The 118,319-nt window shown below is 37.7% G+C and overlaps 10 protein-coding genes across 17 annotated transcripts; 8 read left to right on the top strand and 2 right to left on the bottom strand.

Annotated features, from left to right (window-relative positions):
- Positions 1-20,980: 20,980 nt before the first annotated feature.
- Positions 20,981-33,378, top strand: ube2d4 (ubiquitin conjugating enzyme E2 D4). Its single transcript, XM_079468407.1, has 7 exons — positions 20,981-21,264; positions 26,690-26,753; positions 27,069-27,100; positions 28,700-28,777; positions 28,879-28,984; positions 30,132-30,225; positions 30,386-33,378. The coding sequence occupies exons 1-7, from the start codon at positions 21,241-21,243 to the stop codon at positions 30,429-30,431; spliced, it is 444 nt and encodes a 147-aa protein (XP_079324533.1). The 5' UTR covers positions 20,981-21,240; the 3' UTR covers positions 30,432-33,378.
- Positions 33,379-36,979: 3,601 nt separating this feature from the next.
- dbnlb (drebrin-like b) lies at positions 36,980-55,751 on the top strand. 4 transcript variants are annotated; one of them, XM_079468403.1, is made up of 16 exons: positions 36,980-37,173; positions 40,240-40,295; positions 41,092-41,204; positions 42,046-42,120; positions 42,724-42,870; positions 45,381-45,458; positions 45,568-45,719; positions 46,658-46,712; positions 47,369-47,440; positions 48,931-49,045; positions 49,957-50,049; positions 50,696-50,779; positions 52,235-52,312; positions 52,791-52,891; positions 53,222-53,288; positions 54,496-55,751. In XM_079468403.1, exons 1-16 carry the CDS (start codon positions 37,091-37,093, stop codon positions 54,630-54,632), a joined length of 1,506 nt encoding a protein of 501 aa, XP_079324529.1. In that variant the 5' UTR covers positions 36,980-37,090; the 3' UTR covers positions 54,633-55,751. The 4 variants fall into 4 exon arrangements, with proteins under 4 accessions (XP_079324529.1, XP_079324531.1, XP_079324530.1 ...); XM_079468405.1 differs by lacking the exon at positions 49,957-50,049 and having other exon boundaries at positions 36,991-37,173; XM_079468404.1 differs by lacking the exon at positions 47,369-47,440 and having other exon boundaries at positions 37,002-37,173.
- Positions 55,752-63,549: 7,798 nt separating this feature from the next.
- On the top strand, positions 63,550-76,443 carry arid5a (AT-rich interactive domain 5A). 3 transcript variants are annotated; one of them, XM_079468401.1, is made up of 7 exons: positions 63,550-63,607; positions 65,898-65,986; positions 70,808-70,973; positions 71,204-71,256; positions 73,397-73,494; positions 73,884-74,037; positions 74,668-76,443. In XM_079468401.1, the coding sequence occupies exons 1-7, from the start codon at positions 63,604-63,606 to the stop codon at positions 75,898-75,900; spliced, it is 1,797 nt and encodes a 598-aa protein (XP_079324527.1). In that variant the 5' UTR covers positions 63,550-63,603; the 3' UTR covers positions 75,901-76,443. The 3 variants fall into 3 exon arrangements, with proteins under 3 accessions (XP_079324527.1, XP_079324526.1, XP_079324528.1); XM_079468400.1 differs by lacking the exon at positions 63,550-63,607 and adding an exon at positions 64,013-64,155; XM_079468402.1 differs by lacking the exon at positions 63,550-63,607 and adding an exon at positions 64,563-64,914.
- A 314-nt stretch (positions 76,444-76,757) lies between these two features.
- cox5bb (cytochrome c oxidase subunit 5Bb) lies at positions 76,758-78,852 on the bottom strand (the record flags this gene model as incomplete). Its single annotated transcript, XM_079467113.1, has 4 exons — positions 76,758-76,992; positions 77,490-77,585; positions 77,669-77,739; positions 78,831-78,852. 4 exons carry the CDS (start codon positions 78,850-78,852, stop codon positions 76,885-76,887), a joined length of 297 nt encoding a protein of 98 aa, XP_079323239.1. The 3' UTR covers positions 76,758-76,884.
- A 1,159-nt stretch (positions 78,853-80,011) lies between these two features.
- Positions 80,012-82,490, top strand: gins4 (GINS complex subunit 4 (Sld5 homolog)). Its single transcript, XM_079468529.1, has 7 exons — positions 80,012-80,411; positions 80,630-80,716; positions 80,798-80,911; positions 81,043-81,140; positions 81,268-81,356; positions 81,585-81,675; positions 81,776-82,490. The coding sequence occupies exons 1-7, from the start codon at positions 80,313-80,315 to the stop codon at positions 81,870-81,872; spliced, it is 675 nt and encodes a 224-aa protein (XP_079324655.1). The 5' UTR covers positions 80,012-80,312; the 3' UTR covers positions 81,873-82,490.
- Positions 82,491-85,117: 2,627 nt separating this feature from the next.
- On the top strand, positions 85,118-86,860 carry ppp1r3c2b (protein phosphatase 1 regulatory subunit 3C2, duplicate b). Its single transcript, XM_079467014.1, has 3 exons — positions 85,118-85,287; positions 85,433-85,507; positions 85,615-86,860. Exons 2-3 carry the CDS (start codon positions 85,494-85,496, stop codon positions 86,354-86,356), a joined length of 756 nt encoding a protein of 251 aa, XP_079323140.1. The 5' UTR covers positions 85,118-85,287; positions 85,433-85,493; the 3' UTR covers positions 86,357-86,860.
- Positions 86,861-87,179: 319 nt separating this feature from the next.
- On the bottom strand, positions 87,180-97,209 carry phyhip (phytanoyl-CoA 2-hydroxylase interacting protein). The gene is made up of 5 exons (XM_079466817.1): positions 97,091-97,209; positions 94,065-94,241; positions 91,299-91,473; positions 90,056-90,173; positions 87,180-88,240 (listed from the first exon to the last, which is right to left on the bottom strand). The coding sequence occupies exons 2-5, from the start codon at positions 94,236-94,238 to the stop codon at positions 87,706-87,708; spliced, it is 1,002 nt and encodes a 333-aa protein (XP_079322943.1). The 5' UTR covers positions 94,239-94,241; positions 97,091-97,209; the 3' UTR covers positions 87,180-87,705.
- A 2,606-nt stretch (positions 97,210-99,815) lies between these two features.
- Positions 99,816-103,782, top strand: polr3d (polymerase (RNA) III (DNA directed) polypeptide D). 2 transcript variants are annotated; one of them, XM_079468550.1, is made up of 9 exons: positions 99,816-100,215; positions 100,677-100,843; positions 100,943-100,986; positions 101,098-101,252; positions 101,373-101,494; positions 101,631-101,790; positions 101,930-102,180; positions 102,266-102,418; positions 102,908-103,782. In XM_079468550.1, the coding sequence occupies exons 2-9, from the start codon at positions 100,682-100,684 to the stop codon at positions 103,022-103,024; spliced, it is 1,164 nt and encodes a 387-aa protein (XP_079324676.1). In that variant the 5' UTR covers positions 99,816-100,215; positions 100,677-100,681; the 3' UTR covers positions 103,025-103,782. The 2 variants fall into 2 exon arrangements, with proteins under 2 accessions (XP_079324676.1, XP_079324677.1); XM_079468551.1 differs by having other exon boundaries at positions 100,053-100,170; positions 102,908-103,309.
- A 655-nt stretch (positions 103,783-104,437) lies between these two features.
- LOC306900889 (gamma-glutamyl hydrolase) lies at positions 104,438-109,466 on the top strand. Its single transcript, XM_079468237.1, has 9 exons — positions 104,438-104,650; positions 104,724-104,838; positions 104,945-104,995; positions 105,573-105,657; positions 105,855-105,993; positions 107,029-107,135; positions 107,224-107,317; positions 107,395-107,532; positions 107,621-109,466. The coding sequence occupies exons 1-9, from the start codon at positions 104,548-104,550 to the stop codon at positions 107,737-107,739; spliced, it is 951 nt and encodes a 316-aa protein (XP_079324363.1). The 5' UTR covers positions 104,438-104,547; the 3' UTR covers positions 107,740-109,466.
- Positions 109,467-109,563: 97 nt separating this feature from the next.
- rnf122 (ring finger protein 122) lies at positions 109,564-118,081 on the top strand. 2 transcript variants are annotated; one of them, XM_079468350.1, is made up of 6 exons: positions 109,564-109,900; positions 113,346-113,502; positions 114,993-115,038; positions 115,599-115,640; positions 115,990-116,069; positions 116,452-118,081. In XM_079468350.1, the coding sequence occupies exons 1-6, from the start codon at positions 109,876-109,878 to the stop codon at positions 116,564-116,566; spliced, it is 465 nt and encodes a 154-aa protein (XP_079324476.1). In that variant the 5' UTR covers positions 109,564-109,875; the 3' UTR covers positions 116,567-118,081. The 2 variants fall into 2 exon arrangements, with proteins under 2 accessions (XP_079324476.1, XP_079324475.1); XM_079468349.1 differs by having other exon boundaries at positions 115,987-116,069.
- Positions 118,082-118,319: the final 238 nt, after the last annotated feature.

The raw sequence follows: 118,319 nt of genomic DNA, 5'->3' as shown, positions 1-118,319 counted from the left end.
ATGACAGAGGTTTCATTTCTATCCCTTTAATTGAAGTTTCATAATTGGACATTTGTTTTCATAATACTGTGCTGTGTACAACATTTTTGGGCTGGATTAATATGTTAATATAATAATAACTGATCAATGATAGTATAATAATTGTCTAAACAGATGACTGGGTTACTTTATACAAATACATCAAATTTTCAATGAAATGGACGTGCATAGAGAAATACATCTCATTTAATTTTAAGGCTTATCCTTATATTTGGATGGGAAGGTCAAATATTTGTTATGGCAAAAATGGACCTGTAGGGTTCCTGTAGCTCACTTGGAGGAGCACTGCACTATAATACAAAGGTTGTGTGTTTGAACACACATACTGAAAAAATATATTTATACACTAAATGCACTGTAAGTCGCTTTGAATAAAAGACAAATTTTCATAAAAGAAATCAGTATTTCTAAGAGATCCACCTGCCTATATTTGTTTTAGCAGGAAAATTGTAGTATCGTGATAATATAGCAGTGGGTGGTTTGTTGAACCCCACCTTTCTAATTTGTCAGTTACAAAATGTAATTCACACCCATGTCTACCACTCCTACCTTACCTGAACTTACGCACACACACACACACACACACACACATCACCCTCATGTTGGCTAACTGACCGATGCTACTGCGATAGACAAGCATGCTCGGCCTGTTCATCTGCATTCTTGCACACAGATTTTCACGGCTGCACAAAGAGTATCTGAATCTCATGCTGGGTTTGGCTGACATATTGTCAGAGAGCAGATTATCAAATGTCAGATTTGCCATTATTTGTCTCAGTTTAATTAAGTATCATAGTGTCGAGTTTCCTTGTTTCCTTGGGCAAATTCTTCACACAGCTCATCTCTAGTGTCACAATAACCTGTCGCGCAACATTTTAAAAAGGCTAAGACTGTGGATCCGTCCCAAAAAGTGGCTTGAACGTATTTCATGGAGAAAAAAATATTCAACCGATTGAATCGGTTCCTTAAATCTGACACTCCAACCCGAATGACCCAAGTTTATGAGACTCTAAACAGTATCATTGAAAATTTTATTTTTCCGGCAAGGATTCAATCGTGCACTCATATGTACTGCTATTTGTCACGTGTCTTACTCACTACGCCACAGAAGCTAAATTGCTTTATTGAGAAGAACACACTCACATTTGTCCATGGATAGACGCCCAAAATACACAGATCTGAAAAGCCCCTTAGTGATTCGTATAAGGCATGGGAATAAAACATCCGGGGCTTTAATGACATTTTTTGGGGCTTCATCCCCCTTAGCCCACCCCTAGTGCCGCCCCTGGCCTGACATAGAAACGGCCTCAGCCAATGGTGTAAGATGGGATTTTGGTAGGATGTCATTCCATCAGGTGGTTGTGCAAATATTAATAACAAAAAAACTTCCGAAAACAACCTTCAATAAAATATTTCAGTAAGCTCTCCATTGGTTATCTTTGGGGTTTAAGCAATATATCATACAACACAACTGTCATTCTTTGAAACTCAAGTACCTGCCAATGAAAACAAGCTCTTTTTTCACTGGATTCTTTCTTTATCTCACTTTTTGTCTCTCTCTCACTCTCTGCTCTAGTGCAGCTGTGTTAAACAAACAGCCCGGTGCAGCTGGACCCCTGAACATGGCAAACCAGGAATTTTAATCCCCTGTTTTTCTGTTCTTTGGCACCAGTCAGATTTATGTGCTCATAAAAGCAGAAGAAAATCACCCACTCCGTCCACAGTGAAGCAGAGGCGATGGAGAGGGGCCGGTAGAGGAATTGACCCCTTGCAACAATTTGTAGCTTTTGGGATGGAGAAAAAAAAACAGGTTGCAATGTCACAGCATTCAAGCAGGAACACATAAAGTGTGATGGGTCATTTGACAAGTTGCTTTACCCAAACATGTAAATTGTGTAAATATTAATACAGTAATGTGACTTTTGCACAGTACTATGTGTAAAAAATAACTAACAGTGAATAGCTGATACCACATTTACTATCTATTACATACAAATGCAGGAATTGTGGGAGGGGCTGTAACACTCCTGTATTTCCATCAAACTTTATTTTATACAAAACGTATACAAATATACAATATATAAATATGTCATTATCTTAATAATACATTATTATTATATCAGTAATAAATATATTTTACTGTTATATATATATATATAAACACACAGTTAGGCTATATATATATCTAATTTAGTACAATTATAATAGACACAAAGTACAATTAATCATATTTTCCATTTTTATTGTAGATATTATTTATAGAAACAGCATCCCTTTCCCTATATAGCTTTATTTTTTAGTTCTGAACTATTCTATTAATCTGTAATGAACAAACATTGATGACATCATCCTTTTATAAATCAAATGCTTCATTGATAAGTAAAAGTCTATCATTAGTCACTTTATCTCAAGTTCTGTTACGTAAGTTCATGTGATTTTGAATTGTAAAAACGTCAACAATGTTTTTGTCTATCCCCATATGCAAGGTATAATCACACACGTTCCAGTGTTTTTATTTTCATTCGCAATTTACTAACACAAGTTTATAGAATGACTCATGTAATGGTCATCCAGTCAGATGAAGTATGATGATAAATACAGCGGTCAGTGACTTAATGAAGTGATAATTGAATGTAAGGTGAGCCAGATACACGTGCAAACAGACACGTTCTTTGTTTGTGTCTTATGAAATATACATCACTGTCAGCAACAAGTCACACCAATACTTGGATGACAGCCTGATCTTTTTTTCAGTCCTGGTGTGAAAACAAACTCTGCAGCACACCAAACCACTTCCAGCTGTCTTCAAACTCACACAAACACGCACACCATTAGCATCAGATGCCAGCGGAGCAAGATTAGACGAGAAGTTAAGAGCGACTCAAAACTATAGTGGCTCTTGTTGTGTGCCAAAGCTACCAGATGAAGCCACACAGGGCAGGTGTTGCAATGATGGTTGGATAAACCAGTATCTGTTACAGGAAGCTCCCAGTTTGCATCCGGACATCAACCGCCCCCCTCGCCCGCAAAAAGATAAATGAGGTTTTGAGAATGTCCAGATTGAAATGAGCAGAGAGTGAGAAGCTGCTCAGCGATCTCACTCCCGAGGGATCATGGGATTCAGGAGGAGTACACTCTGAACGAGCCGGGATTGCTGATAGCGCTCTGCACATGCTGTGGTTCATATACACTAAATCAGGGGTCTCCAACCTTTTTGTAAGCGAGGGCTACCATAAAATATAGAGGGCTACTTGTTGATAACATACTTTCAAACTTTAAACATGTGATGCCTTATTTTTACGCTCACAGAATCAAATTCAGTTTTCTTATATTAAGAATATATTAAAGCTTATAACACTTGCTTATAAGGACTTTCATGACGATGTAGCACTTGGCTGATCGGTATAGTCACAGATTTATTATTGGTGAGCCCTGTGTTTAGGGGGCACCTTACAGAGTTCATGCGGGCTACCAGGTGCCCACGGGCACCACGTTGGAGACCACTGCACTAAATGTATTGCGCAGATTTGGTCACAGCACAAACGTGTGATTTTTTTCAAAAAGCCAACAATACACCAACTAGGATAAGATGTAAAAGCAATACAATAAGACGAAAGTAGGTTGCACACTGTAGGGTTTTTCCGTGTCACCTTTTGAGGTCAGGGAGTGAGGTTTACTAAAGCTGGCCTCCATTACATTTTTCAGAGAGTAGGATTTATTGCGAAGGCATTTAATAAACAGTCGAACATTAACCTTAAAGAATGTTGGCAACCAAACCACGGCTGTACCCATTGACATTCTTCAAAATATCTTCTTTTGTGTTGTGCAGAAGAAAGTAAGTCATACAGGTTTGACAAGAGGGTGAGTAAATGATGCCAGAAGTTTTATTTGGGAACTTTCTCTTTAAGATTAAAGGGGTCCTATTTTGTCTATTTGTCTTAACTTTGTTTATGATGTGCTAAACACTGGTTGTTCATGTTTAAATTTTCCAATCAAAATGTATATACAGTATTAAATATTTCCCCTGTGTTTTACACCATCCTCTCGATTCTCAGAAAACAGGTTGTTGAGTTACTACTTCTATGAAGTCCCTCCTTCTGAAACGCTCTGATTGGTCAAGCTCAGCCAGTCTTTTCTGATTTGTCTCCTTTTTATAGTGTGTGCAGAAATTTCCTTCCCATTATCCTACCCGTGTTCCAGGGGGCAGGGCCCATGTACATTTTGGGATTCATGATTTCCCAGGAGAAATGTTTGTAGTCCCAACAAGCTTTTCATAGTAGTATTTAAAAAAGTGATTTCTGTTAAAGAAATGATCTTCCTTTTCTGTAAACTTGGAGCGTTGCGACTTGGCGGATGTTGTTTATTCTCAAACAGCTAAACTTCTCACTTATTACATTTAAAGAAGATAAATTCCATCACATGTCCCCTTTAAATGGAGGTCAAATATACATGTACACTTTTGCCAATGTCTCCTGCCTTCTGATATCCGACAAACATTTCTTATCTTCATCTAAGTCTTTTAAGACCAAACCAAGTGATTGGAGCCGCCCATGTTAATTCGAATAATGAGAACTCAAAGTCTCCTGAGCTATGAAAGAGCAACCACTGAGCAATAACAGCTCTTTTAGTAACACACAGTCTTTGACTATTGTCAGAACTGGTGCAAAAGGTCCCAGCAGTCTCCAGTTCACAACAATCACACTAGAAAAGTTTTCTCTTGTCAATCCGTGGCAACGTGCTGGAGCTGTTCCGTCTATTTATTCAATTATTTATTCTCATTGAGTGAACATTTTGTCATGAAAAAGTCATTCTGCAGTGTGTTTTCACTCTGTGTGTGCTTTCAGCTAAAACGATGAACACACTTGAAGCAATACATTTCAACATTGACAACATTCATGGCAAAGATAACAAATGATGATCTGGTCTGTTCATGACTATGATGGAAGACACTTTGGAAGGTGAATAAACTACATTGCAGAGGTTTCCTTACACATGGGATTGTTTAATGTTTAAAGGGATAGTTCATCCAAAACAAATGTATTTACTCACACCCATCATATATTTAATTCATGAATAAATTACTTTGTTTCCGATGAACAAAGAAAGTAATTAAGAAAAATATTTGTCATTTTCAGTTCCAGGGCATCATTGACTACCATAGTGGGAGGAATTAAATGGTATAGTCCAAGGTGCCCGAGAAGTCTTTGTTTTCCAAATTCTTCAAAATAGTCCAAATAGTTCAAAATTATGTGTTCAACAGAACAAAAATATATGTTTTTCTTTTCCTCCAATGCTGGTGGATGATGTCCCAGAACTGAAAATTGCTAACATTCTTCCAAATATCTTTCTCTGTGTTCATTGGAACAAAGACATTTATACAGGTTTGAAACATCCTGAGGGTGAGATTCTTCATTTTTGATGAGCTATCCCTTCACGGCAGGAGAGAAGAATCCTGCCGCTTATGTGCGTTTTGTTTGTGTTGCACATTTGCTCAAAGTTTCTTAACCACTTGCTTTGAACCTTTTCTCCTTATAAATATGATCTATGTCAGGGGTCCCCAAACTACGGCCCGCGGGCGGAATGTGGCCCACCCAAAGATTTGGACCGGCCCTCTGAACAATGCCTTATAGTATGTTCACACCAAAGGCGAATGAAGTGTCAAGCGCGAGTGATTTACATGTTAAGTCAATGCAAAGATGCGATGACCTACTTTGCGGCGTCAATCGCGCGAAATAAGTTGAAAAATCTGAACTTTGGCGAAAATTCGCGCCACGTTAACCAATCAGGAGCTTGCTCTAGTAGGGCTGTGAGTAGAAGCCCCTCCCATGACGCAAATTTGCGTCTCTAATTAAGCTATTTTACGTGCGAACCAGCAGAACATTTCAAAGAGACGACAAAATGGCCAAGCGGTTGGGAAAGAGAAAGGTTAATTAATATGCATAAGTAAATGTTTATAACAATGCTCTTTAAATAGGCTATATCTATTGAAAAGTAACCATTTGTCTGTACGGTGCATAACAAAATAAACTGTTCTACCATAAGGAGGCATAATAAATACATTTCAAATCATAATTAAATCTCCACAATAATTCAAGTAGTACCTCCGGCCCGTGTAATTTTCTGTTACAAAACGACCCGGCCCCCCATTAAAGACAGGGAGAATTATGTGGCCCTTGCAAAAAAAAGTTTGGGGACCCCTGATCTATGAGCTGTAACGTCTTGGTTAAATGAGAAATAAAATGTTGTACTGACAGAGTACTGTAAAGTATTTTCTATGTATGTGCAAACTGTTACGAGCTCTCCAGCCACGGCCCCCTCATCAGCGCCTTCCCCCAGTTTCACCCGTTCCCTTTCAACAGCCTTTTAAACTCATGGACGACACTCCCCATAATCCTTTGCACTTGTTCACACCATCATTACACCCGCACCTGATCTTCATTCCCTGGACACTATATAACCCTCTGTTTAGTTGTAGTCTTTGTCAGTTGTACTATGTGTGATACTCGTACATTGTTTACTTCAGCTCATTGTGTGTGGCATTGTCAATCTGTCAGTGTGTTACACAAACGTTTCTGTATCGCGCCTGATGGAGCATGGCTCTGATAAGAGTATGATCATCATTTCCAGTGTATGTACTTTGGTGTCAAATGCATATAATGTAAATATGAAATTAATTCTGTCATGGCTCAATATCCAAACTAGGACACGATACAAAATGTTTCTAGTAATACGCCTGTTAAATTAAAAGTACGGTAGGATGTCATATTATCATTCAGCTCGTATTGTATTGTGTAATATTAAACAAAGTGATGTATTTCCAACGAAAGTTGGTGATATTAGACCGCTGGCTATTTGTGGGTGTTGCAACAAAAAGTTGTTTTAATGTATTAATTATATTTATAATGAAATGTAATGTCTCATGAATAATTGTAACTGTAGTTAATACATTTTAACCTTTGTCAATTTATTTTCACGCTTTGCATTTTTAATTTGGTTATAATTTTTTGCAACAACATTTAACACATTATGAACAATTATAATGCATCCTATCCTTTAATAAGCCTTTATACGGCTTTAAGTAAAGCCTTATCTACATTTCTTTGCAACCAACAAAATTGTGCAAAAATAATTATATTGTAGTTCAAGCTCTTAAAAGCATAAACACATTTGTAATGTTACAACCTATGCTCTGGAGTTAACTTCTGGTCTGTGTTTGGTTATAATAAAACAATTCATTATAAATTTAATTTATTTTAACATTTATTCATATAAATATTTGACTGTATATGAATTTTATTAAATTAAAACTACTCAACAGTTATGGATTCTTTGCATGGCTCTCCTGGAAGTTAAAGGGATAGTTCACCAAAAAATCTAAAATCTGTCATCATAAGTAGTTTCCTTACTATTGCAGTAAATGCGGGATGAGAACTGTTTAGCAACTGACGTTCTTTCAAAACGCTGGGAAATTTACGTAGCATATAAAGGTGTAGAAAGTAGGTAGGTAACGCTGGTATGGTGGAGTCTGATATGAAATGGCTAGCAAACTTCCATGTTTCTGTATTACATTTCTTTCAGCTAATTGCACGTTTCATTTGCTTTTTTCTTTCGTCAGGGTTTTAAAATAAATCTGTGCTTTGTACAATCAACCGCACAAGAATTTTTTTTTTTAAATAGAGTACAGATAACGGTAAACACTGCTGTATTCTGTCTTTCTGCCACTCAGTGGGTGTGCCTTTCGTTTGCGGTGACATCATGTGCATACCCTCTATTGTTTTGGGAACACTCATATGCATGCCTACAGACTGAACATGTAATATGAATGGACATGATGTCAGCATTTTGCGTTCCACGGTTTAGAGTCGTTTTACAAAACGTGCACTTTGAGATGTGTTTTTTTAAGTTTGCGTTTCAGTCAGCAAAAACGCAGTTGCTGTGTAAATGAACAGCCAAACTGTTTTTAGTTGAAAACGTTGTCGTATAAACGGTGTACAAACTGTGTACAAAAACGGTGCTGTTGCCGTATAAATTGTATAAACGGACCCTTATTTTCAGTGTTTCAATGTAACCACGGCACAATTTGTCACATTTGTGAATAAGACAAAAACCTTGATGTATATAAAAGAGACTATTGGTATTATAAACTAGTATTTTCAATTTCATATGCACCACTAGTGGTGAAGGTTGATAGAAGATATAGTGAGCGGTCGAGATTTGTTTTATTTATCCGTACTGTATCTACTCACCCTGTTTCTGGGTGGGAAAGTTGATATCTGTCCCTGTGTACTATAATAGAGATATCCGACAACCAATACAAAGTCAGGATAGACTGCAGCCAGTCAGGAAGTTTATGGTGAATTGGTGAGTTGTGCCATTGTGTCAGAAAAGACCCTCTTTTTGTGCGCTTCCAAAACCCCTCTTAAGGGACCCGAATCTGATAATCAATGAAAGAGAAAGAGAAAAGACTAAAGACAAGGGTGAGAGAAAATGAATACATTTAATGTGTTTTTTTTTCCATTGGGGGTTGGACAGGCCTCTTTATCATGACTTGCATCCCACCTCTCACCTCACTTATTGAGCACTTTAGAGAAACTCTGTGACCTTTGGCCTTCAGGACAATAGGGACCGGGATGTTTCCCAGTGTGCGCAAACCTGGCCAACAACAGGAACATGAGGGTGCTCATGGGAAAGCAACTGTTTACCGTGGAACAGGATGCGAGGAGACCTCTAGGACACACACTTACACACATACACATCTAATAATCGCATTCAAATATCAATATACAGTCGCTAGTAAAACATCAGCCAATTGAATGTAACAGAACATAGTGCCAAATATAAAAAGTATCCCATCATTTCACCCTTATGCCATCCCAGCTGTGTATGACTTTCTTTTCTTTAACTGAACACAAACAGTTTGATAATGAAATGCCTTCATGTTATTTTGTTGTTTACTACATTTTAGGCTCAAGGTTAAAAACACATCCATCCATCATTAAAGTGATCCAAATGATTCCAATTGGTTAAAGGCACAATATGTCAAATTTTCACTTGAAAAATATCTAGGGCTGTCAAATGATTAATCGAGATTGATCGCAAACAGAATTAAAGTTTGTGTTTACATAGGCTAATATATGCATATTCATTTTGTATTTATAAACACATACATGTATACATATTTAGAAAATATATACATGTATTTATTTATATTTACCAGTAATTTAAATTCTATACAAACGCATACACATTCATGCATATATTTAAGAAAAATATAAACATTTATAAACATACTCTATAAATGATTGGTAAATACATGTAAATATTTTCTAAAATTGTATACATGTATGTAAATATAAAATGAATATGCACAGAACACAGATATATACAGTATATTATGTAAACACAATGTTAAATGTTTGATGTGGCCAGCACGGAACTATAGTTTTGATTTGTGCTTTATTTAGTTACATGAATATTTTAAATGACCTTTGCATTTCTAGAGTTTTCATTTTATGTTAATTTTAGTTCATACAAATGTAGTTGCTATAAAGATTGATTTATTTGTATTTGATTTTATTTACGCTTTTGTTCATTATTATAATTCTAGCACTTTAAACTTATTTCAGTTTATTTTTGAGGCAAGATTTACATTTTTCAAATATTGTTTAGATCAATATTGTATTTAATTTCAATGAATAGAAACGTTTTCAAAGTTTAAATTTTATTAAACTAAAACAACCTTGGTCCAGCAATGTTTCAAACAATCGCAACATGTCCTACTCGTTTCCACTTTCACTGCAGTAAAAAACCATGACAAAACTAGTAAGTGTAATAAAAAAAGGCCAAGAGCCAAATTCTTATTCTTATTTATGAATCATAACTTTTGTAATGAGATTATCAATCAAATATTGTGACCATTGTTGCCACTTAATTTGCTCTATATGTTTTTATGTTATGCGTCAAATATGGCGGCATGCTGATAACTTGAATTCTCATCGGTTGTCATGTGTCTAGTTACTAGTTACTTAGAGCGGCTGATAAGGGGGGATTTGTGATATTCGCATATACATTACACATGTTAAGAATTACTTGGTTATTTAAATACAAAATATCCAACATTTTATATCTAGAATACTGTGCAACAAGTGTAAGGAAAATAAACGGGGTATTTTAGATTATGTGTTGGAATTAGACTATACAGTATGTTCTCTTGTCTTATAATTCAGCTGCTTTTAGTCCTTTTCTGATTTGATTGATTTGTTGAGCAAAATCTCTCTCGCTTTCTCTCTCCATCTCTCTCTTTGGTGGACTATATCTAATAAAGCACAAAAAGTCTCTCTCTCCATCCATTCTGGATTTCAAGGGCACAGTCAAAAGGGTAGTCATGTCTTTTATCCACACATAAAGCTTGTTTTTGTACAGAGCCTCTCTTCCTTCTGATGAAAGGAACAGTGCAGAAGCCTTTCAGAATACAGAGTACCACATAAATGCTGCCTTTGACTAAAGTACAGTTTCAGGACACATACACACTCTCCTTTAGAGCATGAGACCAGTCAGAGTTCATTACATTGGACAGACATTTCATTTCAATAAACCTGATATTCATAATCTGTGTGTCTTGCTCAAATAACGACACGTTGTGGGCTGTGAACATTAAATCACACGTTTTACTGTAAAAACGTAAAATACAATGACAATTAATTTGATGACGTTTCCTGCCTCATCTTGTGTGTTTGTGCGTTGTCCATTGGCCAGAGTTGTGTGTAAAGGAGGATATCCCTCTTTTGTTTCTTAAGGAAGCTTGTCCACTGTAATAGCTCTCTGGATGACCTGTCACTCAAACGACTGAGGGGCAGAAATGCCAACCAGATTGAGAATGGTTTCATTTGAATAACCCTCTCACATGTTTAATAGTCAGATTGCTTTGCATGAGGCAGTTATTATATTTTTCCTGTAAAGATAAAGACTTTTTTAATGTTTTAATGAAGATTACTGTTAATTTATTTTTGAACAAACTATTGGTAGTAAATTACATCAATTTAAATCTACAGTAAGTAATACTGCTAGTAATACTGTAATTTCAACATCATTTATTATTAAAGTATAAGTTGTGCAAGGGACAATGTACAAACAGCTCGTTGTTATCTCAAGATTATCACACGGCTCGTTGGAATGCTTGATTCTGATTGGCCAGTCGTGACATTTGCAGGTTCGTTATTCCCAGATAACAACCTCTGAAAACTAATAACACACTGTAACCCAGCAAATATAAAACTTGTTTTACTGTTTTTTTGGTACAATTGAATATAAATATGTCTTTTAAAAAGATAATGAAAACGACATTTCATGCAGTGTCTTATGTTGCCGTGTTTGAAAGTAAAAAGTCTGCCAAGTTGTAAGTCCGAAGGTAAATGAATAAACAAAGTTATTGGCTTGTAAAAAAGGGAGTCGACTCCCGTCTTATTTAAACAACCAAAAGAAGAACTTCCGAGGAAACAATGGACATTACAATTCATTTTTCAAACGACACCAAAGTTGTATGACCCCAGGCTTTTAATGTGCGCGTCATTTCACAGAAGATTGCTTCAATAATCTCGGCGTTCACTGCAGGACTATGCTTGAAAGAGGAGGAAATACCTTATATAAATACTTTATTTGGACCTGTAATGGATGTTTCTTCGTCAGACTCGACCTCAAACTGCTATCTATACACTGTATATAATATCCAACCACCTGTAAACCGTAATCCAGTAATGATGATAGGCGTTCCATTTGCGACACATGCTGAACATGTTTGATCAATCACAGCAAACTGCCGTAATGATAATAGGCGTTCCGTTCCACATGACACTAGGCTCACGGATAGGAGGGGATTAGACGGATGAATCGCGGAACGAATAATTTGAGAGTCAGTCAAGAAGTATGGTGAGGATAACTGCCTATTTTTACGACATAATAGTGTTTTTACTCCTTGTATGTACATAAACTTGTTGTTGGACACTCCATTAACCAAAGTAGGACCTTAAAAATCCAATGTTATGTACTCTTTAATAACATATATGACATTATATTTACAAATGATAAAACCAAATTGCCTCAACCTTCTCCTGAGTTCTCTCCAGAGGCCGAGTCAGCTGCAGCCTCTGCAGTGCTGGCCAAACTGACATTAATGCTATCAAAGTGATGATTAGAAAAAACAAACTTACTGAACGAAAACTGTAGAGCTCTGCCCAAACCACAACAGAAAATGTAATATATTTAATGATTGTAATGGAAATTGTATTAGTTTTAATTAAAACAATAAGGCTGTCTATTGGTATGTGATGGATTCTATTGGTTGGGATGTTAAAATCATCTTTTATTTTAAAAGTATTGCAATATATAGCAATTATGTATCGTATCAAAATGTATTTAATATTTCTATTGTAACGTATCTATCGTGATATGCATCGTATCAAAAGGCCCTTGCCAAGACGGCCCTAATAACTTCAGAGGTGTATAAAGAGCTTACATAATGAAGCGTTATATTTTTATTACCTAAGAATGATGTAATAAACATGACATTTCACTTTGGATACTGTGGTTAGTTATGGTATAATTGTAAGTAGTGGAGGAGATACAGTTAGGTAGTTCTTTGACCGGGACAGCCAATAAAGCTTTCTATTGGCCACCAGTGTCACCAAGGAAAAAGACCCACAAAATTCTCAAGGAGAACTTATTTTCAAGTACAAGAGGAGCCACAGTGGTGATTTCATGGAGAATGAAGGTGTATGGGAGACTTGTTTGAACAAATTCTCAAATAATCTAATAAACATCTTTTTTGGAAAACAAACACACACCCTTCCTAATTCTCTCTGCTGTAAAATATTAATTTACCATCTTTTGTACTCTTACCACACATCATTACAGATTTTGGGGAAAGCCGTAATGAAGTTCAAGTGTTGCATTTCCTGATTCATGTGTTTATACCTGCACACACTGTGAGTCACACCGTTCATGTGTCATTAAGTGCACAAAGTGAACAAATTAATGAGCGATAATGTGTGTAAGAAAAGTTTCAGACTGCTATTATCATCTCTTCTTGATGATGTCAATGATTATGTAACGCCTTACAAGACAATAGAGCTCTGTAAAAGCCGGTGAGGTGTTAAAAGTTTTCCCTATAGCACTGTTTAGCCCCATACTAAACTTGTAAAAAAAATTGATAAATGTACACGAAAACTCATTTATTTTGTAGCGTGTAGAGACGTCAAAACTCAGGCCTTGTCCACACTAATGTTATCGTTTAAAGATGCATATTTTTCTCTCCATTGTGGCCTCAGTACACACGTCAACAAAAATGAAGCTTTTGAAAGCACTTTCCAAAGTGAATTTAAAGGTCAAGTGTGCCTTCAGATGTGTATAAAGAACTTATGCAATAAAGCGTTATGTTTTTATTACCTTAGAATGAGCTATTTCTATCTACCACGGTCCCCTTGAATTTAATTTACCATGTTTTATCAGCCATCGCAGTGTTTCAAAAGGGTGAGGTGGAGTGAGCAGTTGGTTGCAATTGGCAACCTTGCCGCTATATATATCTGACTGGACCTTTAACCTTCTTGTTGTGTGAACTGTCAAAAGGGAGACTTTTTCATAATGTGTTTTACGTGCGTTTATGTTACCTTTACTCGTGTGCGGATGAATGTACATGTCTTCAGACATTGCAGTGTGGATTTCTGAAAATAAATCCTCCAAAAAATTACACACAGCACCTTTAACAGAGAGCGATGAGGGTTATTGACAGCCAATCGGCAATGACAACACATCCTTTATTAAACACATAGAAACAGCTTTGCTTTACACCCAATCACATGTACGTCGGAAACTATGATGCGGAATCGAGCAGTACACAATTATTACGTCCCTAAGTCATTTATTAAACACAGGGGACAAATTCTTGGCGAAGCTTCTCCACCATAGTGCTGGCATTTATGAAAGAGCAGTCATCTATGTCGGCTTCATATAAATCACGTAACTTGTGTTAATTGTGGAAAATGGAGGAAATGAAGAGTTATTAAGTGGCGACCCCCCCCATCGCTAATTCAGCTCCCTCTGTAAGCCATGAATCACTTAGGACAATTAAGTGCTGGGGAGAATTGCTTCTGCTGGTTGTTAAAGCTAAACAATGTGGTTTAACTGAGCAGGTTGCCCCGGGCTGAACACGTTTAATTGGATTGACTCATCTGCATGCTGCGAACTGACTTTTACTGAAGCACATGGGAGTACTGGACTACATTTCCCAGCATGCATTTGGCCTCAAACGTTGGATCAAAATCAGTGGGTTTGTGTAGCAGTTATTTCATCCACCGATAGGTTGACATTGACACTTGCTCATATAGAACAAAGTAAAAGCTATTTTGACTTCTCGTAAGGATTACATCTCTGAAATCAGACAGCTTTGACGTTTGCTACCCCACAATACATCCATTTACACAGCAAAATGTTTTGTTTTCCAAATATTTAAAAATACCAAGGTACACATCAGGGTCTTTAGGATAAAATGATGTACCCAAACAACATCATATTACACCTTTAGAGGTTCAAAAAGAACCCTTAAGGGTCCCATAATCTATTCATAAGATTATAGCCCATCACAGCCACAAAAATGATGAAAATAAGTGTGTAGTGAGGTAGGCGAGACGAGAGCCGGGATTTGAGCCCTGAAGTTTCAATAAAAGGAAGGAAGGAGGCCGGAACCGGCGAACGTTAAAAGACTTTTAATAAAATAAACAAACAAAGTCAAATGCCGGCAGCTCCCGTACGGTAGACTGCCAGCCATACAACCATGGTAAAATACAACATAAAGTCCAGGCCTGGTCCTCTCTCACTGATGGTCTGGTCCCTCTTCCTCTTATGCTCCCGATCTCCTCTGTGATACGAGACCTCGAATCCCGGCTCTCGTCCCGCCTTCCTCACTACAAAGTGTTTATTCTTAAATATGATAGATGCATGATAGATTTCCAGAAACAAGTTCTCAAATGTTTTTTATAATATACCAAAATTAATGATTTTATTGACACTGTGAGATTAGCCAACAGTCAATCTAATAAATCAAAATGTGTACAGACACGATCACTAAAAGCAAAACTTTTTTAGGGAACGAGAACGATTAGAAAATAGGAATCATAAGTCTGGTAAAGTCTATGAGATGTCCACACTAATACAGTCAAACAAACCTGTGTGTCCACCCGTAGCCATGTACACTCGTGAACGACATCAATACCGTTTAGATGGGACAAAGGTCTAGACATACGCAAGCTCCAAAACACAATTCAATCACAGATAAAGGATGTAGGTTGCACAAGCATGACTGCGGTTCACAGAATGCCTCCTCTTCATGAACCCGGCTGCAGACAGTCTGACATTGTGCCGTGGGTTGCTGAGCACGCCATAAACATGAGAATCGCTCTCGCTCTTATGAGGTCATAATCAAATCAGTCTCATTGATAAGTGCTGTGGACAAAACTCTTAGTGTGGATGCAGAACAAAGAAGCTGTGGCTGCTCTTTTCTGCTGCCATGACAATAGGCCCAATTTAATCAAACCGCTATTAGAATGAATGCGCAACATGCCAAACAAAATATGATTTTCCCACAGTTTTTCTTGCTTAACCTAATCAGATTTAATGCGGAGGGCTTTAACGGAGTGGTCAAAGAGTGGACTGGAAAGATTGCAGAAAGGCACACATTTAAATGGAGAAATATACACAAGGGACAATTGTCACCACAAACTGCATCATTCAGGCTCAATTTAAGAATATTGCGAACATGTGTGCTCTGTTTAAAGTAATGTGAAAATTAAAAGCAATTTTCCATTTACAATTATACTTTTCTTGCTATACGAGACGGTGTTCATTTTTCACATTGCGAGTTTTATTGCAACATACGGTATTACAATCTCACGGGAATGCGAAATTATTTTACGAGGTGTCTAATTCATATGAATGCATACGTTATTTCTATGTTTTGCTACAGTTTTGTAAGGTTTAGGGCTTCTAATACTCCTACATTTTTGTACTTTATATCATAAGAATTCATACGAATTAGCCACCTCGTAAAGTTACAAATTCCCACGAGTGTAGGTGGGTTTTGTCACAGTATTATGTTACATTTAATAGGACACAATAGAAAGCGTTGAAATTTGTTGAAGCATTCATTTCAATTGCTGTCATCACATATAGTAAAAATCAACGAGTTTTACAAAAATGCCACAGTAATGCGCAACCTCTAGCTGTAAAAAAAACCCACTGACTATACTAACTTTACTCGTGAGAATGTGTTGTTTTGTGTATTAATGAAACATTTAATTCATTTAAAAAATGTATACTTTAAAAGGTAACACTGCAAAAAAGAAATTCTGTTATATTTTTTACAGATTTTCAATGTATAATGTAAAATAAAAATGTTTTGCTGTTTTACCGTAAAAAATACCGTAAACTTACAGGAAAAGACTGCAAAACTACAAGAAACAAGGGGGAACGTGTATGTTAACAGGGAAAAAATATGTATTTTACAGTTTATTTCTGGTGGTCTAGTTTTTTTATTGTTTGTTTTAGTTAATGGTTTGGGTCTATGCAACAGCACATAACTTTTGATATTGACATGCATAACTATGGTTGCAGATGGACAGTCAACTTGCTCTTGTTCATTGACTGACTTTCTGGTTGCAATATTCCATCAAAGCCTGCGTGATCTTCCTTCTGAAGCCAAGAAAAAAGACACATTTGATGCTGTACTTTATGACATTTTCTTACAAACCGCTCCGAAATACTTGATTCTGACTGACTAGACATTCCAAGGTCAGTCATTCCCCAAACCAATAACAAAGGGTCATCTGGGTTCCTTGAGTCATCTAGAGCAATGCCGTTCACTACCACCCCCAAATTTGATATAAACATGCATCGTACATGAGATTATATTTACAAATGATTCATTCAATCTGTGTGTTCATCTCGTGAACTTTGTGTCTTCCGCATTCATTCATTACATATGAGCTATATTTCAATATTTCATGTTTAATAACTTACTCATGCGGTAAGTAGCAGTGTGATAAGCAGAAAAATGTACAGCCAGTCTCACTACAGATGGTGTACATCTATACAATGAACGTGTTATTCATCTGTACATGAAAACACACAAATACAAGAAGTTTAAGGTCTCTGTATGTCTTTTAAGGGGCTTTCTCGTTCAAATACAGCCACTGGGCCAAGATCACCCACCGGCCTTTCTGCTCACATTACAGTGCCACTTTCAATTGTGTTTAGTGTGAGAGAGGTCAGGCCTCTCCTATAACACACACACACATACTCATACAGCACCCCAGGACCTGGGGGCATCCATCATTACTAGGGTGGTGAAAGTAGACACTCTAAAATACTGCAACGTGTTTGGTCTACGGAAACCTAACACTGAGAGAGAGACTCTCTAATTTTATGAGCATTCACACACATCTACTGCCTATGGCCCATGCCTGAAGTGTTGTTGAAATCTGCCATAAGCAACATTTCCCTCTTCGACACAAGCCTGGCAGGTTCTTTAGCCTCTTTATCTGTTTTGATTACATAATGGCTGTCTTATCAACACTCTACTATTTGGCAGCCGCGTTCGCCCAAAGCAAAACAGAGGACATGGTTTTAACGGGATATGCTATTGTTCTTGATGAAGTTAAGAGTCTAAAGTTCACGTTTGTTCCCAAAAATCTAAATCACCATTCTCACCATGTCTATACAGCAGTATGTATCAAAAGCACGACATACAAAATAAATATCAGTATTTACAATTTGCCATTTACGCAATGCGACACATAAGTAACACACATATCAGAATGTATTAGTACACGCACAATATCTGCAACAGTACGAACACACGATACACAAAATGCAATATCCATATGTCTCACCATGAATCTATGACGTATTATTTTAATTGAATCGAGATACAATGGATCATTTCCATTACAAATGCTATATTAGCAGCATAATTCTATTTTAGTTTAGTATTTTATCAATACCTGAAGCAACAAAAATCTGAATTCTTGAGCTACAAATTAGATTCTTAGTGCCATGTAAATATTAATTTCGAAGTTGATTTGTTATTTAAAATTCATTTTTCTACATAAACAACCTGAAAAGAGCTCAAACTGCCTATTGGCAGTATTTTTGGACACAACTGACCGCATATACTGTGTATAAATATTACACCATAAACTTTGTTATCTTGGCAAGGTTTGAAACATGGTTGAGATCTCCTTTGAAACTTTCTGGGTTTGTAATCTCATGAGACTAATTATAATCAGGAGACTTAAATGGCTCTCCGTTGAATCTCATTGCTGTCCGCAGCTGTGACTTAAAAGTGATGTCATTTGTGATTGGTCTTTCCTGTAGAGCGATTGATCACTATTGATCCTTCATGGGGACTCCCGGAAAAAGTCTAGCTCCTGATCTGGCGCCCCGTCGCCCCGGCCCGGCCCATCCCGACTCTCCTCGGCCACACCGCATCAGACTCGTCCAGGACAGTGGGCTTATTCAAAGAGCAGGGATGAGCCCTGACAATGGCATATTATCAGCAAGAATCTCTAGGTCTGCAAAAGGAAAATACTCCGTCTCAGTGTCACATCGAAGAGAGGATCCCTTAACCTGACACTGAGGCGAGCCATTTAAGAGCACTGAATAGTGGCATCTATTCATGCAGGCCTGTGAAGAGAATGGCCACTCTTCTGTCCTCGCCTTGTTTAAAACACAGAGAGAGAAACTCATGAGGGTCGGAGAGACAAGGCAGCGCAGAAACTCGAGCAGCCAGCTGACTCGCACATGAATAGAGGCAGCACAATGATAAAGTAATCACCCTCACAATCCTCCGGTTTATCTGCGAGCTGCTCCGCTAGGCTAAACAGATAATGAAATGAAGCATCTCTAGATTCACTAACTAATGGAAGACGGCCTATTATTTGCGCCGGGCGAGAGATGACACACACACACACACATCTGTGTGCTGTTTATCAGCGGTACTAGATCTGAAAAGGCCCATTCAGATATGTGCGCATATCATTCGCAAATGTATGAATCAAATCGCATTGTCTGTGGAATCCTATGAACGCTATAGTTGATGCTTATGGACATTTTTATTGACTCGAGCCTGTCAAGCCTACAAGTAAAAGCCTTAATAAATGGACGTCTAACATTAAATAAGAGCCAAGAATTTCTAACACAATTAGCTCATTTAATAACAATTTAATTCATAGATGTTGTTAAGATGAGACACCCAAAAGGCAATATTTCATGCTGTGCTAAATTGTAAGTAATTGCCGTTTATATTTTATTTATCAGTTTTTTTGCAGTTGCGTTATCAAATGAATCGATCATGAATTGAAAAGGAAACATAAAAGATCATTGTTTCGACTAACAGACATTTTAATCCACCAGTTAAAAAGTGTTTCAGTTCAAATCTGCCTTCATTGTAGTTAGGCACTTTGCTGGATGTATGAAGGGGTTTACTGCATTCTCAAGCTATAACACAAATGTCATATGGGTATATCAAATTGGAACTTTAGCTTGGAAAATTTCACTAAAAATATCTTTTCTTTAAAGTAAATACGATTTTAAAAAGGAACGACAAACCCCTTCCTGACAAAAAACAAATAGATGTCACAATAAATTCAACGTTAAACTAATACATAAATATTGATAATACATAATTAAATGTGTACATTCCCTTGGAAGTGTCTTTATAGTTAAATTATTCCATAGTAATATCATAGTTATTTTGGTGTAGGCCTACCGCATTTGGCTAAGAAGCTCCCCGCAGTCTGGTAAATAGTAAAACAGCGCCATCTTGTGGACAGAGGACACCATTATGTTGAATAAACCTAAAAAGTGTCGAAATTTCATATTGCTACTAAGTTCTCAAATTAGAGTTATAAATACTGCAAATTGCCTTTTATTACCTTTCAATTCAATTCAATTCAATTGTATTTCTGTAGCATTGTTCCAAAGTAGCTTTACAGGGAGGGGAAAATAAGAAAAACGCAAACAAATGTAAATGTAATGTAAGTTAAAACACACTACATGGTGTTTTTATAACAAGTTAAATGATTCTAGTCAATAATATCTAATAAATGCATTCTCCCGGTGGCTTATTTAGCGTATTTTGTGAATGCTTGGCTGAAAATGTAGGTAGGAGCTAAAACCTTTAAGGCTTTATAAGTGATTAAAAGAACTTTAAAGTCAATACGATACTTAATGGGTAGCCAGTGAAGGGTTGATAACATTCGGGTTATGTGATGGTATTTTCTGGACCTGGTTAGAACTCTCATTCTGAACTAACTGTAGTTTGTTTATTGATGATGCAGCACAAACACTAAGTAGTGCATTACAGTAGTCAAGTCTTGAGGTCATAAATGCATGAATAAGCTTCTCCGCGACGGCAACACATAGAATATTTCCTAATTTGTCAACATTGCTTAAGTGGAAAAAATGCTGTTTTTGTGACATTTGGGTGATTTCAAAATGACAGGTTGCTGTCTAATATAGCATAACGCCTAGATCTTTTACTGTATTTGTTGATGTAACAGTATAGATATATATCCTTCAACTTAAATATTCGGTTTACGTGGTTTCATTAGAATTTAAAAGAAGGAAATGACAAGTCATCTTGTATATTTGTGCACATCTCCGATGCGCTCTGCCAATTTGGATAGCTGGGAGGAATCATCTGGTCTTAATGAGGTTTATAACCACGTTCACGTAAGGTTTCCTTTTGCAGCTGTTATTATTTTTAACACAGTTCGAGTCGTCTCGTAAATGTGTCGCAAAGTTATTCTGAATCACAACTTTCTCAGAGCAAAACATGCCGTGACGCCAGCAGGACTACACTTCCCGAAATCCCTCGCGCGGTCTTCACGACGTTGCCACAGATCGCTACAGTTCTCGCGATATGACTCTATTGATGTCTCGCACAGCACTAGAAGGTGTCAGCGAGGTTAGAGCGGATACCGTTTGTTCAAATCGGCGACCGCCTTTTAATCGGCCGCGTGGATGCACAAATCCAGGCTTTTGTATTTGTGGATTTTCCAAACGGCACGTGTGACAACCGGGACGGTCTCATCCGAAGTGTTCAGGCCCGCAGTATCTGAACCGGATCAAACGGTGCGCGTGTGAATCGAGCAAATGGCGTTGAAACGAATCCAAAAGGTGAGTTTGTGTTTCCCAGTGTCATTGTGCTCGGTGTCGTCTTTTCCAAACGAACGCAGTCGCACCTTTTTGGCCGTATCCCCATCTGCTCAGACAAAGACGAATGGTGGGTGCATGCACTCGACAAGCGCGCGTTCTCTATCGGACCATTAACGTCACATTATATGTCCGATGCGTGTTTTTAGCAACACCCGCCGTTACTTCACGTTACGTAAGGCTGATCGCGTTGCTTTGCGCAATCTGCGTATGAAACATGTTGTTATGCGATGTCGAGAAATATACATCTGCATGCACATATACAGACGAACGGGGGGGGAGGGGGGTCGTGACCTGGGGTGTGTAAACGAGCCGGGTTATTAAACGGTGTTATAGCCTATGTTTTAGTTGTCGAGTATGAACGTGAATGAGAGAATCGCCTCCGATGCGCATGCGTGATGGACGACAACCGCTTCAAGTTGCCAAACGCTGAACCCCAATGTCAATGTGTCCATATATGGCTCTGCAAATAGGGCACTGGGACAGCGGTGGGTATTTTTAACAGATCCCGCATAACGGGACACTTTAAACGCATTGAAAGCGATTATTGCTGGTGATTTCTGTCTACCTGTCCCTGTGTTTATATGAAAGGAATAAGGAACTCGACCACTTTCGTTTGGATCTATTTATAAACTAGTTAGCTTCAAAACATTGACTAGCATTGAGACCGTTAGCTTTTAAAGTCACCATAGAATCCAAATGAACAATTCTTATTGTTTAAAGTAATATTGCAGTGTTTATTATGACCTGTGTTGGTTGTTTTTTAATCCGCTTGGCCTTAAAATCGTTTATCACATTTGGAAACTTTACCCCTTCTGTACATGACGCATGTTTTGGCTTGAGGGTGGGGCTATATTGACTGGCCAATGGCCGGGCTTCCAACTTCCACCAGTCCAGATGCTGTTGTAGATATCCGTAAGAAAGCACCTTCACAACTTCTGTTTAATGTCAACTTAAAATGGCTTTATTCAGATTCTTAGTAAGGGCACAATGTCTACGGTTTGTGCATTGATGCCGACTTAAATAGATGAAATAAATGATTGTAACGCGTTGTATGTTGGTGTCGTACAGTCGTCTCCAGTTGGTGCAAAACGCTGCAGACCGACTTTTAACACGTAGACGTGAGCAAATTACCTAATAAATCATTGTGATTATGATGATTAGTTATGATTTAGGGCTATTTTTTATTCGTCTTTGAAATAACCGTATTGTTCCGAATATGCTGTTTTTCTTGGAAATTAGGGGTGTAACGATACTTCGTATTACGATATTTCGCGATGCAAAAATGTTACGATTCGCACCATAGAGAGATGGGAAAATTTTACGTTATGATGTTTAATTCTATTCGTTGACATTTACATTTAGTCATTTAGCAGACGCTTTTATCCAAAGCGACTTACAAAGAGTTCGGGAAGCAATAAGCGATATGTCATAAAACCGCAATAGTACATTAGGTGCTAATACAAAGTTACTAGTTTCAACAAAAGCTAGACCACTAACTGTTGAGAGAAGAGGGTTAGTGTACTTTTTTTTTCATTGATTCTTTTCTTTCAAGTATTCACAGAAGATGTGTGTTTTAAGTCGTTTTTTGAAGGTCGTTGAACGGTCAAGATGCTTTACGTGTGCTTATCTCACATATGCAGTAGAGAGAGAAGTCTCTGGGAGAAGGGCAAGCACAAGAAACAATCTGTGTCTCCACGTGGTTTACAAAGCGTCATATTTTCCTACACAATCGCACAAGACACAGCAAACTTAAAGCGTGGCTGCTGGCGATTCACCCCGAAACTCATTACCAAGGCAGCACAAACGTTTTTATATGCCGATGTAAATGTATCCGCTAATGTGAGCTGCTGCATAACATGATATTCAACATAAAGTAAGCTAAAAGAATCCAGCGCTGTTCCAATTAGAGAAGTGATGAAGTGAGTCGTACTGTACATTAAAAGATTGAATTACATACTAAAAAGCAAGTATGTGATTTGCATGATTGAAGAAATGTAATTTCGTTACCGTCTCAAGCTAAGACATTAGCCAATGGTGTTTGAGTGTGAGCTCTGTCAGAGTGTTTCATTGGTTGAATGCACTGAATAAATACGCCCTTCGCTGAACGAATATTGAACGAGTCAATTGAGTTAAAATGCAACTGAATGAACTGGTACAATGTCGTTCATGGTCTAATATTCTCTGTGTTGCAACAATGCATATGCTGAGTTACTAAAATTTTCTGAAAAATAAAGGCAAAATTTAATTTCTCAGGTAAAGTTAGTTAGCAAAACGGTTGTATCTTTGTATGGAACATTTAATAACGGGAATTCAATTAGTTAATCCAGATAGATTTTAGTATGTAATGTAGATTTCGTCAACTAAGACTAGACTGGTCGCAAACTAAGATAAATGGGGATGACTAAAACTAAATTCTAATTTCAGTTAAGTTTTAAAATGTAAAAATTCTTAATTAAATTGTACGTGCAACAAAAAACGTTACAAAAATTAAAAAAAAATGTGATTTGAATTTCAGTTTCATTTTTTCATTTTGTCAAAATATGGTGATGTGTATTGTATCGTGAACCCAGCATTGATATATGAACCGAATCGTGAGCGGAGTGTTTCGTTACACCCCTATTGGAAATACATCTGAAAAATTGGGGTCATCATTTTTAAGGTGTAGTCTTTTACGTGTCAATAATACAACTACCAAATACTTGTAAATTGATCAGGGGTGAATTGAAGCCACCATTAAAATGCCATCAGTAATAGAAAAGCTTTAAGTCTGTTTTTTTTCGCAGAGTAAAGTTTATGCCCTATTTAACAAAACAACACCGATGTTACTCAGCAGCTTTAGTTTGATTAAAAACAAAGATTATTTAGGTTATTGCTATTGCTGCTTCCTAGTTTCACTTTAGAAAATAGCAAGTAGAGAATACTGAGGAAAAATATGATCACACATTGTATATTAATACAACATTGCCAAGATTTCACGAACAGCCTGTGTGCAGTTTACTCTGTGCCCACTTTTTATAGTGTCGTATTTAACCCCCTTTTGTCTTCTGAACTGGGTTAAAGGAATCGTTCACCTTAGAATTAAAATGTTATGCTCATTTACTCACTCTCATGTCATCCTAGACGTTCATGTCTTTATTTCTTCTGTAGAAACTAATCCAAGGTTAAGGAAAAATGTCTTCCCCCATATATCCCACCTTAAAGCATCCGCACACTCGGACTCCCAACCACTGCAGTCACTTGCACATAGCCTGGTTTTGTATTGAAATTATTCGTAATTGCAATGGTAGTGTTTATAATGCCGTTTAAGATCATTCGGGACTTTACCTAGGATTGTCGGAAGGGGAGAAATCGGCCCAATTATATTTTGGTGTGACCCCAGCATAAATGATAGATTCAAGTTCTAGAAACACGCCTTAGAGATTTTGGTCCGTATGACATCATAGAATCATACAGTTGGTACATTTGGCTGCACGTTCATGATGCAAATCTCATTTAGATTAAGTTGTTCTGACTCCAATGTTCACCGTATTCATAGTAAGTCAACTTTCTTCCCAACACTGATGCTCGGTGGCCAGTGAGTGTGAAATACTGTACATATATAAAGAGTAAATAGTAATAGCTCTCATAGAAAGTGTTAGACACTAGAACTAAACACATTTTTACATTTGTTAAATAAACAGAAAACTAATCAATTGACATGCACAGATAGGCTTAGACTCAAGGGAATAAACCGAAACATCAGGGTCACTAATTGTGTGTTATTATTGAAAGTGCATTTGGTGAACAGCTGACTGGTCTGCATCTATCTTTAGAGAGCCTTTTCAGGCACTGTGAGTCAGACAGCAATTTCTAGCAATGCACAGAAGCCCCCGAGAGGTAAATTATAGAGCTAACATGGCCATGGGAATGAGAGGGGAGATTTCAAGGTATAGGATTCACGACTTGCAAACATCCGCCCGATTTCAACACCCACCCACAATAATAATGGCAGAAAACCATCTGTAAACTATCATAACCATTTTTTTGAGTAAATGAAGAATAGCAGACGGGTCATTGTGGGTGCTTAGTCAGCTCTCTGTAAAGTAGATTAAAGGTTAATACATGGAATAAAGCCATAGAATAACATAAGTTTTTAGAAATGTTTATATTTTATAGTGTGATCATTATTAGACTACAACAGCGATTATGAATATATTATGATATATATTCTGGCATATGTGTTCATGCAATATCAATCGAGTAGGAGTGTGAAAGTGCTCTTATATCAGCATGGCCGGGATTAGGCAAGAGTCACAAGGCCCCACTGCGTCTTTTTAATGTAAACATGCGTTTGTTTACTGCACACGGCAGTAAAGTAACTTGTACTGTACAAGTTTACATAGCAATTTCTTTTATCTAAATCCTGCGCTGTCATTTGTAAACCGCGAGCACTGTAAGTACATTGCAAAGAGACACTGACAACAGTTTCACTTTCATACATTTGTGTAATGCCCATTATCTAGTGTTTAGCCGCCGCCTAGTGGCCATTTTCCAGTGTTGAAGTATGCACACTGCGCAGTGTTGATTTAGATCTCAGTCAACATGCAGCATCAGTTTCCATTCAGCACACAAACACTCTTTGCCTTTGAGAAAGATATGCCTTTAGGTTTATTTACTATTTGTAAGCATTTTTATTATTTGTTAACTTAATATTGACATCACATGTACACTAGGGGTGGAACGGTTCGCAAAATCCACGGTTCCATTTGTATTACGGTTCTGTGGTCACGGTTTTCAGTTTGATTCGGTATACAAAGTTTGTTTTTTCGACACTCCAGAAATACCATACATCAGCACAAAATATATTTCTTATAATCCACCATTTAAAAAAGTAAGTTATTCTTAAAATCATGTCACGTAATCAAAAAACTGAAATAATGCGGCAGCTTGGTTTTAGGCATAGACACAATTAGACGAATACACTTATTTGTCGAATTAGAGGAATAGGCTTTATTGTTCTCACAGATACTGCCTTTATCTGTGGTTGTTTAAATGCTGCGGATAGTAGAGGTTACTCTTTCCTACCCCACAGATCTGAACGTTAAACTGGAAGCAACACTTTTCGTTCCTTTTGACATTTCATTCTCATCGTGGCAGACGTAATACATTAAGTTTAAAGTCCCTGGAAGTTGTGATCGTTTTTACTTGCGTCTTCTGACACATTTCCGATTGAAGAGGATTTTTAAAGTAGCTGCCAGGGCTTTGCATTTTTCACTGCGGATTGATTGGATATTGCCAAGTTAGATAATGTTACCAGCAACGTAAAGTAAAAAGCAAGCAGATACGTTTAGCAAAGAAATAAAGATATGCATGACTTCACGAATATGTTTTATGGTCTTTTTCTCAGGAACTAACAGACCTACAGAGAGATCCGCCAGCTCAGTGTTCAGCAGGACCAGTCGGAGAAGACTGTAAGTACAGTAATGGAAAGAACGGATTACATTTTGTTTACAAATGTTTTTTTTGCTTGAATTTGTCAGATCTTATATCAGATAGTGTTTACTACCGAGAGATTTACTCTATAAGCACAATACAGCTCATGTTGTCCAAACTCGTATGACTTTTTTCTTTGGAACATATTTAGAAAGAATTGAATGTCTAATCCTGATATTGAAATCGTTTTGCAGTAAAATCACAGAAGCCAAATTGGATGTTTGCATAGTATTTACAAATTTTCGAGAAATATTTATTGGTTTCGTATAAAATCAAACATGTTTTTTTTTTAGTGTTTCACTGGCAGGCAACGATAATGGGGCCGGTAAGTAGCTGAATTCTCTCTGTTTTCTTCTTTCAAAATTAAAATCTTTCAAATATTTGTTTTTTATTGAAAAGACATGTATTTTCTTATCAATCCACATGTGAACAATCTCTGTTCTGATCGGCTAACCTTTGCATAGTAATAGTTTTCTTGTCTGTTATACAGACGTGCTCAGATTTACAGCTCATTGAAACAATGCTTCATTCCTCCTGAAGAGTGATGAAATGAAAAGCTATTGTATACTTGCATGTGGTTTGATAGAAATAAGCAAAGAAGCTGTGGAAAGAAATGAAATGTTGTCTATTCTACAAAAATATTCTAAAATGGCCCGGACACATTTGTTGGTACCCCTTAGAAAAGATAATACATCATTGGATTGTAGTGATGCTTCAATCTAATAGGTTCTTTAATTTGTATCACACATGTATCTGATCTTGTCATCAGTCATTCAGCCTATTAAAACAGAGAAGAGTAGTCACTGTGCTGTTTGGTATCATTGTGGGTCCCACACTGAACATGGACCAGAGAAATCAAAGGCTAGAGTTAACAAGACATTATAGGAAAGACAAGCATGGTAAAGGTAAAGGCTACAAGACCATCTCCAAGGAGCTGAAGGTTGTTTTGCCTTTTTGAGCAAAAGTGGGCTCCATGGAAGACCCAGGACTCCACTTTTGAAAGAAAAAGATAAAAAAGCCAGAATGGAATTAGCTAAAATTCATATTGACAAGCCTTCTGGGAGAATGTCCTTTGGACAGATGAGTCAAAACTGGAGCTTTTTGGCAAGTCACATCAGCGCTACTGTATATTCACAGACGAAAAAATCAAGTCAACACCATACCAAGTGAAACATGGAGGAGGCTCAGTTATGTTTTGGGCTGCATCCGGCACAGGGTCCCTTGAATCTGTGCAGGACACAATGAAATCTCAAGACTATCAAGGCATTCTGGAGCGAAACGTACTGCCCAGTGTCAGAAAGCTATGTCTCAGTCATGGGTCCTCCGACAGGATAATGACCCAGAACACACAGCTAAAATCACCCAAGAATGGATAAGAACAAAACATTGGACTATTCTGAAGTGGCCTTCTATGAGTCCTGATCTGAATCCTATCGAACATCTATGGAAAGAGCAGAAACTTGCAGTCTGCAGAAGGCACCCATCACACCTGAGACAGCTGGAGAAGTTTGTTCAGGAAGACTGGGCCAAACTTCCTGTTAACACGTGAAGAGTTCTCATTGAGAGCTACAGAAAACCTTTGCTTGCTGTGATTGCCTTTAAAGGTTGTGCAACAAAATATAGGTTAGGGGTCCCATCATTTTTGTCCATGACATTTTCAGTTGTTTTATTATTTACAATATTGTGTTGAATATAAAATCAAAAGTAAAGTCTGGTTTCTATCAAATATGGATTAAACAATGGTGGATGCCAATTACTTTTTATCAGCTTCCAGTTATTTCAGAGAAAATTGTGCATTCTTCCTTTTTTGTGGAGGGGTACCAACAAATTTGAGCACGTCTGTATTTTAGCCGTTTATTTCAACTTATTGTGAATGTTCTATTGCAATTCCTTAAAATACTGAAACAAAATGCTTGTCTTTAAGAATGACAGTCCGTATCAAGGAGGTGTTTTCTTTCTGACAATTCATTTCCCGACAGACTACCCCTTTAAACCACCAAAGGTTAGTTGCTTGTGACATTTAGGTTTGTTGTAAACCCCACACATCAAGTGTAAATGGTGTGTAAATTGCCATAGTTAACGGTATTCTGTGTTGGTCCTCAGGTCGCATTCACAACGAAAATCTACCACCCCAATATTAACAGTAATGGTAGTATTTGCCTGGACATCCTACGATCTCAGTGGTCACCCGCACTTACTGTATCCAAAGGTAAGTAACAGTTGACTGCACGAAAAAGCAGTTTAGTGTAAAAAATAACTGGGAGAGATAAGTGAAAATAGTAGATGTTTAGTTGGTTCGGCCTCTCGGTGTAGGACCTGGATAACCACTGGACCTGATTCACAAAAAGACTAAAATAGTAAAGTAAAAAGTAAAATACATTTTCATTGGTATTCATATTTTACATTTTGTGCATTCATATCTGATGTTGGGTTTTACATCGTTAAACCCAATGCAAATTCAACACTTTCAATTAAAAAAGATGATTTAAGATATTGATCATTCAACAATTCATCAATTGTAAATCATACAATGCTGATTTACAGTAATGTATAAAGACTGTGGCCATGCAAAAACAGCGGTTTATTTTGTGGACCAAAAAATATCAGTGTGACCTTAATTTGTAATTGTTTTATCTTGCTCTAGTAGGGCCGTGAGCGGCAGAAGCCCCTCCCATGATGCGAATTCACGTCTGTAATGTAGTGAATTTCACACGTGAATGATGCGAGTAAACTTAATGTTCAAGCGTCCAACTACACACGAATAGCGCGATTTACCACGTTTGGTTTGAACACTCTATAAGAGTCACAGGCACAAATTCTAATTGTACGAAAAATGTAGGAATAAGACCAGTTAGTCATCTCATAACATAATCTCATAATGTTACCTTTGACTCTGAACTTCATTATTCCCAATTATTACAAAACAGTGAAACATACCGATACATTCGTCATTAGACTCATGTATATTAAGTTCTATTTTCTGGAAAGTAAGGATATTTTTACTAGGTAATATTCCACGATTGTAATACTCTTATGCAACGTGAGTTTTTGTTGGAAACGCTTTGCTGTCTGTACTGTAAATCCTTTGGCATTTATGACTACTAACAGAGCTGATCCCAGTGTGGGCGATTACTCTTTGTTCTAAACAATGACCCAGTTTGCATCGCTCTACGGGAAGCTGTTTGTGTTACGACAGACAAGCAGAGAGTACGGAAAGCTTTACGACAAAAAACTATAATATCATGAAGGGATGCACAATACCTGGAAATCATTTGGTTCAACAACTGTTAAAAAAAAACGATTATAAGCATGTTTTGATTTTCTGATTTTAATCCGTTCTCATTGCTTTTTAATAGTCCTATTGTCCATCTGCTCCCTGTTATGTGATCCAAACCCAGATGACCCCCTCGTACCTGAGATCGCACATACATATAAAGCAGACAGAGAAAAGTAAGTGACTCTTCTCTTCATACAGTACACGCTGCTTTTGTCACAAATTACGTCATACACAACGTTGTGAATCCATCCATTTAAGTGCACGTTATAAATCCTGTCTTAAAAAAATTAAGTATGACCTCACGAGGGCATGTGTCCTTTCTTTCATACTCAGGTACAACAGACTAGCAAGAGAATGGACGCAAAAGTACGCCATGTGAGAGTGCCTGTGACTAAAACACTAAAGAAGCAAAAGGACAAAGAAATGTGTTTTTACTTTTAACAAGAGGAGTAAAAAGAAGTTAATGTTGACGGGTGGGGAAAACAAAACAACAAACCCTTGGAAGGGAGGCAGGAGGAGGCGAGGAGTCACGGGCCGTTCTCCCAGACCCGCCGTCAGAAAGGCTTAGCCTGGAATATTCCAGGGAAATTGTAAAACCGGACAAACCTCGGGGTACCACAACCCAGGAAGTTAGACTTGTACTACTATTAGTTTTATTCTAATTGTTATCGTGATATTGTTTTATTGTTATTGTGTGTTAATGTTGCCATTCTTTCTCACCTCCGTTTGTCAGTGTGCCGTTATCTATGTCATGTTTTGCTGCGTAAGGAAATGTCAGGGTGAAGTTGGAATACTGGTGACACAGGCTCGGTCATCTCATTGGAGTCTATGGGAACCACTGTCATGTGTGCACTAAAACTGACAATTTTTCTTATTTGACAATAGACGTGGTTCAACATATTCTCAGTTTGAGAAGGAATGTAAAAATAGTTTTCAGGAGGGGAAAAACGATTATGGAAATCGGACCTTGCTTGAGAGCCTGTCAGCCAACTTCATGTCATGTCCTTGTTATTTTATAAAACACTATGAATGTGAAGCTAAAGGAATTTTTTTACAAACTACAGCTGTAAAAAAGGGACAAAATCAACATTTTTAATTGAAGGTTTGTTTACACCGTTTGTGTTGTTTATTTGGTTAGGATCTCCTTTACGCATTTGTGCTTTTAAAAGTGATAGTTCACCCAAATGTAAAAATTCTGTCATCATTTGCTCGCCCTCTTGTCTTTTTTAAACCTTGGTGATTTTCTTTCGCAGAACACTAAAGAAGATATTTAGAAGAATGTTGTTAGCTGGACCCCATTCACTTTGGTTTTGTGACCATGCAATAGAAGTGAATGGGGGCCAGCGCTGTTCGGTTACCAACTTTCTTAAAAATATCGTCCTTTGTGTTCTGCGGAAGAAAGAACGTCATACAGGTTTGAAATGACAAGACTGTGAGTAAATAACCACAGAATTGTCATGTTTGGCTGAAGTATCCCTTTAAGATTGGAATTCACCTCAGCCGCATGTGCATGATATGGCATATGTGTACGTGTTTTTGATAAGTATTGTTAATTGCTTTAGATACCATGGCGTATTTTTATACGTGTCTTAAAAAATCAACCAACTTGCTTGCGAAAAAATAAAAATAGGGGAGCAAAAATGCTGAGCAGTGTGTAAGAAAAGGCGCCGCCACTTCTGCCAAATGTGATAATGCCCCCTTTAGCGTATGAATGCAATATTTTTCACCTACTTAGCGTTTCTTCTACAGATCTTTCTGCAAGAGTGTAATTCTTAATGTTTAGACACTCTTGTTACTGTAGATACTAATATAACTAACCTTTTGATTGACTAGATGGTGCGTTTGATGTGTGACCACCGGCACAGGTGCTGGACTACAGTACTTGTATTGTAAATGTATTCTTTATTTTTGCTCTCAACTCACAACTCTTGGTTGCCTATATTAAAGTGGACGATCAAGATGTTTACTCGTTGCAGGGAGACACCTGAACTGTTGGTTAGCTCCCGGTTGTCCGTGTGAACATCTCACCTTCACTAGGTGCTGCCCTTTAGAAGCCCAGGCCTCCATTTCACTGAAGACCCCTGAAAAGGGCTAAATATTGTCAGGATTACTTTCAGCGGCATATTTGTGTACTCTCACTGCTGCAAAAGATGTTTGTGTCACATTTTATTTCGAATGCGTCTTTGAAGTGATAGTTCATCATTTACTCAACCTCATGTTGCTCCCAACAATGGAAGTGAGAAGCTGTCAATCTCCAAATAAAGCCGCGTTCACACTTGACTTTTTTTTCCATTGACTTCCATTCATGCGACCGACCGGAAACGCAAGCCCTTCCAACGGTATTTCGCTGCCTAGCAAAGTTTAAGTTTGCTGAACTCTGGCCTGCGAATTCGCATCACGTGTGATACCAATAATCAAAACGTCACAGCAAGACCTCACGGTAAAGAAATGTAAAAAATGGAAGAATCACGCCCGGCCATTTTCGTACCACCGAACGATCTTCGCATGCTCAAAGTTAAGTCTGACCGCGGCTTAAATCGATGAAAGCATCATAGCGCGTGCATTGGGGGTATATTAGTTTCGAGAAACTGACTGAACTTCGCTTAACATCGCGTTTGACTACCATTAAATGTCGAAAGCGTAAACAATTCTCCTTCTGTTCGACATAAAACTTACATGAGATGGAGTAAATGACAACATTTTTGGGGGTGAACTGTTGCTTTAAGGGTTTATTTGACACTACAAATGAAAATGATTCTTTTTTTAATCTGAATGTCTACCTTGACTCAAAGGCTGAAGTTATCCTATCTGCTATTTTTTCATTGCTAAATGCGGCTCGCTGGTATTGGAAGGTTTTAATTTATTTATTTATTTTATTATTTATTTGTCGTCGGCTTCAGTGCAGTCTGGATATACACGTTTCTTCTCCCGAACGGTTCATCTGAGCAATGTGACGTGAGATTGCGCTTGGGCAGTATATAGCACGCTTTGCACTCTACAGGCTACAACCTTTCAGCAGCTTTTTGCAAGATATCAGGGATATTTTTCGATTCACCTCCCCGATACCTTCAATAAAACCTTAGCCTTAACATGCACTGTATAAGCAGCATCTGTACTGTACCTTTTGGATTTGGGTTTTAACACTTGGATCGGTACTGTTTCTCTTTGTGTAACGCATACACAGAGCCATAATTATTTCTTGCTAACCGTCTGTGCTAGAAAGCACCTGTCATCTAACCTACTCTCCCTTCATGGAAACAAGACTCGGTACAGCTGAGACTAACCTCCAAGGTGTCAACTTTAGTGAATAAAGCTCCTTTTGTTTTATACGCTCTCTTGTGTTTATTGTGCAAACAGAAGCAGTGGTTTCTGAAGCTATACTTTATGTACACTATATTCTGTAGGCAGTAAATTTAACTGTGATACTTCATATCATTGACTGTTGATATGTGTTATACTTAATATTAATGACAATATTGGTATATTATAATGCATATTTGTATTTTATATATAATAATTAAAATTGCGTCTGTTAATCTCTAAAAACATTTCTAAATATTACATATTGTGTAAAGAAAATGAAGTCAGTTGTTAATCCTGTTAAGAGTTTGGGCTTTGTAACATTTTCTTTTGTCACTTGAAAAAGCCCTCTTTCGCCCAACAATATTTGTTTAGAAATGCATCCCAATTTTTGGTCATTCACCATTATAATAGGCCTAGTGATTCTCTTTACAGCAATAATGTAATATGCTGTTGCGGAATTTGTTTAGTTGTCAAAATATTATGTTACAGTACAGTTATTGAAATGGTGAAGAAATTCTAACCTGTGACTCGCGTAAAAGAACTACAAATTTGTTTTGATCTCATAATATCCTGAAGAACATCTTGGGTATAGTCATCACTCATTCTAAAGTAGTATCATTTTCGGCATGTCTGCAGTTTTGTCTCATATTTATTGAAAACAAAGGAGTCATGGGGAAAAATTATGCAATTCATTATGTCATACTAAATCAATAACACTTTGTTAAGTGATGACTATAGATATCTCTTCTATTTGTATATTTTATTTAGAGATTTACTTAACTTTTGCTATTTCACACCATAGGACAGTTTAGTAAAAATGCTAAAGACATTAATGTGCATACATGTGTGTATTTGTTCCTCACCACGGAACAACGCCATGTAGCGGACAAACACTTTGGACCGTCAAACGTTGTTTTACCAAAAAACAATTTTTACTGCATATTTGTCAACCACACATATATACATGCAAATAATTTGAACACGTGCTACTTTCTGTTAATTCCTCGTGTCTGTATACAATCATTGATATAGCCTAACCAGGACCATAGCCAGCCGTTTGGAAGGTGTGGTTATTTTTCTCACAAAGTGGACCCTTTTTTTCGTTTCTTTATTATTTAATAATGAGGTTCTAATACTTGTATGCTCTAACTCCACTGTATATGTGAATTATTGACACCCCACCACGGACCTCCCTTTTCAGACCCTGGCCAGGGCCATGAAAGGCCCAACCTTAGCTAATACTTGAGTCATGAGCTGATATACCTGAATATACTGAATGTCCAGGTTATTCCGTTAATCTTCGCTGATGGGACGGGTATATTCCAAGATGAAAATGGCAGAATGCATCGGGCTGAAATTGTGAAAAAGTGATCTGGGAGCACATGGATTGGCCACTACGGAGTCCAGACCTTAACCTCATTGAGAATCTTTGGGATGTGCTGGAGAAGACACAAGATAAAAATTAATATAATTATTTCAAATGCACTATGTGGTTATCTTTATCTTACATGGACCTGTTGATGTAGATTTTTTTATTTTGAGCCAAATCTCAAAATGGTGTTTGTGTCTCAAAATTGTTCAAATGTTAAACTCTTTTGGAACCACTAGAAAAGTGTTACGTTATGTTGTCCTTTGGTGTGACACCCCATAATATATTTTTTTCTAATTTATTAAAAACTATATGTTGAATAGCTGAGACAAAAGGAATTTCATGCTGTGTGAGACACAATAACAGTTTCAGTGACACGTTGATTGACTGAATGAGTGACATAGACAATGTTGCTAGATTCTACATCTTAGATTTTAATGTATTATCTATGAATTTATTCATTTATATAAATTTTTTTTACTTTTTGAATTTTTTAAAGTTAAAATTAATGCAATAACTAATGTACCATTTCTGTCGATCCCAATCTCTTACTCAAATGAATCATGGCTTTAGTTTCAGCGACAACGACATAAATAAATGCCCCAAACTTAACTTCCTGAAGACCCCGTAAAGAATCTATAACTTTTGAGTAGTTGTATTTAATTTAATACAATTAATTTACAATCATTTTAATATAAATATAAAATAAATTGTTATATTCGGAAGTTAACTTCGGGCCAAGCGCATGTTTCTGATGAAACCGTCTTAGGTGATTTATTTTCATTGACCTTTAGTGTTGTAGTCAAGACCAAGACAACACCAAAACCAAAGGGTGTCGAGTAGAAAGATAGCTGTGTTTTGCCCATAAATGCACAAAAGTTCAGATTTGTTTGGGAATAGCCAAAATAAAAACAAACTTGTTTTGTAATTGTGTCTAAAATCTAAGTCTCTTGTTGATACTTCTCCCAAAAACTTTTGAGTCCAAATCTGAATGCTTGTAACCAGAAAGATGTTGCCCTCCATTGACTACCATAGTAGGAAAACATACAATGGTAGTCAAAAGTGGCCCAAAACTGTTTGCAGTCCTACATTCTTCAAAATATCTTCTTTTGTGTTCAAACAAAAATGATAAAGTAATTTTTCCTACTATGGGAGTCGGTGGGGGGCAAAATCTTTCTCATTATCAACGTTCTTCCAAATGTCTTTCTTTGACATGGCAAAAATTAAGAAATAAAATCTCTTAATAAAATATACAAATATAAGAGAGATCTATAGTCGTCGCTTAACTCTTATTTTAACAAAGTGTTATTTATTTAGTATGAAATTATGAATTCCATGACTCGTTTGTTTTCAATAAATATGAGACTAAAACTCGAAGGTGAGTAATGACAGAATTTTCATTTCTATCACTTTAAGTCCTGGTTTATTGAACGATTGTATAAAATCAACATCACGTTTTCAGATCACGTCAGATGTTGTAATATACAGTACTGTATATAAACAATATCTCATAAAAGTTCATTTTTTGCAATCACATCTTAGATATTGTGGGCCTTTGTATTCATTTTGTAGAGATTCGTAACACACTTTTCTTTGGACAATCCTATCTTCATCTCTTACAATGGTAACGAAAGCCAGACGATTTACATCCAATCACATTAATGATGTTAACACATAAATCAGAGAATCCACCAATGTAGTGTAATTCCAACAGTTGTGGTCTTGACTAGTCTTGAAATAAAATCCCAAGACCACTAAGTCTGAGACCAAGACCACCGAAGTCCGGTCTCGAGTACGTGTGTGTTTTACTATAAAAAAACATGATTACTTAAGTAAGAGCGTGGTTCCATAAGTGTAAAAAAAGTGTAAATAATTTCGTTACTCAAAAACTGTGTATTATATTGTTACTTTAAACAAGTAAGCTTTTGCGTTGCGTTATTGCGTGCGCAGTTCCGTGTATGTCCAGCAGATGCCGCTTCTTCTCGCCTGTACGAATTCTACAATGCATGAATATTAAACGCGTTCAGCTGACGTTGCTTGGTAACCCCCCGTAGCGTCCGCTCGTGCAACCAATCAAACACAAATTAATATTCAAAAACCAAGCACTATTCGCCAACCGACATCCACCCTCGTACAGACGTCAGTCTTTGAGCCAATCAGACGGGTGCGTTGCGCCAACCTCAATTTTGCGTAATTAATATTCATGAGACGAACCTTGCCCATAGTAGGTTTGGACAAGGGCGCTACGTGATCTGACGTTGCGCGCTTCCTGTCTGCGTTTAGCCCAGAGATCCCCATCTACCCCCGGAGTCGTCTGCAGCGTCTGTGCCCGGAGCAGGACGGTTAAAACGCACCGATTTCAAATCATGGCTGTGAACCTGAGCAAAAACGGCCCGACCCTCACCGCGGCCTATAACAAGGTGGTAGATGAGAAATCAGAGACTAACTGGTGAGTTAATGGTTGCGTCTTTATTACGCACACTGACATCTTCACGTTTAGCATGTTAGCTGCTGCCTGCGCTTCTTAAACGCCCCGATCACCTGCGAAAAGTAAAGATCCGATGGTCACATCACGTGCGGTTATTCTCTAAACATGTTACAGTCGTCTGCTACAACATGTACAAAAATACTATTTCCTCCTCAGGTCAGATATCAAATAAGACACCATATCCGTAATGCACGTGCAGTTTTGCATTGCATCCTTTTGAGATCAGACGTGTGAGATCACTTGATCTGCTCGGAAGCATCTGAACTTTCGAGAAGTTTCTCTGCTGCCCTGTTATTTTCCAATAGTCCTTGCCCATATATGGCCAAAACACTTCCTGCCCCCTGTCTGTGAGTTTCTGTGATTTTAAGCATTTATTTTCATTATCAAGTTGTTTTACGATAATCGAATAGTTTGTGAACACAAGTATAGTGTTGCCAACTGGGAGGACACTGGAAGCCACTTCCTGTGAGCCATTTCCTGGGGCTGACACAAGAGGAAGGCCTTTATTATTATTTTATATTATAGGAAACAATATGAATATTTGACTGGTGAGCAAAGTTCTACGGCCTTGTGCTCGATGTGTAGGGAGTTTCGTTTTCAACTCTTGAGGGAGAGAATGAGATGAGTTTAGTAGGAGTGATTATAATTGACCTACATGAATTAATTACATTCAGGATTCTTTTCACCGTTCAAATGAAATGGCATAAATACAGATATAGGGCTTTTATAAAGTGGGCAGAAATAGCATGCGTTGTGCAGTCTGGTTTGATTTCTTTGTGTTACACTATATAGAATGGGTGTAATGATACACTCGGCACATTGTTTGTTACAATACAAGATATCAGGGATTTTAATACGATAGGATCGCAACAATGTTAAGAAAATGTTTAAAAACTAGGCCTGTGGAATTAAGGGTAACCAGTTTTCAATTATGGCTTCCAACAATTATGAAAACCAAAGCGTTAAAGTAAAACAATTACCGTGCCGCAAGGATCGGGGAAAATAATCATGATTCAAAATTTCTGACATGATCTAGAAGCTCTCATTCCAAAACATCCAGAACACTTTTTGTTGTACAAACAATTTGTTATAGACTTGATAACGTTGAAGGTTTCCTGAAACGTCTGTATGGAAATGTATACAATTAAATGGACCTGTCATTGAAACATTTAACGAAATTGTAACTTGGGGCCGTTTACACGAGACCGTTTTCAAATGAAAGCGCAAAAAATTTATGCGATTTTGCTGTCCGTTAACGTGGAAACGCCATTTTAGGGGACTGATAACGCAAACGTTTGAAAACGGGTTTCAAAGTGCAAGTTTTTAAAAACCAAGGGGTTCTTATTTCTGTGTAAACCCCGAAGTACACAAGAATGAGAAAACGATATTGTGCCGATGCGTATTAGGTGTGGTATGCGCGTGTACACCAAAACACAACGAAGAAGAAGAAACAAATACAACAATGGCGGATGCTCCTACCCGCGAGTATAAACTGAGCTTTACTAGCTGCTACTAGACTAGTCTGTTCATAATGGGCTACCCTTGCTTTGTGAGTTTGTGAGGGCATCTTTCAGGCCTCGTATTTGCATACATGAAAGGCAGACGGGTATCCCAGGGTTGAAAATACTCAGGCGAAGAAGTCAACAATTTTCATTTGTCAACAGAAAGTACGTTTCAAGGATAACTCAACATAACATTGCTAATAAAGAACCAGCTCTATTGTAACAACTGCAGTTTTCATTTCCCTGATAAACCACAGCATTTGACAAAATGCCCTGTCATAGACCTTACTAGAAATGTAATATAGCTGCAGTTCTTATTCCTCATTTCTACACTTCCTGTTTCTAAAGCTGAAAGAGTGAGTGTAACAAAGAGGAAGTTTCTTTGAGTAAACCACAGCAGAATTCACAGTCCGTAATGAACACAACATTACGTCCAGTGGCCTGTATGACTTTTCGAAGCAAGGTGAACAAACAGTTTTGAGTTGACAAAACCAGACGAACCCAACCTGGTTTAGATCAGGTTCAGCTGTTGCACAACGCTTGGAATGAACGTTCTCTGTCAACTCCGGTTTGATCCAGAGTTTGTGAGGCGCGTGCACCTGAAAGCGTGTCACGTGCGACAAACAGCCAATCACACAAAACACGGAAAGCGTCATCAGTTTGACTATATAGGTTGACAAAAAGATCAAAAGATAATATGTCTGCTTCATTACTTTAAAGTGCTTTATATATTAAAGTTTGTTTTTATACTATTATAGTTATATTAATTTAAATGCTATGTTAAATATGAATTGTCAACTCGTATGATCATTTTATGAATGTGTTTTAAATTATAATAAATGTACAATACAAATAAACGCTTTGCAGCTAAATATTTTCTTATCACTTATCACAGCGAAAGATACGAGGGGAGTGGCTTCACTGCGTCATATATACGTCATTTTACTCCGAGCTAATTGGTCCAGTTTAGGTTTGCGATCTCCAACCCTAGAATAAATCCTGCTCAAAACTAATCCACCTTCTTGAGCCCGAAAACTCGGATTATGTTCAAACTAAACGCAAACCTACCGGAGTAAAAACCGAAACCGGCTTGTGTACAGGCCACAGGACATATTTCAGCCCAAAATAACAACCTGTTTATGCACCAATAAGATTTATTTCTACAGAAATATTTCCATCCTCGCACAACTCTCATATAACCCATGTACGTACATAAATATTATCGTCGTGAAAACATTTTAGGCTAATTTTAATTTCATTACAGTCATTTACAATGCAAGAACTGTCATAACGTCACAAATAAATATCACAGTCTAAAAGAAATTGCAAAGTGCATTTTATCTTATCTTGTTTTAATCCGTTTCTTAAGAATATTGCCATCAACTGTTTTTTGTTGGCATCTGCCATGACTTTAACTATATTACGGTAATTCATCATAAAATCATTTTCATTGTCACGAAAAAGAAAATGGTGAAATGAAACATTTGATTGGTTGCCTGTTTATATATTTACTTTTTATTTCCAGGGTTCTCTTCACATATGAGGGCAACACCAATGACATCCGACTGGCAGAAAAAGGAGGTTAGGCTTCTTCTGACACTGATCGTATAGACACACACACAAATGGTATTTTTTATATATGTGGAATGTTAAACCTGCCTGTTATCCACATGCTGGTTCTGCTGTGTGGTGCAAGGGCTGGCAACTTTAATCCACCAATCTGCCAGCTGTATATCCTTGTGTGCCCTTGGGCGCACTTTCTCTCCAGGTTTTTTTGTGCCAGCTGGTACACGCACACGCATGTATTTTTTATTACTTTCATTATTCCCTTAGATTTCTGCATTTTTTTCTATTTCTGTGCTAATCATTTTTTTTAAGGATAACCGTATGTACCACAACTTACGCCTGTTATGTTAAGTTTATAACAAGCTTCTAGACATAACAAGGATGCCAAAAATACCAATGTGGTTAATGCAAACAGTGTCAGTCTACGTCCATCTGTAGCTGGCAGCTGTGGTTTTGCAGGGTGACACTTTATTTGAATAATTTAAATGAGAAATCTTTTGAACCGAGTAGATACTATCAAGGACCGAGCCAGATTTATCTAAAGATTTGTTCAAACTTCCGACATTTGAGATGGAAATTCAGCCAAGAACACAAAGCCCATGAATAAGGCCTGATGACGGAACGCATAAACCTATAACCATCAGCGTGACTGTTGACCGTTTACGTTTGCCAGTTACAGAACTTGTTCGGTTTTTGATTATTGTAGATCATCCAAATACTTATGAGCATCATGTTTGATAGAACTTGATTTGGCTTCGCTCGTAATGTTGGTGTGTGATCGTATCGTGTGTTTATATTTTATTATTTTCAGATGGTGGTCTGGAGGAGATGGTCGAGGAGCTGAACAGCGGGAAGGTCATGTACGGTTTCTGTCGCGTTAAAGACCCCAATTCCGGTCTTCCCAAATACGTCCTCATCAACTGGGTAAGTCCAAAGATCCACAAATCTAAAGGGAAGACGAATACAACATCACTTCACCCAATTACAGTAGTTGTTCACCCAAATATAAAAATACAATCCCTTTTTCAGCTTAACGCCAACTAATAGTTTTATATTAAATGCTGTCATGGTATCTGGACTTATACCACTGGGCTGAATGCTTCGATATGATTGGTTGACAAACGCTCTACGGGTATGCGTTAACTTTCAGTAAATGCACAACTGTAAAGGTGTTCCAGGTCTGCTGACCGCATTACAGTTCCATATCACTTCGCCAAGTTTTAACACAACGGTTTTATATAGTGTAGACTACAGGACATCACAGCGCACAGCGTTCGCTGTAACGGACGCTTGAAATGAGATGCGCAAGAAAGTAGTCCTACCATCAAGAGCATTTTAAAGGCGATAACATGACAAACGTTGAAATTAAACGTTTGAATAACATCCTGTGGTGTGGTAGCCGTAGTATAAGCGGAATAATGGACTCCGGTCCGTTCATAACAAATTCATGCTTAAGAATACATTTATGATGAAATGATTTTTAATAAAGGGTGTTAAGCTAATATTTTCAAGCATTTTGTTTTGGAGACACTTGTCATTTGACATTATAATTATATCTTGATAATACACTTGTTATACTATTATAGTTACTATTATATTATAGATGCATGTTTACAATCCTTTAAAAAAATATTTAGGCCTACACAAACAAGGCACACACAAATGTATACTGTACCAGAAATACACTGTTTTGATAAAGCGTCTTTCAAATGCATAAATGTTTCATTTGGTTTGTTAATATTACATTTTGTCACTGTGTTTTCAGACCGGGGAGGGTGTTAAAGATGCCAGAAAAGGACAGTGTGCAAACCATGTGAGCACCATGGCAAACTTTCTTAAGGTGACTGGCTTTTTTTTCTTATTTCAGTGTGTTTTTGTGTACAGAAATATCGTTGTGTTTGTTTGTTTTTTGTGATTAAGCGAACATTACGTAAACTTCCAGTATGACTGACATGGCAGCTATCTTTCTCTCAATACAGGATGTGACATCACGAATTTGGCAATATCAAGACTGTTGATCTTGTTTTTAGTGTAGTTGTATAGTGCGTGACTTCATTAGACCACAATCGACATATTTCTGTTCATTTTCCTTACCTAAGTGTCCGAAAAATAGAATTCGTAGATTAAGAAATGACTGTTTTTCTCTGCCGTATATTTGAGCCACTTGCTTAGATCAGATATTTGATTGTAAACAGAAGAACTCTTTATTTTGTAGTCTAGCTACACAAGCTGTATCGTTTAACTGCGCTGCTACGTTGTTTATGCTGTGTATGTTTGATTAAAGCATGGTCGCTAATAAATAAACAGACAGAAATACCGCATGTCTGCGTGGGCATGTTTAGTTTGAAAAGCGTGTCAGTCTTGATGCTCTGACGTTTAAAATGAATGTAGAAAACACGTCTGTGTATGATATTAGATTCAATGTGCCGTGGTGTATCTGCAGGGAGCTCACGTGACGATAAACGCACGTGCGGAGGAAGACGTGGAGCCCGATGCTATCATTCAGAAAGTGGGGAAAGCCTCAGGAGCCAACTACAGCTTTCACAAAGAGACTAATCGCTTCAGAGACACGGGACCCCAGGGGCCTGTGGTCAGTGACACACACACACAACCATCCTTCTCTACACTTTAAAAACATCACAATCTGTCTCATTGTCTAGTTAAAGAACAACACATTTCGTGTAACTTTAAACTCAACCTTGTGTCGCACACAATGGATTCCAAAATGAGATTTTCCAAAATCATGTTTTTTTAATCATGTTATCATGTTTTTATTGTGTTAGTGAGATTATGGCTTACACCAACTGCAGTTTGATTGATATAAATTGGAATACACAATAAAAAAACATGATATTTGATATGAATGTTTAAAAATGTCTCATTTTGGAACCGAACTCTTTATATTATATACCATAACATTTACATACAAGTAGCAAAAACACCCGTATAAGAGAAAAGGTGAAGCGTTTTCAAGTTTTGTTCAAAAAGGATTTTCTGTAACTTTATATGTGGAGTTCAAAAGTGTAAGAAGTACTGTAGTCCTCGAAGCCTTGTACCATTACGTATGCAATTCAGATATACACTATTATTAGTGGGTTTTGCTAAAGAAAGACTTTTTCCATTGCGTCTGGTGTGCAATGGTGTGCAATGACTTTAAGAAGCGATCGGGTGGGGGGTGTTCGATAGGGGGCCAAATTCATGCTTAAGAATACATCACAATGGGGTGTAAGTTTAACCCCCGGGGTGAAAGAGCCACCCAAAATTCCCCAGGAAACCTGCCCATATAAGGCGTAAAACTGTCCCGTGTTGAATATCTTCGCACTGTAACCACTCATTTTACTCAACCAATCAGTGTCACATGATCGCCATGAAGCTATTAAGCCACGCCCAAAGCAACGATTTACAGCAACCTAGCAAACTATCCCATAGACTCCCATTATAAAAAGTCCATGTGGATATCTTTGCAACAAAGTGTCGTAGAGACAAGGGGGTTGGCTCGTTTTATTCAGGCAACCAATCAGTATCCCAGGAACTTCATTAGGTCACGTAGCCACGCCCATACCAACCAAACCGGTTAGGATAGCAACAATTTGGCAATACCTATATCTCTGCATCGGAACATCGTAGAGACATGAGGGGTGGTTCGTTTCACTCATAGGTTAGAGCAGCGGTTCCCAAACTTTTTTTCCTGCGCACCCCCTTCTATGTCCCAACAGGGTTGGCGCACCCCCAATCCCCACTTAAAAAAAAAACGCAACAAAGATTTGTTTTATCGCCATATAAAGACTCATGTTTAATCATGCGCAAAAAAACAAAACACGCATGACAATAACATCAACAAAATTTCAATATAATACAACAAAGCTACGCACAAGCTTCCACTTTTAAGAGGACGAGTGACAGACACAGGCTCAGTAACAGAAAGCACGGTTATTTTCAGCCGCGTAAAAGAAACATTGCAGCAATAGGCCAGGCCTATTAAATGACCGTGGAGCTAGCATCATCATCATCATAACACAACTGTTATGGAAATTAGAATGACGGTACCTTGAATTACATTGCAATGAAGTTACAAACGATCCACAACATTAAAGAGAATAGGCTCCGAAATAGATAAAATAGGCCTAGGCTAAATAAAAACGAGGATCAATCTGAAACTTTTCAAGTGCGACAATAAGAGCAGTGTAGAAACGTAGAAGAAGACAGCTGCTGTCTTCTTCTACGTTTCTATCAAAAACTAATAAATTATAGTTTTTTATTTAAAATAAAAGCGATTACAAAGGAAATGTTTACTGTTCATGTTTTTTTATTGTATGGAAAAATCCCACTTAAAAAAACAGATCGCCATTACATTTTTCCTCTCGCGCACCCCCTGGTGGCAGCTCGCGTACCCCTGGGGGTGCGCGCACCACACTTTGGGAATCCCTGGGTTAGAGTATTATCAATTGCAGATGCCACGCCCATAGCAACCAAACAGGTTAGCCTAGCAACTATATAGCAATACCTATATCTCAGCATAAGAACATCGTAGAGAAATGGGGGTTGGTTAGATTCATTTGTGGCTTAATGTGTTATCACCCTAGAGCCCAGTTCCACGGCTTGCCACAAAGATCACTAACATTTTCTTCAGAAAAATCTAGTTTAATGTTGTTGTCTAAGCAACAGAATGTGTCTCACAGGTCGGCAAATGGGACAATGGTGCCAGGGTCAGTGCCAGACCGCGGTATGTTTATACAGTGCTGTGTCAGGAATTTCACAGCGAATTAGACATCATGCTCCGAATGTGGAACATGTTGGAATTATACCTCTGCCTCACTCCCAAAAGATCCACAAACCTCAAAAGTTGAATCAGCACATTTATGCTATTTTGATGCTTATGTCCCAATTTTTCACCCTCATACCATCCCAGATTAAAATGACTTCTTTTCTTCAGTTGAACACAGTGAATAATAAGAAATCTTTTTAAATTAATATGTTGTTAATTTACTATTTCATTTTTTTTACCAAAAGGAACACAGAAATGCCAAATAAGACTAAATGTTCCTGTCCTATATCTATACTGGTCACGTTTTACTACTCACGGTTCTTTTTCCCATGCAGGGATCAGTGTACCAGAAAACTAATGCCATGTCGGAAATAAAAAAAACCAACAAAGACAATTTCTGGGCCCAAACGGAGGTAATATGCATGAGCATTTTTTGGACAAATTCACATTTGCTTGTCTCGAATGCGATCTTTAGTTTTTTTTCCATCCCTGGTTGGCTTAATGCTTTTGTCTCTTCTTCAGAAAGATGAGGAGAAACGTCTTCAGGAGGAGAAGAAGAAGGCAGAGCAGGAGAGACAGAGGATGGATAAAGAAAGAAAGGACAGAGAGATGAAGGAGGCAGAGTTACGGGACAGGAAAGCTAAAGAGAGAGCGTCACAGATAGACCAACAGAGGTCAGTAACTTTACTGTCTGCTTCTTTGTTGATAACCATTTATTGGCAGGTTCCAAAATAAACAGTATTTCCATACCGGCCAATTGTGGAGATATTGAAGCTATTCTTTGTATGTCATAATAGAAGCTTTGCACAACCTTATCAAATCTTAAGATTGTTAAACATTTCACATGGTCTTTAATTGGGTGTGTACATCTTTCAACCTTAATCTCGCCGGTGAGCAAAAACCATAATGTTACGCCCTGGTAGCTATATTGAATTAGTCCGCCACCTCTTACAAAACTAAAATATTTGATTATTCTGGAAAAAATAATGCAGTATATTAAATTATCACTGTGCTTCTTAAACCTAGTATGTCCAAATTTACTGTATTTCAGGAAATGGAAAAAAGCTGGACTTTTTCAATGATCGCATACTGTGTTGTCAATGTTGACAAGCACCTTATATTGATCTGATATTTGCAAAACCCAGTGAAAAACATAAAGGGCGATAAAATTACGAATTATTGCAAGAAATAATACAAATCACGAAATATGGAGATACGAGGTTTTAGGACCGCAGCCAAATACATTTCCAAATATTGAAACCAAGTACTAGAGGTCATTCTTTATGTATTGTTCAATGTATTGTAATGGATTAACAATGTATTGTTTATATTTTCAAATATAATAAATGATCTAATATATTGACAGTTAATATCTAAGAAAATATTAAGTTTCGTAAGGGTTTGCTGATCGTAAAATGTGTACTTGGGAACTTACAGTACAGTACTACGTATGTCAGATTCGAAGTTGTTCGATCTTGCATATTTGTGTTGAATCTTGCAATTCATCAACAAGGGTCAGACTATTGTTCTTACTCTTCTTAACATATCGAAGTTACCTTTTTGTCTATTTACTCATATTTGGCAATCGATAATCGTCTGATTTGTATTGCAGGGAGAACCAACAGCAGCAAGAGGTGGACACTCAATCCCATGAGAAACAGCAGTGGGTAAGCAGCGCTCTCGCTCGCTCTTTCTCTCTCTCTCTCTCTCTCTCTCTCAGACACACACACACACACACTTGTGTGGTTTCTTAACTCTGGACATGTTCTGACACAGTTCCTCTGAAGACATCGCCATATGTTTGCAGCTCTCATGCAAGCACAAAAACAGGACTGTGTTTGTTTTACCCTAATGTTGAACCACTTCTTATTTATAACATTAAGGCCCGGTTTCACAGACATGTTTTACCAACATGCATCCAAGGCCTTAACTAGTGATTGGTTCAACACTAGTACATCAGGTCATGTTGGGTTTCTTTTTCCTAGCACAGTCATTTTGTCTCTAGCTTTGCATTTGAAGATCAGTTTAACACTTCTCCCTCCATATTAAACCATATTTCCAAAATACACCCTTGACGGCTCAACCGAGCAGCTGCGACAGAAATGATAGATGTTGTTCAGAATCTGTGGTTTTGTATGTAGGCCATATGCACAGGGGACACTGACACGCATGTGAAGTTTGTCCTAGATGACTCTTGTTTTCTGTGGCCGTGCACAAAAATGCTCAGCTTCTGAGTATTTCATACACTTTTGAGCACCAGTCTGATCACTGTGTTTTGAGACTCAGGACGCATGTATGAGATGAAATGTGTTGATGTCATCAGGAGGAGCAGGAGAGGGAGGTGACCGCACAGCAGAAACCCTTTAAACGCGGAGAATCTGTGGAAAAAGCTAACGTGAGTGAGAGAAGGTCGAAAATTCTCCTCTGGACTCAGGACAGCAAAACAACTGATGCTGATTTTCTTCCACTGTTTTTGTCTGCCTTTTATTACACTATACTGCTTGTTTTATTCCAGACAAGTGCTTCAGTCGAGCCTCTGCTCTGTTTCTCTGTGATCTCATCGCAGTTTATAAAACAAATACTTGTAGTGCTGAATGATGATTGGTTGCAGCATCCATGGGGGCCAGTTACTGACCTGCTATTAATGACGCATCATCTAGTGGATTTAATGGAATAACATAATAATCTAATGAATATTTGTTTTTTTTAAGATGCAATCTGTCACCTTTTTGTTTATAATGAACAAAAATTCGTTCTAGATTAAAACTGTAACTCTGGGTTCACACCAAATGCGAATTAAGAGTTTTGCGCGAGTGAATTACATTCAAAGTCAATGCAAACACGTGTATAGATGCGAATGCACGTCAATCTCGTCTTTCTAGGTTGAAAATATTTGCCAGATCGTGTCACTCGCTAAAAAAATAATGAAGTCTTTATGAGTAACAAAGAGCGTCGAACGCAATTGTTCACGCTTGGTGTGATGTTCACATAACCTGCAGTTTTATATTTTAAACAGAGATGGCGATAGAGAGTCAGAGTTACGCATTGCATCTTCAATTAATTTTCGTTGTTGTTTTTTGTTCTTTATTTAAAATAATTCATATTTCTATTAGGTTTAATAATCACTGAGCTGGTAATGAAAGGCACGTACCTTCTGGAGTTGGCTACTTTTAACTATGAGTCAGTACACCAGTATTTGAGCATACAATATCCTCATAAAACAACTGCAATAAAGGGATAGTTGACCAAAAAAGGAAATTCCTTTCATGAATTACTTAACCACAAGGTGTTTCAAACCTGTATAAAATGTCTGTGTTCTGTTAAACACAAAGAAAGATTATTAGAAAAATGTTAGCGACTGAGATTTCTGGGGCCTTTCTACCAATGTAGAAAAAAATCATATGTTAGTCAATGGTGCCCCAGAAATCTCAGTTGCAAACATTCATCCAAATATCTTTGTGTTCAACCAAACAGAGAATGTATACAGGTTTGGAACAACTTGAGGGTATGTCATTCATGACAGAATTTTCATTTTTGGGTGAACTATCCCTTTAAGAGCCCTGTCGCCTTCTAGTGTATTTGTTTCTGTCAGTAACAGCCTTAAAAGCGTGCAAACTTCAAACATCCAACAGAAATGTTACATAATCTAGGCACCTTAAAGATATTGCTTCATATTTATGCAACATTTTGCAAAGCACTAATCCAGATCTGGTAGTATTAGATGAACATGATTTAATTCTCTCTCTCTCTCTCGCTCTCTGTTTTTAATGTCAGCACTCTCTCTGGATCTCTGGATCTTGTTGCTATCTTCTGACAAACTCGATGTATTATCAGTCGATAACTAAGCATTATCAGTCGAGTAACATTTGTGTGTATTTGTAACAGGCAGCGGCATCTCTCATCTCCCAGCGCTCCGCTAATCCCAGAGAAATGTTCAAACAGAGAGAGATGGGTATCAAACCGACTAACACAGACACTTCTCCATCCAGTCCAAAACCAGGTACATGTTTTCTGTATGCAAACACACTTTTGTGATAAAATCTCTTCAGGTGTGTAGTCCTTCAGGAGCACGAATGGTTACTGCTGCTCTGGAGGGTCAAACAGAAAGTAACTATAAAGGATTACAGTTATACAGTGGTGGCCAACAGTGATGCCGTAGGGGGATATTTGCACAGAATTTGCTTGTATTGGCCCTACACGTTCGGTTAGGCCATCAAAATATGAGAAGGTGTCGTACGAAATGAACCTTTTTGATTAAACGGTTAATCGCATCCAGAATAAAAGTTTGTGTTTGCATAAAATATGTATGGGTACTGTGCATATTTTATACATGTAAATATTTCCTGAACACATACATGTATATGCTTATATATAAATAAAAAATCTATAATTTAATTTCTCATTCTCTTAAATATATACAGTATAAATCACTTTTGGCCATTACTATATGTGCTGATTCATATATACTACATTTGACTTTATAGCTTTCCTGTAGTTCAACTGAAAGCTCGCTGGTTTTCTGTCCTGATAAGATCTCTACACACACAGTTTACACCGTATGAAGGCTTTTATTTAAATGCGGGTGTATTTGAATGCTTTATATAGCTTCACCTTTTTTCCACGTGGGAGTTTGTCCAAGTGGGGTCACTCATAATGTAAAGAAGGCACTTTGTATACTTTAAAATGTGTTCAAACTTTCAGAGGTATCTTTCCGTGCATGCGGCATTACTTTTCAATGTTGACTCTGCTGTGGTATTTTTCATTCTTTTCCGCGTGCGTCTGTCTGAAACGTGACCGTCATTTAAACGCCTGCGGTTCTTCTGTCTAATACAATGTTCGTGGTCTCTTCTTCTGCGTCAGCCACCTGTCAGCTCGACTTCTCTTTGTCGTTTTCTGTTCTCTGTATCTCAGGGCGGTTGAACAGCCCTTTTCTGTCCAAGCAGTCATGTGATCCAGAGCCATTGCGTTCTCCTGTGCCTGACGCCTTGCCCTTACGAGCCAGAGGTACACACCCTCACCTTATCGTCTCTTCCTTATCTCACTTTCAGAACGTGTCTCCATACTTCATTTTTTGCCCTTCCTCTCTTTGTGTGGCGTTTTGTCTGTTCAGACTAACAACTAACCAAGTCACTCACGCATTCTTTGTGCTTGCTCTAAGATTTAGTTTATCCTTCACCTTAAAATAGAAGTGTGAGACATTGATATTCTGAATTCCCGGGTTACTGTGTGTGTGTTTGTTTGCATTGTGTACAAACTAGGGCTGGGCAGTGTGAAAGCATACACCGTGAGCTGGTTTAGATACCAAAGTGTTACCCTTTGTGCACAACCAGGTGTTAATAGCCTGGGAAAAACCATTTCAAGTTTTCGTTTAGTCAGCATTTCTAGATGTATTGTGGCTATTTCAGACTAGTGTCTGTTGAATTTCAACTATATTCAGGAGTGACAAAGTCATCCAACAGCAACGTGGAAGGCCAACAGCATGACCAGACAACATTTTTCATACCCTGATATAAGATTCTGGTGGTCATACTGCTGACCCCTAGCTTGAACCCTTGTGGTGCAGTGGGTCAAATCTAGCTGACCCAGTGTGTGCTTGTTACGATGCATGTGGGTGTTCTGTGTATCCATGCATGTGTGTGTTTTTGAGTAGAACCCAGTTTTGAGGAACCGCCCAGATCTCGGTATGTGGAACCAAAACCAGAACCTGAACCTGAGCCAGAGCCAGAATACGAAGGTGGGATTCATGAAAACAAACATTTTCATCTTTCCTCTCATTTTGGTGGACCTATTGCTTTATATCTTCGAAAATTGACATTGATGTTCTGGATTCCTGGGTTGCTGTGTGCTTTTGTGTGTGTGTGTTTGCATTGTGCACTTGTTCAAGTCACAGATTTGCACAAAATGGGGCTGGGCAGTGTGAAAGGATACACCGTGAGCTAGTTTAGATACCAAAATAAACTGCAGTAAAGTCAGCGTTAAAAAAAACTTGTATAATGTGTGATTTCGTTTTGACACGTCACAACAAGCTGCATGCAACATTACGACTTGCCACCACAACATTAACTTTAAAGGGGTCATATTGGATGGCTAAAACGAACATTATTGTGTGTATTTTGTGTAATACAGTGTGATTACACAGTTTACGGTTAAAAAACACATTCGTTTTGACACACTGTGCATTTAGGTTGTTCCTGTGCCCCGCCTTTCTGAAACATCTTTATTTTTAGCAACGCTCATCGTTGTGAAAAGCGCTGTGTGCTCTGATTGGCCAGCTACCAAGTGGGTTGTGATTGACTGAATACATCAACCATGCGGCGGAAATGTAACATCGCTTACCATATTCGGAACATCAACCTTCAAAGCATATTGACAGCTGATAATGTCACCGGTAGCGTATGAGTTGAAGCCCATAAATGATCCAGAAAATGCTTTTGACCAGGCGGATTACTCAAGTTTGCCAGCAGAGCTTAACAGATTTTTAATTACAAATTTATGAGGTTTAACAATTAGCTTACTATGGCTAACTTCGATAGCAGCCTTTGACGCTGTGTCTCGACACAACGCGACAAAGTCAATGAAATACGCAAACTGAGGTAGAAATGTGGGGCCGTGTTTAAACAAGGCGTTTTAGGCAGGTTTGGAGGAGCCTCTGCTTTTAAATAAAACATCTTTAGTTTTAGCAATTTTACGCGTCTAATATATGCACGAACAACTTGTAACACAACAAAGATACCGGAAAACACGAAATCGCGTCATATGACCCCTTTAATAGATTTGCAATCACAGGTGTGCATGTCATCTGTAATAGCTTTGAACGAGACTCGGACATGTCAGATTTATAATCATTGCTTATCATTAATATGTATGTATAGCCTCGGAAAAAATTAAGAGACCATTTCAAGTTTTCGTTTAGTCAGCATTTCTAGATGTATTGTGGCTATTTCAGTCTAGTGTCTGTTGAACCTCATTTCAACCTCAGGATTGACATAAAGTCATCCAACAGCATGACCAGAGAACATTTTTCATACCCTTATTTAAGATTCTGGTGGTCATACCGCTGACCCCTAGCTTGAACCCTTGACTCCACCCCTCTGTGGTGCAGTGGGTCAAATCTAGCTGACCCAGTGTGTGCTTGTTACGATGCATGTGGGTGTTCTGTGTATCCATGCATGTGTGTGTTTTTGAGTAGAACCCAGTTTTGAGGAACCGCCCAGATCTCGGTATGTGGAACCAGAGCCTGAACCCGAACCTGAGCCGGAATACGATGGTGGGATTTATTTTCAGTTTTCCTCCCATTTTGGTGGCTGCATTCCTTTATATTGTCAAGAATGTGGATGGCTTATAATTCATCCCAAAATCAAAAGAATCTTTAAAAGAAAGTATATTTTGTCAAATACTGTTTTATGGTTTAAGGCAATAAAACACCCAGTATATGTTGTACTGGTTTTAATTTATGCTTTAATGACGTTTTAACTGGATTACAGTCACTGGGATGTATTGAGTCTTAGCCGAGCCCAGATGCTTAATTTTCGTAAAATTTTTTTACAACATTAAATAAATTAAAGATTTACAAATTATACAAAATATGTTTTCTTTTGGGTTTGTGTTTTTATTCATCTGATTCATTACTCATCCTCAACCCCACGGATTGAGTTTGGTTATGTGACAGCACCACTGTCTGGGCATATTGTGTTATAACAAAAGACAAAGTTAATGACTCTCTCTCATTGTTTTTGATGTTTCAGATGTTCAAGTAGCCAGTGATCATTATGAAACGCACATAGTGTCTCAGCCGCCGTATGAGGCAACAGTGGAACCAGACAACATCTATGAGGAGCCTGCACTGGTACATCACACAGAACCAGAACCCCACAGTTCTTACTGACCTTACAATAGTTGTTTTTCTTAGACCACCAATTCACGGTATTTAACGCATTTCTGGATGAAACCGATTAGTAGAAAAATAATATACCGTGGCACTTGATTTAATCTGTTGACATTTAAATACACTGCAGATATTAGGCTGTGATATTACTGCTTTATATTACTTTCCCCACCCACACAGCCTTGATAAAATCAGCTGGAAAGTAATTTCATGGTTCAGATTACATTTTGAAGAAAATATTATGAAAACAAATGTATGTCTAAATGATTTGGGTTCATGATCTCTTAACAGGTGGAAGAACCGAATCAGGCTGGTGACCGTGGTGTTTGTGCCAGGGCTTTGTATGACTACCAGGCTGGTGAGTGTTGCTGAGGGTGAATGTGAGTTTGCTGTGCAGATTCAGGAACTGTTTTGAAATATGCATGTATACTTAAACAGTATATTCTGAACCCGCTGACATGCCTATTTTACCCACAGTTCCCCATTCTCCAAACTCGTATTATTACACTGCAGTTTTGTCAATGCTGCACAATTAATAAAATAATTAACAATGCTGCACACATAAATAAACGTTATTTGGCCCAAACTTAACAAAGAACCAATAACTGTGGAGTAGTTTTAATTGCTTTTAATAAAATAAATACCAAATACAATGTGTATATAAATTACTATTCATTTAAATTAATAGTATTAAAGTACTACTGGGAATCTCTCTCTCTCGATCTCTCGATCTATCATCTCTCTCTCTATCGATCTATCATCTCTCTCTCTCTCTCTCTCTCTCTCGATCTATCATCTCTCTCTTTCTCTCTTATCGATCTATCATCTCTCTCTTTCTCTCTCTCTCTCGCTCTCTCTCTCTCTATCATCTCTCTATCGATCTATCATCTCTCTCTCTCTCTCTCTCTCTCTCTCTCGATCTATCATCTCTCTCTTTCTCTCTTATCGATCTATCATCTCTCTCTTTCTCTCTCTTTCTCTCTCTCTCTCTCTCTCTCTCTCTCTCTCTCTCTATCATCTCTCTATCGATCTCTCTCTCTCTCTCTCTCTCTCGATCATCTCTCTCGATCTATCATCTCTCTCTTTCTCTCTTATCGATCTATCATCTCTCTCTTTCTCTCTCTCTCTCTCTCTCTCTCTCTATCATCTCTCTATCTCTCTATCATCTCTCTCTATCATCCATCTCTCTATCGATCTATCATCTCTCTATCTATCATCTCTCTCTCTCTCTCTCTCTCTCTCTCTCTCTCTCTCTCTCTCTCTCTCTCTCTCTCTCTCTCTCTCTCTCTCTCTCTCTCTCTCTCTCTTTTACTCTCTTATCGATCTATCATCTCTCTCTTTCTCTCTTATCGATCTATCATCTCTCTCTATCATCTCTCTCTATCATCTCTCTCTCTCTATCGATCTATCATCTCTCTCTCTCTATCGATCTATCATCTCTCTATCTATCATCTCTATCTATCTCTCTCTCTCTCATTTACATCATTATGTACGCAACAATGTACAATGTGTGTTTAAAACCTTTAAAGCGATTGTGATTGGTCATTTGTGTTTGATCTCCTCAGCTGATGACACAGAAATCTCATTTGACCCTGATAATATCATTACCAGCATTGAGATGATCGATGACGGCTGGTGGCGAGGATACGGTCCGGACGGTCATTTTGGGATGTTTCCGGCCAATTACGTTGAAATGATCTAACACATCTCAACCTATCCCGCACCCTCCGTCAGAGTCGGCCTGCATAGATTATGCCTGCGCAGATTCAACAGATCTCGGGTGCTTTGAGCAAAATGGGATCCGTATATTTTATTGAAAAGACCAAAATTAAAATCATGGACCAAAAGAGTGGTAATTGTGTGGTCAGGGGGTATTTAAACTCTTGAAAATGATATTCTATATACTGTATTGGTAGTTTTTCGTTTGTTCGTTTTTTCTTTTCAAGCTGTCCACTAATTTCACAAACAAAATACTGATGCTGGCAGACGCCCTCAACAGAGACCACCCAATAGTTGCAGGAAACCTTGTAATATGAACTGTATGAAAGTCATGCTAGTGAACTTGTTCCTGTCACAACCTTTGTGCTGTTTTTTTTTAAACTGTTCAGACATTAAGATTTCAACATAATAAGTGAAACATTTAGCTGTTTTAGAGATGTTCAGCGCAGCTAAGTTTGTACGTAATGGTCCTGTTTTGCCTTGATTTTTGCCTTTTTTTTTCTCTCCACAAGACTGGGTTGGACCGCCTTGATTTAGTTTTGTTCACAGATGTCTAGGTACAGTGTTTGCTGAGAAATAGACGTGACAAGTTGATGTGCTGTTTCCTTTTAGTCAGCTTTGGTTTTGATAGTATAATCACCACAGCTGTTATCTTCAGTGCTTAAGAATCAACGTGGATTGAACATTTTTTTAAGACTTGTATACCACAGCTTTCCTGTCTACTCAGAAATGTGGAGAATATTAATACTGTGATATTTAGGTTTCAGGGATCCTTCATTCTGTCATCGTACTGCCTTGGGGTCTCATGTTGGGTCCGTGTGACGCATGTATGCCGAGTGAATGCGCCTCGAATCAGTTGTTCTATCGCCCCTTTTCATTGTTATTAATCACGTACTTGCGTATACTGTCAGTGAGGAGGTAGAGTATTTTTGAGGAGATGTTCAAGGTTTATTTTAATAAAGACCTATATCAAAAGATCATAAAGTCGTTTGACAGTATGGTTTTAGACACGTTGTTTGAGGTCATTGTGAATATCTAACAAGTTTGAACAATGTTGTAACTTCCATTAAAAGAATAAATTAAAGAGTTTTAAAATGGAACGAAAACCGCTTCCTTTTGTTTGTCCATCGGCTGTAAAGGGTACAAGCGCTAGTCACAAACTACAAAGTTTGCAGTTATTATTTTTGCTCGCATTGCATCTCCTCAATTGCAGTAAGACGCCTATCATGCACTTCCTATTTTCTTGAAATTCTTTTTTAAATGAAACGTATGTCTTTAAAGTGTTTAGCAGTTTGACAATACAAAAGTTAACCATGGTTTAACTTTAGTGACTAGTGTTTTGAAGGAAAACAAGTAGAGAAATTGGCAGCGTTCTCACTATAATAACCATAATGTCAATTTACTTTTAATATATTCAAAACAAGAGGCCTTTCAGTGCCCCAGATACAGATCACGCTATAAAATGTCCACTTATATTACAGTTATTTGTACCTCTTCACAATAAGGTTGTGTTTTTTACATTAATAAATATATTTACTACATAAAATACAATATAGCTTTTCGCCATTTATTAGTTCTTGTTAATGTTATGTTTATGGTACATAGGGTGTCATTAACAAATACAGCTTTTGAATGTATTTCTGAAACGAACATAAAGTAAGATTACTAAATGCAGAAGAAGTATTGTTACCCGTTAGTTCATGCTAGCAAATGCAATAATTGTGAACGGGATACACTCCCCAAAAATTAAAATTCTGTCATGAATTACTGCCCATGATTCATATTTGAAGAAATGTGAGTGACTGAGATTTAAGGGATATCATCGACAACCATACTGTAGAAGTGTTTTCTTTCCTTAATCCTCAAAGAAATATTATTTTGTGTTCAACAGAACCAAAACAAATGTTGCAATATTGTTTTCTACTGTGGTAGTCAATGATGTCCCAGAAATCTCAGTTGCTAACAATCTTCCAAATATCTTTCTCTGCGAACGCATTACAGGTTTGAGGATGAGTAAATGCTGACAAACATAAAAAACGTTAGTGAAGTATGCTTTTAACAAATACAACCCTGTAAGTTTCTTTCTGGCGGGCATCTAACATTCACTTTCACTCTTCCTGACCATAGATTATGAAGGTCATTTTCTCTCAATGTTCCTCTTTCAATGTTCAACAAGTTGCTTATGTGTGGTTAGAAACCGCTTGAAATAGAGGTTTGTCACGTGCACATTTTGAAGAAAAGTTCTCTTGAACGCACACATTTTTGAAATCATAATAAAACAGGCAATGTGTTTGTCTGCACTGTTATGTGATGCTGAACGTGACACCTATTTATTCAGTGTAAGTAGCTGTGCCATTGGGCAAGCAAGTCTTATCATGCCATTTTCCTTGTCATTCATGTCAAATTCGATCATTTTGTAACCTGCATGTGTCACACACACCCAGTTTCCTGGAATAAGAGAAATCAACATGACGGTTTGGGGATTTTTCTTCCTTTGCTTGATCACCCCCAGTTTCAATTTCAGAAGAAAACAGAAAAAATCGACTGTGCTTTTCCCCCGTTCAGAGATGACAATCTTGTTTTTTAACTGAATTTCTAACTGATGTTCTCAAACCTCCAGATAACGCTTCATTGCCTCAAATCCCATATGTTCCATCCAAATGTTATTTCAAAACTGCTATTAATAGATGCTGGGGTGACTGTGGGCCAATGGCATGACTGCATTCGAGCACAATATTAACTTTATTGTGAAATGGGAAGTAAGAAATGTCTTGATGGAAAATATCAGCTCACTTCTGCAAAAAAAGAAGCCAAGCCTAATAAATGTCTGCTACATTTCTGACTGCGCAAAGTATTTTTTTTATAAGGGAAGGGAAATGAATTGTTAACATACATCATAAAACATTTAATATAAAAAACAAAACAGGGGGGAAATTATACGGTAGAATAAACTGTATTATTGCAAGTTTTTCTCTATGCAATGTACACCAGTATTGTCAGAAACTTAAATTTAAAAAAAAAAAAAAAAAACTTAAATTTTACATTTTGTAAAATAAATGCGATTAATATAGCGTACCATTGGAAATATGTTCAGTTAAATTCTGTCAAAGGTTAAATTTATTGATTGATTTGTTGATTTATATTTGTTTTGTGAGAATAGCTGTGTGACACCAAATGTTTATTTTCTAAATAAAAATGTGGTGTGTGTGTGTCCCGTGAGACTTTGCTATAGCATATATGTTCTTTGAACCGAATGTAAACTCCTCTTTGCAGAAATCGAACCACACCTAGCGTGTTATTCATTTAACTCCTAACACAGGGGTTATGTTCTTACAATATTGAATCATACTTAGCCTAGTTCAGTCATATCTGTACCATAGCCTAATATCTTCTAAAGATGAATTCAGTCAGGCGTTGCATAAAGGGGTTGTTCACCCCAAAATGAGAATTCTGTCATCATTTTCTCACCCTTTATGACTTTGTTTTTTTCGCAGGACACAAACGAAGAAATTTTGAAGAATGTTGGTAACAGAAAACCGTTGGTCCCCATTGACTTACAATGGTTTTGTTCACAAAATAGAAGTGACAGGGGATCAAAGTTTTTTTGTTTACAGACTGTGATTTGCAGAAGTCATACAGGTTTAAAATGAAAGTATGAGTAAATAATCCATATAATGCTTGTTTGTATGATTGTAAAGGATAACAATGCAGATGAATACTATTTATTTATAATAATAATACAATTATTATTGAAGAACATATAGGGCTCATGCTGTTTCTATACTCATGGTAAAGCTGGTTTGATGTTTCAAGTGCTTTATTTGATTTTATAAAACAATTATTGATGCCGGACAAAAAATGCATATTGTGTACAAGTATGTGTGATCTTTCCCTGATGTAGTTTGTATTGTATATGCTTTAAAATATCACATCAACTACAACTGTGGCCAAATCTGCACCACCGTTCCCAAGAGAATGAGTCAAATCATACCCGATGGGCTTCAGACCAACACGACAAACCTTTCGCACTTCATGTTAACTGTTTTCGGTTAGATTGGTCCAGTAGGCCCTCAACATCTCTGCTGTATCGTCTTTCACTATTTATCTCTGTCATGAGTAAGGTCTATAAATCTCTGATCTTCCACTCTTCTCTAAAGCTCTGACTTCAGGTTTACTCCAGGTGACTCATTCGACTTTGACGCTTCCTCACATCTGCCCACTCGACAGTTAAACAGGTTTAGATTCTAGTCACCAATATAACGCTCAACACACTTTAATATTACAGCCTGGCCAGTGTGCGACATTGAAGCTTGAGCTAAAACACCATACAGGAAGCACAGCAATGCGACGTTTGTCCCGAGAAGTGTGTGGAGCGCAAGGGCCGTAATGTGCTGGTATCATGTGATAGTCTGAAGGCTTGTTTATTTTTGTAGAGCTAGTATTAAAATTACTAGAACACTGTGTTCTGAGATGATGCTATGAGGTTGCAAGGGAATTCTGGGTGGTTGCTAGGGCCCCTCCTTTTTATTCAAATCATGACACATTTTTCCATATAATCATGTGATTTTAGAAAAGTATAATAGCACACCTGTTCTTTACAAGCATTCATTTCTGTACTGTGCAGGATGACGTACTGTAAGTTTAATGTTAAGGGTTACAGTTCAAATCTACAGTATAAGTGTCAGCAACAGTAATACTGAGCTATCCTGAACAAATACAAACTTTTTTATCGTGTTAATGAATACCATATACACTTCATATATTACACAGCAAACACTTCAGAAGATGTGCATGACATGCTCGCATACAAAACAAACACTGGCTGTTATGAAATTCTTTTTGTGTGACATGAATGTGGCGAATGCTCTTTCTGATAATTAATTTTCTCCAACAATTGGCTAAAAATGTGTGAAACTTTGTAATTTTGTACTGTTTAGCAACACTTACTTTTATTATTCTGCCTAGATTAATTGCTTTATTGTTTTCCTCACTATTGTAAATTGCTTTGCATTACAGCAACATGCCTAGATGTAAGTTTAGTTTGATTTGAAAAAACAGATATCTTCTTTTTGCAAATGTTCCACAAATCATGTATTTTATTGTGTTATCGTGTTTTTATTGTGTTGTTGTGTTTTTATTGTGTTGTCATGTTTTTATTGTATTATCTATTGTGTTATCCTGTTTTTATTGTGTTATCCTGTTTTTTATTGTGTTATCGTGTTTTTTATTGTGATACCGTGTTTTTATTGTGTTGTTGTGTTTTTATTGTGTTATCCTGTTTTTATTGTGTTGTCGTATTTTTACTGTGTTGTCGTGTTTTTATTGTGTTATCTATTGTGTTATCGTGTTTTTTATTGTCTTATCGTGTTTTTATTGTGTTATCTATTGTGTTATCGTGTTTTTTATGGTGTGTTATCGTGCTTTTATTGTGTTATCATGGTTTTATTGTGTTATCGTGGTTTTTATTGTTTTATCGTGTTTTTTATGGTGTGTTATCTTGTTTTTATTGTGTTAGTTAGCTGTATTTTTGAGTTGTTATGACTTAATCAAAGAAATTATCATGAGTGATAATAATTGGAATGCACAATTAAAAACTCGATTTTAGAACATTTGCATAAACTAAGATTTAATGTTGTTAAACTCTTCATCCATGGTTTTACATTTTTTTTTTAAAACGTATTTGAAGTCAAGTCCGTCTGATACCCAACAGTAACTATGGTGACCTTCTGACGAGTTGTGAAACTGTGGTGTGATCTCACATTGAGTAAAACGTGAACCTTGCAAACTGAATATGAGACGTCATAAATTCCCTAATTTCCATTTCTGATATCAACACGGGCAATTTCATACCACTGCTAAAAATAATTTGACTTTAAGATCGGAGACGCGCACGGCTGAGACGTTCATACTCTCGCTCCCAACAGCGCGCAGGACGGATGTTTTGTCTAATATTTCACCTGAGAAACTCCCTCCGAGCGATTGGCTCTGGGCTGAACACTGTTATTGTGACATTTAAAGGTTAAATATGATTAAATGTCAGGGACTATCCGGGCAGGTGAAAGGCACAGAGAGGCCCCATCCATAGACGCGACATCCGAAACTTCAACAGAAAGACTTCAAACTGCTCTAATCATCAACCTTAGAATATCACAACAGTGCATAACATCTAACAGCTTCAAAACAAAGACGCATGTTGTTGTTTCAGCTCTCAAATCATGATGGGACTTTCCAGTGTTCTTTTTTATAACTCATATTTAATATGACAAACGCACAGCTCATTTTTGAGAAATCAAAGTGTGAATTGATGGAGTTTTTATTTTAACCTTCCAGTGCTGTTCATCACAACTGCACTCATTTTCTGTTAGTGGACAAATTTGGGCACTTTGTGATTACATTCATATTTTACATGAATATCTTGGATTTAATATAAAAATGTTCGAGATATGAATTTTGACCGTATTAACTCCATTCATTTGAAAGTAAAAAATTTTAATGCTTTTGCATTTTTCTTAAAACATAGTGGAAACCCTCAAACTTCCCCTCACTTTTGTTTTTTAGTGACCTGATGGAAACAAAATAGCATGTACATGTAATTTCAATGGCTGCACTGGTTGCATAGGCCGACACTCTAAACTTAAGTGGTAACAAACTTAAAATCTTATGGTGTAGAATTTTAAAACCAATTGAGGTTGTTAAAACAGTGCAAAGATGCCAAAATATGCTTAGAAACTAATTTTAATCAAATTTACAAAAGATTGATGGTCTCTGCTATAGTAAACGTCTCTGCCATTGTTATGCAACAGAATGGATTGAAATCTTCACTGTCACAGAGGTAGCAGCAATGCTTTGTCTGGAAGCATCGACAAATCTTGCAGTGGGACTTTTATCTCACATTGAAGTGTGTGTGCGTGCGTTCGTTGCACAGTTCTTTGTTTGTGTATGTGTGAATGTCAGTTTTTGTTTCAGATCATTCAGAAAAATGTCTCTGTTATATGTTTATTAAATTGTATGTTTGTGTGTGAGTGCCGGCCACACTGAGGATGTTCTATAGGCTCACTCCTTTATATATGTGAATGAATGGTCTGCATTATGTTGGATTTGTTGTGTTCAATGAATAAAAATAGCTGTGAAATTTAGTCATTTCCTATTTCCTATAAGGCTAGAAAGATGAATGACCTCTCAATCTCATGCTTGTGTGTTAAACAGAAATTCTCTCCACTTTCAAATAAGACTTTTTTTGCATGATACATGTACGCAAAAATAACCTAAAAAGGACATCACGTAGTCTTATTAAAGTGATAGTTCACAATCTGTCACGATTTTGTCTTTTCAAACCTGTATGACTTTCTTCTGCAGAACACAAAAAAAAAATTTGAAATAATGCTGCCAACCAAACCCCCATTTGACTTCCATTGTATCAATCACGGAGACATTTCTCAAAATATCTTATTTTTTGTTACACATTAAAAAGAGTCCAATGCAGGTTCTGAACGACAGGAGAGTAAATCAATCATGACAGAATTTTTTTTTTTGGATGAGCTTTCCCCTTTTTCAGTAGCATCATCAATGTCAGAAGTTCAATTTCCAGTGAAAATACACATATGCATTACTCGTAACATGTAAATCACGTTGAATACCGGCATCTGCCATACAATTGAATGTATAACTTGGTTTTACCTTATCAGTTTAATATCACATAAATTTGAGTTAAAAACATGATGTTGATGTTAAAAGTAATCCTATTTTACGTTTTATGCTGTGTTGTTGTAATGGTAATGTGCGTCTTATATCCCCTTTATAGTTTCTGAGGTTTTGCTTGGCACAATTCTCTGCCCTGATTATCATTTTCATAATAAACACAAAGTGGAAAATCTGAGCACAACACTTTCACCATGAGCTCTGCCTCTACACCAGGGTAAACCCCTTTTGTGCATTTCCAGTATAGGCTATGAGTCTGATGACAAATACTTTTCGTAATTTTAATTCAGTAAGATATTGCACGTACAGGAACTGACTATCAAAATCTAAAATGTCTTTTTTCAGTACGGTGACAAATATTTAATTTTAGGCTAAAAATTATAAGGTCTAGCTGACCATTTTGCCCACATTGAGTTATTCACATATTCTTGTTCTGAGGCAACTTACTTACATAGTGTAATGTCTTTTCTTTAACGTTGTGTACATTTTTAAACGAACAAACTACCCAAAGTCAAATGGAATGCAAACCTATGAAGCTTGATATCTCTGATATGTTGAATGTTTGAAAATATATGTGGGGGAATATAACTCTACGAATGTAGGCTATATTTCTTTAATCATAAAGCCAAAACGTTACACGATATACATGTTTGAAATGAATGGCTTGCGCCAAATAATAAAGTAAAAGCTGCCAATAAGAACTCCTTTGAGCATTTCGTTTACATTTAGCAGACGCTTTTATCCAAAGCGACTTACAGAGAGTTCAGGGAGAAATAAGCGATACGTCATATACAGGAGAAATGATATTACTAATTCAAAGTAACTAGTTTCAACACAAGCCAGACCACTACCTGTTGAGAGAAAGAGAGTGTTTTTTATTTTTTTTTATTTGTCAAGTATTCCGACAAAAGTGATAAATCGATGGGTCTATCCATTTTTGCAAATTAGGCTGCACTTTAAAGAGGCTAAAGCATGTCACAGTTTAGATTTATTTGATGTTATTCTAAAATGTTGACACATTTAATTGAAATTAGCCTACCATAACTTTTAAAAACTTTTAAGACAGCATGTTTATAAACAAAGAAAAGCTCACTAACTCGCAAACGATTCATGCAAAACTCAAAGTCCCAAAAGGTTCCTCCTGTAACAGAATGAGGAAGTCATGAAGAAAAGCGCGTGCTGAGGGGTGAGCTGTCAATCAAACGCGATTTAGCTGTCACACGCGCAGGACTCTGCCGGTGAAGCGTCTTTCCAAAATGGGTGAGTGTCTTTTCCAGCAATTCTATGACAATTTATGACGACTAACAATCTCTGATTGATAACTATTTAATATATACGGTTAGACGGTGTAATTTATATGGTTTACTACTGTAAGTGTTAAAACGAGCTATTGCGTCTCTTGAACATACATTGTAAAACTAATTCTTAGATGTATCAGGTTTCCATTTACTTTCTAAATTTGTTTATTTATATAATAAACATATAGGCTAAAGTTCTTTATAGGCAAATACATCATGCAAATACAAATTCACTAAAGCTATGCACAGCTGGCAAGAATAAAGGAACGTGGGTTACATATTTCTGTAACTAAAGTCATTTAAGTGACAGTAATGACGGCTAGATATGAATAACCTTAACAAGTTGTGCTGGTTGAGGAAGTGGTTTAGAGAAATAGCAACACAGTGCTGTTAAAGCGTAAAACCCCTCATCTGATAAAAGTACAGACACAGATAATGACAAGACATCACAGGGCATCACGCTGGATTCTGTCCGATCGGGGAGCAAATTTCAAATGGTTATCACTTACGGTAACATCATTCAAATATATGCATTCGCTTCTTTTTATAACTGCACTTTTTTGCATTAATATTGTGAGTGAAACCATTGTTCCGCATACATCCTTCTTATCTCAATGTTGCGTAATGATGTAACTATCGCCCTATTTTACAATTGCGAAGATATCGATCCCATTCAGTTCGTTGTTAAGGAAATTCATCACTTAACTCGGTTTTAAGTAATCTTTGGGTATTAATAACACTCCCTCTTTAACCAGAAATGCCTGGACAATATGAGACAATGTGCTTGAACTTTCACACCAGTGATAATATCAGTCAAACTTGTACCAACCTTTCTGCGCTGTGGCTCAGAAAGGGAAGTAAAATAACAGAAGAGTGTTTTGTGCCCTAGCACAGGAAATGTCTGATCTCGAAAGTGAAGCGTAGCTGGATGTCACAGACAGAGATGTGAGTGTAAAGAGTGATGAGAAGGCTGTGAGAAAGGGAAGTGGAGACTTTGAGGTACAGACTGGCCGGGGAGAGTCTATAATTCAATGCGGTTTGTAATTAGGATCAGGTGCTGGACACATTGTGCTGATTCTGAGCAACGCTTGAACGGAGGATTGCTTGATACGGTTTCCATCTATGAAACCATTGCATCATATTAGCCTCTGCAAACAGATTCGACCGGGTTGAGAAATGTAAGAACGACAACAGATTGCATAATAAACACTTTTGCGGGAGATGACCAGATGATACACTGAAGCGTCCATGTACTGTTGGATTGCACACGTATGTCGTTTTATTCAGTTTGGTATCGCATATCTGTGGTTTATGCATACAGACAGGAAATAGTGTTGTAATCATGTGGTTTCATATTAGAATCTCTCTCTCTCTCTCTCTCTCTCTCTCTCTATTTAATTCAATACTTAATAGAGGAAAACTGCATTTTATAAAGCAGCTCTCTAAATAGAGATAGTTGATCTATTCATGCCTAATAACTCATACGGGCAAATTTATATCTGACAAACTAAGGTAAGAGATCTTTCCTTTGGTTTATTATAATAGTGCAGTCACCTCAGCTCACACAAAACTATATCCTTTAAAAAGTGATAGAAATGAAAGGGATAGTTCACCCAAGAGTGAATATGATGTCATCATTTCCTCACCTTCTTGTCATTTCAAACCCGTATGACTTTCTTTCCCGTGCAGAACACAAAAGAAGATATTTCAAAGAAAGTTGGCGGCCGAACAGCGCCGGCACCCATTTACTTCTATTGTAAGGACACAAAACCAATGCAAGTGAATAAGTGCCGGTTAACAACATTCTTAAAAATATCTTCTTTAGTGTTCTGCGGATGAAAGAAAGTCATTCAGAATTGAGATTTTTAGGTGAACTAATACTTTAACAGGGATGAAATATTACTCGGCTAATGAAAGTTGTGTTTCTGCCTTTCGCATCAGTTTCAAAATCCACCAGCCTTGCTAACAAACGTTGCATTTTCCCGTTTTCAGTTTTGATGTTCAAGCACACGTTGCGTAAAAGAAATGTTCTGCATATTTGTGGATGTCTTATTTGCTTATTGTATAAACATCTGCCTTATCTGTAGGCCATCGGCCACACTGGTCTGTAAATATCTAGCAACTGCAAAACCCATATCTCCTAACCAGTGGAAAATATATATCGATGTGTGCATGTATACATGGCTTTTGATGTTGTGGTGCATTGCCCGTATATACAGTATGTGTGTAACCGCCGATCGCTTTTGTTTTAGTGTTGGACCCGAGTGGAGAGATGGATGTTAGCGACGAGCAAATAGAAGTGTGTGATAACACAAGCCAGGAGCTGAACTCACCAAGCCAGGTAAGAAAGTGGAAGATTATTTTCTCACACTTGTATCATTTCAAACACGCACGTTATGTTAGTCTGCTTTGTGTTTTAAATCAACATCTACATATTTTATGTAAATGTCACACGGCTGATTTGTTTATTGTACGAAGGGGTGATCACGACACGAATGAGAGCTCTCTCAATGTCATCCTCGGGAATTGATCATAATAACCTCTCAGATCCCCTTTCAGAATAATAACTGTTGCCAAATGGTTTTCTGGTATTGTTGCAATATTTCAGTTACACAGAAATGCTTATGTCAGTAACACATGACAGTGTCAGTCTGTGGTTACGATGTTCATCTGACTTTCATTTAGTAAGAAATATGTTTTTCTGCGTGCAGGAAAAACAGGCATTCCAGTATATTTACGCGCGTTGACTCAAACCCGTCGTACCGTTCCCCACAACGCCAATTCGTCAAAATAACAATCGAACAAGGGAGTTTTGAGTGCTTCATTCTCTTGTAATAAGCGACATGTGTAGTCATTTCTTTTGGGCCGCACGCACACAGATACGCAAGTAAACAATCACGGATGGCTTTTTTCTCACGAACAGCCTTTGTTTGCTGGTGCAAAGATGCATCATATTTCCAGGGTGGCGTCAGAAGTTGAAAGCCATGTGGTTTTGGTGGCGAGCGCTGGCCATCCCGCTGCGACTTCATCAGCGCGTATAAACTCTCATTCTGAGAGTGTTATTGACAGAGCCACAGCCGACTAACCCACGCACTTTTCCGAAATTTGAATGTGGTGGAAATTGTAGAGCTGTAGCTCACAGAAAGTCTCTCACATTGGGGTCTGAGCTATGCTTATAGTCATGGTTAAGGGACCAGGGGGCACTGCTATAGACGCACAATAAACCTCTTCCTGTGTGAAACTCAAGTGCAGAGTTTAAGTGCTGAGCTCAGTCCTCACCGCGGTCTTGAATTGCAACAAATGGTCTTTAATATGTGTGTTATTGATCAAGTGGTTAAGTTAAGTTGCGGCTGTGGAATGAGATGCGTACCGGTGTTATATACAAAAATGTATAAACCGACTGAATTGTTTGCTCTATCGTAAGAACATTTCCTCGACAATTTCTATCTGTGTTTTACTGTATATCAGCCGATGTTGTTCAATATTAAAATCTCCCTCTGCTGTTGGAAGTTTGAAGCTATTCAAAAGCTATTCCAAGAATATTTTCTAGCGCGCCGTTCCTCGAAGCTGCTTATCAGTGTTGTCAATATAACAGGAAGTGTTTGAGTAGATGCCAATCAGATCAACCGCCAATTGAAATTTCTGTGAAGATGACTCAAAGATGAAGATTGGAGATCAGCAGTGCCCACAGCAAAAGAAACTTATTCACCACTGAAGCGAGGGAAAATATGAATCAACCGCTGACTTTTAGATGCCCCAGCTTCTGGACCTGCGTGCACAATATTATTCCCTTTACAGAGGAGGTTTTGATGTTTACTCATATCAGTACACTGAAAAGGGCCCTCTTGTCTTCTTGTATTGCTCAGCGGTAAGAATAAAGCCTGATATGTTCAATATTAGTCATTGTAAAGGCTTTATTCTGGGAAGAAGTTGCCTGTCTGAGGAACTCTATTCAGTCTGAAACTCACTAACTCAACCCTGCTTTGGTAGCGAATGGCTTGACGCCAGCACAACCACTAAAGTCGTCAAATGGAAATCCAAAGCTTTCTGTGTGAAGTCGGCGGGGAATTTCGCTTCTCATATGCAGAGTGGTATAAATGGTTTTATCTTTGTGTATCGGTTGCTTTCAGTGTACAGTAGGTGTATATGCATCAGAAAGTAATTTACATAAACATTCACGTGAACCATATTTTTCATTATTTGGTGCGTTTGGTTTTCTAAGCACGTTAAAATGTTTGTTAAGGTTTTTTGAAAACTTAAGGCTTCTATGTGCAAATAATTCGATTTAAAGGGACAGTCCGGCCCAAAATAAAAATGATTTCATCTTTACTCACCCGCATGTCATTTCAAACATGTATGACTTTCTGTCTTGTTTTTCTGTTACCAACTTTCTTTAAAATATCTTCTTTTGTGTTCTGCACATCGCCCCAATTGACTTCCATTGTGTGAACACAAAACCACTAAGACATTTCTCGAACTATCTTCCTTTGTGTATTACAGAACCCGTATACAGAAAGAAAAAGTCATATACAGGTTTTGAACAACATGACGGTGATTAAATGATGTCCGAATTTTTATTTTGGGGTAAACTATCCCTTTAACCACCTTGTATTAGTATTATATACTGTCAATACACTGTTTGGCCGATCCGATGTTGACTAAATGTGGGAGAGATGATAATGTGCTCTTGGCGTGAGTGGTTTTGTCGTAATGCTGTCAATTTCAGTTAGTAGACTGGGTTTGTGATGTGAAGATGATGATCAGAAGATGAAGATATTGCATGGTCGATCCTGTGACAGTTTCCATTCATTTATTTTTGCAAGTCTTCAGTCTTTCATTTCTCTCTTGTGGCCTGTCTTCAACCATGGGTCATTGTCCTGTGTGCCTGGGTGTTGGATGTTAGCACTTCCACTTTGGTATTTACTGCCACAAAGGGTGAATATGCTTTTTCTGTAAATACCGTACAGTCACTTCCGTTTCTACAAGATCTGGTGCTTTCTAATCCTCTATATGTTTAACATGGCAGATGGTAAAAGGTGCAAAGAAAATCTCATTATGACGTTGATGTCTTATGTCGGGACAAGATTATAGTAGAGACTTTTTTGATTGAATCGTATACATTTGTGCGATGATGTTTGTATATTTTAGTTTGATTCGCTTTAGCTTGAGCAATGTTAGGTATAGTTGTGGGGTTAGGGGAGGGGCTTCTGTACTGCTTTTTTAACAATCGTACATTCACATCGTATGGATTCGTACGAATAAGCCACCTCGTAAAATAGTCACAAACTATGAGCAGGTTCTCACATTCCTGGGTGTTCAAACTTATTCTGAAAGAAAGCTTATTCAGGGGTAGTTTTTTGTCAACTGAGAATTTATGATATAATCCCGCTTCAATTTCTCAAGTATATCATTGATAGGAGGAAGTAGGCTAGCAGTTTGCTTATTGGGACATTGGTCACATTTTTTTTTCAACCGGAAATCATACGATTTGTGGGCATCTGTCACCGCAGCTATCACCCATTGCCTCTTTCTTCTTTTGCAGTAACTGCAAAGTTTCTCAAGTTTGCACCACTTGATTCTTCATCACAGCATGTGTAGTACAGCACCAGTATAGTCTGTCCTTTGTGAAAACCCCACCAGTGGTTCGGTTTCCCTTCAAACAGGATGTCTGGTTACTTATTGAAAGTAGTGGTGAAAGCCAAAGCTGTTTTGTTTTCAGTGTCACACAGTATCAATATGACTGCTCTCAGAACGGAGGTGCGTGAGCACCTATTTCACCTGCAATTTTGCACGAGGCTCTGAGAAAATGAATCAGTGAGAGATTTCGCCGACTGTGTTCGTGTGAAAGTGAAATTCGAATTACACTGCTTCCTGTAAATGACACAAACTCACCCACATTTATTCATATATTGACTATATTGGCTAGCGTGTTTATTTATTCTAACTACTATGATGGGAACTCCTGAAATAGGGGTCAGCTGTGGCCTAATGGTTAGAGCGTTGGGCAGAAGGTTGCCGGTTCTAATCTCAGTGCCAGCAGGTCATGACTGAAGGGCCCTTGAGCAAGACACCTTACCCCTGATTGCTCTGCAGTAATGTGCCACTGTATAAAACTACTTGTAAGTCGCTTTGGATAAAAGCGTCTGCCAAATGAATAAATGTAAATGTAAATAGACAAAAATGGGAAACATATATTATGTGGGACATTATGTTATTCCCATATTATCTGTGTGAACCTCAGATAATAGGTCACATAGCAAAATTAAAAGATTTTTGCTTTTGCACACCATTTGACAAGTGTCGATTTTCCTTCGTGTCATCCTTTAAAATGAATTAAAATTAGCTTCCAACAAAGACAAAAACTAAATAATCGAGGTGAAACTATTACTTCCTGATCTCAATATTGGCCAAAATATTCATAGTAATGATTTTTGTGCTGTGATGTATCGCAACGTTTTACTATTGATGATATTTTTGAGGGTATGAATGAATAGTTTTTGTATTTTGTTAATAAGGACTCTCAGCTCAGCTGTAATATTGCGAACAATTTTACTGCATTAAGGTAAAAAAAATCACATTAACATTTACATTTAGTCATTTAGCAGACGCTTTTATCCAAAGTGACTTACAGACGAGGAAACATTGGAAGCAATTATAACAACATAGGCAACAAAATACATCAGTGAAAAAACTAGTCCATTAAAGCCTAGCACAGTATACAAAGCTAAGAATAGTGAGGTTAGTAAGTTTTATTTTTTTTTAAGAAGGAAAGGGAAAATATCATTGATTTTAACTTTTTAGGTTAATTTAAATACAGTAGGCCTACATGAAATACTATCATGAGATTTTACAATGTAAATAATAGAAATATATATATATATATACACACTGAACATTTGTGAACAGTATAGTTATGTGAATATTTTTTCTGTTAATATTTATATTATTTTAATATGAACATTTAATTTAGGAAGGGGGGAATGTGCTTTAGAAAGCTAGTGTTGTTTTCCATGACAAAAAACTCCCTGAATTGCATGCATGTGAGGCTAAAGCTACTAAATACTGCAAACGTATAATGTGAACCTATTATAGAACGCAAATTGTTTAAAGGAATTGCATGTGAATGAATAATTTAACAGCGCACGATTTTTGTCGTCACTAGACCAGCAGGGAGATGGAGAATTCGGTATCCACCAACAACGGTGAAGAGGGATTCAGACCCGACCAATCGGAGAGTGAGGAGAGGACCTTCGTGAGCAATCTGTATCGTTTTATGAAGGATAGAGAGACGCCTATAGAAAGAATTCCTCATCTTGGTTTCAAACAGAGTGAGTTCATACTGTTGCATGCAACAATCATTTAGCCCGGTGGTTTTCAAACTAGGGTCCGAGGTCTGATACGGAAAAAAAGGTTAAACTGTGTTTTATTTGCATTCAGTTTTTTCCCTGTCGTCTGCGACGCCTATCAAAACAGACCGGATTTTTGGTTTAAAATGTTTATAAACATATTGAGACTTGCTTGGATTTTGAGATGTGTGTTGACACTTTCTTGTTTCCAGTCAACCTGTGGAAAATCTACAAAGCTGTGGAGACGCTGGGAGGATATGATGCAGTAAGTACCCTCATGCAACCTCGAGCACGCAAACCTCCAGATGCTTTTTTTCACAACCTGCCATCTGTAAAATAGGTCTCTCATTCATAGCTTACCGATACGTTGTGCATGTATACCTTCTGTCTGCTGGACGACACTTCAGCTGCCAATGAGGAAGTTGAGAAGAAGGTCGTGCATTTGCACAGTGGAAACTACGATGGTTTTGGCTCACGCCATCGTATATAGCAGTGACCGTTACGACCACAATGAGAACAGAGGGTCCATCTTTCATTTAGCTCTTTCTGCCCAGATCTGCTACTACAGAGCTTTGTTTTCTCACACTCAAGTTTCCATTCAGTGTGAGGTGCTAAAGCGTTTGTATTTTTGTAGCGTGCGTGTGGTCAGTAAAACCTGCCTGATCAAACAATGCTTTATCCATGTGCGATTACAGTCCGAAGCCGTTTATGTTTTTTGGGGGGGGGTTTGTGTGGGTTAATAAGGTCTGGGAGTGGAAAGTGGAAAAAAAGCTGTGCTAAAAATACTTTATTGCATCAGTCCGGTAACATACATAAACATACATAACGCTTGCTATAAACAAAGGCTTGAGATGGCACCTGACGATAAAAGTACCCAGCTATTAACTGAATTTAGCAAACAGTCAGGACGGTATTAACATGCTAAAGGTGAAAAACGCTCAAAAGCCTGTGAAAGTAAATTCATTGTGTGTTCTTCGACACAAGCGAACAACCTCTGAAACTAAATAATGACTAATCGTGAAGTTCCACTATGACAAAAGCTGATCAGACTGATAATGCAGTGCACGCAATACACACAACATAATGTGTTTTTTTTCAAAGCACAATTATTTCCTTGTTGGTGCTTACTAATGCACTTGCGATGTGACTTTTGCCTGGTTCATGATAAAACTCACAAAGTCACCTTGTAGATAAGACCAGAGCCTTATCTACGGGTCATATTTAAAGAGACTTGGGGATGGGCCACAGACTGGGTCAGCTAGCATCTACCTTGAACCATACATACCAGGTTACACAGCTGCCAGACTGAAATCTTGTAACCACCAAACTGTCCCTTAACAGGAAATACACTGCATTTTTTCAATAGTTATTTCGTTCAGTGTGTTCAACTGCTCATTTACGAAACCCACAGACATACGTACATATGAAGGGTGACTGAAAGTAATGATTTATGAGAAAATAATGCAAAATGGAGGTACAACGTTTCAGTCAAATAGTGACGATATGTATATGTTCCAGACACATCGACGTGTCTGCCATCTTGGAACAGTCAACATTTCAGTTGCTGTCCTCATTCACGGAAAAAAACATGGAATTTGGCCATAACACTGCACAGGTTTTTGCGCGCTTTTGTGGCCCAAACGTAACTTTCGGTTCAAATCCGAACAAATGACAAATAACGAAACAAATAACAAGTAAATGACATTAGCTGGCAAGTTAAAAGCATGTCTTACCAATAGAAGAACCGTACTGGGCTAAACTTAAATTTTAGTTACAGAACAGATTAAAAAAAAATATTTCAATATAATTCAACAATTTTGTTTATGTAACACAATTACTATGCAATAAAATATAAATTAATATAAATATAAATGAAATAAAATATAAAATAGCCACTAGTCAGACTGATCAACAAACACAGACCGGAAGTTAACTTGCGTGTGCGTCTGATGAAACCATGCGTGAACTCTGTTGTCATGACTTTTACTGTTCCAAAATGGCACATGATGTACCCATAGCATAATAGACCCATAGAAACTAAATGGTAGCCAACATCAATGTAAATACAACTTCGGAAGATGTAAACAGCGCTGGTCCAACGCTTGTCCAGAAGAACTTCCCGTTTCAGATATTTAACGCTACACAAACTTTTGAACAGAACATTTATAGCCGAATCAAAATGTTAAACAAATATATTTTACGTTGTAATTATATGTGAGATTTCCAAAAATTGACAAAAAAAACTAAAACTGGAATTGTTTCCTGACCAGTTTTTGTAAACTTGTGAAGTGGTCTACAGCATAGATGCTTAACTTCTAGCACAGATACTCATAGATCTTTTTAAGGGTGTTTTCTGATTGGTCATATTTAGAGTTAAAAGGCTTAATGTAAATGTTTGTTTCCAGGTAACAGCACGCAGGCTGTGGAAGAATGTGTACGACGAGCTGGGTGGAAGTCCAGGCAGTACAAGCGCAGCCACCTGCACACGCAGACATTACGAAAGGTAAACTTATGTTAAAGTGACAATAGACCAATCAGTTTTCTAACTGTATGCAAGTGTTTGTGTATACATAAGTGAAAACTATGTACTTTGACAGTATTTCCTATACATAACCATGTATTATATAGACAGTATAACTTAAACCTTACTATCAATATAAGTCACGATAATTTTTACGAACCAATTTCAGTAGCTATAAATAGCGTATTGTGGGTGGACATTTTAAAAAATGTAGTCAGAAATAAACCACTCAGTACACCCTTAAATAGCAACCACCCAGAAAACCAATGTTAACACACAAGTGCCAGATTCAAACTCACATTGCCGATATGAGCATCATGGCTCAGTGTGTCAGCCACAGCCCTTACAGTAAAACTCTTTATTTCCTGCAGGTTGGTGTTGCCCTTTGAGCGACAAATGAAGGGAGAGGAGGACAAACCGCTGCCACCTGCCAAACCTCGCAAACAATACAAGAGAAACCCAGAGAACAGGGGTAGCAAGCCAGAGAGCAAGAAGAAGAGAAAGATGGAGAAAGATGAATGTGAGGTGAGTGTGAAGAACCTTCTGGAAAACCTCCTGTGTCAGTGGTGCTGGCCAATATAATAGAACGATTTATTCTGTATGGTATATTTTGGAGCCTTATGAATTTTTTTATGGCATTAAGATACACTGTATGGATAAAAGCATTAGGACGCCACCTTATCTATTCCAGTAATTTCAATCAAAACAAATATAAATGCTATACCAAATAATACCACGTAAAAAAACATCTTTTTTGCAACAGTTTGGAAGGGCCTTTCTCTGTTCTAAAATCATTGTAGCCCAGTGTGCAACAAAGTCAATAATGGTTTGGATGAGTGTTTGACTCAAGCGCGTTCAGGTTTGAGATTTTTTCAGACCAGTCAAGTTCTTTCACACTAGACTGAATCAATCATTTATTTTTTAATCTTGCTTTGTGCAGACGGGCATTGTCATGTTGGAATAGAAAAGGGTCCTGGCCAAACTGTTGCTACAAAATTAGAAGCACACAATTCTCTTGAATATCATTATATGCTAAAGCATCAAGATTTGTGCTCAAAGTAGTCAAACCTGTTCATAAGAAGGAGCGTCCCAATACTTTTTCCATGTACTACAAAATATGCTGTTGGTAAAAAAGTTGTCTGCTTGTATTTCTAGGAGAAATTAGCATCAGATAATTGCTGTAATAGGAGTTTGTGTTCCTATCGCTGCCAGTCGTCAACATCCTCCGAACGTTCAGACGCTGACCAGTCATCAATATCCTCAGTCCATCGTGCCTGCCCCAGAGCCTGCTCCAGGGAGAACCCTCTTCTTCAGAGTCCCACCCCTTCTGAGGTCATCTCCCCTTTAGAGAAAAAGAAGCGTCTGGCTCAGGCCAGCCTCAACGTGCCTGCGTCTGGCACTACAGAAGATGGGGCGGAACTAGAGAGACCCTCAGTTATACATCTTTCCCATTTCTCCAAGTCCCCTTCGTGTAAGTCCTCGACTCGCACCCGCCACTCATCCGATGGCTCGCCTCTCCCCGTCTCTTCACCATCTTCTTCCTTTTCCCGCAGCCCTTCTCCTTACTCAGTCTCTTCTGAAGACTGTATAGCTGTGACAACCCAAAAGTCCCCTGTTATAGAGACTGAGAGTAAAACGCCATCCCGTGTATCTACTGTTCCCATGTCAGAGGCTAGTAGCACCGCATTGTGCAAGCCTCAGAGTTGTTACCCGAATATCAAAGATCTCGCCAACTACCATCGGTACCATTCCCGGGAATACCTGGCGGTTGGGCCAGCACACTCTGAGAAGTCCCAGAAGGGTCTTGGGTCATGGAGCTTGGATGGTAATTCCGGCGCCAGACCTTCGGCCCTCAGGCTACCCTCGCCAGCCTCATACAACAGCAAGTCCTACTGGATCCCTCATGCCTCTAGCTTCTCCAAAGTCCTTCCACGCAGTGATCCATGCAGGTCAATCCAGCATGTCTTTAAACCGCACATGTCTTACCACCAGCAAGTCCTTAAGAGGCCCACCGCAGACGATCCCTACTTGAGGAAGATTACAGTGGCACCTCCTTTTATTATTACGGAGAAGAAGGATAAGGCAAAGACAGTGTTGCCCAATCCACTGCCAACTCCACAGTATTTTTACCCCCCCCATGGAAGTCTGACGTTACCTCACCTGCTGGAGAGACCTCGAGCAGACTTAAGTGAACAGTTGAAATCTCTACAACATGTCCTTCTTCCTACACATCTTCCTATCCCACCAGCAACCCGTACTATGCATTACCCACCACTGGCCACGTCTTTTCCCGGTTCATACGAGGCCACCATGCCTTCCTATCCGTATCCGTTACAACTTTGGCATCCACCTGCTGGATATAGCATGGCAGGGCTACAACCTTATTGATCCATACTGGTGTGATATTGCTGGTCCTTACTGTCTGGACTTGAAATAAAAATGGACCTTATTTATTTTCTCAATATATGTTTCTTGTTTTTAAGAAAACCTGATTATACTGTTACAGATACAACTAAGAGTAATTGTAACTTAAAGGGATTGTTCACAGAGGTGTGTGGTAACGCGCTACATTTACTTCATTACATTTACTTGAGTAACATTTTGGAAAATATGTACTTTTAAAGCAAATTTAAAAGTGGGTACTTTTACTCTTACTTGAATATATTTCTAATAGAAAATCTGTACTTTTACTTTGTTACATTGCGTGACGTTCCTTCGTTCCTTCCTTTTAAAATATGCACTATAAAATGCGTCGTTTATTTCAAGGTTGTTGTCTCTTTTTACGGGCATTCCCGAGTGATTGATTATTTTAAGTGGATTCTTTTGTAAGCATTAATTGAACAATGGGCAAAACCATCTGAATAGGTTCACGAATCAGTTCAAATGATTTGTTCAGTTCGCAGCACGATCTGAATCGGCAGATTACTGACTGGATATGCACTTGGGTGTAGGGAATGTAATTTCTCTACATTTGAAAAGCAAAGCAGGGTCAACTTCAGGTCAAATCACCTCGCTTGCTTTTGTAACGCTGTAGCTGCGAGTTATTAGTAACATCTTATGTAACAAGAACATTTTTTATTATTGGCACAAATTTGGAATGTTGTTTCAAGGTATGTAAACTATTACTCTTAAAATATTACAAACAAGACCAAAGGAAAATGTTACAGGGGTCTATTTTCAGAATATAAATATTACAACGCTTTATGTGCTCTTGTGAGAAAGACCTAAATGGGTCCCTAAATAGTGCAATTCATGTCTAAATCTGCAGAATAGGGAACAGCAACGAAATACGTTATGCCTTTGCCATACATCTATGGTGTTTAATAGTCCGTTGGGAGTGTTTTAGCTCTTCTGTACAACACAGATGTGATTTTAATGGGGTAATTCATGTGGAACAAGTTTGTAGTATGCGCCGCATGATGGGTAGCGCTGACCTTTACCCTTATGCAAACAAAACCAAACCACCGCTGTGTTGTCTTCCTCACCAACACAAAAACATAATAGTTGATAGTGTTCTCCAAAGATCGTAAATCAGTCCCCAGAAAAGCCTGGGTTATAATGCATTCCACTTACAACACACCTATGACATTTATGGTGAAAATCTAGACTGCTGTTAATTCTTAATTTATGCTTGAGGGTTGTTTTAAGTAAACATACTGTAGGTCAGTAGGTTGAATGGGTGAATATTGAGAAGTAATAGGATTCACGGTTGCAGACGATTTTTAGATCTGTGACAAAAGCCTTAAACTGCAGCGATATCAGTACTGTAGTTGGCTAGATATAAATAGGACCTATTAAGCTTTCACAGACGGTTCAACATTTAAAGTCACGTTTGATAACATTGGCACACAATCTTGCAGTGTAAAAGATAAAGCAACAACACCAAACCGCTCCAGTCAAATGCAATGAGTTGAAATGTTGTAGTGTGTTGATCATATTAAATGATTGTTGATAGATTTGTGCTATGACTTACAAACACAACCAATAATCCTCTTGTTGGTGATTGAGGGAACGATATGAGGGTCTTCTTCGGAGCCTGAATACTCCTTTGGTTTCAAAATGTTATATGGATCCTGTTGGAAGAAAGACGGTAGTCATTCTTCTACATTCACACTATACCCTTTATCTGATCAGAAGTCACATTATACAACATACTTATTTCCTTTTTGGCGGCTTGCAACACAATCCTCTCCAGACCGGTGGCTTGCTCCTCATCTGACGGAATACCTGAACGCAAAGTCAAGTGAATATGACAACAAAGCAGCACTATACTGAGATTCACCAAATATTGTACTTGTATGTCCATCCAACTGTATTTATTAAATAACATCACAGTCAAATCAAACGTATGCAATTTAGTTAATGAAACATACATTTTATGATACATATGACAAAATGTCAATTCTAGCTGTCATGAAACATTCGCATGCTTAAATAAGATTGGTCAAATGACGTTTATATTCCTTTTCATAATCTTCAGTCCCAACGCAGTTACGGGGGAAACTCTTTTAATGATGTTTGCCCCTGTTTTCAAAATAAAATATAGACGGGTACACAAGAATAGATGTGTTTGCTGCTTTACAATGCAGTTAAGCAATAATAATTATATTTCAAGATAACATACTATTATGTATAATATCATTTGATATTATATTGTGCATTGTACTATTTACGTTCTTTATAAAAATATTATACTTTATATTACCGTATCTATAGATATAATCGGTATAAAACGAATCTGACATAAATATTATTTTGCATTCAATTAATATTGATATCTCGCCAAATTTGTTTTACATTCAGTCATTTCGAGAAGTAACGGAAGTTTATAACTGAAACTTTAACATTACAAGAACTGCTATTCCTACCAGTAACGTGAAATACAAATCGTTCTTTGGTATTGCAGTACTTGGACAACAGTAAGAAGACTGAATGGTTAATATGCACAAGCGAATTCTCCATTAATTTACGTCCATGACCTTTAATGTGCATATTTTTTTTGCATATGAAACATGCCATGCGCAAAAGCACTAAAGATTAACTGATGTTTAAGGTGACAGAGAAACACTACTCAAAAAGTTTAAAGATCTGCAGTATTGAGTTATAGATGAAACCCTTTAAAGGCAGAGTAGACTCCTAGCAGTGAAACCATACGACCCCTCCCTCTCGCGAATCGTCATCGATAGCCACGCCTCCTCCAAAACAAATGAGCGCGCGCACATTCGCGGTTCCAGTGAAGTCGTGTCACATTAGCCTGTGAGAAAACAATATAGTACAAAATGAATTACACGACAACAATAACCAACATCTCCAGGTACCTGCTCTCCGTCTATCCGCCATTGTCCCGCTGCCCGCACATGAGTGCGCTGATGACGTATGATGTCTGCGTGAACAGGGAGCGCAGTGAGGGGCGCAAAATAGGCTGACTGACAACGTACACGTCGTATCGTTGCCCTCGGGCAGTAATTGGTCCCACATTTTTTGACCCCACGCCTTTCACAGACGACACATAATTATATAAAATACCAATGTTTCCCTTTACTAATTGATTTCTATCATGATGTTAAGAGACTTCCAACCAGCATGACAAAAACGGGACAGGATTGCCTACACTGCCTTTAACCTCCAGATGCCTGCCCTCTAATGGCACGCTGAGCTCGTCGACCGTAAACAACACGAGCTGCTTATCGGATGAAGAGTCTGTCTGTCTGTCTGTCTGTCTGTCTGTCTGTCTGTCTGTCTGTCTGTCTGTCTGTCTGTCTGTCTGCCTGCCTGCCTACCTGCCTGCCATAATTCTGTCCGGTGCCCACAAACTCCGACACAAACACTCATACAGCTGCTGTGTGTGTCTGATATGAAGAACAGCGCAAGAAAAGCGCAATGCTGACATCTAGCGTCCTGGATGAATGATCAAAATCTCAATGTTATACTTTTATCTTCTATCCTTTTGAAAAAAGCATTTGTGCTTTTCATAAAAAGCTATTTAAAATGTGCATTTAAAACTTGTTATTGTTTTATTTTTTAAGTGTTAAAGCATGAATCAAATGAACAGTTTTAAATGTATGTATTTATTTATGCATTTAAAATGATTTGTTTATTTATCGTTTTATTGTTCGATTAAACTACATGTTAAAACACAAATTAAATAAATCATTTGAAATAAGTCTGTTAATTCCTCAATTAAAAAGTTATTTATTCGTTTACGTTTCTTTGTTTTAATGATTAAATCGATTCTTCGTTTTATTTCTAATCGGCACTATTTCTTGAACAATTTCCAATACAAAAAAAATCGTTTTTAAAGCAATAATATTTCAAGATATAGTATTATGTATAATATAATTTGATATTATATTGTACATTGTACTATTTATGTTCTTAATAACAATATTATACTTATAAATCTGTATTAAACCAATCTGACATAAACATTATTTTGCATTCATATTTATAAACGGTGTCTCGAAAATACTTTAAGGCTTATCTAAGCGTAAACGCGCGCGACTTCAACCAGCTCGAACACACACAGTGGCGTCATCGCCTTGTCACGTGGTCTTTTTGGCGCTAAATTCCGTACCGCTTGTATCACGCACTGATCGCGCAAGAGAATGTAAACATCAGAAAGTCTGACATGATATACTTTCGCTTACATTAAAAAGGTTTCGCCCACACTATGTGTATGTGCATGCGAATACACGGAGTGCACCTCTAAAGAAAGAACGAGACTTAATTCTTCTTTGAATCAACCGTAGCAGCTTTGGATTTATTTGATATTTTAGGATCAGTTCGTGCATTGTTTCGCGATGGCGGATGCGATGTCAGATGCCGGTGAGGTCAGCGGAGAAGAGGAGAGTCAGGAAGATGTGATGACCCCAGCGGAGCTCATCTCCAAATTGCAGGAGGTAAGAAATCGGAACCTAACTTGATATCATGTCGTATTCTTCAAAGAAGTAAACATTTGCATGTACAGTATTACACCTTTGCACACTCCACCACCTAAGGTTACACTTATTAATTATGAGATAATTAAGTATGACATAGTCAAGGTTAGTAATGTGCTTTTTAGAAAGCTTTAATGTGTGTCACTTATCAAGAGGTCAACTTTGATGCTGTGTTTCAGGCTTGGCTTAATGAGAAGTTTGCTCCAGAACTGTTGGAGAACAAGTCCGAGTTGGTGGAATGTGTGATGGAGCAGCTCACACACATGGTAGGTGTAAATAGCATAAGAGATCACGTACTGTTATAAACAGGGTTTTGGTGAAACGTGTGTGTGTGTGTGTGTGTGCAGGAAGAAAATCTCCAGAGAGTCAGAAAAGGTGATGTGAAGGCCAGCATGCACCGTATGGAGATCGATCGCATCCGCTTTGTTCTAAGCAGCTATCTCCGCTCAAGACTGCAGAAGGTATTTTATCATTCTAACTGTAAGTTAAGTGTCTTGCTCACATGTAAAGCCCGAATGCTCTGGTAGTCACATTAGTAGCATTTGCCAGGAAACTATATTCATCTCACATACAGTTCTTGTTGTCTCCTTAGATAGAAAAGTTTTTTCCTCACGTTTTGGAAAAGGAGAAGTCTCGTGCAGACGGGGACCCTTCGTTTTTGTCTCCTGAAGAGTTTGCCTTCGCTAAAGAGTGAGAGAATTCGTTCAGAACCATTTTCAAAACTGAACGGGATCTACTTAATGTCTCTGTCTCTCTCTCCAATAACGTACGTGGCGCAAAGTTTGTGGTGTTTAAGAATTGTTTCTTCTGTGTTTAGGTATTTGGCCAACACAGAGGTGTACTTGCGTGCTGTGGCTTTAAAACACATGCCACCAAATTTGCAGAGCATTGACATGCTGAAAGCTGGTGAGCACCAATAAGAAATAATTGTTTTGTGAACATTTGTGGATATTGTTTTGAATCTGTATTGACGGTTAACCGCAAAAGCGTACAAGAATATGTTGAAACAAAAGTGTATATAATTCAATTAACTTTTTAGATTTGCTTTCATAAGTATATTTATGAACCAGAAATGATCCATTATCAGACTAAAGTGAATGATTGACTGTTTTTATATGTTTGCTTGTTGTGCAGTTCCTGAGCCTTGCCTGGACTCGTTCGTATTCCTGAGAGTAAAAGAGACGCAGGAGAATATCCTCGTGGAACCTGAGACTGATGAGCAGAGGTACGGCAACACAAAAACAACACTTCTCGAAAAACGCTATGTTGGTTTTATTGCTGTAAAATGAAGAATTCCTAAATGTAGTGCATCTTTCTTTTTTCAGGGAATATGTTGTGGACTTGGATGAAGGTTCCCAGCATCTCATGCGTTACCGTACTATAGCACCTCTAGTGGCTAACGGTGCAGTGCAACTTATTTAGAAACTCAGGAACAGAATGAACACCTCAGAGAGAAACCAGTGATCTCTGTACTCGTTTCCTCATCTCCATCTAAACGTCTGTCTGGCTGGATCACAGTGTTGCTAGTCGGATCACTTTACTGTCATTTGGACTCCTTAGCATGTCCAAAACAGTTTTCTTCAAATTCTCATTCAATTCTCTTATTATTGTTCTCGAAGATTTGGGAAAAAAGTACCATTTTAAATGCCTTCTGACAAATGCAGTGCGACCCCTGAGAACTTGCCTTTGAAACGGAAGCTGCAGTTTTCTCTGTAAATGGGAAGTCGTTGGATTGCATTGAGGTCTTTTAGATCACTGGTCATTAGGGTTGTGCTGGAATAAAAACTGTATTTATATTTCCACTTGTTGAACATAAATCGCTTATTTTTAAATGAAACGCTTTGTGCTTGTCACACTCAATAAAAAGTGGTAAACTATGCTGTAAAAGTTTTGTCTTCACAAAAAGTTATTTGTAGTGGGAAAATGTTTTCTTTAGACTTTAATAAATGAAATAAACGGTTCTTGAAAGAATGTTTGAGTGAATGGGTCTTTAAGGAATCAGAAATAGTTCTGTTGAAAACCCTTTTGTAGCATCTTAATTTTGAAAGGGACAAAATAAGATATTTTAAAGAATGTAGGACTGCAAACAGTTCTGGGGCACTATTGACTACCATTGTCAAGTTTAGTTACAAGAATTCGTCCGAATATCTTTCTCTGTGTTCATCAGAACAAGTACATTTATACAGGTTGAATAACCTGAGGGTGAGTAAATCGTGACAGAATATGAACTTTTGGGTGAACTATCCCTTTAAGTTGCTGGTGTTTCATAATGTATGCAAAGATATGTGATTCTGTCAAGGCTTCAGAGGCAACAGCATAAACAACCTTTAACTTGAAACTCAAGTAAATGAAAAATGAAGTTTATTCAATTGTTTTGTGTTTAATGTTCTTATGTATTTAGTGTTCTCTACTCAAAAGTAGTGAGAGTTTATTAACTTAAAAGTGTTTAGGTAGTAAGTTTCCACAAATATTTTGAGGTATATTAACTTATCGGGGTTAACGTGAGGATAACAAAACCCATCATGTCTTCAGTTGACTTTTTGACTTGTCTTTGCCAGATACCAATTCCTTAATCTTACCCTTTCACCTCCTCTCACATCCTATCCCGTTGCTCAATTTCTTCAAAACAAATACATTTTATCACGCTTTATTTTGTATTGTTGTTCCAGCAATATGAATTATGACAGACAGAAGACTCATTCACTGCATAAAACTTGTTGAAAATGTTTTCAATAAGTTCAACTTTAATAAATAAACACACTCGAACAGTCTGTGTGAATAAGTAAAATGGGTACTATGCTTTCACTGACGTCACAAATGTATTGTCTACTGCCCATCAGTTCTTTGTAAATGTTGGGCTTTATGACAATTGCTTCCGGTATTACGTTAGCTTCCTTTTAGCAGACGTGACACCGAAAGCCCAAACTGTTCGAGTCTGGCATGAATCAGAGGAAGTTTAAACATTACATTACAATCAAGCTGTTGGCCAATGCATTGCACACACTGATACAAAGACTGGAATCTTCTGACATGAAGCCACAGGAAGTGGTCACACCTTCACTTGACCTGTAAACTTTCCTGTAAACTTGACAGGGAGCAAGAGGTTACTTCGAAGCCAAACATTGTTTATGTTTCTTAATGGTTTGACCTAAATTATTCAGAAGATCATGATTTTCATGTAATACACTCAATGATCCACTTTATATCATTTCATCCTTTATTCTAAATTCCTGTTTCGCCATTGTAGACATTTCCATTGAAAACACGTTTAGGCGGTCGCATTTATTTATATTTATGAGTATTCCGATTATTTGCATTGAATGTGCTACTTTCTATGCACATAAGGTTTTGTGTTAGGGGCCTTTAAACTGAGAAGAGGTGTGCAACAGATTAGCTGAGGTGTGAATTCTCAATCCTCCTTCATTGAGCTTTGCTCTTTGGGTTCATATTGGTAAATGGTAAATTATTGAAATGTAAGTTATCTTTAAATGTCTTTTTAGGTTATTTTTAATGTACACGTACATTCATTCATCAATATATTTGTACTGTAATTTTAAAAGATGGGTTGACTGAATCCTTGACTACCAAGTGTTTACAAAATTATTACGTTTTTGTTAGGCTTTTCATTTTGTTAAAAGACACACGAAGTCATGTGATCTTAAACATCTTCAGGAGACTGAGAAGCCTGCTACAAGCCAAACCACAGTGATGGTCTTGCATGTGTAAATCTGTAAAAACATCTATTGGAAAACATTAGCAGGCAAGTCAAAATGTTGCAGCAACAAAGTACTTTTGTAACAATATTATTGCGTATGGTTTTGAATCTAAATTCAATATACATCCAGTACTTTTGGCCACGGTTTATACTTGATCTGTTGTGTCATGCGACTCCAACTGATAAGTTTTGCATCATTTATGAGTCAGTGCTTGAGACATAAATGGCAAGTGTCCAGACCACACTCATCTTTGCTACGTGCTAAACTGCAAGTCTAATATGACAGTGATGGTCACGATCTCTCTTTCTCTGCCTCTGTTTGTGAATAAAGCAAATTCATGCATCCGCAACGTCTGAAGCCTACTGAGGTTAGAAATCACATTTGTTTCACGGGGAACCAGCCCTCAGGCTTTCCTTCACTGGCATTTCTCTACTCGAAGGCATAATTATGTCAATTTCACAGTTACATGAATCACATCGGAGAAAAAAAGACATAATGCACACAGTATTGTTTATTGAAAGAGAACAATGCACAAACACAAAAACAGAGCAACTGTTATATAGAATGGTTCACGATGCAAATTTATCATTTATGGGTTTTGTTATTCATTTTTATGTATTTACTCAATTCCATTTATTCATTATAATTTTATTCATTTACTTAGTTATTTATTTTTAGGCAACTAATGACAGGCTATTATTATTTGACGCAAATTCACAATACAATAAAAATATTAAATGTATTCATAATAAAATAAAAGATAATCCTATATATAATACAGTCTTTCATTTTTCATTTTACAATACATTCCGATACATTATAACCTTTGAATGTTATCTAAATATAATTGACCTGTTAAGTGTTTGGTGTCATGCTGATAGCTGATAGGCTGTAAATAGCTGGTTAATCGCATCCGGTCTGTGTAAAGCTGATTGGCTTGAGTTTGGAGGCGGGATCAAGCGGCTATTTAAAGTGACGTCACGCGGGAGTTACGACAAGCTTCATAAAACTCAGGTGTGCGTCATAAAGATCACATCGCGTCCGTAACGTATAGCACAAATATAAAGGATAACGTGAAAACAAGACTTGAGGAATTCCATGTTCAAACTAAAAGATTGAAAGTAAGCTCATGTGTTCTTTACTTTTATTGTTTAGACTTGTTTGGGTTAAGATGTGTAGCCAATGTTTTACTTGACTTACAACAACTCGTAACGTTAAAAGTGTGATGACGAAACTAACCTTAAATGCAATGTCTCGTTTTAACAGCTCGTTTTAAGGTCCTTGTGATTTAAGTGTTAAGAAGGGCGGCGGCCCGTTTTAGTTGAAGATGACTTGCGCAAAGTAAGTCTTCCGATATACCAACAGCCCATATACCAACAGCCCATATTAAAGTATAATGGTTACATCGACCTGCTAACAAAACATGTTCTCCCACTTTTACCCCCAAGTGTGTTGACGAGGTTGGGCACGCCGGTTTCAGTCCTGTCTATGGAAATGGCCATGAGTTTTAGGTGCAGAAGTTCTCCGCAGCACCTCGGCCACCTGATCGTGGGGTCCTCCCCTAAACCCCTGCGGCCCTGCATCACCCATCACCCGGCATTCGAGTACAAACACACTCGTATTGCTACCTCCAACACCGGCCGAAGAGAGAAACGCGTCGCGTTCGCGGACTCCAAAGGATTCTCCCTGATCACAGTGCGCCTGTTCTCCGAGAAATACGAGACGCCCGAACCCGCAAAAGAGCCACGAATCAAGAAGTTCAACTGCTTTCAAGAAACCGTAAATAAACGCGCACGGTTGCGTTTGGGCTTTGAGCAACCCTGCTTGGATTTCCAGGCGTTCAGATGTCGCCTGCGGGAGCTCACGGTGCTTTTGGAGAGCTGTAAGGTCACCAGACGCTCCATCCTGGGAACAGTGCGCGTCAGGAACATCTGCTTTGAGAAAGCTGTTCATATCCGTGTTACTTTCGACGCTTGGCACAGTTACCTGGACGTGCCGTGTACCTACCTGGATCAGTGCTATGGGGAACCGGGGACCGACTCGTTTGAGTTTAACGTGACGGTTCCTGAGCAGTTGGAGACGGGGGGACGGATCGAGTTTTGCTTGTCGTATTTGCCAGGTGGATTCAGTGCTGCTGAATGGGATAATAATAATGGCAAGAACTACTGCATTCATGTTTGTGATGTTTAAGCATGCCAACAAGCTGGATTTCTGCACTGAACTTTGAACCTGCTGTTTTAACTACTGCACTTTATCTATTCACGAACCAGCTTGTTTTCACGTGTTTCAAACGGTGACCTTTTATCAGTAAGTGAAATGTGTGGTGTTCACAAATCTCACTTTCAAGATTTGTAGGAGTTTGCTGTTATTTTGTACGATTTGGCCCTTTTAAAATGGTTTATGAAGTGTTGAATTCTGCGAATGTTATTTAATGTCAAATGTTTTATCAAATAAATGCCTTTTATGTAACAGCCTCCCTTTTTTATAGTATCACTAATTCTTTATCGTTGTGTGTTTTCTTATCAATACTTAAATGTTACTTTTCTCTTAGACTGTACTCTTTAAAGGTCGTAATATCTAATGTTTTGAAAGTCTCCCGAACAAGGATTATCTTAAACCTTAGTTAAATAAGGACATTTAAGTTGTAACGCATTTTCCAAATAAACATTACTATTGTGATTCTAGAGACAAACCAATCACACTCTTAAGATATGCCTTTGTAAATTAAGACATTTCACTTAGTTTTGGATTAGACTAACGTAATGCACCAACAAAACCGGTAACATGAGAGCTGTCTAGTCTCGGTGACAGTGAAGGGATAAACTTTGATTACAGATTTTTACAATTGTCTTTTGAAAGCAATGAATTATATGGATGGAAATTGGATTATGATGCTTTCTCATTGAATCATACTCTTTCAATGTTTCAAAATGACAGCTGAGATGTTTTTGAGACTGGGTAAGGTGTGTAGAGAACAATCATTCACACACACAGACAAATACTATATACACCTGAGATCGTACCGTGCAGAAAAATATTCATATTTGTATCTTTTAATATGATTCTGCACAATTTATTGCTGGTACTTTTAACAGATAGAAAGCACGTGTATGACTATCAACTCCCAAAATAACTAAATATTCTAAAAGTTATACAATACAATTGTAATGGTTCATTAAATTGTATATCCACTATAACAACTTATCTAGAATTATATGAAGATGAGAATGAACCTTGGAAATGAAAGACTTTCACATTAATGAATAAGTATTTAAGATTTCTCATTGCTTGGTTTCATAAAATCACAGCCACAATCTGGACCATGACCTTATTTAATCGAACTAAAAAAATGAATTATGTTATGACAGTGCAAAACCTTTTGGCACTGTTTGAAGTAAAGGGTACTGCACCACTCTCTTTATATTTGAATCTTCACTCTTCCAAGAACTTTCCATTTTTAGACCACCACCCGAAGTCCTCATTCTTATTCATGATCCAGTTATCTGGTTCTATTTTCAATAAACGCTTTCATTTAGAGTTCAGCGACCTACACTGATATTGCACACCTTACAGCTCGGGTCCTTTTTAGCATCAGCAGTAGAAAGGCTCATGAGCTGGTGGTGTCCACTGATCTGAGTCAAGCTGCCGTGCTCTAAACACATGGGCTCTGTGAACAACACCTCCAGTATGACATCACTGGCATGGCCGAACACAGATTCTTCTCCAGGAGTGTATGTCAGGAAGGGATTGTTTTTGAGGTCCAGTAACGGGAGGCGACTCTTGCAAAAGCAATCCCCCTCTGATCCGGCAGGGGCCAGCACCACCACTACGTAATGGTATGCTGTGTACATGCAGTAGAAGTCAGCAAAGTAGAGGTTAGTGCTCGGGTTGAGGAGGCGTTCAGCGGCAATCTCAAAGCGCAAAGGGCCGTATGGTGAGTCTTTTGGAGGGAGACCTGTGTCAAATTCCGTGTTGCAGCTGAGGAAGACGCCTCGCAACTTGCCATTGATGGGGGAGCCGTGACTTCCACTGTTGTCTTTGAAAGATGGCAGCATTGCGCCCCCACACTGAGACCTACAATATGTTAAATAATCAAAAGAGGGCATGCACGTGACGTCACATTTCCACGTGAACACGCCAAAACACGTTCCCTTGAGTGGCAAAACACTCATATCAATAATAATATCAGGAAATGCTATTTCCTGCAACAAATCAGTCTCCAAGGATACCTGGTTTCTTTGTAAATTGTAAGAATCACTGTTGAGTCCAACAGCTTTTTAGGTGTTAAAGGAAATGTTTGCATTCAACATACATTTTCATGATAATTTACTCACCCCTGTTGTCACCCAAGATGTTTATGTATTTTTTACTTTAGTCGAAAAGAAATTAAGGTTTTGGATAAAAACATTCCAGGATTATTCTCCATATAGTGGACTTCAATGGACTCCAAACGGTTGAAGGTCAAATTTTAGTTTCAGTGCAGCTTCAAAGGGCTTTAAACGATGATGATCTTATCTATTAAAACGATCGGTTATTTTCTAAAAATAATAATAATGTATATGCTTTATAAACAGAAATGCTGGCCTTGCTATGTTCTGCAAAGAGTGCTCACGACTTCACGTAATACGTAATTAGGTTGAAAAGGTCATGCTTGACATTGATAGGGCAGGGCGAAAAAATCCGTCTCACATCTTCTCCTCCAAGTTCAAAATCGTCCGACATCGTTGTTTTTCCTTTAACTCCCTTATTTTGTAAACAGTGTTTGACTTAGTATTTGAACGTTCAACTTGTAAACACTGAGTCGGCACTTCCGCCTATCACAGGATCTGCACCGGCATACTTTCTCACCCTCCTACACTCCTACACCCCTTCAAGAACCCTGGGTTCAGCAAACTCTTTCAGTCAACTGGTATGGGTCTAGCTTTTGTTGAAACTAGAAATTTGTATTAGCACCTATATTGTATTATTGCTACTGTATGACAAATGGCTTATTGCTCCTTCAACTCTTTGTAAGTCGCTTTGGATAAAAGCATCTGCTAAATTCCGAAATGTAAATGTAAATGCTAGATCCCCTTATTCATCATCTGGGATCGTTTAAAGCCTTTTTAAGCTGCACTGTAACTGTAATTTTGACCTTCGACCTTTTGGAGTCCATTGAAGTCCACTATATGGAGAATAATCCTGGAATGTTTTCATCAAAAACCTTAATATCTTTTCGACTAAAGAAAAGAATACATCTTGGATGAAAACAGGGGTGAGTAAATTATCATGAAAATGTATGTTGAAAGTGAACAATTCCTTGAACGTGGAATGCATACCCTAAAGATGGTTTCAAAGCAACAACATAAACAAACGTTACTGCACATACACGCATTCCTGGACTGCCCTTCATTTCCGGTACACATTCGCAGATAATAGAGTGACTGTAGAAACCGAGATGAACCATTACATCCAATAATTTTAATTTAGACGGCAATATCAACCTAAACCACTAGTATGTCACATGCGGCTTCTTTAAATGGGACGAAACTACAGAAACTACACTACCCATTCAACAAATTGTTTATTTAATCAAATTAACATACAACTAAATAATTTTTTTTCATCTAAAGCAATATTAACATAAATGTAATACAATACAAATAATTATATTATTATACACTAGTCAGTCCGATAAACAAATACAGACCGGAAGTTAACTGCAGTCCAGGTCCGCGCTTCAGATTACACGGCCAATAGCTTGGTATTTTAAACATTGGCCATTTTAAAAACCGATGGCCATTCTTCATTTGACTATATACAGTATATACTGTATACATGATGCAAAGACTGAAGGTGGAGTCAATGACGTCTGTGATCTGTCAAGGCAGTAGAGAGAATAACACTGACCTCACGTAGTGAAAGTATTCAGGATGCTGATTGCGATAGAACACAGAGAACCTGAGAAGTCTTCCAGCAGTCGCCTGAGCTTTGTCTAAGAGCTGCTGAAGATGCTCCATGGCATAATCTACAGGAAAGAACCATATGAAAATCTAGAAGTAATAAAGCATTTTAAACCAACACAAAATTAAGACCATAAAAAGTGTATAAATTAGACATGAAACAAAATTTGCACAATTTAAAAAACTACTTTTTACAAAATATTTTTTCAAAATTTTGAAATACTGTAAAGATTACAGTAAAAGTGTCAAATTACAGAAATAGACTGCATATTTATAAATTGGGTGTAGATTGATATTTAAAACATGTAATTTTACTTGTTGTACTCTTTTTTGTTTTATATTGTTTTTCTTGCTCCCCATCTACTAAATTGGCTAAGCCAGTGGTTCTTAAACTTGTTCGTTGTACCTTCGTTCCCTTTGTGCAGAGTGCATCATTTTGCGGCCCCCCAAATAAAGACTTATAACATTAAACTTAGAATTTTATTAACCAAAAACATATTCCGTTATATAATACTGGATCATCAATTCTTATTTGATCGAGGTCTTATTTTTTTATGTTTTACATATGTTTATGTTTACATTTGCATACAGTTTATGATAGATTTCTATATTAAATAAATTGCCACAAAATGTGTGGCCCCAGTTGAGAACCACTTGGTTACGCACTCAATTTATGTAATGTAATCCAGTAAAACTGCAAATTCTATGAAAGCAAATGCAGGAATTTGGTTTTATCCATTGACAATTTATTGGACTTCAGACACATTTGAAGATTTTAATCCTGCTTTTCAGCCTTATTTGGAGACTGGGCTCTCTGTGGAACAAAATAAGCATTTTTCAATTACTGGGCATTGTCAATCTCTCAAATCGATTGGTAAAAATCAAGTAAGAGATTCCCAATTCCTTTCTCCCATTGAAGTCTGATGAATGGGTTGAAAAAGCCTATCCCAGTTTGTAAAAACCCAATAATTTCTAATCACCATTTCCTTGTTTTGCGAGACCTGTACCCTTTACTTGCACCCCAACAAATAAAGGGGTGGGGCCTGATTTGAGGCTTGTTGCAAATGATGATTTTTAGATGTTGTGTCATTACAGTTATAATTTGCCTTATTGAAAAATGAAATATTGTAGCTAATAGCCTATGTCAGAGTTTAAATGATGAATTGTTGTTTTTTTCCATCTCGACTTACCTCCAGTACAGAACTCCACTACTTGGCTCCATTCAGACACTTGGTAGTCTCCATCAGGCTGTCTGATGGCAGTCTGTACAGCGACACAGTAGTCAGTTCGAGGGTTCAGGAACCAGTGGCCTCTGACAGCCATTGGCAATGGCACTGCCTTCGCCACAAGTTTGGTTGGGACATCCTGACAAACCAAACACGAGAGTGTGCTGTCAGTCAAATTCTCTCATCTGGTTACTCCTTTCATCCTCTGTAACACGTTTCAGTAACAATATGGCCTAAAATTATATACTTTTAGCACTGAGAGTTAAAGCAATGTGCTAAACAAAATGTAATGAACCATTTTATGAAAGATAAGATAAGGATAAAACCTTTCATGGTTGTAGCTGATAGTGATACGGACGTGTTTATCACAACTTGTAAGGTGGATTCATTTTACATTTACATTCCTTTTATATTTACAATTCATTTTGCATACGGCCGTGGAAAGAATTCAAAATTTTCATTAAATTTTCATTTGTATTGTGGCTATTCCTGTCCAGTGTTTGTTAAATTTCAACAAAATCAAACCTCAGGAGTGACATAAAGTCAGCAATGTAAAAGAGTGACAGCTTGACTAAACAAATGAAAAAAAGTGATAAATATCAAGGTTATCACATAAAAAATATTTATTTTTAACATTTCCTACATGTACAAATATTACTGTCGTGTTGTTGTGTGTGAATATTTGAGCATCGTTTCTTTTATTCTGACCCGTTTCTATTTATATTTAAAATTTGAGAGAAATATTGTTAGTAGTTGACAGAATAAAACAAACACATTGCACCTCTAAATAGTAAATTAAGAGAAAAAAAATTCTCTTAATTGTTTCCAGAGCTGTAGTCATAGATGTTTGCAATGGTGACATATACAGTAATGGGGTGCCAGACCGACTTAAACTGACAGTCATAAAAAGTTACATAGCAACATAAAATGCTTGCAAACGTGAATGTCATATGTTTTTAGGACTCAAATTGTAGTCTGTGACAGACACCTATAGGCGAGTACTATTAGTTGACTAAATGTTGTGTAGACTATGTTTTTAAAGTGTAAAATATTTTTTAATGCATACATTTCTTCTTCCCCCATTGCCAACTGAGACATTTCTCAAAATATCTTCTTATACAGGCCCGCGTCATTTCTGTATTATTTTACAAGCATGAAAAGTGAAACATTAGGAAGATGAATTATTCTAATTGTGCTTGTTGTGCACAACCAATTACGAAACGCTCAGAAGGGGCATAACCATAGCAACACCCTACCGAAACCCTTTAGTATCTCTCTGAAATGTAATATTAGTGCTGTGAATGCTGAAATCTCGGATGTAGTCTTCTTAACAGTATTTAGTAGCAGCTTGTGTCTCTAATTTTGACCGACGCTGTGCTGGGAAACACTTTCACATCACGTAGCATCCCAAATCTACCGATTCAGATCTAACATTCAGATTTTAATGTCCGTCCAGTATATCACAACCTGCGAATCATACAACAAGTTGACCATGAAGCTGCATGAGTGTACTAAATTGGACCGCAATATCCCAGTTTTTAGAGCCGGATGGTTTGGTTCACGATGAGTCATCAGCTTACAGCAGTTCTTTCAGCAGGAGTTTGTCATGTTCCTCTATTAGAAGTGACGAGAGCATCAGGGAAGCCTGAAGGGCCTGTCAGATGTTCTCATTACAAACACACCTACAGCCGCCTCATGCCCCCTCAACCCCATTTGCCTGAAATCAAGTTTAGTTCAGCCTCGAAAAACAATCACATTTCAGTATGAAAGGTCAATGTTCAGCTTACAGAAATATTAATAGGAAAACAAGGGAGAGAAATGGCTCCGAATTGAGTTAATGCCATGTGTTTTACACAGAAAGTCATTTTTGTCTCATCATACACAAATAAAATATATATTTTCCTCTATTTTATTAACTGTTAATATATTAAATCATTGAATTAAAACATTTTACAGCTTTTCCATGTAGAATGTCGAAAAACTGAGTAGCATCTGCATGCAAGCCGGGAGGTGGTCCACTTTTAGGACCGCATTTCTCAGGCTACGCATTTCTAGAACCTTAGGTTTTATAGCGACGAGTGCATTAAGTGAATCTGCGTGTTATGCTGAAGTACGGAACGACAACAAGAGCGAGTATCAAATGTGAATAATTTTGTTTTACATAAAAAACAATTGTGAAAAATTTTATTGGAACGTTATTTTCATATATTGTAAAATATAAGAACTTGGTTCCAAAATTTGGAAATGTGATTTTTAATAAATTGTAATACCCTTCAGTACCGATATATTTATTTTCCTTAGAAATATACATTATTATTTTTATTTTATGACATTACAATGGAGTTCTATGGGGCAATAAACTGCACCACAATAATAGGGTGCAGGTGTTATCCATCATGCGGGAAGCATGGATGGATGATCTTAGCGGAGATCTATCTTTCTTTAACACCACCTCCCTGTCTTGTGTTGATAAGTGCGATAATACAGTGCATTATTTTGGTTTAGATTCAGGGCTGAAAGGTTTGATCTCCGCACGGAGCAAGCCTCGTTGGATCTTTATTCGTATGGTGCTTCACCCCAAATTGCCCTGGGAAGATTGGTTTTGTAACAACTTCATAAATTCAATGAACAGAAACAGGTCCTTTTTGTGTGAGAGTAAATAAAGATTCTGTTGTGTTCTGGAAGAGCGACGCAATGATGTAGATCTAAAAAATTTAAGTAAACGCTCACTCTGTGCTTAAACCGATTCAGCTCGCCGCCCTCTTTACGTCTTAAGTCGATGAAATAATGCGTCACTCGTGTAGTGTCTTCATGGGCCATTTCCCAGGCAATCCGGAACGAGTCGCAGGTCAACTCGCTGATTTGAATATTGTGGGGTGTGGAGAGGAGATCCAGCTCGGCCATCACCTACAAGAATAAGTAGTGAAAAATGACAGGAGGGTTAGACAGAAACCATGTACTGTTGTTGGTGCATCTCAGAGGTTAGCAGATAGGTCTCTTGTGTTTTGGTCAAGTGTGGCTGGTCTAAGCCACCGCTCATAGATTAGCGCTCTGAGAATGTGTGAAGTGGACTGGTGTGTGTTTGATGAGCTGTCGCTTTCTGCTCCGGTGACCCCAGAGTAATGTTAAGTCACAAAACCTATTATCTGGCCTTGTGCTCGTATACAAGACCTTATAACTCTGAGAGAGCGAGCAGACGATTTATCAGCACCTCTCTCTCTTTTTCACCTATCACTACACCACAGCTCGCATCCCTCACATTCAATCAATTGCCCTCCGTTGGACCATTTTTCTGTGGAACACAAAAGATATTTTGAGAAACGTCTCATTGGTTTTGCGTTCATACAATGGAAGCACTTATGTTGTTTGGATGCCAACATTCTTAAAAATATCTTCTTTTGTGTGTTGCAGAACGAACAAAGTAATGCAAATTCGGAATGACATGAAGTCAATGAAAGAATTTCTGTGTTAAAGATTCCTAAGCCAATTTGTTGAAAGTCCTCCATATGGACGAGTGCTGACATCACGTATTCCTTCACGGCCCTGATGCCAAAAGACTGGCAACCAAGTGTTGGACAGCACAATGTGTGGGCTTAAATTCATGCCAGAAAATGAGAATATGTTTTACAGCAAGCATTTTACGCATGACTGCATGTGTATGTGGCCTGAGGGGATCATCTGGTCTACCTCATGATAGACGTTGATTAAAGATTAGAAGCTTTACACTGCCTTATTGTTTTATTTACATCCAGTGTCACACAATAACATGACAGCACCAATGAAATACAGGTTTAATGCCATGGTCCCGAGACTGGCGTCTTTCATTCAAAGGGAATGTAGGGCATGATGAATATCCTCACAGGATATGCTTCAAAGCTGCAAAACACTCACTCACACACACATGCAACACACGAATGCACACACACACACACACACACACACACACACGCACACACACACATGCACACACGCACACACACACAGAGAGAAAGAGTGAGAGCTCTGCAGTACACCTCCTCTATTTTTGAAAATCTTTGAACGTTTTGGAATAAGTCTCTATGTTCCTCAAGAGACCACGGTGTCACATTAAAAAACATTTGTTTGACCATTAGTATTTCTTATTCTAACATTTTTATTGTGTATTCATTTTCATATAACATAATTTCTCATTTCTTTCATTTGATTGTGGGGTGAAATTTGACCTGATCTTAACAGGTTTTCTGTGAACATACTTATAAAAAACGCTAATATTTCGGCAGCCGAGGCGCCAGAAAAATTGTGAAATACTATTTTGTAAAGTAAATGACATGTTATTCATGCTATTTACACCCAACGTATTATGCTTGCGGTAAATTTGACATTTCTGTAATACATTCCATAGCCAGATTCCAACTGGAAAATTATTTGTTGTTAACCTGTAAAAAAAATGATTTTACACAATTGAACTGTACATTTGGCATTTTACAATATACATGCAATGTAAAAGCCTGTGATTTTACAGAGTTTTGCTATGTTTTTTTCCAGATTCTTTCACGTATTTGAGAAAAACACGTCAAATTACAGGACAAGACTGCACATTTTTAGAAGAAGAATATGTCATTTAAAGTGGCAATACTGCTATTTTACAGTATTTTATTGGTGCCCCAGCTGCTGGAAAAATACATTGGTGTTTTGAAATATAGTAAAAACCATCAAATGACAGATAATCACAGAAAAATCGCAAGCCATGTAAAACATCATATTTTACCTTATAACATTTGGATTTTTTTTTAATTTCATGGTATTTTATTTGCACACCAGCTGCTGGAAAATGACGTTTTTACTGGATTCTTTACAATGTATGCGAAGAGGAACATATATAAACGTATACGAAATAAACAAGCATAAACAAACATTTCATTGGGTAAAACACACAGAAGCGAGAAACATTTACACATGATGTGATGTTCAGAATGGGCTCATGCACAAAGAGTGGTGTGTGGAAGTGCGGTGTGAGGAATCCATTGAGGTATTGTCCTCTGGAATGAGCTGTCACACACTACAAGACCCTGTGATGATTCTCAGAGTATTAATGACTCTGTCACGCTTCAAATTTCTGGTCATGAGCGGATCTTATATGCATCTGCAATGCAGCCCTACTGCGAGTAAAACTAGTAAAGGAATCGGTCTTCTATGATTCACTATAATATATGAATTACACAAGACTTAACGCCCCAGATACAAGAAATCACACTTCTCGAATGTGCAATAACAATTATTTGCGTCCTTCCACTAAATCGTCTGGGTTTGTGGAAGTCTACAAGGCAGGCCTGACCTCAATTCAATACAGCTGAGATTTGAGAGGAAAAGAGCTGAAAAAAGCATGATAATATTGTATTATAAAAGACTGACCCACCTGCTGATATGATGGCTGACATTTGTTTCTTTAAAAATGATCGTCCTTGGTCAATGAATAAAAGTGAGCCGTTCTATTGTCAGTTTCAAAACACACCAAAAGCACTGTAAATAAATACATTTGACAGGATGCTGTATCAGCAAGTCCTGAACACGGTACATTATCCTGTAAATAGACAATTGAAGATATTCTTGCTTATATATGCAACTGATAATATAACATTCATATTAAAACCATGAGTAGACATGTGTAATGGAAATATATGGAGATAATTCGATTTAGGACTTATACGGCACAAAGAGATGCAGAGATACCACGACACACAGATTCCTCAGAAAATGATTAAAAAGGGAAGACTTACCTCTGTGTGCGGCACTAACAGCAGCAGCAGCTGTGACAAAACAGAAAAGATTTCACAGTCTCTGCCTTGGATTCTCCGTATTTCTCTCTGCCAGCTCCTTAAAGAGGATGAAAACTGAGCGAGAGGGAATCTGGTTTGCCCCCGCTTGCTCACTTTAACTAACCATCTCTCTCTCTCTCTCTCTCTCTCTCTCTCACTCTCTCTCTCTCTGCTCCACGGCTGTATATGCCAATGGGAAATAAACAAGCATGAAAAAGTGCAGCGTCAATGAACCATAAAAGTGAAATAACAAGCTACTTACTTGCTACTGCCAAACACACATATCTTTAGCACTCCAGCACGGACCAGCCAGTCCAAGGCATATTCACTCAACATTAATGTCCCGGAGTGTAAATTGAATTTGCATCGCATATGACCACTATTTAAGACAGAGCAGACTATGGGAAATACTCAAACATACATATGAGTAGTAGCACCTTTCTCAATAGTTTTCTTTTAAGAGTATTTCTTCAAGCATGGCGTTTGCATCTTTTGTGGCAATGTCACTGGTTACATTAATGCATAGCATCTGAAAGAGATTTTTGCTTTTGAGACACATTATGCCTGACTGTTATGAACGGTATACAAAGGTAAAACTGTTCAGTAATATTAATCCTTATATGATCGGTCATATTTTTTGTAGGAAAAGATGACAATGTATATATAGAATCATGTGAGTTATAAAGTAAATGTCACAATTATCCTCAGTCTCTCCTCTAAATAAACACACACATATGTATTAAGTTTAATAATACAATTATAAACTGTATATTTCCCTATATAGAGAATTTGATGTGACATTGAATGTGTATCTTACACATCCCTCTGTGTTGCAGATGGTCGGCATCTTTATTTCAGAAAAATAGGCATCAAGTACGCTTCATGTCAGACCGTGTGCTCCATGAAGCGTAACAAAGCTCTCAATCTGCAGGGCTATGGGATCCATATAAAGAAAAGAGGGACGTTTATTCAAACTTCTGTTATAACATTAGAGAATGTCAACACTGCATTAGGAGACAGATTTCATTATAACAGGATTACCTGTTTATTTCGCTGGATGTGTTCATGATATTTCTGTCCGCTCTTGCATGGTGTAATTCAAGCACAGGACGTTCTGAAGCTACAACCTACAGAGGACCTAACCAACTGCTGGACCATATGGTCACAAACATTGCGTCCTCCCACAAAGCCAACACACAGCCTGTCCTTATGATCACCGAAAACAGCACAAAATAGTATGAAAACACACTCCTTCACCCTCTCAACCCTCTAAAGGTCAAATGTTCAAGGCTGTTTCTTGACAATATTGTCTTCATTGTTCATGGCTGTGAATGATGTTACGTGCTCGTGCTTCTATACCTATGCTTGGTTGCTTTTAATGATTTTCCTTCTCTCAAGCTGAAATGTGTTTAAAATACATTGAGTAGTTTAAATACAACAGACCCTGACAGGCATGCAAGGACAACCCCAGAGGAGAGGTGGTACAAAACTATCTAAAGCTTTTGGATTAGAGTTCTTGCTAAAACATTTTATCCAAGAAAATACATATTGTTTTTAACATTTGACATATACTTTATTAGTCAGCCTCTTGTCTTTCCAAACCTGTATGACATGCTTTTTCTGCAGAACACAAAAGAAGATGCCCCATTGTATGAACACCACAAATCCAGTGACATTTCAATAATCATATTTTTCTCAAAATATCTATTTTGTCTGAAAGCAGCCATTAGTTTTCTGTTATAAACTTTATTCAAGTAACTCTATTGTATTGTATTAATAGGCCTAGTATTAATAAAGTAAGCCCAACCATAAGTTGTATTATTTGTATATGGCTTTTTTAAAGCCATGACGTCATGCAATGCGTTATTGTGACCCCTGCTATGTGTGGGTCGCAATGACATGACATGATTTGTATATGTGTATATATGTGTCATTTATTTATATTGACATTCGTATGAGATTGTTTTAATAGCAATGATAGATAGTGTTACTAAGAGTGTAGAGCGGCATTTATTAAGTACTAACAGCAAACACTCGGTTCTCTTGCTCTTTTATTGAAAAAGATGAGTCAATTTGAGATCAAATCTTTCATTCATATGCTTTAATGTCAAACGAATGTTTATTTGAGTAGTTCTTGTATTTATTATTATCTTAAATAGATGTTATGTCAGAAAGATGTTCACTGTAGTGTGTTGCATTTTTATAGTAAAAGTTACATTTGAACAAATAAAATAAAATTGACCAAAATGTTTAACGTACTGCTTTTAATGTGTTACTAACCTAAGTGCTTTTATACAAGTTAAGTTTATTGTGTAAAAGAGAGTCTGAACCTACAAGTTATTGGATGATTTGATCCATTTGTTATTTAAGTGTTTATTCTAGTGTTTAATTTACATTTTCTTTATGGTTTTAAATACTGTTTATTAATAAAGACAACAGAGCAAACTCTCGTCTCTTACTCTTTTATTTGAAATGGAGTTTAATTCCTCGCTTATGAACCACACAGATGAACAAAATCGTTTTTTCCTCATCTTTAAAGATCGTTTCAGGTTTACATTTATCACAATTTTGAAAATAGTTTTTGTAGCTTTTAATAATATCGTTTCTAACGAAATCTCGTTTATTTTTGCATCATTGTGCAGACAAACGGTGCGTTCCAACCGGGCTATATCGCCCCCCGAAGGTCACTCAGAGAAGGCGACACCATACAAAAACTCGCTACAGATCAAATGTTTTTCGCAAAGTGTATTTGAAACGGTCACATTAGGATATGCAATCGCACTATTCCCTCCGGAGTTCACACAGCAATAGGGAGTAGGGCTTAGGGATGAGCCCTTCGGAATGGACAACAGGGAAGGGGACTTCGGCGCTGGAATATGCGCAAATGCGGTGCACGGTTGACGTTCAGAAATCCCATTATTGCGTGCGTCGGTAGGGTCAAAGTATCATCACTCGTGAAACTCCGCCTTACAAAAACTTGCGATTCACAACGCCACCGTCACCAAAAACACAACATTTGACTGTAATTCAGCTTTAATTCGGTAAAACGATATTTAGATCACATCTGCATCTGCGGAGACGCGTTGGTAAGTGTGTTGACATGAGTCTGTTTCTCCCACGTTTCCCTCACGTGTTGCCATGTGTTTGGGAAGCGGAAGATAACTGTTTGGCCGTTGTCATGTGTACAAATATTGAATGACATTTCACGAAGGTTACTTATCCTTGTACGGGTTTTATGCGTATTTTATTATAAAGGCAAAAAAATCTGAAAGTACTGTACAGACGAAATAATCATTTCTAGGCCTGCTAAAGTCATGGACATCTCTGTAGTATATATAATTGTTGTTCTAACGCTGAGCTACTAGTTCGTTTTTTTTATTTAGAGTTAAATCTCTATAAAATGTTTTTATAACAGAGAACTCTTATTTTGTAATCATGGAGAACTACGTTAAAAAGTCAAAATACGTTAAAGTGTTACATTCATAAATGCTGTCATGTTGACATTTACAAAGTGAATTAGAAATAATAAAAGTTTGTCGTAAATTAGAGGGAATGGATACGGCAGGCTCCGGTGACCCCAGTGGAACTCCACGGGGATCTAATGTAGGGGGTGGCAGAGGGATGGTGATGGGTCGAAGACTGCCTGCTTCCATCACTCCAGGACGCCTCCCTGCGATGCGCTCCAGAGATCTCACTTTAGGTGGTGTCAAAAAGGTAACCCTAAATATAAAAACAACTAAAAACATGTAGGAAAGTTTAAAGACACCAAAAAGTCTTCACTTTTGAAATTTCTGTCCTCCTTGCTTTCCACAGAAAACCTTTACCCCAAATATTATTGGCCGAAAGTCTAAAGAAGAGTAAGTGAACGACGCCATCACACCCATACGCATCAGTGCTACTTAGGAAGCTATTTCATTGCTACAATATGGTATTTAAACTTATGTGTTGCTTATATTCTTCTGTCACAGGTTAAAAGTAGATGAGGGAAAAAAGCGAGAAAGAAGGGATGTAGATCGAGGCAGACAGCGAGATGGCCGTGGGAGAGGCCGTGGTCGTCCCGAGGTCATCCAATCACATTCCATCTTTGAGCAGGGTCCTGCAGAGATGATGGCCAAAAAAAGAGGTAACGTAGATCAGTACCACATTTGTTTATTCTTTATGCCAAGTACTTCAAAAGGGCTAGGTGATGTCATTAATAACGCTTACACCACAGCTTCATGTTACTATTCCTTTATTTGTGTAGGTATATATGAGGATGTCAGAGAAACGGCAAACAGCGGTCCGTCTCCCATTATCAACATCAAAAAGGAGAGAGAGACCGAAGAGGAGACCAAAGAGATTCTGCGCAAACTCGAGAAGGACAATGTAGGTTTAAGTGCCTGTTTTTGGCAAGTAAACTGTGTAATGGGGTTAAATTCACAAAATCTGTTCAAAATGGATCAGACATATTTTAAACCTCTCGCCTCTGGTACCCATAATGCTTTGTTTCTGTGTGACACAGCTTCTGGATGATCCTCATCTGAGAGGTGAAAGTGGAAGCTGTCCGGTACAGCTCCCTCTGGCCGTGTCTGGATGGATCTTCAAAGAGGAGTTTGATGAAGAGGCCGAGGACACCGAAACTGAACCGATGATCACAGACAGCACTGGAGCTGAAGTGAAGGGTGGGTTAGCAAGTGTCATGTGATGTATGATATTGTAGGGCTTGACAAGAATCATGGTTCAGAAATGGGTCCCCAAACATGCCATGATTTTGATTCCCCGCTCATTCTATTTTATTCACTCGAACTCGTCTCTCTCCAGTCAAGCAGGAGCCTTTGGAAGGATCGCAAACGAAAAAGGCAGAGACTATGTTCAGACAACCCCCCCTCCCCGAGCCTGATTTGCTACCTGATTTACTCGAGGTATGGAATCACTGCAAAGAGGAGGAGCTTCTCTTCATGCAGCTTCCTGATTCGCTGCCAGGGCAACCACCCACCAGTGATGTCAGGCCTTCAAAAACAGAGGTGCAGTCGAGTGATGGACAGACTATGCTGCAGACGACTGAGAACCAGGTTGGTTTCTTTTTTATAGTAGGCCATTCGATTAAAACTGTACTGCTTTTCTGCGTTTACTTGCATGTTTTTGTGTTTGTCTTAGGAGGACTCTCAAGAGGAGAACAGTTGTTATCTTAAGGATCTGCAGGAGGGTTTGGTGGGGAAGTTGCTCATTAGAAAGTCGGGCAAAGTGCAGCTTGTCCTGGGAAACGTAACCCTGGACGTGGCCCTGGGAACCCCGTGCGCTTTCCTTCAGGTAGGTTACACTCACCATTATTTCCGTAAAGGTTTCGCTTCATGTATATCATCTGGAAGAGTTCATCAAGAATGGAGGATTCGAAAGGTTAATGCTACATATAAAGTACTTAAATGTCATTTTTTGAGGATCCGTTGACAAAGACAATATAATATACAAAACTATGTGTTCAGAGGTGAACAAAGACCTAACAAAATGAAGCGTTTGAAAAAGATGAGCTATTTCTATCTACATACACTGTGGGTACCGTAACATGGAATTCGCCATGTTGTTTCTACAGTGGCCCTAAATGGACAAACTGCTCTATAGAGCGCGTTTCGTAAATACGTTATCTCCTTCGGCAAAGAAGCGAAATGTCAGGAAGGGGTGGGGTGGCGTGAGCCGTGGGTTGCAGTTCGCAACCTCACCGCTAGATGCCAATAAATTTCCTTTGTAGCTTACACATTTGAATGACTTTTTAACATGTTTTTGTTTTGTCTGTTTTTGTAGGAATTAGTGTCAGTCAATACAGAAGGCAGAAGAGGAGATATGTCTGTCCTGGGCCACATTAAACACAAGCTGGTTTGCTCACCCGATTTCCAGGCTCTTCTAGAAAACAGAGCTTGAGAATCTGCTGCTGAAACTGCCAATGTTTCTATTCGTAAAATAAACGGTTGCATACTCCGAACAGTGTGGGGAAATGTTCCAGTGGGAAGTCGAAGTGACTGAAAATATTTATGCTCAAGGAAATTTACCTGAAGAGTTTACAGGTTATGTCACATCCAACAGGGCTTTATATAAGACACTAACATGTATGTAAATATTGTAGGGTAGAATGAATACGTTTTGCAAAAATCTGGGTTTGAAGTGTAAAATATTAAGTTAATAAAAAATTTCTATGGCTTTGTTTGTAATTGATGCCTTTATTGGAAGATGATGCCAAGCTCCAATAGCTTTTCCAGTCACCTAGTTAGGTTGACACACACGTATCTTTGTGTATAATGTTGTCTTTTGAGCATTACTTAATGTTTGCACCTTTTGTAAATCTCCCATTCGTGTAAAAAGGTGGTTCTCAACATCCTAAAGCCACTGTTGGGCAGGGGTTGCATATGCGGAAGATGCTGGAAAAGCAAAGTTTGGACGGGACCTGGTTTTGAAGACCAGTAAAGTTTATTGGATCAAAAAGAGAACATCATCCCTGTAACACACAAAGATGAACCTTTAAACTGAGTTGCTTTTGTACATTCATTGTTCAAACGAATGTCTCGTTTTCGTGTGAACTTATTATAGCCCCGTGTTTTGGTTTGCAAAGTCTATTTTTCTTCACTTCTCTTTTTTTGTGTATGTAGTCGCAGTCAATCTTCATTGTCATGTTTGGCACCATGCTGAGAAGCCATCACTCATCAAAGCTGTCACTGAAAGAGGTGGTGGGACAATGCCCATGGTTGCGTCACTGATAGCACGCATACACCTGGCTTACGTCTATATGACATCTGCAATACACAGTTTGCTCATCTGCAATACGTGTCGGAGGCGTCTGCTGTCAGACGTCATATAGACCTCTAGAAGATGTCTGTAAGATGTTTATGATTTACAATGGATGAAGAACAGCTGTTTCTAAGATGTTTAGCAGATGTTTTTACGCTCCGGATCTTTAGAAGACGTTCAGACGTCTGCTTTACACCCATTCTAAATCATAAACATCTTACAGACATCTTCTGGAGGTCTCTATGACGTCTGACAGCACACATCTCCGAGACGTCAAATCGACGTAAGCCAGATTGTGCTATATGGGGTATGAAGTCTTTGACTTTACATTTTGAAGACCGAAAGAACAACAGTGTTTTCGTCGGCATTCCCGACACAAGGTTCAGCCTGCAACGTGCATAATAACGAATAAAACATTTCGTGGAAACTGTAAGGAACTCGTGGTCAGCTGTGGTGAATGTGAATGATGAACAACAATGCAAAGCGTGTTTTCCCAAACAAACTGCGGCGTTGGCGACGTTTAATGTCCTTCCTTCAAAAAGTACAAACCCCGCCCATCCCATGATTTAAATAACTTTCAGTTCGCACGCTGTACATTATGAAACGTATAATGCAGCAGTCGACCTGGTACAGTCTAGTCCAGTTTGCCTACAGCAGGAACTATGTTCGCTTTTAATGCGCTCTTGTGCGCCAGTGTTGCGCTGTACGGCGCCGGCGCGTTTGTGTCGCACCACAGACACGACTTCAACAACAGACCGATCATCGGTACGTCTTCTCTTCACACTTCAAATTCATTCGTTTTAAGCACGTTTGGTGTTACGTTGGACTTTGTTTTTAGGTATTTTAACTCAAGAGGTGACTGATGGCGATCTGAAAAAGTTAGGAAACGCATACATCCCCACATCTTATGTGAAATACATTGAATCCGGGGGTGCTAGAGTGGTGCCAATAACGTAAGTCGAAGTCTATCTGTTTGTGTCATGTATGTTTTACAAATCAGTAAAAAGCAAGCTGATTCAGTCGTGTGCAGTATATTTAAACAAATGTTTTATGTTACAGGCTAAATCAGAGTTTCGCAGAGCATGAGAAGATATTCATGTCAATAAATGGGTATGTGCCTCAACTTTCTCACATTAAAGTGATACGTCAGCCCAAAATGAAAATGTTGTCATCATTTACTCACCTTCTGTAGATATCTTTGTTCTCATGAACACAGAGAAAGATATTTGGAAGAATGCTTATAACCAAACAGATTTTGCCCCCCGTTGACTCCCATAGTTGGAAATCTTACGTTATCATTTCTTTATTCTGTTGAACACAAAAGAAGACATTTTGAAGGATGTAGGACAGCAAACAGTTCTGGGGCACTTTTAACTACCATTGTATTTTTTCCTACTATTGTAGTCAATGGGGGACAAAATCTGTTTGCAAAATATATTTCTCCGTGTTCATCAGACATTTACTACAACTCGAATGTGAGTAAATGATGACAGTATTTTAACTTGAGCCTATATTCCTCATGAATGATTTGATATGTTGAGCAAAGTATAGTCCATCTAAGTTTGACAGTGTACTGAGTATCACATTAAATAACCCCCCCCCAAACGTTAAAACACAAATGAAGGGGGCATGATTCACTGTTAAATAACAGTATTTACACATATATTTCACTTTTTGTCTTGTTCAGTCTTCTTCTCATCGGGGGATCGGTGAACCTGGAGACATCTGACTTTGCTCACATTGCTGAATTTTACTTTAGACTTGCTATCAAAGTAGGTGAATGATATGCCATCTGTTAGCAACTGTTAGAGTGTGTAAAAACACTGAAATTTGTAATGCTAAATTACATTTTCTCTATTTAGGTTGATATTAAGCATCAGCCTATTGTTTAATGGCATATCGCTATTTACAGGGAATATGTTAAAGTGTTTAGGGATTTTTTTTACTGGAAGTGTTTTTGCTGTCTCAGGCAAATGACAAAGGTGACTACTTTCCTATATGGGGAACATGCCTGGGGTTACAGCTGCTCACTGTGCTGGTGGCTGGAGAAAACCTGTTGAGCAGAACAATAGCAGAGAATGTCACATATCCACTTAACTTCACTACAGGTACTAAAATAGATTTACAGTACAAATCTTAACTTAGATCTCACAACCCTGATTTTTCATTGCACAGTGGAATTCAGAATTGGCAACCTGTGTTTTGAAGTATAAATTATGTCATACAAAAAAATTGAGTGCCACAAGGATCATTCTTAGGTCCCTTCCTTATTTCAATAAACATGCTTTCTTAAGGAGACGTTATTAGGGAACATGCCTATAGCCCAATCCATCTGGCTTGCTTCTATTTGACGTCTGCATTTACATATGCAAGACATCTGCAATTCACAGTTTGCTCATCTGCAATACGTCTGCTAAAGATCTGGAGATCTGTAAACATCTTAGAAAGAGCTGTTGTTCATCCGTTCTAAATCATAAACATCTTACAGACATCTTCTGGAGGTCTATATGATGTCTGACAGCAGACATCTTGGAGACGTATTGCAAATGAGCAAACGATGTATTGTAGATGTCTTGCAGACGTTTGCCAGATGTATGTGTACTATCAGGGTGAAGTTTGTATCGTTATGCACATCATTCCTTTTTAGGAGAGGTGTGTTATTTGATGCCACTTAGCAACTATAGAAATATACTTAGTCAAGTACCATTAAAATACATACATATATATATACAGATATACTATTGGTTACCATTAAATACATAGAGTCAACAAATTTGTCACTGTTCCAATGTATAAAGCATACTGTATTAAAGGGTAACTCCACCCAAAAATGAATGACTCATCCTCTAGAGGTTCCAGACATGTTACCATTTCATTGTCCGGTTGAAAACAAAGAGAGATATTTTGGAATAATGTTAGCAACCAACAGTTCTGAAGCACCATTAGCTGCCATATTTGGAAAGAAATTGTACTTCTTGGTTCTGTTGAACACAAAATAAGATATTTTGAGGAATGTTGGAAAACAAACAGTTCTGGGGCACTTTTGATTACCATTTATATTTTTCTTACTAAGGCAGTTACCCTTTAAGCAGATATTCTTAAACATTATTTTAATCTTAATTTTCATGCGTTTCTTTTACCAGAGGCTCAATCCAGTCGCATATTTAAGGACTTTCCACCTAACCTTCTTAAAGCATTATCTCAAGAACCGCTCACTGCAAATTTCCACCATTTTGGAGTCACTAAAGAGGTTTACTGTACATTTTGACAAACAAATGATATTCATTTCAGTTCATTAAGTAACAAACAGGAAGAAACCAATTCTTCCTCTTTTACAGGCATTCATGGGTAATGAGAAATTAAATCTCTTCTTTTCCATTCTGTCCACAAACGTGGCAGAAAACGGATCCGTCTTTGTTTCTACCATAGAAGGTAACAAAAATACTATTCTCTTTTCTTATATTATTTGCAGGTCAAAGGTGTGTGACTCAAATCGTATTGTTTTGCAGGCAGAAAATATCCTGTTTATGGTGTACAGTGGCACCCAGAAGTAAACCGCTTCCAGTGGGATCCTCATTACAACTTCCCACATTCAAGTAATGCTGTGGGTGTGTCATCTCTACTGGCTGAGTTCTTCGTAAATGAGGGTAATAAGAGTGTTTTCTGATATATTATATTCTAAACGTATGGATGTTTAAAAGCCTGAATTGCATGAATCTATCCGTTTATTCGTAGGGAGAAGAAGCCTTCATCACTTCAGCGACACAGCAGAAGAGAACAGAGCCCTTATATACAACTACAACCCTGTTTATGTGGGAAATGTGTCTGCATATGAACAGTCTTATTTCTTCTGAGAGACCGAACACAATTCAAGATACTAAGAACGAAAAAGAAATACAATTATTTGAGATTTTAAATATTCAAACATTTTATTTGTGTCACTATTTCAGTTACAAGAGACGGACACATTGTTTATGCTGCCTTTCTATTTAGTGTGACACTCATTGGTGTGGTTAAGATCTTTACTTTATTATTTTAAGAGGACAAAGGTAAACAGATAAATATGTGCTTATTAAGGGCATAGTCCACCCAAATATTTAGTCACCCTCAAGCTGTTCCGAACCTGTATAAATGAATTTGTTCAGTTGAACTCTAAGAAAGATTTATAGAAGAATGTTAGCTTAACTGAGATTGGTAGTCAATAAATGGTAGTCAAAGTTGCCCCAGAACAGTTTGTTTTCCTACATTCTTAAGTATATATTTTGTGTATAAAAGAACAAGAGTACTATGGTACTCAATAGTGCCTAGAAATTTGCTGACATTCATCCAAATATCGTTCTTTGTGGTCAACAGAACACCACAGAGAAATATATACAGGTTTGGAACAACTTGAGGATGATTCATTCATGACAGAATTTTCATTTTTTGGTGGACTATCCCTTTAAAACTAACAAATGTCCCCATTATGGAACATAATTTGAACCAGAAGAGGCGGTGTTTGCACAAGGCCCTTACAATCAAAATGATAACATTTGATTACACTTTCTATTTTCTTTCCTTTAATGCCTAATACCTTATATAATTGACAATTTAGAACAAATGTACACCATTTAATATAGCATGCGATACATTTCCACGAATTCATTTGATTACAAAGCTGAAAAGCAAAACACGAAATACTATGGCTTTTGGTTCTTTGGAGATCTGAGAGTCATGCTACACATTGTTTTTGCTACACGTTGTATAATGACGTTCTGACCACACACTTTTTGTGACATTTGTTCTACACATTTTAACATTTCTGCCGAATTAAAAGTAGGCTATAACCCAATGACCCCGCAGCGACCAAATATTTACAAATATTTTACATTCGATATTTAAAACATACATTTAAATAAAGGAAGTACACATTTAGATACATTAAGTAATGTAATTAATGTTTAACATATTTTTAAGTATTTCTGCTTATTTTATTTATGAGGCTATACGCCTAATCTTTGCACAAACTATCTTTCACATACTATTTAGTTTTTATAACACTCGACAGGTAAGTTATGATTATTGGCATCAACAAGTGCTCTTTAATTCAAACCGAAACAAACATTAGTATTTCTTTACCTACACCAGCCAAAGACGATGTTATAAACCAACAGCACCTTAAAATGCGCATGTTCGTCTTCTTGTGACACAAATTTACCAGTTTCTTAAATACACATTTAATAAACAGCATTTTTTATTTATTATTTTTTATTATCAACAAAAATAATTATTTACAAACATTCGTGTAATGAAATACAACACATAGACAAAGATGTGCACTTAAGGGGGCTATTGTTAATTTACATGAAGATATTAAAGCATTTACAAATGTTCAATGTTTTAATAGCTTTTTGCTTCATAGAAAATCGGAGTGAATCAATATAAAGCTCAGTTTCTTTCCTGAATTAAGTAAAGCATGTTTTTTTACGGGAGAATGTACATTTGTGAACATAAAATGTTGCCATTAAAAGAATAAAATGAATGATATAAACCTGACTATTCTACAGTTCTCCCAAAGACCAAATAAAATATGTTTCCAAAGCAACATAAATTGGTCGTCAATGTTTCTTGTGATAACATCGCAGGCATGATGGGCAGTGCCAGCCAGGCATATGGTGTCGACAGCAGGGATGGAGATTGGTTCAGTCGCGCTCCCATCACTCCGGCAGGGAGGGGCTTGAACCCGTCGTTTAGTTCTCAATGGATGCCAACATCTTTGTTTGCTCGCGGACACGACACACACACACAGACACATTCACACGTAAAGCGTTTTCTTCTTCATCGACTGTAAACAGAAGCGCCCGGGAGACGCGTGGCTCGGATGAGTCGGAGGCTGCAGACGCGCGAGCATTGCGTTCGGATGAATCCAGATGTGCTGCTGAATGGAGGGCATCGTCTCTCTGTTTATAAACACACAGTCGTGCATATAAAGGAAGCAAACGGGCGGATTCATGCACCCGTTCCAGTGGTGCAACGGTAAGATCACACGTTACGTCCTTCCCGCGATACTGCGCGGTTTAAAGGCTGTTGTTTAGAGACACGATAAAGGCTGGAAGGGTAAAATGAGGTCTTCGCATACAGACCTTCATTATAATAATTCACACACAGCATGCACGTGATTTACATCTTGCAAACTTTCAACGTCCAAGAGAGTTAAACGTTTAGATTCATTGCATGACAAACAACCTATTAAAGGCGAATAGATGACAACATATTGACAGTATTGATCATACACGTGATAAATTGCAGCCTTTTGTAGACCCAAATACAGGTGTGGTTTTACCTTCAGATCATTTGCCTTGAGGTTGACTCCAGTGTCAGTGATAGACCCTGTTTCTTAGGTCATTCCATATTTGTCTTGAAAAAGCTTTGCAGATGAGACACAGCTAATGTCTTTTTTTTTTAATATTCATGGAAAAATAACTGTATGAAAATTGGAAAAAAAAGAAATGGTTTTGAACTATATTATTATTATAGTTATGAGGGTCAGATCAGGTAGAAATAGCTAAATAGAAAGCTATTCTTTTTAATAATGTTAATGTCTCCAAATCCCACACGCAGAGACAATAAGAATCCTATTTAGCGTTATTTTTAAGCGCAGATATGAATTCATGAAAATATTAATATGTACTTAGGCCGAAGGGACGGTTCACCCAAAAATGTAAATGTACTCACCCTCAGGTTGTTCCAAATCTGTATAAATGACTTTGTTCTGCTGAACACAAAGGAAGATATTTGGAAGAATGTCAAACAGATCTCATCCCTCATTGACTCAATAGTATTTATAGAGTCAATGGAGGATGAAATCTGTTTGGTTACTGACATTCTTCCAAATATCCTCCGTTATGTTCAACCAAAAGGTTTTCATGTTCGGAACAGTTTGGGTTTGAGTAAATGATGACATAATTGTAACTTTAAATCTATATTAAGGTATTTATTAAGCATATATTATGTATGGTCATACTCAGGCAGCTGTAATACTGTTATAATTGCTTTTTACAGTTTCGTTTCAGTACTGCATCTTTCAACACACTGCAATACATCGAGCACAGCAGTGCACCTCGCAATATGGGTCAGCAGGTTTGCAAAAAGATACATTGCCAAATGTGTCAGAGATAGTGTGTAAAGATCCGTCTCATTTACAAGAAAAGCCCCTCAACTCCAGGTGACCCCCGGTGGCTGGTCCTCCCAATGACTTTGTGAAGGAATTATGAAAGCATTATTTCGTCCAACCGGCCATTGTTTACTCATCCTCATGTTATACCAAACCTGTTATTCTGTGTTGTGAAGGACACACGGTGAGATGATTTAATGGAGACATGGTTGAGTGGCTTTGATTCAATTGCATGACTCAAGAATGGAAAAGAGAGATTTTTCACATCCTCAGATAATCTTTGACAATTTTATAATGAAACAGTATATTGTTGTTTCTCGTTAAACAGCCGTATTTATGCATGTGCAGCGTGAACTAATGCATTTTGTGACTTTATTAGTTGGCTCTTCTTCAGTGAATCTGAGAATGAACTGGAGAGTCTTTGGCAGTGCTTTGTATTGATTTCCTCTCCAGGAAGCGTGGCTCTATTCCAAAGGAACGTGGCTCCCTCTCTGTAGAAATGATGTTAAGTGACAATATTATTGATTTCCATTGGCACAAGTAACTTGTGAAGCGATGACAGGGACTGCAGTGTATAAATAAAACACTCAAAACACCCAAAACAAGAATATCGCGTGCACAGCGTTGAACGTGAAAGTGCGATGAACCTAAAATCATCAGTTTATAATGCAGCGAGGAATAAGTCTTGGACCTGAATGTTTTGATGTTTAGAATAAGAACTAATGAGTACTTTAGTTGTTTATGAAAGGGTAAAGAGGTTTTATACATTTAGTAATATTGTGTTTTTAGGTTTATGTCTAAATAAGTATCTGTGATGTCACCAGGTTTGCTTTTTTTTGTTTGCTTTGGTAAACCCTGTTCAACATATCGCTGCTGTCTTTCTGAAACCTCATATCTCCATATTTTGTCATTTTGATCTTAAATCATTATTATTAGTCACTCTTTATGTTTGTCACTAAGTCATTATCGCCATTTTCTAAGCAAAAAAAAGTGCTCGTCAACTTTGACAAAACAGTATTTAAGCACTGAAATAGTACAGCTTTTTTTCCATTTCCTGTTAAACAGCGAATTTGGACATCTGAGGTTTTGGAAGGAGCGCGACGTAACAATATCATATTTAATTTCGAAATAATGAAGATACGTGTCAAAAGTGGATATCCATGCGTATCCAAGATCATTTGATGGCTGATAAAACGCTAGTCAATGTATTAATACATTGTGTTATAATATCAGTACATTAAATAAACACAAAGTTCAGTCAAATTAAAGATTTAAGTTACGTGAACCTAAATATACAAGAGGGAGACGCCATAAATAATTCCATCTTAAACAAATGAGTGCTGTCAACTTATTTGGGTTTTCAATGTATGTTAGACAACCAATTGTCGTGCGATTTAAAAAGTTGCGAGGTTTCCTTTTTTTTTTTTGCTTTCTACAGACACGTAACACGTTTCTGTTTGCATAATGAAGGTCTACAAAACAAGTCACAGGCATCTATTTATTATTCGTTGGCAGGTTTAGGCATTTCTGCTCTTGCACAATAGGAACGCAGCAAGTGGGGAAGTTACACTTGGCACACGTCCAATCACAGATGTGTCACTGAATCACACTGTGCTCTTGCTCTTGCACTTGCACTACCAGGCTACATTATGTCCTTGTGTGCGGCTGGATTATATGGTTGCTGGAATTTCTTCTTTAGTTCCAGCTGTGCTAAATTTGTGATTTAGTGGTCATGGTAGTAAATGGTGGCCAAGAACTGTTTGGGTTCAAATATCTTTCTCCGTGTTCATCAGAAAAAAGACATTTGGAACTTGAGGGTGATTAAATGATAACAGGATTAACATTTTTGGGTGAACCGTTCCTTTTAGTAGTGCACTGTACACATAAGGGATCAATTTATAAAACGTAAGTTTGACATCATGCACCACTGATTTTGGGTCCTAATCTTTAGCTTTATCAGTGACCATAAGCAAACGACAAAAAGTGCTTTAAAGCTTAAATATTTGACGAAACCTGTTTAGTGTTTAACGTCTTAGTAAGCGGCGATTCACATTCTGTGCGCAATCTGAAAAGTGGAAATATTTCCATCTCGATGCATCGCTCCCTATTTGCACGCGCCTGCCGCGTTTCTAACTACGTTCACATTACGAACTTAAGCGAAATGTGAATCGGCCCTAACACTTGTAAGGTGTATCTGTTAACATGAAGAAACAATGTTTCACAAAGTTCACACACTGGTTGTGTTATATTCAAATATTACTGTGCTTTGTTGACAGGTTGGTACTGTGTGTTTTGTCTGATGTGTAGGGTGCTTCTGCGGTTTGGGATTAATCTACTCCAATAAGACCTGCGCTATGCCATCGGTAACCTTCCAGGACCTGCCTCTCAATATCTATATGGTTATCTTTGGCACAGGGATCTTTGTCTTCGTACTGAGTCTCATATTCTGCTGCTATTTCATAAGGTAAATCTTATCATATTTAAACAAACGCAAGCACGCACGTACTGTATCTTATGAGATCATATTTGTAGGACAATAGTTTGATGAGCGGCCAGTGAATTATATGGTCAGGAAGACGGTAAAAGCTAACAGGAAATTGTTGTTTTCACATCACACAAACAGACGTCACATGTGTTTGAGTGAGAATCAGTTGACATTGATATGGTTTTATTAGTGGAAACCTTGGGATTGTCATGGCAATTCAGACCTCTTTTAATGTATAGTGAGAAAACATCTGTCTGACAAGTCAACAGTTCAATCCATTTCTATATCATGTTTCATTTTATTTAATCACATGAATTATAATTCCATTTCGATTTATTTTAGTAGTGCTTTTCACAAGAAAAAAGTAGAATCCTTTATCTATGGTTATTTTATGGTCTCTCCCTCTGCAGTTATCTGTTGGACAACAGGTAAATCTTGTCAGATGCAAATTATAGCCCTTCAATAGCCGAGCGGAGAATCTGACAATATCAGAGCCTGTGTTGTGAGGAAAAACCACGTCTGGTTCTGTCTTCATATTGCATAGTAAATCAGTGAATCATCAGTAGAAATGAACCCAGGTGTTTTCAATCCTGGCTCAGAAACTGACTCATGCCTGCATCATGTATCATCATGATACCTTTCGTTGTGTTACAGATTCAGACATCATTTCAGCCCCTTCTGACATGACCAGCATATGTTGTCATTTGGATGCTTTTGATACTGTAGCGTCATCAACTCAGATTGCTGGTTTTCCACATAAGTACTACGAGAATAGACCATACTGGACCAGCATGAGGATTTATGCACTATTAAACCCTGTATGGTGTTCATGGCTGACCCACATAATGGAAATCAATTCAATGCAGCCATAAATGTAAAAATGCTTTGCGGATGTTTTCTTTATCTTATTAAAGGTCCAGCGTTTCATTTTGTGGAGGATGTATATGTATACAGAAATGCAATATAATATACATAACGTATAATGTCTTCAGAGGTGTATAAAGACCTTACATAATGAAGCTGTTTCTATCTACATACACCGCGGGTCCCCTGGCATGGCATTCGCCATGTTGTTTCTACAGTGGCCCTAAACGGACAAACTGCGCTACAGAGCGCGTTTCGTAAATACGTTATCTCCTTCGGCAAAGAAACAAAAACGTGACGACATCTTAGTTTTGCGACAGTCACCGTAGGGCTTTGAACGGGAGGGGTGGAGTGAGCCATTTGCAAACTGACCCCCAGATGCCGCTAAAATTTCATAAACTGGACCTTTAACTAAGCAAAGTAAGCTAAATAGCTTGCACACTGAAAACATACAAAAAGTTTATCAAAAGGTCTATCAAAGCTTGTACCTGTGCAAGTGAGAAATGTGTCTTAATGTATCATTTAATGCTAATTTATACTTGTATTTTATTTATCAAAATGTTTTTATCTTTTAACTGTATTTATCTTCCCTTTGTCCTCAACAGTAAATTAAGACACCAAGCCCAAAGTGAACGTTTTGGATACAGAGAGGTAAGAGCGTGTGGAAAGACTCGTTTCCTAAAATATTTCATCTTGTTGATATTTACCTATATTTACTTACTTATAATGACTACACTGCATTGATCATTTTCTGCCATTACGTTATAAGTTAATTCTACAAATAATGCAGTGCAAAATTTTATATACACTGTAAAAATACTGTAAATACCACCCCAGCTGCCAGAAAATTCATTTTTTTTACAGTCTACTTTTGAAATACGGTGTAAAAGCATCAGAATTACGGAAAAAGAAGGCAATTTTTCTAGAAAAACAGGAAAAACAATCTTATTTTAGAGAATTTTTGGGTGCAGCTAATTTTTTGATTTTTTTTATATTGACCATACATTTATATAGTGTCCTATTTTTTACAACTTATGTTTTGTAGTCATCATTCATTATTTCATGACTGTTTTCCGCCACTGTACCTTTAACGTCTTTTATATGTAAATGATGTGTTATGACTGGTCATACTGTACTCTTCACGAGTAGTTTTTATTCTTTCATTCTCTTCTTTGCAATACAAAAACTGCTCTCTTATTTGTTAATTGCAGGTCATCTTAAAAGGAGACCCAAAGAAGTTGAATCTTCATGGGGTAAGAGATTGCTTTCTCAGATTTTCCAATGCATATCATTGAAATTTACATGGTGCAGTAAGAGGAAAACGTTAATATCTTTACTTTATAAACGATCAGTTATCAATGCTAATTTGATATTTGAAAGTTGACACATTGATGATTTGTCCATAGCTGAAACCCGAGGTTAACATCATAATACAATTAAACGATGTAGATATCCTGTAACTACAGTACATAAAAGGTGTAGGTTATTACTTGTAATGCAGAAACAAATACTCTTTTGTTACCAACTCACCCATTTTCACTTTTCTTGTTTATTTGCGTCTTCACACCTCTGTGTCTGTGCGTGACGTCCCTTCCACAGCAGACATGTGCTGTATGCTTGGAGGACTTTAAGGTGAAAGATGAGCTGGGAGTGTTGCCATGCCAACATGCCTTTCACAGAAGGTGAGTAATAAGCTGGGCTGTAACAACATGTGTTCATAAAGCATCTCAGAGCAGCAGTGTCTATTGTTAGTAGAAGTGTAGACCGAGAAAGCCTCTCATTCTGGATCAGATTCACAGACAATTTGCAACATTGGCCTTTTGGTACTGACGTTTACTTACAGATTACATATCTGTACATTTGTCTATACAACATTTTTTAATATGCATTTTTAACCCATATAGTAGGTGCGCAATCTTATGAGGTTCATGATGTAAAAGCGACTCGGCTCAAATAGTATAAACAAAAACACAACAGCCCTGTTCACATACAAACACATACATTTGTTCCGTAAAATAGAAAAATAGATATTTGGACTGACATAAACAAACTGTGTGTTTGCAGGTGTGTGGTTAAGTGGCTGGAGGTTCGCTGCGTTTGCCCTATGTGTAATAAACCCCTATCCGGGTCCTCCGAGCAGCACCAGAGTATAGGCACATGGCTGGATGAGCTGGTGTAGCACGTAGGATGAGCATCTGGAAAAGGACAAAACTGCCATTGGACATTGAGTTTCCTCCTTTCTGTGGAGTTTTTTTTCAGACATGCTACTGTATGATAAGACCGCGGCCGTCTTATTCACAGGGCAAGTGTTTTCAATCAGATATTAAAGGGAAAGTACATCTATGTTGTTCATTTGGTTTCAAACTCCATGGAACACAAAGGTGCATTTTTGTTTTCATTATATTCCATAAAACAAATGTAAATGGGGGACTGGAGCTGTTAAGCTCAAAAAGCACCAGAAAATATAATAAAACCAGTGGACAGGAATACAACTATTTAGAAAACAAGGCCATCATTTAACATTGAACGCTGGTAGGAAATGCACTTCATTGGACAAGCTGGAACTGAGAAAACATTCCAACCCTGAACGCTGCAGCACGGTGCACTTGGCCCAAAGAAGTCTTTCACAATGATGTGTGTGTCTTTACAGTTATCATTAGTAGTGACCGATGTCTCGTCCATTATAGAGTTTATGTGCACAAATGATGGACTGTAATAAGAGAATTAAAGCAAATCCCACTCTTTTGGACACTGAGAAATGGACTGCCATTAAAACACACATGGATTTCTTTTTGTGCTTCACGTTTTTTGTGTTTGTTCACTTGTTGCTGTCGTTGCTGAACGTGAAGTGTTTTATTCACACAGGAAAGAATGAAAGAAAATCCTTTTCACAGGGTTTTATGTTTGTTGGTCTTACACCAGATACTGTTTTGACTAAAACGTTTTGGACATTTCAGAAATCTCGGTTTAATGTCACAGAACATGACATTTTTATCTGATATATCATTTCACATTTTTACCAACTAATATATATCACAATGTTTAATGTTAAAATGTCTAGGTGTTTTTTTATTGAATCCTTATAGGTTTTTAACGTTCAACCATATCAGATAAAGAAAAGTGCAGAAAAGACATTCAAAGGAATAGTTTAACCAAAAATGTTCATTATTGCATCACTTACGCACCCTCGTGTTATTCTGAACTTGTATGATTTGTATGAATATGAAGATATTTTGAAGAACGTTGAGAACCAAATAACATTGGACCCCATTGAATTCCATTGTATTGGCATAATACATTTCTCAAAATATCTTCTTTCATGGGGTTCACGGAGAGTCATATAAAGGTTTTAAATGACAAAGGTGTATAAACAGAATTGTTATTGTCGGGTGAACTAACCCCTTAAGTATTAAACGTAAGAAAATACTTTCTAAACTGTAACAGGAAGGCTAAATGCAAACAAAGACACAATTTCGTGACGTCTGTATGTGCCAATGTTGGTGTACTGTCTATTTACAAATACATCATTTCTCATCACCAGCAAAGCACAATTTTACATGAAGAAGAAAGCAAATTGGAACACAACCGTGGACTTTTTGCTACGGTTATAAGGTTTGAATGTTATGTGGTATTGTACAGTGTGTCAATATATATTTTCTGATGATTTGATCCTATTAAACCCAGTCAGCACTTCACGCTCTCTGTTGATTTTCTCATCTTCAAACACTGCGGTTAAGAGGTGACAGCATCTCTCAATACTGTATAAATAAGCCTCATATTACATCACGCAAAATGAATGCAATGCCTGAATAATGAATGGCAGTTTGGTTTGGTTTAACCTACCAAAGGCTCACAGTGAGGTCCAAGGTTGCGGTGCGTTAACAGTCCAAGCAGAATATACATACAAATAGGAAATAAATAAAGTGTAATTT

This window comes from Barbatula barbatula, assembly GCF_947034865.1.
Source record: "Barbatula barbatula genome assembly, chromosome: 11".
Classification (NCBI taxonomy): Eukaryota; Metazoa; Chordata; class Actinopteri; order Cypriniformes; family Nemacheilidae; genus Barbatula; species Barbatula barbatula.
The sequence above is the reverse complement of the archived record's forward strand: the minus strand, read 5'-3'. Positions and strand labels throughout refer to the sequence as shown.

Bases quoted from the DNA above. Each gene is read 5' to 3' on its own strand.
- dbnlb (XM_079468403.1), top strand. From the start codon at position 37,091: ATGGCTGTGAACCTGAGCAAAAACGGCCCGACCCTCACCGCGGCCTAT. The intron at 49,046-49,956 runs GTACATGTTTTC...TCTGTATCTCAG, and splicing joins TCCATCCAGTCCAAAACCAG to GGCGGTTGAACAGCCCTTTT. The intron at 52,892-53,221 runs GTACATCACACA...ATCTCTTAACAG, and splicing joins TCTATGAGGAGCCTGCACTG to GTGGAAGAACCGAATCAGGC.
- ube2d4 (XM_079468407.1), top strand. From the start codon at position 21,241: ATGGCGTTGAAACGAATCCAAAAG. The intron at 21,265-26,689 runs GTGAGTTTGTGT...TCTTTTTCTCAG, and splicing joins CGTTGAAACGAATCCAAAAG to GAACTAACAGACCTACAGAG. The intron at 28,778-28,878 runs GTTAGTTGCTTG...GTTGGTCCTCAG, and splicing joins ACCCCTTTAAACCACCAAAG to GTCGCATTCACAACGAAAAT.
- polr3d (XM_079468550.1), top strand. From the start codon at position 100,682: ATGGATACGGCAGGCTCCGGTGACCCCAGTGGAACTCCACGGGGATCT. The intron at 101,495-101,630 runs GTAGGTTTAAGT...TGTGTGACACAG, and splicing joins GCAAACTCGAGAAGGACAAT to CTTCTGGATGATCCTCATCT. The intron at 102,419-102,907 runs GTAGGTTACACT...CTGTTTTTGTAG, and splicing joins CCCCGTGCGCTTTCCTTCAG to GAATTAGTGTCAGTCAATAC.
- arid5a (XM_079468400.1), top strand. The intron at 71,257-73,396 runs GTAAGTACCCTC...GTTTGTTTCCAG, and splicing joins CGCTGGGAGGATATGATGCA to GTAACAGCACGCAGGCTGTG. The intron at 73,495-73,883 runs GTAAACTTATGT...TATTTCCTGCAG, and splicing joins ACACGCAGACATTACGAAAG to GTTGGTGTTGCCCTTTGAGC.
- phyhip (XM_079466817.1), bottom strand. From the start codon at position 94,238: ATGGCCGAGCTGGATCTCCTCTCCACACCCCACAATATTCAAATCAGC. The intron at 91,474-94,064 runs GTGAGCGTTTAC...TTGGTTTGTCAG, and splicing joins TGAATCGGTTTAAGCACAGA to GATGTCCCAACCAAACTTGT. The intron at 90,174-91,298 runs GTAAGTCGAGAT...TCTTTCCTGTAG, and splicing joins AGTGGAGTTCTGTACTGGAG to ATTATGCCATGGAGCATCTT.
- gins4 (XM_079468529.1), top strand. From the start codon at position 80,313: ATGGCGGATGCGATGTCAGATGCCGGTGAGGTCAGCGGAGAAGAGGAG. The intron at 80,412-80,629 runs GTAAGAAATCGG...GCTGTGTTTCAG, and splicing joins TCATCTCCAAATTGCAGGAG to GCTTGGCTTAATGAGAAGTT. The intron at 81,141-81,267 runs GTGAGAGAATTC...TTCTGTGTTTAG, and splicing joins GAGTTTGCCTTCGCTAAAGA to GTATTTGGCCAACACAGAGG.
- LOC306900889 (XM_079468237.1), top strand. From the start codon at position 104,548: ATGTTCGCTTTTAATGCGCTCTTGTGCGCCAGTGTTGCGCTGTACGGC. The intron at 107,136-107,223 runs GTTTACTGTACA...CCTCTTTTACAG, and splicing joins ATTTTGGAGTCACTAAAGAG to GCATTCATGGGTAATGAGAA. The intron at 107,533-107,620 runs GTAATAAGAGTG...GTTTATTCGTAG, and splicing joins TGAGTTCTTCGTAAATGAGG to GGAGAAGAAGCCTTCATCAC.
- rnf122 (XM_079468349.1), top strand. From the start codon at position 109,876: ATGCACCCGTTCCAGTGGTGCAACG. The intron at 109,901-113,345 runs GTAAGATCACAC...TCTGATGTGTAG, and splicing joins CCCGTTCCAGTGGTGCAACG to GGTGCTTCTGCGGTTTGGGA. The intron at 113,503-114,992 runs GTAAATCTTATC...TGTCCTCAACAG, and splicing joins TTCTGCTGCTATTTCATAAG to TAAATTAAGACACCAAGCCC.